The sequence below is a fragment of the Haliotis rubra genome, unplaced genomic scaffold, assembly GCF_003918875.1.
Source record: "Haliotis rubra isolate DU_JTF1 unplaced genomic scaffold, ASM391887v1 Scf808, whole genome shotgun sequence".
NCBI lineage: Eukaryota > Metazoa > Mollusca > Gastropoda > Lepetellida > Haliotidae > Haliotis > Haliotis rubra.
Genome location: NW_025767533.1, coordinates 72,922 through 194,817, shown reverse-complemented (window position 1 = coordinate 194,817; position 121,896 = coordinate 72,922). Strand labels below are relative to the sequence as shown.

At 40.2% G+C, this 121,896-nt stretch overlaps 2 protein-coding genes and 2 long non-coding RNA genes across 8 annotated transcripts; 1 reads left to right on the top strand and 3 right to left on the bottom strand.

The window, feature by feature from the left end:
• The first annotated feature begins 4,506 nt into the window (after nt 1–4,506).
• Nucleotides 4,507–37,172, top strand: LOC124261753. The gene is made up of 4 exons (XR_006894409.1): nt 4,507–4,592; nt 5,953–7,304; nt 25,413–25,416; nt 37,135–37,172. It is a non-coding gene; the product is annotated as an uncharacterized LOC124261753 (long non-coding RNA).
• On the bottom strand, nt 4,724–56,051 carry LOC124261751 (glycine receptor subunit alpha-2-like). 5 transcript variants are annotated; one of them, XR_006894408.1, is made up of 10 exons: nt 55,688–56,051; nt 25,607–25,713; nt 25,212–25,282; nt 23,780–23,847; nt 20,440–20,666; nt 16,638–16,720; nt 15,476–15,607; nt 13,130–13,515; nt 11,147–12,281; nt 4,724–4,734 (listed from the first exon to the last, which is right to left on the bottom strand). XR_006894408.1 is itself a non-coding variant. In XM_046696109.1 (9 exons), exons 2-9 carry the CDS (start codon nt 25,702–25,704, stop codon nt 12,138–12,140), a joined length of 1,209 nt encoding a protein of 402 aa, XP_046552065.1. In that variant the 5' UTR covers nt 25,705–25,713; nt 55,688–56,051; the 3' UTR covers nt 10,973–12,137. The 5 variants fall into 5 exon arrangements, 4 of the variants coding, with proteins under 4 accessions (XP_046552065.1, XP_046552068.1, XP_046552067.1 ...); XM_046696109.1 differs by lacking the exon at nt 4,724–4,734 and having other exon boundaries at nt 10,973–12,281; XM_046696112.1 differs by lacking the exons at nt 4,724–4,734; nt 55,688–56,051 and adding an exon at nt 34,422–34,443 and having other exon boundaries at nt 10,973–12,281.
• Nucleotides 56,052–61,606: 5,555 nt separating this feature from the next.
• Nucleotides 61,607–76,469, bottom strand: LOC124261758. Its single transcript, XM_046696115.1, has 15 exons — nt 76,392–76,469; nt 73,579–73,649; nt 73,114–73,284; nt 72,793–72,933; nt 71,013–71,126; nt 69,508–69,759; nt 69,040–69,175; nt 68,368–68,572; nt 68,146–68,289; nt 67,239–67,587; nt 66,692–66,998; nt 66,270–66,393; nt 65,874–66,077; nt 63,213–63,325; nt 61,607–62,685 (listed from the first exon to the last, which is right to left on the bottom strand). Coding segments are annotated over exons 3-15 (2,253 nt in total). The 5' UTR covers nt 73,115–73,284; nt 73,579–73,649; nt 76,392–76,469; the 3' UTR covers nt 61,607–62,522.
• A 15,723-nt stretch (nt 76,470–92,192) lies between these two features.
• Nucleotides 92,193–93,795, bottom strand: LOC124261763. Its single transcript, XR_006894421.1, has 2 exons — nt 93,720–93,795; nt 92,193–93,180 (listed from the first exon to the last, which is right to left on the bottom strand). It is a non-coding gene; the product is annotated as an uncharacterized LOC124261763 (long non-coding RNA).
• Nucleotides 93,796–121,896: the final 28,101 nt, after the last annotated feature.

Below are 121,896 nucleotides of genomic sequence, written 5' to 3'. Positions count from 1 at the left end.
CAACGCTGAACTTCCTAAGACAACATGGCATCCAAACCCTACAATGGCCTGCACTCAGTCCGGATTTTTAGTATGTACCCAAGTGCCTATGGCTTTCATCAGCCGGCTAATTCATTCCATGTACAGAAGGTGCAACGCCGTCATTGATGTCCATGGGGGCCACACACGATACTGACTGATATCCTAATGGTACCATTTTTGTCTGAACTCTAAATGTGATTCCCGAAAATGTGTTAATAATAATTGTTAGGTTTGAACTCAATCCGCTGTTTTGATTGTTAATTAGAGCGAATTAAAGTGTGTGGTCTAAGAAGACTCTATCGGTGTGGCGTGTCTTTTGCGGTTCAGTATATCTTTTTGCATTGATCTTGTCCAGTAAATATTACCTCAGAATGATATTGTCCTTTTTTCATATTTCATGCCAGTGGACTGCAGTGAATTTCCATATACACACACATACCTAACCAAAACAGTCAACCACATTAGATGAAACAGTCTATAACAAAAATTCATTGAACTGTATCCTCTAATTCAGGGTGGTGGCAAACCGAGACTAAACCAATATTTTTAGATGAGTCGTTTCTAGGCGCTTCTGGACAAACACAAATTCATTAAACTTTTCCCAATGACCACTATTGTGTTCTTAAACTGTTATTTTTCAAACCGTCCACTGAAGTGAATCCGTCGGTAAATCCAAAGAACGGCATATTTTAATGGTACGTCCGGAGTACTAATATGAATTTTATCATAATTTATCCTTCTGCATTAAACTTGATCTTCGACCTCGGAGTTGAAACGACTTTGACAAAAAATATAGTTGAAGCCGACGGAGACGAAGTCCTCGATAAACAGACGAAATCACTTAGATCCTCACTTAGATCCGATGGATTCTCCAGAAATATGGCATCATGTGGTAACGTAGGGTTCGGCGAAAGCAGTGAAGAACGGTGAGCTTTCGGAACAGATCGACAAACGTTTTAGATGACGACAGTCTGACTGGCTTTAGACACCCCTTTTCTCTTGGCACGTGACGTACGTTGATAGACAGCAAAGTCGCCATTGTCCAAGAGACGATGGCTACAACGACCAGACAAACTTCACAGTCCCAAGCAGTCAGTATACGCCATGTGAAGAGAAAATACGCTGAGAAAATACGTTTGTAGTTTGAGCAGACCTTCTGTTCATGTTATTCTCATCTTTCTCCATGCTTCGTCTCATTACCTGTAAGTTAGTAATAGATGTTATAACATCACCACCACAGAGGAAAATGTCTCTCTGAAAGGGCTTCCGCTGAGAGCCACGAGGTCAGCCAAGGAAAGACGCACGTTTTGCAAGGAATTCCTGTGACTGCCTACAGCAATTGCTGGGCTTTGGGTGTGCTCTTGCAAGGTGATACTGGACGCTGGAAGCTTTTGTCAGGGTCGTTTGAAGTCATCGTTCGAGGAGCAATGGAAAGTACAAACATGAGATTAGTGAGAGAATGTGAGAGAAGTATTACTAATGTACAAGTTATTGTAAAAGTTTTCAAATTACCACGTTAAGGATACAAAACTATACTTAGTGTTCACATGAGATGTATTCGTCAAACAGTCGCCTTACATGATCCAGGTATCATTCTCACTGTGTCCATTTTATTTGGGGTTTACATGATACGTAAACGAGTGTACACACACTCTTACCACACCATCATCCCGACATCTACAGATGCACCGTGGTCATTACGAAGACTTAGATTGCAGACAGGCGAACCTCACACATTTCGGCAAAGCGCCACCCAGCCACAAGCAGTATTATTCAAGCAAGAGGACGTAAGGCACCAGGTCAAGAGCTCCCTAAACATATTGTCTTAATGTCCTATACATAGAGACGTTATCTACTGGGATATCCGTCCTATAACACATCCTTTCTAAGTAAACTTCAGTTGACATTTGCTTTGAAAACAATTCCATTACATGTCATGAAAAAAATACATATCGCCAACGTATTGTTACCCGGCTCGTTATGGGATAATAAGTTTTAATCCTTAAAATAGCATGTATAATTCCTTAAAGTCAATGATCAGTCAAGGAGATGTTTCAACATTTATTGTGAGGCCAAGTGTGTTATTCATAAATACATATGCATAAAAGACATTCAAACAATAATCTAATATACAAATTTTGATGGAGAATTACGATCTCAAACGGTAGAGCTTGTATATATAACAATTTATAATATTTCTTCTTTCAACCTAACATTATATAATAATCATAATTGGGAATCATTCATACAAATCATTTTAACACAAATCACCATTATACCTCAGCTGTCGTCATATAACTCATATGTAAATGATATTTGCCACTGAACCCAATATTTACATTTGTTCACTATCAGCATATTAGTGATGTAAAGTACATCTCATGTGTCCATACATGAGTGCAATATAGGCACAACTAATCCATGACAGCACATCTAGTTCACTTACATATTCAAATAACGACTGAGATATATGCATGTCAATGTTCATGCAAATAAAAATGTACACATGATATTGCCACTAAAAACATATACATGATATTGCCACTTTCTATTCATAAATAATATATTCCAGTCATGACATTATCTGACATAATTCGTAGAGTTGTACCAAAGAACATACCTTAAAAGAGAATGTAGAATTCCTTAAAGTCAATGATCAGTCAAGGAGATGTTTCAACATTTATTGTGAGGTCAAGTGTGCCGATCGGAAATCACTGACCTCTTTTTATAGCCGAAAACATCACTGATCAATGTTGGAATTCTTTGCGATTGGCCAAAACGTATAATAGGGTAATTACGATTTGGTTGGTTGACATAGATCAGATATTTTTTACAAACAGTTATCGATTGGACAAGCCGAAACGAGTTTTGGAAGGGTAATCACGTGACCGTGACAGGATAGTTGCATCAGCTTAATTACGGTTTGTTTTACAACTCTTGTCTGGATTAGTGTTTATAGCTGACGTCACATGACCGTGTCGCAATGGTAATTGGCGTCAATTAGGTCAGATTTATTGCAGTTTGTTCCTACAGTTGTGGCCTGGTCTGCACGGTGGTCATTAAGAAATTTACTGTTGCAATAAACAATGGATTGAGTTTTAAGTTGACACTTTCAATGGTATATGCGAAGTGCGTTACATCAGCTTGAGCCATTACATGAAGTGACGTTTCAATATTACAACTCTTCAAAATGAAAGAAAAATTTGTGGCAAATATATACAAAATACATACATACAGATAAACATACACATATGAAGAATATAATGATAAATTGTGCGCTGTCACATTATTTCTGGTACTTTTATGTTCTTTCTGATCAGGCGTATATCCCGTTGTAATTTTGCTGCCCGCTCATTTCGTGAGGTTTGATCTTTCTGTTCATCATGACTTGGGTATTCTGTCTCTAGGAGATCGTTGATAAGGCATAAATAGTTGCATATAATAGTAATCAGTGAGTTGTCTGGTCCCTGCTCAATGATTTACAGGTCTCCATGATATTCCGTAACAATTCCGGATTGAACTACACCACTAAGATAGCTTACATATGTATAAGCAACAGTGCAGACATCAATGTGTACAGAAATGTTCAGCGTGTTAGATTCCACCCTGTAATATGTTCTATTGCATCATTGTTGAACAAAACCGTTACACATCATAGTGATCTGAAAGGATATGTGTGTCAAGTAAACATTTCGTTCGATTTACACAGTCACTGCGTGTCGTCAATTTTTCTAAATATCGAATGACTATAAAACGGATCCAAAGTATGTAGACCCTTTTAACTGTCGTGGTATGTCCCTTTGTCATATTGTAGCAATCAAACCGATCACAAGCGAATCTCCTGTACGTGTTGGAACCTGTGTTCATAGTTGAGACACGTTTCCAGGATTATGTGTAAGTTGCTGGTTTCCCAGCCTCTCCCGAGCTGTGGAATGTGCACCTAAATACCGCTTCTACCGGTTGGCTTCAGAAATAGCCATACCCAAATAAGTAGTATGTTAATGATTTGGTACATAGACGTCGTATCTCATCGACCATATTGACCTGACCAGCTATTTTAACCCTTGCTGTCTTTACTATTGGTCCAGTGAGAAATCAGTCAAAACACGGTTTCTCGTGGTGGTAATATTTGTATATATTTCCACTTTGATAAGATTAACCTGACTGTCAACAAATGGCTAACAGAATAATGATGATGATAATAATGATGATTATTATAATCGTTTTTGTTATTTTGATGTTCGAATACCGCACTTAAATGCAGCGTATCTGGTCCTTTACTAGTGGACCCGTCTGCTTTCAATTGAATATTTTCAATTAAATACTCTCTGAGGAGTATACCTAAGCCGGCTTTTGGGACGTTAGTTGGTTTAAACCTCCAACATGACTCTAGTTAGAATTTAGATCGCTCACCCACTACGCACCCGATCCGGGTTTTCCATTATATTTAAGTCCATACGTGGAGGTATTTTTACACGGTCTATACAGATATATGGCGTGAGTTGAAGCTGTGGACAGTATCTGAGCCTTGGTGTCAAAGGATAGGAAGCTTAATGAACAACTGGCTACATGTAGGTACACACTTGTTAATGTAATTGTGAATAAGTTTTCAGCTTAGTATACATTTTTTCATTACTTTGTGCGCATATTTGTACATAATGATGCGTACATATTTGAGTTCACCTGCGTTTTTGTCTATTGCTTGACATTAACCTAGTTTTTGATGGGCATTTAAATATTCGATTATTCGATATTATTAACATCATTACATTTGGTTCTTGGATATTTTTGGTTTTTTTAACAGGTGAACAACTGGAATGGTATGTGTGTTATATTTAGTGAATTATGTATACAAAGGGTAATATGATCAGTATAATTAACGAGGTGTGGATGAAGGCTTTGTGAAAACAGAGTGATTGCGTCAGGTGTAATGACAAAGCGTAGGCTACGATAACAACACGGTATTGGTAGGTGGATGCCTGGGTCATGTCTCTTGATTATTGGACTTTCTGTTCCTGATGTTGTGCCGTCGTGTCATGATGTTGTGGTTGGCGTTTGTGATTTTTTGCTAATTTTTTTAGGTTATGGCTCATGTAGGGGATGTCATGGTTAATGTTTGGGATGTTATGGCTCATATTAGAGAAGTTATGGCTAATGTTTGGGATGTTATGGCTCGTGTTAGAGATGGTAAGGCTAATGTTTGGGATGTTATGGCATAGGTTGGAGATGTTATGGCTAATGTTTGGGATGTTATGGCTAATGTTGGGGATGTTATGGCTAATGTTGGAGATGTTATGGCATAGGTTTGAGATGTTATGGCTAATGTTTGGAGATGTTATGGCTAATGTTTGGGATGTTATGGCTAATGTTTGGGATGTTATGGCTTATGTTGGAGATGTTATTGCTAATGTTTGGGATGTTATGGCTTATGTTTGGGATGCTATGGCTAATGTTTGGGATGTAATGGCTCATGGTGGAGATGTTATGGCTAATGTTTTGGATGTTATGGCTCATGGTGGAGATGTTATGACTAATGTTTGGGATGTTATGGCTAATGTTTGGGATGTTATGGCTAATGTTTGGGATGTTATGGCTAATGTTTGGGATGTTATGGCTCATGTCTGGGATGGTATGGCTAATGTTGGAGATGTTGTAGCTGAGTATGTAATGGTATGACTCATGATAAAGGCATCTTGCCAGAGGATACACTCTCGGTGTGCTGATTTAGGAATGGAAGACGTCATTACTGATTAATCAACATGTCTCGTGTTCCTTGATTCCAGTGGCATTCTCCTCTTAATATAGTATACACGACCTTGAACCATGCTTATTATATGTGACGTTGGACACCGTATTGATCATGATGTCCACAGTGTCAATGACCTATTTAATCGTCTGTGTACATACATAATTATATATGTTTCTTTTCAGATAACCCTTACAACTGTATTCCTAGTCGGAACAGTGTTCGAGTACACTGTCACAGGAAGGCGCACGCTCAAGAATGAATGTCTGTGTAACCCACGCACGGAAACATATTTGTACAAGAAAATTATAAACTATACGAAAACACAGCCGCCCATTCTTATATTCACAATACCGAAAGTGAAGAACCGTTTTGATCCTGTTTGGAAGGACGCCCTGAAAGATGTCCCTAAAACAGATCCCTGGATTGCTGAGCTCTCCTGGAGTAGGAAGAACAGGATCCTCAAGGACGAGAGACATCCCTGTGCAACGTCAATAATGATGAACGTTGACAATTTGAGATTTCCGGGAACTATAAACTTTGTTCAATGTCGTAAAACCAGGTCAGGAAGTGCCGGTACGTGTGTGGATGTGAGTGAACCAGTTGTTGTTCTGAGAATTAGGAACCCAAGACAGAAGGGACGTAAGTGTCGATATGTGGCTACCATTGAATCGAGGGTAGTAGGATGTTCTTGGGTACCAGATAAACACCAAAAAGGAAATGCATATAAACACACGAATGAATGAAAGCATTTGGCAGTTAATGGAGAAGGAGGATGACTGATAACATTTTCAAGAAGTGAATGGTATAACGCGTGTGCCTGAATTCGACAGGAATGTGTTTGTGGTTGTATTGCGTGTTTAGTCTGGGAAATGGCATGAATTGTTGACACTGATTATGTTTTCCATTTCATAAGACTGCTCCTGTGATAGTATGATAGCACTGAAAACATTCTGAACGACCAACATGACTAATTGGATGGAAAAGCCAGTGCATAGAATATTGTCACCGCTGGACCTTTCCACGACAAGTTTGAAAGCAAGGATGAAATATCAATACAGTGACCTCTGGATAAATTGAACAAGCTTTAGGGCTACTAGCTTCCTGGTGTTGTCTGACTAACCATTAGATTACGAAAAATCACAACATATATGACATATAAGTGAGTAATATGAGTACAATCACTGTGTCCATCCCTACAGGACTGTACCATTAGTATACATGCCTATTGACGACATCAACTCGGGGGATTCTTCATTCTTCCCAAAATGCGCTATGACGTTGTGCTATAAATAGCTGTGAAAACCCGGTTTAATATTTACAGAAACACATAAGATCATGATCACGTTTTATCATGATCGGAATGTTTATGCCTGGTTTCTGTGTTACCAAAGAACGATTTTCTAACTTTGTTTGTTGTATCTGACTTTCTGCTATTAATGTTTCCAAATCAGGTAACACTTTACAAAGGAACAAACGCAACAGTGAAGCTATGCATAGAATGATGTTATGCTTGACTGCCGTTCTGTGATACATTGTTTGCATTTTTTATCTCATAGTACAACCGTTTACTGTTGCCTTACCCAGAGGCGTGGGAGTTTGTTCATAATGTACGATCAGTTATTCTCGATTACGTGCTGTCCACTGGAGTAAGTCTATGTAAAGTGTTACATTAGAACTCACAAAGGATGTACGGGTGATGCGGTTGATGTCAGCCGAATATATACATGTAAACGCATCATTTCCTTTAACACACGAGGGGCGGAAGGTTAGCCTAGTGTGTAAAGCGTTCGCTCGTCACGTTGAAGACCCGGGTTCGATTCCCCACATGGATACAATGTGTGAAGCCCAATTTTGGTGTCCCCCGCCGTGATATAGCCGGAATATTGCTAAAAGAGGCATAAAACCATACTCACTCGCTCACTTTAACACACGAAACTTACACGTATGCAAACGGTGCGTTACTGTTTTTAAAAAAAACCCCTTTAAGATCAATGTTGTCACAGTAATTGCTTCTTCGTTTGGATTTATTCTATGTTATACTAACCTCACAGTTACGACCTGTTCATCAATGTTGTTACTTTTACTTCTCTGGCATTATATGTGAGTCACTAATCATATAAAGTGGTCATTGTTATAACATGTAAGGCTTTATTGTTATATGTTATCATTGATGTAATAAACCATTTACTGATGTTACAACACCCTTTTATCATTACATGTATTTTACTGATGTTGCTCGAGCATGTACAACATGCACTGTTGTTTTGCCCTGTTGTTACATGTGCGCCATCGTTGTTTCAGGAACGTCATTGTTGTACATAAAATGCTTTTGATTGGTACGTCACTCGGTTTATGGGTGACTCTAATAACTTGCATTTGGCTGTTGTTACTTGTGCATATGACAAATTCAGTTCGTTGCTATTACAATGGAAGATCCGTACGGTTTTGCATAGGTTTGTTTGCAGGTTTATCACATACTCGTGCTCAAGGATATACACGTATGAGATTTGAATAATTGCCAACGTTTCTCCCATATTTATTAAGCTAAACCACTATGACTGACTACATATCAAAGTGATATTAAGCACAACTCTCTCATCCAGTTTTGGGATTCATAATGAAGCCATTTTGTGTCGCTCGTAAAAATATTAATAATATCAATTTCCTTATTACCCCGTGCATTCTTCAGTTCACACTTAGTAATAGGATGTGAAATCGGTCTGCGACATCAGTATGGCTGATGATGGTTATCTGTCATTAAACTAAATTTCCCGCTCTACAAGGAGATGAAAACCGGAGGGCTTGCATGTTAAATATGTCTGTGAATTTGGAGCAGGTTTATGGAATAAATGTTCATGGTCGTCCTCACATAGGGCACAGCTCGATCAGTTAGAAGCCAGGCTTTCAGAAATTGAGCCCAAACATTCAATTCACTTGCTACAGGCCACCAGAGTTACAGACCAGAGGTTTAGACGTCGTCTGCATACAGCCCATACACGTGGTCAAGGCATACATAACATATTTTATGTAGTCCCGATGTGGTTTTGGGTGTCTCAGGACATGTGGCCTGTCAGATGGTATCACACGTTGCTATATGTCATGGCGGTTCTGAAAGATGCTACGTGTTACCTAAACGCATTCCAACGGCGTTGGATGGTGTAACTGAAATACTGTTTTTTGTGATGTCTGGTTGTATTTAGCTGGGGAAATACTTTGGTAAATGAGAAAATGTAATGGTATGAACTCTGTTGATATCACGAAATGGATACCTGAATGGTGAACTGTATTTATATTATGAAATAGATACCTGAAAGGTGCACTTGATATATATTAATTGTTTTACACAGTTGCATGTAAAACTACTTCGTGATGTAATAAAACGGACCTATAGCTCTAAACCGACTTTCGTTTTGGGGGCCAAAACCAATTCCCGTTTAGAGCATAGAATGTCTTGAAATCGCCAATGGTCTTGTAATGTGTTCAGAATCACTGTTGGCTTTCTGAATACGCATATACGCGTCTGGAGGCTTTCAAACGTCAGAGAACGTCAACGTCAGGCAACATGGTAGATGTGGTTTCGGGACTGAAATAATAATTATGGGCGGAATAACTATGTCAGGACAACTCTGCGTATTGCCTGTCAAAGTTCTGTTGACACCTGACAAATCAGTGACACAAATGATGACTGATGCAATTCTCTATTTGTACAATGCATTCCCGATTTTGCTCAGGGGATCAGTTGACAAATATTTGCATAGGTTTATGACAGCTTCCTCCGGTGGGGCAGAATACGCTCACCTTTTCGCGAACACCTGTCTGATATTGATTCATCAACACATACTTTGTCATCGTATCGCATTGTGCCAATCACAAAAACTGCTGAATGCGTAGTCAAACAGACACATGAGTTGCATAGTCAGACTTGTACAAACCACAAGGCTTTCAGCAGAGGATTCTTACAGATGTGGAATGGGTTTGTCGTGTCTGTTAATGTCAATAATGGGAGGTGTGTGTATATGGGTCATCTCCAAGGACATATGTGCTGTTTTGGGGAGCACGTGGACATACCTGTGTAGTGTTTGTACACAATAATCTCGGTAGCAGGAGTTGTCACTGTGTGCATTATGCAAAGGTACAATGGTATACTTTCCCCGTGTATCCGGTTGTGAATTGCAGTCTATGAACATGACACCTATGCTCCTGTCTCAGATGGGATTTACTATCACCTGTCACAACAGACGTACACGTTTTTCACTTAACAGAAAGTCTGTTCACAATGTATTCATAAAAGCTCCATATTTAGAAAAATATGTTCAATTACATGAATTGCTCGTGTGCTTTAATCGAATAACCATGGATCCACTGATCAGTTCAATCATAATTTTCTGGACATTCGACTCCTAACGTGGGTATGTTTGGTATAGTGTAATGCTCTCGTTATCGTGTCTTGGTACTGCTGAAACACATGTATTGTACAACCCTACCGTTAAAACATATCGTTATCTCTCAGGACAATTACAAGTTTGTATCATATCGGGAAGATTCAGTCAGCAGGTGTAGGTAATCATACCACATTTGAGAGATAACAACTTAACTCTAGCACTCCGTTTCATGTATTGCTACTGTTATACCACTTGATTGTTACATGTCAAGAACCCCGTGGATTAACGGGAGGTACGCGAATCAGTGCTTAAATAAACCAGTCAAACACCGGTGTGTCGAGCGTTGATCTGTCGAACCTTGTGTCTACGTTTTCCATATTTAGTCGTAATTTTGCGGTTGTATCGGACCTCGGATGACTCGAAGTTTTTGCGCAGGTCCGTTAATCTTCGACATAACCGTGTTTGACTGTACATGCTAGCTGACAAAGCTCGAATGTTCATGATATTGAACCAATACATACACACCATGTGTTTTTATAACCTAACACCCCGTTTCAATTCGATACAGAGGCCTTTCAGCAACACGTTTAGATATCCAAGAGTCAGCTCACAGATGCTACTTTCTCATGTTTGCGCATGGATTATTCCAGCATAATAGGTTTTGTGCGAACGTGTGTATGGCCAAATTAAAAAAGCCCTCACACAAACGTCTACAGTTCACTTTCACACGTCAAACAATAACTAGCCATTTACACTACTCCGGATACAACTCGCCTTTCATGCAACACCCCTGATATATCTGTCAAGTAACGACACATGATCGTAGTCAGAGTATTTTATTTCAGAAAGAAAGGATATTATAAAAAACGGATCGTTCTTTTATAGGTAATATGAATCGTGTTTGTACACAATTGTAATGGAATGGGTGCAATGTATATAGAAGGTGCTTCGCATGAACGTTATTCATCGGAGGACTTAACTTCACATATGATACGACTTCATATTAGAGTATATTTAACAAACACTTAAGTAAACATTATTTCAAAATCTTAAAATCACAAGTTTGAAGATACGATCACAAACAGAAAGTGGTCGTTATTGGAATGCATGAATACATATTTCAGTTAGCATGGGGTAACCACAATTACTTCCGTACATTGTTTGCATCGCAATTAATGCTTTAAAACATGTCGATATCTATCTCCAGCTCGACTAACACTGAAATTTGACATGACTTCAAGAGAAGTCAACAGCTACTGATAAACATTGATATCACCACATCATATCATCAGTGAAACATACACGACTTGTCGTCATAGATAGGCACTTGATAATGTGTACAGATGTACACGTTTGTTGGGTTAGATAGAGGAACACAATTGAAAAACGCCTTCTAACATTGGGTAAAACTTTGTGACGTACCGAAATTATATCCATCGACTTCATAACAGTCAAATTATATTCTTCCGAAATAAAAACTTGCTAATATGATAACGTATATCAAGGACTAAACATACAAAAGAAATATCTGTTCCTACCGTTATTACTTATCGAGCTGGCCGAGATTAGTACACCATGTTACAATGTGTAATGTTGCACAATAGTTTCATCTTAAAATACCGCACTAAAAATCGAAATATCAAAGAAATGAACCACGGCGATTTGTGACTTCTATAGCCTTAATTCGAAGCATAAAAAGGATTATTTTCCAACAGCAATATGTTAAAGTTGTTCCAGATATACATGCTAATGATAATCGATGTTCATATCGATATCAATTATGCGTTTGCATATATGCAACAGACACCCATAACGTTAACGTTTAATGTACAGATATGTATAAAAATAATATACTAAAAAATGTAAAGTATTTCATAAAATGTGTCATGAAATGACGTTATTCAGTCGCCAACACTGTGCATACATTGTACATCAGTCAAAAGTGAAAACAGTCCAATGTAAATTCAAGACACATATAACGTTTTTCAGTCAACGTGCAGGTATATACACCAATACAATATATTGAAAAGGATGAACATCAGGGGGAACATCCATCGTGAAAATTTGTCCAGCTGACGCGCTGCTATAAATGACTTCCGTACCGTGGTAGCTGTTTCTCTGTCACTTTCCTGAGAACAGAAGAAACGTTTAGTGTAAATAGTGCATGTTGTCAAGCTTATAGACAGAATAGACAATTTTATAACGATTATATATCTTGTTAAATGTACGCATGAATGAATGCTTGGCAACAGAACGTGTGTCCATAGATATAAAGGATCTCTTTTGTTGACCAAATGCATGCATTCTTTGGTTTCTCCACAGAACGTAAAACTCTCCTTGGTGCAGTGGTTAGAGCGTCCGCCCGGAAGCGGAAGGTCGCGGGTTCCATCCCCGGCCGCGTCATACCAATAGACTTTAGAATATGGTACTTGTTGGTCCCTGCCTGGCCCGTGGCATTAATGGGTACAAGAAGGACTGATCGGCTGGAAATCAGTATATTGTGTCTTTGTGGAGTATTCATGCTTAACTGCGGCATGGTATCTCAGTGAGCTATCTCTATAAAACCGGGTTAAGCCTGGGCTAGTACAAGCAGCCACACAAACATATGCATGCACGTCGTCATATGAGGGAATATTCTTACGACGTTAAACCCCATTTCAACTCACTCACAGAACGTATCTGTGTGTACATGTATCTCAAGAATGTTACTAAGGGAATATGATTTGGCTTTTCTACATATTGTGTGTTTGTATATAAACCTAGTAAGTGCAATTATGGCGTTAAGACAGAAATGGGAAAATATATAAACATAAAATGCACGCTCAAAATTACTACATATCCTGTACCTCTAATTCAAAGTCATCATTACAAGAGGTCGACTGGCATACTGTTTGAATGAGATCGGTTTTCGCTAGAATGGTTATAAAAGTCAGTGGTGTTTTAGTTATACCTAGACGGTTCTGTTGACAATACTCACTGATGGCTGTAATCTGCTGGTATCGGGTGACTTGGTTTTAGTTTTATATCTTTCTGGGTGGTTTTGAGCCCGTCGTGTTTGTACATTAACATATGCATACTCGAGTAGAGCTGTAAAGACGAAGAACAAGCATATCGACATCCAGACATCGATAGCCTTGACATACGAGACACGCGGAAGTGACGACTGTGCACCGGAACTCTGCGTTGTCATAGTGAGCACGGTGAGGACGCCCAATGAAATTCGAGCAGGGACAGCTCCAATGTCTATCCAGAAAGATATCCATGACAGGATTACTATTAGAACACTGGGCACGTACACTTGAAGGATGAAATAGCCCATGTCTCGTTTTAGTTTGAAGTTGGCCATTATGCAGGCGAATCTTTCTGCAAAGAAAATATGGACAACATTGTTATATATTTTCACTATAATGTTTCTGTGTAAATATTCATGGATAACTGTATATAAGTATTTCGTAAGATAAAATAGAAATGAAATACAATGTGCCTGACTAGTCGAGTCGTCTGATGTGCAGTTTTAACAGAATTGCGCCCCCTTTGCGAGGCCGAATCCTATCATCGAAGGTTTGAATTCTGTTTCGCCGTGATTATGCTTCAGGATTTCACAACACCAAAATCCTTGCTGGTGGGTTAAACCCAAATCCTAAACGTCCAAGAATTTCTCCCACTTAGAGATGCCACCCTCAGAAAACCCATGAAGATCCGGGGTTAGAAAGGGTCTTCAGCAACGCATGTTTATCGTAAGGAGCGACCAACGGGATCGGGTGGTCAGGCTCGTTGACTTGGTTAACTCATGTCATCGTATCCCAACTGCGTGGAACGATGTGCATGATGTTGATCACTGGATTGTCTGGTCAGACTCGATAATATACAGACCGCCGTCATACAGCTGGGATATTGCTGATTGCGGCGTAAAACAACAAACAAACAAAACATTAAACTGAAACACTTTCAGAGTGGTGTTAAAGCTCCACCAAAGTCACTGACGAATGTATGAAAATGTTTAGACGGAGGATTGTATTTAGGGACAATAACACTTCACTCGAATTCATCCGTTCACTTTAATCGCTCTGTACGTGTACCACGTAGAGAAATGGTCTTCAGCAACCTACATGTATGCATGACCACAGGTAGAAAATAAAGAAAACAAGGTTGGCTCGTCGGGTTCGGTGACTGGTTGATACATGTCATTGTATTACAGTTACCTTGCTCGATGCTCATGATTTCAATCACTGTCTAGGTTGGTCCAGGCAAGATTATACAAAGACGCCCGTCATATAGCCTGAATATTACTTAAATGTAGACATAATCGTCATTTCACATACATAAAGCGTGTACACAAAATAACTTGCTATTCATATTAAAGTAATAAGCCCCGATGCGGGATCATGGTTCACGAGGAAGGCAATCACAGATCTAGATATGAAGATGGGAACACTTTCTCTTCCTGGTCATCATGACCTACGTTGCTGTACGTTTTGAACAAGTCCCCCTTGAACCGTTTCAGTCTCCGGTACGACCACAGCCAGACTAAATACAAGGCGTTAAGCAAGTCGCTTTACGTACACTTTACCTGAAAACAGGACCACCCACATCACACTTTATAACAAGTGATATTACTTTCCTTAGGTAAACGTCATATGACACTTTTGTATTAAGACGAAGGTTGACACAGTAAACGGCGGAACAAGACAAAAGCAGGTACATGTTGATTGTGTTACATGCTACATCTGAACGTTCTAAGATCTTCACCATTTGTATATATTGTGTCAGTCTTCTATTGCAGGTACCATGTATATTATGAGAGTCCATTACGAAGTAACTCTATCGCCCCTTATGGGTTTATTACGAATGGGACAAGGTCACGTGGAAGCAGTCGTAAAATGCTGCGTGAAATGATGCCAACACATTTTACAAGTCAACATTTGAAATAAATAGTTTAAAATTGTTTATTGGTTGGAAAACTATTTTTCAACAAATACCTTTGCATCCCTAATTATATCAGAACTGGCATTCTAGGTGAGTAGTTGATACCAAATTCAACGGTAACAAGACCTCTGTGAAATAGTTTTTCAAAATTCATTTCTACAGACAACGCACAGAATAAACGAATAATCAACTTTAACTCCAGAACAATACAACGATTTAGTCATCAATGTTTACTAACATGATGACGAATGATGACTGTGACAAAATGACTTTGCTGTTTTATATTATCATGCCCAAATAAATAGTACAACTATACGGTTTTGGCACCTGTCAAATACAACAAAATTCGAATGAACGTTATCGAAATAGTCATTCACTATAAGAGTTGTGTACTTACTTTCATATACGTCCCGGCACTCCACTATCTCATACTTCTGGAAGTTGAACTGCGGTAGCTCCATGTTCGTGTTGGTTGTTATAGGGTTGAAGGGAGTCCAGGAGAACACCACGTTATCTGTTGTGTATGTGTCTGGAGCACAAGACGTACACTGTACGGTTCCTCTACAGGCTAGCTGTTCTCGAAACGTTCGTAGCCCTACGAACTTCTTAAGCCCATTCTTAACACATTGGCTACGATCAAATTTAAGAATTCTTAGGGCCACGAACGTTTCGAGAATAAGGGCCCAGGTGATCAATAATGGCAACCCGAACATGTTGTGAATAACTACATTGATAAGTAATGAAATAATATGTGTTCCATTATCTGTATTGTAGACCACATATCGGGTCTAAAAAATAGTATGGTGGGAAAAGTAATATATGAGTGAGACGTTCAGGATTGTAAACATTATCTTGAATATTTCGCTCATTTGAGATCTGGACAAGTGTCACTTACTCTCTGTGACATCAACATCGTTGTTGTAAACATGTCACAAAAACTTGGATTTACGACAATATTAATTTTATTTTAATATCCATTAAATGTGGAAATCACTACAGGAAAGAGGCGTGGATTGACCTTAACACAGACGCATGGCATTTGCCAGTATTGTTATGAGAGTGTTTCTTTGTAATTTGCATTATCATTGCTTAGGTGATAGTTATTATGGGTCACAATGTTTAAAGCTATCTCCCATATGTTCAATGGCAATAGTATTTTTAGCGGCACGCCTTTTAGATAGCACTTCAGAGTTGCCTTAACTACTGCCATTGTAAACAACCTTCAATCTGTATATCTGTTCTCACAGTGAATGTCAAGACTCTGATGAGTTAATATTTTATATATTGGTGACCCAATATTTTAGATTTGTGACTCAATTGCATTGTACTAGAGATCTGTATTGTCCTTCATTGTTTGTTACATATATTATTTAATATTTTAGACTTGTCTGTGTTCTATTTTGCTGGTTGAAAGGGGACTCTTAAACCTTTTTTAAACCTAAACGGCAATTTATCAACCATAGCAAAATATTAATGCTGTTTGGTTTTAACTCTGGAAATTGTTACGTCAATTTGATATAAAATAGACATGTTATCTGGGAAAGCCGATAGTCACTCACAACTTTGGATGATGATGGGACAACTCTGTGAGTCCATGGGGTAGCGGTCCAGGAACATGTGACAGCTCAGCGTCATGGACAGCCTAGAACACAGAAACATATAACATCAACAGAATATACACGAAGATATATCAGTTATCCTAATTAACTACAAACAATTCTAACTTGTTCTAAACTGAACACTAAGGCCGATGCTGCAGCAAAAGCAGCTCTCGAAAAGCCCCTATCTCCACTGCTAATCCCATACAGTAACTTCAAACCCACTATCAAAAGCTATACTCGGGACCTGATGCAAAAAAGGTGGGACACTCAAGTAGGAAGAAACAAACTCCATGAATTGAAGCCAACAATCGGTTATACCTACTTGGGTTGTCAGTCAAGACGCAATGAGGTAATTTTACGACGATGTCGTATTGGCAACAGTCGATTTACACATGACTATCTGCTGAAAACGGATGGGGATGGACCCCCCATGTGTGTCTCTTGCGATGAGGTGTTCACCGTCAAGCATATTCTGCTTGAATGCGTGGACTTATCGCCTGCAAGGGACTCACATTATGATGCAACAAACCTAAAAGATCTGTTCTCACGCGTGAGCGCCCATCTGATACTGAACTACCTGAGGGAAGTTGATCTGTATCATAAATTGTAACTGTGAAATGTAACAACCATAAATTGTAACTACGAAATGTAACAAACCGCCTGCCTTTAAATTTGATGCTATGACTTTTTCTGCTTTTGAATGACAATGTAATCAATAAACTTGTTCTAAACTGAACATATTTAATCAAATACGTGTGTGGATGATATTTTCCCTAAACATATCGTTAAAGCGAAAGGCTGCATAGACTGCACATGATCGCACGCCGATGGCCCTGTGATGGCCTCAAGGTCGACACTTGACCTATTTTTTCAGCTTTATGGCTACCTAATGACTTTTAAAAAAATATTTTGTGAGGTTTTTACTTCCCCGAATGTCGCACAGTCGAGAAATTAACTTCTATAAACCCATTATAGCGGTTCAAGTAGTACACATGTCCACGTGTTTCTTCGTAAATACGAGTAGTCTCCCTTGGATCAAGACACCTACAAATGTGCAGTGAAAATGTTTACTTTTTCTAGCAAGTCTATGCATTGTGTGATCGATGTTTCCTGTGGACAAATTTATATGTTTCCTGGTTACTTTGCTCGTGAGTTACACCAGCATCTCACAGCTGCTCGCCTTCCATCATCAAGCTTACACGTCGAGAAATATCCGGAAATAATTGTTCTAGGCTACCTAAATCACCTCTCACTCAATCAAACTGAGGCTTGTATCTGTGCATATAAAAATTCACAAGAATCTATCACGGTCGCCTCCAGGCAAACCGTGCCCCACATGTCAACTTACTGCATACAATGTAATCATCGGTTTGCAAGTGCACGTTGTTGATCTATATCAGATGTGGATAGCTGTGTATCCTGACAATGGACCATCCAACAGGGAGGTGCGTCCACCACGTTAATAGAAATTTGGTTCCATAATATTTGCTGATGCTCGCCGATACAATAGTCTAATGTTGCTTTTTCTGTCATTACCGATAATGTCTTCCCATTTTAATAAAGGATAAAGTTGACATCATTCAATGTTCTTTCTTTTATTACCCAGGAATCATATTCATTTTTGCGAGTTTGAAGTAAAATTGTTGTCGTAAGGGTCGACTAACGGGATCGGGTGGCCAGGCTCGCTGACTTTGTTGACACATGTCATCGGTTCCCAATTGCGTAGATCGATGCTCATGCTGTTGATCACTGGATTGTCTGGTCCTGACTCGATTATTTACAGACAGCTGCCATATTGCTGGAATATTGCTAAGTGATTAACCCGTAACAAAATATCGTCACAACAATCATAGGTATATTTATTGGATTCTTCATTAATAAAGGCGAGAGACGTTTTATAGATGTCGGGATGTGGTGTCAGTGTCATTAAACTTAGAATACAAGAACTAATTCATTTATCTTGATCCTGCCTGTGACGGGGGTTGTTGTACAGAGAGGTCAGCCAGTAGCGACCAGTCCAGTATGAACGTAAATTAACAAAACCATCCTACCTCTCTCTCACTTAGCCCCTCTCTCTCTCTCCTCTGAAAACCGTTCCTACGCCCCCGAGTATGGACATGGTCAAACTAGAATACCAGTTCACTAAAGGTAGAACTCAAGATACTTCAATTTACACAGCAGCATCACAAGCTATATTGATCATTGAAGCGCCCTGTCATCTCATATGAATCCTCCAGGATACACGGGGAAGACTATACACCATTCATAGGGCCAGGCTGACAGTCTATTGGAAGCGGGGCTGTTCATACTATACTAGGTCAGTGTGGCAATAACTAATTACATATTTACAGATAACATCATACACTACCAACTACTTTGTCTATATTTGCACTAACAATGTAGAACAGATTTCGGAGGCTATTTTCCAATCCATAGATTGATAAAACACTGACAGACAAAACACCTGATGTCAGCTTAGAAAAGTTCCTTTGAATTCATTACTGTCATACCCTTCATTATAGCAGGTCATGTTCAAGTTGTCAGAGATACTAGTGATTTTGGGATCTAAATTGATGCAATACGTCTCAAAGAGTTACTTCCCTTGGGCTGACACAATCACTTTGATTTTGACGCCGTCCCCGTTGTTTTAGTAATTGTGATTATCTCGTAGCCATCCATGTATAACTCGTTATGGGGAAAATGTTTCATTTTTTAAATGTACTGTCATCAATGTTTATAGAGTAGAATTGTAACTCGAAAGCAGGTTTTTGCTCAATGGTTGTGTGAGAACGAATAGTGTATAAAATGTTGTTTGTATTAAGTGATCCACTCGTGACAATTTTAGGTTGTACTGTTATTTTATTTGTCACTCCCCGTAAGCAGCTATCTCCCTTGCTCACTGCCATTCTACAGTTTCCGTGAACCGTAATTATTCACTCCAACTCCATTGTTTTGATTTGTTCAAACTTGTGAGTTTCAAAACCGCATGTTAGCGGGAGCACTTAGATTAGCCTCGAGTGTGATAATGTTTGTAGAAAAGTATGCAATTCATCATTATTATGGCCACGATGTGTTTGCATGAAATTGTCAGTTTACTCATTGTATTGTAGTCGCATCCTACTAGGCAAGGAAGCCCCGTCCGGTTGTATTCGCCCTCATTGAACCACTGCAAGGTGGCGTCATACGCCGAGGGTCTCACCAAATCATTCTCGCTGTGGATTTTACTGTAGCATTGTAGTGACATGGCTGGATGGTTTCGTTTAACGCCGCAATCAACAATATTCCAGCTATTTGGCGGCGGTCTGTAAATAATTCAGCCAGGACCAGACAATGCAGGGATCAACAGCATGAACAACAACTTACAACCAAGTCAGCGAACCTGACCACTCGATCCCGTTAATCGCCTTTTACGACAAGCATGGGTTACTTGTATTGACATGGTGTGATGCAGGTCACGGCAGATGATGTTTTGTCCATAAAAGCGCTGAACCCATCTACTGAATTCAAGGTCGTCTGTTGAGCACTTATGCACACGTCTAAATAATGCACACGTTTAATTCCATATTGTTGACAAATTAAGTTCACTAACCTTGAGCGAGTCTATTGAAGTTATATAATCTTGAATGCTATAAATCAATACATTAAAAAACGACCCTTTCATCTTTTGCTAATTGAGAAAAGAGATGTGTGCCTCGTGCAACCCTGTGTCTTGCATCTTGGTGAATCAAGGCATCAGAGCTGGCACTACTACCAAGCTTACCTTAGACTGTAATTAACTGTGCCGTTCCTGTAAAGATGTATGAGTCTGTTGGGTACAGTAATATTGTGGAAAGCAGCCTTCTTTTCATTCTGGAAATATACATCAGGGACCCACACCTGATCTAACATCCGGGTATCCAGTTCGAGCCAATCAGATTTTGTATAGTTCATGAAAGCCAGCCGACTGTCGATCCATTTCTCACGGAGGTATATGTTGATTGAATAATCCTGGACATAGAACAAACGTTGAAATAAAAGTAAACAAACAGATATAGTAACACAAATGATAACTGCGTGTTGTAAGAATCAGGTCAGCTTCAGAGTGTTGTTTGTACTACTATCCATTATTATTAACGGTCCAAAAGCAACAAATATTTGCAATTCAGATATTGAAAACGTGTATTTAGATTTAATACGACTCGTACTCAATCAGAGGCTACATCACCACTGAACATCCAACTCCATACATCACCACTCAACATCCTATCACAAACATCACCAGTCATCATCCCACCACTAATATTCCCACTCAACATCCAACTCCATAAAACGCCACTCAGCATCCAACTCCATAAAACACCACTCAACATCCCATTACAAACATTCCCACTCAACATCCCACTACATAAAACGCCACTCAACATCCCACTACATAAAACGCCACTCAACATCCCATTACAAACATTCCCACTCAACATCCAACTCCATACTACCACATTCCCACTCAGCATCCAACTCCACTCAACATCCACTCACATAAACCACCACTCAACATCTAACACTACATAAAACACCACTCAACATCCCATTACAAACATTCCCACTCAGCATCCAACTCATAAACATTCCCACTCAACATCCCACTACATAAAACACCACTCAACATCCAACTCCATAAAACACCACTCAACATCCCATTACAAACATTCCCACTCAGCATCCAACTCCATAAAACACCACTCAACATCCAACTCCATAAAACACCACTCAACATCCCACTACAAACTCAACATTCCCACTCATCCCACATCCCACTCAATCGTACATAAAACACCACTCAACATCCCATTACAAACATTCCCACTCAGCATCCAACTCCATAAAACACCATTCAACATCCCACCACAAACATTCCCACTCAGCATCCAACTCCATATGGGCGGTGGGGTAACCTACTGGTTAAAGCATTGCTCGTCATAAAAGACCACTGGTTCGATTCACCCATTACAATGTGTGAAGCCCATTCCCCTGGCCGTGATATTGCTGGAATATTTCAAAAGCGGCGTACATTATCACTCAACATCCCACCACCACTGTGCATCTAACTCCATAAACATATACAGCACTCAGCATCCCATTAGTAACATTCCCACTCAGCATCCAGCTCCATAAACATCAGCATTCAGCATCATCACAACATCAGCATTCAGCATCCAGTCAATTACATCAGCACTCAGCATCAAGTCTCACATAAAATCGCCACTCAGCATCCATCAGCACTCAGCATAACATACATCACTCAGCATCCAGTCACTTACATCAGCACTCAGCATCCAGTCACATATATCAAATCAGCACTCAACATCCTCACACATACATCAGCACTCAGCATCCAGTCACATAAATCAGCACTCAGCATCCAGTCACATACATCAACACTCAGCATCCAGTCATTACATCAACATTCAGCATCCAGTCACATACATCAGCATAAAGCATCCAGTCACTTACATCAGCATAAAGCACCACTCAACATCCCATTACAAACATTCCCACATCAGCACTCCATCCAGTCACTTACATCAGCACTCAGCATCCAGTCACTCCCACCAGCACTCAGCATCCAGTCACATAAATCACCATTCAGCATCCAGTCACTTACATCAACACTCAGCATCCAGTCACATACATCAGCACTCAGCATCCAGTCACTAAAATCAGCACTCAGCATCCAGTCACTTAATCAGCACAGCATCCAGTCACTTACATCAGCACTAGCATCCAGTCACCACTCAACATCCAGCTCACATGAAACGCCACTCAACATCCCACTACATCAACACTCAGCATCCAGTCACTTCCATCACTACTCAGCATCCAGTCACTACATAAAACGCCACTCAACATCCAACTTCATAAAACCCCACTCACTTCATCAGCAACATCCATAAAACACCACTCAACATCCAGTTACAAACATTCCCACTCAGACATCTAACATCCATAAATCCAGCACGCTCAAGCATCCAGCATCCAGTCACTTACATCAGCACTCAGCATCCAGTCACTCCATATCAGCACTGGGGCATCCAGTCACTTAATCAGCATTCGCTTCCAGTCATGCCGAAGACCCAGCATCGATTCACCACATCAGGTACAGCATGTGTCAAGCCCATCAGCACTCAGCATCCAGTCACTGGCCGTCAGCATTCAGCTGGAATCACTTGCAAAGCGGCTCAGCATCCAGTCACTTACATCAGCAACTCCAGTATACAACCACTGTGCATCCCACCACCACCACATATAACAGCATTCAGCATCCAGTCACTTACATCAACACTCAGCATCCAGTCACTTACATCAGCACTCAGCATCCAGTCACTTACATCAGCACTCAGCATCCAGTCACTTACATCAGCATTCAGCATCCAGTCACTTACATCAGCACTCAGCATCCAGTCACTTACATCAGCACTCAGCATCCAGTCACTTACATCAGCATCAGCATCCAGTCTCAGCATCCAGTCACTTACATCAGCACTCAGCATCCAGTTACTTACATCAGCACTCAGCATCCAGTCACTTACATCAGCACTCAGCATCCAGTCACTTACATCAGCTCTCAGCATCCAGACACTTACATCAGCACTCAGCATCCAACTCCGTAATCACCACTCAGCATTACACACATAGAACAGCACAACCTTCTCCAGTTCTAAGGGTGACGTGTGGTCACTAACATGAAGATTTCAACCAAAAGGGTTGATACAAACCCATTCATTCCAACTAATGAATACTCCACTTTCATTTATTCCCATAGCTCCACTTGTTACGAGTTTCGCTGCATTAAAGAGCCACTAATTAACACTTTTTAAGAATTCCCGATAGAATAATTACTTGACTGACATATGAAGTCTGACTCCGGACAATTATCTATGTCGTACTGTGCCATATTCAATAATCGGTAATTGAAAAGCATTGCCTTGTCTGCTGAAAGACTGTTCGGAGTTTACGAAACTGAACAACCCGACAATATAAAGAATACCTACAGTCAGGTTTGGCACGAAACCTGAGAAAACGAGACAGATCGATTGTATAGTTTGAATGATTTATACGCTAACCATAGACCCTTCGTTGATGGAATCGAAGCTGAGTATGTGGATCTGGAGGGTAACATTCGTCGGCTGGTCTGAAATGCAAAACATTTAGTTAGCCTCATTGAAACGTAAGGCACTCGTGAGAGATTATGGCAATTAGTCTTGGAGAGCATTCTGGCATTAAAGTTACAATCCATGGCACAAAAAGTTATGAGGCAGTGTTATTCCTTGTGTAACAATGTTTAAGCTGTTATGCATCGGACCTGTGCATTCCTTAAGGGACATCGATGTGCTATATTTAGACTGGTGCTAGATTTAGACACAGGCCTGGAATGTACCACAAGGAGCTTATTCCAGAATAATCTTTCTTATTGAATTTTGCAGCGTCGTTTTCTTTTAGCCTTTAAGGGGAGCTACCTATTGCCTCTCATCTTACATGACATCCTATGTTACAAGACGACACTGGGTGTGATGATCATTAAGCCCTGGCGCTTAGAGGTAAATATCACCATCAGTGTCAGTCTTTATTGTCATAATCACTGCTCTTGTATTGGATTGTCTGTGACTTGTGCTGCCTCTCCATTTTGTACTGAGATAGTAATACCTTTGTATTGAATTGTCAATACAATTGATAATTAGATCACATAACTTTGTTGGTTTCACACCTAGTTCTTTTACGGAATGGTTCCCGGTTCCCGGTTTAGTTACAGCTTGGGACTCAACCCGTAACAAGAGGCAGTCAACTTCAGCGCACGACAATGAAAACTACTTCACATCGAATGTAACATTAAATTTATGACATTTCCAAGATCATTTCAACCTGTTTCTGAAAGTTCAATGTATTCGTGGCTTCAAATTTAGTTTTATACTTTCCTTATGACCAATAATAACCCTCAGGCACTGAGGCTTTTATATCTATTCATGAAAATTAGAATGCTATATGATCCGATATCAGCTTTATGGGTGGAATCCTGAGATCAAATTATGAATGTTCTGGCTTGGAGTAAACCGCCCACTTCCCCGTGCAGGGATATGTGGAATATTAAACGTAAACGTTCACTTCTTTGAGTAGCATTTAGAAGCTGGCGTTTTGAACAACGAGGAATGTTCTATGGATAAACAACTTCTATATTATTAATATATGCGACTTGCTGGATAACGGTGTTAGTAGCTACACCCAGACGTTGCTCATATCAATATAAAGAAATTGTATATTCATAGAACTCTCCTCGTTGTAGTAAACGTCCAGTTTGCCTCTACAGAGTTTTCAACCAAAAGGTTACTCTGTCTACTAGTCTTTTCGGTACTTCTGTGCCTCACCTTCATGAGTGAGTTAAAATTTACGTCACATCGGCAATATTTCAGCAATGTCGTGACTGTCTCACATTAAGTGTGATGGTGTTAATGTTATGGCTAAATAATTGTTTCCCTAATTGATAGTGTTTATCATATTAACCTCTTTCGTAATCAGGAGGAATTCTGGGATCATGTGATGAATTCTTCAATATCTGGTCAAGCAGTTCACGTCTACAACGAAGAAGTACATACAAGTCAATGAAGGTCACATTTCAAAGTTTGTCGATGAAAGTAAAACTATCTGTAACGTAAAATGCAGTAGTACAATAAATCGTTGTTTACTGTTGAGGTATTCCTTAAGGTAAGTCCCATGTATGAGCTAATACATGTACATAAACTGTTGATAATGACAACCACCCTACATTGTCAGGTATTTCAAACCAAACAGTATTTCCCAATTTAAATTGTTTTATGCTAGAGCGAACTTCGCATTAAACAGAATAAGTAACGTCGAGTATTTGAGCCCGACGGTTTAACTGACGGAAGTCAACTCGCCTGCTCAGACCATTGTGGATCTGCGATGTTGCTTGAGGCAAGTGTAGAATTGTCAGAAGAGTTGGGAAGATCGCCAGCAATGCCCGATACAGCATCATCCGACCGCCCTGTAAGGAAATAGGAAATGAGATATGAGATGAGATGAGATGAGAATAGGTGAGATTACTTTGAAGTTATTTCACATATGTGTCACATATGTGGTTTTAGAGCTATAAACGTCCATCACGACAGCAAAGCCCACAAGTATGACGCTGACACATCTGCAAATACAATTCTGGAATCGATGCATAGGTTGAAATTAATGCGCACTGGAAGGTGTATATGAGATTCAAACCAACGTCATACATTTGTGCCATGCCCAAGGGACGGAACTATATACATACATGTTGGCGTCTCAGAAGCATGGGCCACCTCTTCCTATTTATTATGAGTGTGTATCTGTGAGAAATTGAATTTTACGTCTGTAGCAGTTTGTACTGTTGATGTTACTCAGGTGAGACAATAGTTGAGATAATAATTATGTAATTCTGAAAGAAATGATATCAATGTTATACGTCTATTGTTTCATCATTTCTTAGTAAGACGTTCTTCTTACATACCGACTGGGGATAGAATAATGGTTTTACATAGTGTGACATGTAATGACTCGAACCCATGTTTTTGCATGGCACGCAAACAATTTAATCCCAAGTCTACATAACAGTCCTGAAGTATTACATATCCAAAACGAAAGGTTTAAATGAATAACAACATTATCTCTTGCCATATATCCTGGAGACACACACAGAGAAGGTAAATGTAAAACATATTCTGATGGACTGAAAGTCACCAACATAAAATAACACTATAAGGACAGTTCACTCATAGACCAATGCTTGTGGAGTGTGGGCGTGGCAGTTGGGGCGTCAGCAGCCAGAGACCAGCGGCTACCCATCTATAACTGACGTAAACACACAGTGGGAAATGTCTAAATGATGGCCTGTAATCTGTCAGACACGCCACTTGTTAGACAGTTCCAGTAACGTTTGTTTGATGACTAATCCAATGAATGGTGCCCACGATTTAAATGAATATTGTTTTCACCCGTTTGTCAGGATACAGTCAGGGAAGATCACCACAAAATGCTACTCATATGTTAAATGTCAGCACCAATGATGCAATGATGATATCGGCACACACGCAGGTCATTAATACCACCTTATTGAGTGCAGCAGCGGCAATAAGGACGACGTTATCGTCTTTTCCCCTCGCTTGTAGTTCCCTCAGTCTTGCCAGTTTGGTTGTCTGACAGATGAAGTACAACTGAATAATGCTGATGGCTGAAGGGGTAATTTACAAGCAGGCGTAAAAGACCCCGACACGACATCAAGATGGACCTTCCCAATCGAGTTCATTCTTCACACGTTACATTCTATTAGGAGCCCCTTATTCATTTCTCACGTGTCTGAGGCGGCAAACGTAGACTACAGAGTGCACGTCGTCCTTAGTGATTGATCAGTTCCATCATGTGGCAGAGTGGTGTTAAGGGATCACATGGTCACTATGTACAACGTGTTCCATGTCGCACTCAACCACGCTTCACTGCTTCAGTCAAGTTAGTCACACATTCAATCATATACACGCGTAGGGGCAGAACCGTTAAGTTTGTTATTGTATTTCTTTGGCAAAACGAACGTGGCCGTAGTCCATGACCTCCTCCAGAAAGCTGGTATGCCAACTGACATTATGAGGTTTCATAGTTGAGTGCGTTGATGCATCAAGTATTCTTCATGCACTTGGAATGATCAGTTTCACTGAAGGACACTACGTATAACGTGCATGTACGTTATCATTCACCTGTAGGAAAGCAATACTTAATTTGTCTTGTTTAGTGACCAATATCCAGATGTACCCTGCATACAGTGGAAGAATATATGACATGCATATATTTCTTAAATACCACTGAAATAATTTGAAAGTTGAGTTTACGAACAGTGCATTTCCTTCCAAACTGTGTACGCTGGCAATCCGTATGGCTTGAAGCAAAGAAGCAAAGCAAACAATTTAAATGTGGTGAAGTAACTATTCATGTGAACAGATACATGAAATTTAATCATATAATAATAATTTCGTTTTCTGTAGATAATATGAGTGTGTCACTTTCAAACATGTTAGAAAATTCTACTTCATATGGAAATTCAATACTATTAATTTAAGAATCATGCAGGTGCATTGCCCATCGTTTGGAAATTGTAAATTAATCTCAATATTTGACAATCATAATCGACCTAATGATACATTACACTTTGTTATATGGTTCACAAAGTTGCAGTTATGTGAACAAATGTGTTTATGCGATATTGACCCATTGTCACAAAAAACATTGAATGACAAATTGCCGCAAGCGTGTACAGTAGTGATGGTAATTAGATCGCTAACATGTATACACGGACTGTTGGATGTTCGTCACGAATCAACAGGCGTATATGAAGCAAGACGGTTCTGCCGAGTGGAGAATAACCAAGTGAGGCATGTACGGTGTATTTCTGGCTTTTGTCATTACACGTGAAAACTGGGATCATAGATCCGACAGTTACCAACGTCTAACTACATTATTATAGCACCCAGAAGCATCCACGGTGCTATCGGTGTTAAGCTGCCGACACGACTACACTTATATTACATGCTTATGCTTATAATGTCCTCGGAACATCGTCAGGGACCACTGATTGCATTTAATGGGATTACTTTATCGGCCATTACTCCCCGAAACTATCGACAACATCGACAAGTAATACGGTTACCTGCTCATATCAAGCAATAAATATACATTTTATCCTAATGATATCAAGGAATACTGTTTTATCGAAGCTCCCCAGAAGATACAGCGATCGATCCCTTAATCTGAAACACGGTCGTTGTTATGTCCGGAAGAATGAAATTAATTTCGTTCTTGAAAGGAAACAACGGCGGATGTCCCAGATCCATCGTTTAACGGCCATTGCACTTAGCCATTGCCCTTTGTGTAAGCGGTAGCTATAGTTAGACATCTTGTAGGGATACTCTGTAGAGGGATCACATGGGCAATTACATGATGACATGATGACATGAATACAAGATGACGACGTCGTTCAGTTGACTGGCTTTCTTTACTTGTAATTATATCCATATGCAGTGTAGTGATAATTACACTGAGTGAGTATGAATTTACGCCGCTTTTAGTAATATTCCAGAAATATCAAGGCAGGGGACACCAGAAATGGGCTTCACGCATTGTACCAATGTTGGGAATCGAACCCGGGCCATCGGCTTGAAGAGCGAACGCTTTAACCACTATGCTACCCAACCGCCCTGATAATTACAGACACAACTGTATATTGACTAACCAGGGAGTCTGTAATTAGGCCATTTGTATTTGGGTTTATCTCCAAACACAACCAGCAAGAGAGCGGGGGCGGGAAAACAGTATATAGAATGTACACAGGCGTAGAAAAAATGACTAAGGGTGAGTTAATAATGTATGGCTTGGGGGGTGATGATGAATTTTATGGAGAAGCGTGTGCAATGTGAATGAACCCTTGAAGATTAATGTACAAAGTAACTAATTTTCACGTACAAAATCAATGAACCCTCCCCACACACAACACAAACACACACACTTTCCATAATTTCTAAGCATTCCTTTTAACACTTTCACACACAAAATTGCTGACGCCCCTAGTACATGTGTACAAAATGGGTGAATCCCCACCCCACCCCACCCCCATTCCCCTGAAAATCACATCACCCCACTAGCCATAAATTACGAACTGTCCCTAATTGTGAAAGTTATTTTAAAAAATTCTAAAATTCTAGATACCATGATAACTGTCTTTAAATTCACTTATGACTATGATCCGACACACTCTTAATTATATTCGGATTACGAATGATCTGACCTGATTTGAGGCATGTTCAAGGTATAAATATTTTCTATCACGGTATGATCAGGGTATTAATTCTCCAAATCTTCCGGTTGCAAAGGATGGATGAAGCAAACGGTAGTACTGCTAGCTCCAAGTGCACTCACCTTATGTGCAGGTTGTATGCGGGACCGATTGCGCAGGTAATTAATAAACGTGAGTTTAACCTTTAGAATAGGTACTCTAACACCTAAGTTTCCAAAGCGGCGGAGAAATTGAGATAAAAAAACTCGTATATTATTTCACTTCGGAAATATAATTAGGGGCGGAAGTGAGATGAACAATATACGGACAACCTCAGAACCAGCGTGGACCATGCAGCAATGCTGATCAAATAATTGGTTTCTGTAACTGGTAGAGAGTGTGAAGACGTATGCAGTAGGTGTTGTTTGTTGGTCTTGATATCAACCACTTGTTTATCTAGGTGCGTTATTACCAGTGGTTGTGCCGAGGAAATAGTTGGAAATCTTCTAGTTATTTAACTGATAATGTTTTGCTAGTATATGTCTCGTGAATGTTACGAAACTGTGTTTTTCCAAAACCATTTGATAAGTACTTTTAATTGTCTTAAAGGACGCGTGTGCACATTGGCTGTAACTCCATCACTTGTTTTATATTAGGAAAGTGTACAGTACTTCGTATTGATGTTAAATGAAGAAAGACGTTAGAATGAAATGAATTATTTCCCTGACAACAGACATGTTTAAGATATTAGGACACATCACGAAAGCAAAACAAGCAGATGTCGTCTACTACCGCCTCCCGTATTTTCAAAACAACTTTATGGGCAAGAAGATTACTGCTATTGCATGTTTACCTCTTCAGCTACATCAACGACTCAGCCAGCAAGCTGGTATCAATGATAAAATAGTAGAGTCGTTCCGAGAGGATCCATTACACAAACTCCATCCAGAATGAAAGAGATCCACATCAGTTTATTTCTGACTGTTTAACAAAAATCGCATTAACAGCAGTTTCTCTGAGCGAGCATCAATGACTAGTAATGGAATATAAAACTAATCTTTCTTGCTCAAATAGGATTCCACGTTCCACTAAGATCCCATGAATTTGTATTGTCATCCATATTATTATCCATCAAAATGAGATCGAAACAAATGTGCATTCTTAGTAAATCACACATTTTCGACAAGTCATATAGAATTCCAATTTCAAATGCTTGTGACATTGAAAATCCTTTCAAGTCCAGTCTCTGGGACTTAATACGTTGTGTCCTTCCACGGTGGGGTAGCCTAGTGGTTAAAGCGTTCGCTCGTCACGGCGAAAACCCGGGTCGATTCCCCACATGGGTATAATGTGTGAAACCCATTTCTGGTGTGCCCCGCCGTGATGTTGCTGGAATATTGCTAAAAGCCTACTCACTCACTCACTCCACTATGTGTATCAGGGTATGCACAGACACAAACAAAGGTGTGTTATTGGTGAATATATCAAGATCAGCACTGCCAATCTCAAGACAAGTAACATGTACAAAATGGATGCATATACATTTCATAAAAGAAGAATTTTTCCAATTGAGATGACAATACATATATGTAAATCAAATACAAATCAAGAAAATATCATATACCACAATATATATATATATATATATATACATAGGTACAATATGAATATCTAACATATAAATCAGTATGTAATCTATACAAAATATGTATGTATGAATCTGGCGAAACACCACATATGCCACTATCATACTCCATCATATCCCGTATGTATGTATGTATGTATGTTCATATTCTATGTATGAAAACAAAGTTCCAAGGATGTATGTATGTATGTCATGTCTTTGATGAGTTACATGTAGGTTGATCATCTTTCTTCGTTCTGCAGGGTTCAGATTCATCAGTCATGTATTGTCCACTGTCACTTCAAATTTCAACCTTTCGCATGTATGTATGTGGCCAGGGGGTACAGTTTCACGGCACACAAAACAATAGTATGTGGAGTTGTGAAAAAACAACAAGATGTATGTATGTAATAAACAGTAGTATGTATGTATGTTGTAATGTATGTATGTATGTATGATGGCGATGTATGAATGTATGTATGTATGTATGTTGAAATGTATGTATGTATGTATGTATGAATGAATGTATGTATGTATGTATGTATGTATGTATGTATGTATGTATGTATGTATGTATGTATGTATGTATGTATGTATGTATGTATGTATGTATGTATGTATGTATATATGTTGATATATATATATTGATAGTATGTATTTGAATATGAAAGCCTAACAATAGGTATCTTTGTGTTTCAAATTCCCATGCACCGATTCCATTCATTTCTTCATATATCCTGCTGCATGGGCGAAATCCAGCCTTGGTTTCTACAATGATTACAAACCGTCATTTAGTCTCGGGACCTAAATCTTTGTTTTTGACACATTCGCCTACATCAGTATGTTTACCAGTACACCCTGGATCTACAAATTGGCATATTAACGCGTATTTTCCTTTTATAAATTTAATTTAACTATTTCATGTTTCAGGTCAGTTATTTTATTAATAACTCAGACAAATGTGTCATACTTATCCTCTACTCAGCGTTTAGTAACTGAATATGTTAGCCTCTGTCAGATAGCATATCACAGTAAACACCACGACTTGTACATCTGACTGGTGTTCGGTCTAATCTGGTATCAACAAGGGGATGGAACTATGTAGGTGAACGTGGAGAAGTGACTGTAGGGGAAATGCATTAAACACGAAACTAGATCTATCCAGCAAGAACTGTCATTACTGATCGCCTTGAAACACTCAGGAAAATCTCCCAGTGTGTTTCAAGAGTGTATGTGATAACATATAGTATAAGGTGGTATTGATTCTCTGGAAGTAAGCTGAGACTCTATGATAAATGCTATCATTATCTACAGTTCAGTAAAACTACGTCTTTTTCGTTATTTGTCATATCTAGTTATGTCGTGAAATACAAAGGTTAGCAATTTGTTCTTTTTATTTGATGGACTATCAACGGGGACCGTTTCAGCATCCATGTGTGACCTTGGGAGAGCGTGTTGGTATGTCAGTCACAGATAGCCACAAGACAAATCAATATATAGATTCTTCATTTTTCAATATATGAATTTTAAAACGTGATGTTGATCAACATGATAGCAGCCAATCATACAGCTCATATCCCCTTCTGTATGATACTAGTTAGACTAATGTTTAGTCTCTGAATATATATAAGGTTGATAGTAACAAACAAGCCCATTTAAATTGACAAAGGGAGACCAGAGACTCAGAACCTGAGGAAATCTAGACTTGCTTTGTTTAGGGCTTCAGCACTGCAGAGAGGGCTAGGCAGTAGGGAAAATAATGTGGTTAAGGGATTGTGAGACAGACTACATACTTGTCTTTTTCTATGGAAATACAATAACCGTATCACCATAATAATCATTCTAATTTGAGAAACGGGATGTTGAGTATGCTGTGGTTTTAAATGTTATGGCGCCCTGTACATTGCTGCATGAGACACACTTTATCAGAGGCAGGTGCAGCCTTGCAGCAATACGATTCCCAATTCGGTTCGACTCAAATGGCAAGCATAGGTACTGGTGACCAGGGGCTCACGTTACAAAGCAAGCTTAATGCCGCAACAGTTGTAAGTCTATGTCAAGCACACGCGTTACGATCCTCTTTACACTAAGTCCGGCCCAGTTATGCCTCGGTATGTCTATAGTACCTTAACACTTCATCTTAAATGTTTATAATTGCATGTCACCATTTATTTCAGTCCGTATAATGTCTTCCGTTAATTTTGATGCAATATAATTACACATAATAAGAAATAGTCAATATGGAATATACAAATGTAATCTTCTATGAAATGTCTGACAGTAAAAAGAGATATCGATATCAGTTATAGGTACAAATGGACGGGCGAGCGGACAAGCTGAAAGGACAAGAGGGTATATATACAATGCGGAGCTTACTTAAAAGGGAACATTATGCGATTTATGAGCGACTGAGGAGGTATGTTTCAGACCGATGTCAGACATATCGCAGTGAGTCAGCTTCTCGTAAAGCATATAAAATGCAGATGGCCTATAAATATCACCTTTCCTAAATCGAGGAGCAAAAAGAACGCAAGCACCATTTTTTTCGGGCAAAACCTGGAGGCGACTTTCAGCACCATAGGTTGCGGTGACAACCTGTTGGCGGCATCTGCACGGAATTCCCCAGAGATTTCTTACGATTGTGGAGATGTTCTTTTTTGCTCATATATTCTAAAAGGTCTATCGTGTGCTTGCAAAAACAGTAGGATTTTGGCCTTGAAACTGGCAACACCTGGAACGAAAACCTACTCACATGTGTGGCGATAATAATGTGTGTTTTGTAGTTAAATCTTAGACATAAATCGTCTTGCATAGGATAGTTCTTTGTATGCTTTTTACTCACGTCTGTTCTGAAGAACTTAATTGAAACGGATGTAGAATGCCCTATACTATTGAAATATACATGTAGTTTAAATTCATAATTGTTAAATATTTATAGAATAATCATGAAAATGGTTGCTATGATTTTACAAGAACACATGGCTAAGTGTAAAACTGTTTGGATCAGTGCATTTTCCCTGTGGTCCTGCCATGACACACATTCCCTAGGGAAGTTTTTTTGGAGACAAAACATATATTTCAATCATAGCGTTTAGTACATACAACATCTTTATCTAAATATGTGAACCAAAGTCTGTTTGAAAGAGCATTCTGTGAAAATATATTTTAGATCATTGCAACCCTCACATCCACCTCAAAACATCCAGTGGCCAGTCCCAAATGAGAGACAGGTAATAGCTGTGAAACAGTTTGACGCAAGTAAATTTCATCGACAATAGTCAGTTACCTTCAGCTCCGAGGTCTTCAGTCCGACTAAGTGAGAAGTGTGAATCGTTTAGTAGACGGGAGCCATCAATGTGCATAGTGTCCGTATAGTACACAGTACTCTTCCACATTATGAAGCATGGCTGATTCAAGTGAAGTCTGCTTCCAAATGTGCGCAAATAGAATCACTAAAGGCAAATTGCCATACATGGAACTCTGAGAATCTCCTGGGACTAGTCATACACATTATTGTGAACTCTGACATACACGAGGCAAACTAGACACACAAAGGTAGCATTTTCGCTGTTGTGGCATTTAAAGGCACCATTGTATATGAAATCAATTAGTGAATGAAGAATCGATGTACAGGAATAGCCTGACATTGTCTTGTATGATACCATTGTTTAATAAATACTATATTCACAAAATCGACTGATTTGTTTCAATTTTCAACAGTGAATTAGAACTTTTCGAACTCATTTTTACGCCTATAGAACATGGGTTTGATGTCCTTTGATACAACGGGATTTGGAAAGGATGATAAGGAGATTTTGAATGCATTTCATAAAAGAGCCCCTGTTGTTCATATTCTTCTGAAGTGTACCTCAGTGAATATTTGCAAACTGACAGATATTTTCTAAACAACTGTTATACTGTATCAGTCCTCTTTATGGTCCATTGTCAACGCGCCAGTCAGTACGAAATGCACCAGGTTCTGATGGGAGCGTTCTGCACGTATGGTATTTGGCGTGACTTTATGATCAATTTGGCAGACAGGTTTTTAACTGTATTGTCTCGTTTTTGTCGTGCATAATATACTAGGCATATGCCAAACTGGTATTTCAAAACAAAACCAAAAAAGACAAAAAATCCATTGTAACATTGCAGTTCTTTTAGTGAGAATGTTTTAAGCAATGTGCATAAGTCGGATCTTAACTTAATTAGTACTCTCGCGAACTTGGTTTGCTATTTCAAATCTTTGTCTTGAAGAATTCAGTCATACCTCCCACGTTGCATAAAAGACGAAAGTAACATAGCCACTAGCAGTCGTTACGTGTTTTTACCGAAGATGGAATTACATCAACAAACTATTTGCATGTTCAGAAGTTCCCTTCAGGTATCACAATGTTTTCCCGTCAATCCTTAGCTGAGATTAATAGAACGCCATCGGGCATATAAAAGCTCGACACGCAAATAAAAGCTCGACACCTATATCATGTCAGGCATACTTCCTATTAAACAGGAGAGGTGTCGTTTGTTTGTTGTATAACCAAACAATACTCATGATGAGCAATGTTCCAGCTGTATGAAGGTGGTCTGTAAATAATCGAGTCTGTACCAGTGACTGACATCATGAACATCAATCCAGGCAACTGGGACACGATGACATACATCAACCCAGTCAGACAACCTGACCACCCCATCACTTCAGTCCCCTCGTACAAGAATGAGTCGCTGAAGACCACCGCTAAGTCAGAGATCAACACCGGTCAACAACGGACGTGAAAAGGCTGAATTTAATTAGAACGGCATTCTTCTGTTGTCTAAAGTGTTCCATTAGCGTAAATGAAACAAGAAATACACATACATACGTACAATGGTCGTGTACGTACAGCTTCTCAGCACGCCCGAATCTATCACGTATCAAATGATCCATTTAAATAAAATGAACGTACACTGAGCAGCACACAATTATTCAAAACTGCACGCATCACAGGAGCCGCAGTTTGACGGTTATTCAATAATTGGTGATATTAATCTTGCCTGACATTGACTCTGATTTATCAATTTCTGCAGAGACATAAAAGCGTCTGCATGTCCTCTTAACTTCCAGTTTCTCCACGGTTACATATTTAATGACGTATGAAGGAAATAACGACTGACCTTGCGATGTTCCGGTGGTTCTTTCACTGATCAATAAGTCCTACTATGACCAGAACCGTTGGCCTACGTCTGTGCTTTACTTTCCCCAAAATTAGATATAAATTGCTTTGATTTGTAAGATTTCTTACAAGGCGGAAAATGTAATCAATATCGAGTTGTGGAATATCCCAGATACAAATTGCAAGGACATTCATGTATTTCCAGTCAGGATGTTAAAAAATCTACATTAGCTCCTCGGAGCTAATATTCAGAAGAATATGCTTTTCACAATCAAAATGCACATTTCACTTTCTGATTCACAAATGTGTGTGCTTTAAATTATCAACGTATCCAACGTAAGAAAACCGTAGACGTTCTACCAATTAGGGCTATATGTACATGATGTTTCGTGAATAGACGAAAGACAGTACAATACCCACATCTGGTCAAGTTGAACGTGATAAATCATACCGGGAGTCAAGTTCAGTAAAGAATCAACCAACGGTGAAGCTGACATTTAATTATTTTTTGTCCTAGTCCGTTATGATTATTTTATTTCATGTATTCTGTTGAGATTGCGTGAGGCTTAACATTATGAGGAGAGATATTGCTTCATGAGTGAAACTGACTTAGATGCAAGCTTCAAATTGGATGTTATTAGGCTTCGTCATGAATAATCGTTTTTATATTCAATACTGGATGCGTAATTAATTCAGATGAGCACAGACAGAATGCAGGTATTAATAACGGTAATTTCAGCATACCAGACAGTGTTAAATGTATATAAAATGATTGAATAACGTTCCTGGACCATGGAACAGGATATTGAATATTTAAATACACAATGACATTTAGATAGTGCTCAAATACAGCATATGTTACAGTTGGGATTACATTTGCCCAGTGAGGTACATATTCTGGTACTTTTATGTGTAGAGTGCCATATGGTATTCGAACCCATACTCTCAGTGTGATGGACCTAATCCCCAGCACGCAAAGTCAGCGACGGCTGGATGGGTTAAATCGCTGTCTTTATATTTAAACGAACATGTTATCGAGTACCCAAGGACCTTGGCGACTTTGGGTTTAGGGAACATAAACAAACATCGAGGGTACATCAACCCATGCCCCCCTCGTGACCAGTGAACAACTTTAAATGAACGTCACATATACTGACCGGTGTTGAGTGACCCGTCTCAGGTTGAAACAATGAGCATCTGCCAACCAGGGACAGAAACATGTGAAACCAACAAGCCATGAACAAGAAAATATATCAAGAACGGTAATGAAAGCAAGTAAGTTTACGAGAAACTACGAAGCCATTACAATGACGGTACAAAATACAGTGGCATTACAAATCAATGGCCATATGAGATATTATTTTATCATTATACAAACAGCGACATTTGTCATGAAGACAGTGATGGTAATTGACCTCACTGACTCAGTGATTAAGCTTCCAACATAGGCGAAGATATGTATGTAGGGTGACAATTGATCTTCACACTTGGTGTAGTGCTGGTCTAATTACAACTTGCAGCAAGACAGGCGTTCCTATGTGAAGAACAAACAACACAGCTTCCAGACCTCGCTGGGTCAGACTACTCTGGGATATTCCGAAATAGCCCCGAAAAACCCCAGAGCAGTCATTCTCCCAATCTAATTATAGTAACCAGCAGACTACCGCCCTCGACTGAATCTTGGGAGACAATGTAATACAAATGCAACACTGTCTAACTGTGAATGACACTGTCACGTTACAACAGCAAAGGTAAAGGGAGTTACAAAATGATAGTTTGGATCTGGCTTATATTGTAGTGTATACAGAAAGGTCATAATGCAGCTGTCGTCTCTGTAGCAGTTCGCAACCACTCTGTAAATGTTGCCGATGAATGTGTCGGTCCTGGTAAAGGATAATAAATCATCATCTGAGCTGCCGATCACCAGGTGTGTCAGTCGTGTTGAAACTATGCAGTCTGTAGATTATGGACGACTTGGCACAGGTTGACAACGGCCGACAACGTCCGGTAAACGTCAGATGGATTCACTTTTGGGGAGTATTTGTATCTCACAGAAACAATTTGCAGTTCAACATACACATGTCAAGCAATATACACTAATACGGATGTAGGCTGAGCACAACATAAACATTATAGCGATTCCAAAAGTGGAAGTAACTGCAAATAACTGCAGTGCTAATCAAAATGACCAGCACGACATCCTGTTTGTATGAGACCACTCCTCCTCAATGTCTCTTCAGTCTGATTTGTTCTCATTTATGTTTGATGTTGCCAACGCGCAGATATAGGCATTGTCTCGGAGCAGTAAAAGTTTATGGACAACAACTTCTTATTTAAAAAAAGAAAATCACTCTACCGCTTTCATCCACTTGTGGAGAGTAACAATATTCAATATTTCAATTTTCCCCAAGAGATAGATGCTGACATCCAGCAGTCCCCACTGTGTACACCTCTGTGCAAATGCAAGTCAAAGACGTGATACGATCTCAAAGGTCTGGCCAGTAAGTGTTACAGGGACACTGTCCAACAGTCAACAAGAAAAGACAAATACCACAAAACGATCGTTTTCCTCGCCTGAAATGGTCCACAGCTGAGGCGTTCAGCTATGGTAGCGTGTGCATTACCACATTGCCATTCACCAATCTCTGGGTTCCGACGGTCTTTACACAAGGCGTTTTATCGTTTAGGACTCCTCTCATGTCATGTCTAGTTAGTATTCATTGTCGTAAACGTCAATTTAGTTTGGACCAGGGTCACTATGGAACGTGCTGTTCTGAGGAGAGAAACGTTTAAAGACACAGAGAGACCTTGAACGTCAGATGTAGAGGATGAACTCGGTTACTGGTGCCTGGCTATAAATGAAGCTAAACATAGCGTCCATAGTGGCCGTGTCTGGGGTGAAAGAGATCAGAATGTAGCAGATATATGGCATTTGTCTTTGGTTCTCCAATCTCAATCACCCACAGTACCCACATTGTACTGTCACCGGTAATTACCTTTATTGAACATGGCGAATCGTCGAAAGGCGGCTTTCGTGAAATCGGACTTCGTAACAAACTGTCACCAATGATTTCATCACTGCGGACGTTTATCTCGCCACATACATATACGCTATTGGTAGTCATAAATCGTAGGTCATTTACATTCCAACGCATTCTGTTTAATGCAAAACAGTGGAATTTGCAATATGTGTATTTCATAAATATGTACAAGAGGACATGTTGTATTTAAGACCCATGAAGATCCGGGTTAAAATTGATCTTCAGCAACCCATGCTTGTCGTAAGAGGCGACTTACGGGATCGGGTGGTCAGGCCCGCTGACTTGGTTGACACATGTCATCGCATGCCAATGCGTAGAACGATGTTCATGACGTTGATCACTGGATTGTCTGATCCAGACTCGATTATTTACAGACCGCCGTCTTATAGCTGGAATACTGCTGAGTGCGGCGTAAAACTAAACTCACTCACTGTTATTGTTAATGTCGTATGTTGTACTGTAGAGTCACGATGACACTACCAGCACTACTTCCAGGTGTCATATTGGCCGCCACTACAACACAGATTACGTACAAGACAAGGTCACAAAATCAATTACTTCCATTTATTCTTGATAGCCAAGGTGCCACATTCATCATCATACTGCGCTATAGTTCAAACACAAAGCATGAAACACCATTGTAAGGCACATCGATATTATAATATGAGTAATCGATAATATTGCTTTATTCCGCAGAAGAAACTACATGTTCAATGCCCAAGGGAAATCAGCCGTTACATTATCGTCAAGGATCATAAGGAACGGTACATCAATGCAGCTAAAGCTGGGGTATTTTTGTAGATCAGCCATTACATATTAATCTGTTATCCCTAAGGATAGACACGGAAACATAATTACATGTGAAAACCATCTCCTAAGTAGTTTCATCCCTTTCTCGTCAAGAGTAGAGCCTTGCTTAATTCAGAAGATTGTTATCCAGCACTGTGTGGAGTAATATGTGTAATTAGACCTCTAATGACAATGTAACAACGAATAGTAACTATTATTTAGTAGCATGCCATTAACGGTAAAAACATGATGCAGGGAGCATTGTTTCTCCCTGAGGTTCTGCTGTTGTTCCAAAGATGGGGTTTGGTACGTGTCGGTACATGACATCCATAAAGTAGATATAATTTATTGTAATGATGCCAGGTTATTTGTAGTTTCATCACTTACTATCAGGATCGACCCGTGAAGATCCGGGGTAGAAATACCCATCTTCAAGCAATAGCTTCCATTAAGGCTATAAATATTTCACTAGCCATAAAAGGCGACTATGCTTGTCGTAAGAGGCGACTAACGGGATCGGGTGGTCAGGCCCGCTGGCTTGGTTGACACATGTCATCGGTTCCCAATTGCGCAGGTCGATGCTCATGCTGTTGATCACTGGATTTTCTGGTCCAGACTCGATTATTTACAGACCGCCGCCATATAGCTGGGATATTGCTGAGTGCGGCGTAAAACTAAACTCACTCACTCACTCACTCACTATCAGGATCACATTGTACATATTTCTTGTAAGTTGAGTTGGCCGTGTGCATTAGTGGCGGTTGATAGCGGCATTAAAGGATGGGCATGGCACGTTTTAACTCGGAGTTGCGTGTCCAAAGTGTAAGCTACTTTTACACATTGTACTTAGCATTCTTGCATATAGCCTGTGCCGTTAGTATCGTAGACAACCTTTTATACCCATCATTTGCCGTCATCCCAGTAACTCTATATTTTTGCTTCAATTCAGTATTTGTGAATAGATTCGGAATGTGTCATCCACAACATGACGAACGTCTTGGGCGGCTAGGAGTCAACGAGAGGTAGTCCATATATCTCAGACTGTGAACAAGTTTCTGTACATGCAAAATGACAATAATCGGAACGCAAAGGATGACCTCGGTCAACAACACAAGACCAAGATTGATTAATCAGAAACCAGACTTTCGGCAATAGAACGTTAGCAGACAACCAAGGCTCTGTTCTCATGCACAACCACCTTTACGCCGCTTTTAGCAATATTCCAGCAATATCACGGCGGGGGACACCAGAAATGGACTTCACACATTGTGCCCATGTGGGGATTCGAACCCGGGTCTTCGGCGTGACGAGCGAACGCTTTAACCACTAGGCTACCCAACCGTCAAAGAAGGTTAGAACTCTGCATTAAACAGTTCTGTATGGTCAACGTCCACGCGTTGTGCTACCGTTAACAAATTGTCCAATTGTGTTTGGAGGCAAGGAACTAGGCTGAACGTTCTGGGTAGGTGTGGACGTATATGACGCGTGCTTACGAACGGCATGCACACCATATAAGGAAACATGTCAGATTTGAAGGTGGGTCTATAATGTATTGGAACAGCTGTGACAACATAATTGCATCCACAATTACGCTGTCTGCGCGGTATGATGGTCCACGTGTTGTCTGTCAAGACAATAACGAGTTGTTCCCCATGATTGTAGAATATGTGTATTTTATGGAAAATAAACTAATCCAAGCATGGTATTATTATCTAGCTTTCCCATATCAAACCATCTCCAGGAAATAATTGTTTTCTCTCCTCATTTTAGAGGACTGAGATGCATTGTGCAATATCAGATATCAAGCAAGATTGATAACGGCTTTAGTATCTGAATCGAATCGTTGCATTTATTGCAATAACAAAGTTGTCTGTCCATGAAGCCTGCTCTTCTTCTAGACACCCTGGCTCTTTGTTTGTACCATTAATATACAAGACCAACGTATTCTGTTGATTGTTGTGCTGCTTATTTGATTATCGAATACTCATTTATTGTTATTTGAGGGTATGTTGTAGATAAACACAGTCATTTCCTACCATTTCTCATTATGGCTTTGGGGCATACTCAAGAATCTGCTGCCTTTGCAGTTTGAGTTGCACATTTGTTTACCATTACGATAAAGCCGTGTAAGATTGGTTTTGAAAAGCAAGTACCTAAAGTAAATGCCGAAAGGCCAGCAGTGGAATATATGGAAACAACTGCGACAAACCTCTCTCTCACACACGCGCACACACGCACACATGCTGCAGTGCTGCAGATATTTATGTCTTTATAACAGAATCGAAACGATGCGTTTTGATATATGTCGACCACGGTAGTCAACACTGTTCCTTGTGATCAATAAGAGCGCCATGAGTTGGTACTACATGAAAGTATGGTTACAAATCCCACGTGCAGCAGTGCAACAGACATCAAAGTTTATCCTTTCAAAAGAAATACTGTTACAATTTTTGAAAAAGCTATAAATAATAGTTTATATGTTTGAGAGCTTGTACAAAAGCATTAACGTTTCCAAGGTTTTCCTATTAGAAAATACTTGATATCCCACCAACCCCGAAATTATATACATAAAACAGATTAATAGTTTCAGAATTGTTTCATGTTGAACAAATGTGTATTTTTGAAGCTTAATTGTAATGGTTATTTCTATCTACGTGTTGAGAACGGCCATGTTGTGAATTTTAGTGTTATTAAAAATGAAACATTGATGGATAATTCCTATAAACGTCATGTAAAATGGTTTGGTTTAGTTTTTTATTCTACTAATATTGGTAATTGCCGTTTTCAGATAACTCAAAGTGTATTTGAAATGTGTACCAAGGGAAGACGATTTCTGAACATACAATTCCTTAATAATCGAGGTTTACAGGCAGCTAACTGATCTGGAAACATTTGTCCAGTCAGCTGAAGGGTCTCGAATGACTTTTACACATTAGGATGTATATATGCATGTACCCTGACCTCCCCAAGTTGATGGCAATACCGCTGCTTTAGTTAAGTAGTAGATGATCATACCAATGGTCCAATTGCTCAAATTGCTTTATGTAGATAACGTTACTGACGCTTTTGTTCATGGTCTTACAATGTATGAATATGGCAGTACCGCTGTCTTATACAGATCATAATGGCGTTGTTCTGCGCAGATGGTGGCACTACTACTGTAACCCGTTTCCTTCAGACGTCAGTGATACCTATATGCTGTGTAGATGGTGTTAAAGCTGCCTTGTGCATATACTTACACCCGACTGCCTCGAGGAAACGTATAGTAAAAGGTAGTTAGGTAAATACCATCAAACATTTGTGGCCATTAACAGCATTGTTGTTGATGAAGAACACTATATCGCTGCTCAATGTCTTTATGGTAATACTGTTATTTTGGAAGAAAATATAACGTTTCCAAATAACTGTATTCCGGGTTCATATTCATTGATTGCTACCACAGAATGGCTCAGCTATTGAAAGTAAACTGTAGAAATACTCTAGTAGTAGACAGCTGTACATCCTGTAGTAAACATCCTCAGCGACCACTGATCAGCTCTATTCAATACGAGTTTGATCACTTGGCCTAAATACTTTTTGACATCACGTCTTTGGATGAGATAGCAATTGCTACTTTGTGTCGAATATCGGTGTATGAGATAATCTATAATGTTAGTATAATATTCTCATATCAGCTTTCATCACAAGAAATATAGGAATCACTCCCAGTGCAATGAATTCATTTACAATAGAAAGATTGACCCCAGAAGGATGAGAGCAGCTGTTCCTTGGCCACATCTGTGACCATCTTACTGGAAAGGAGACAGAGAAACCGTGAGCGTCACGTGATGTGATGCTGTAAGACGCCTGCATTGTATCCATCCGTCCTTGAAACCATGCACGCCCTGGCACAGTGAGCCATCATACTTCCTTTAATGGTCGTCCCAAAGGATCATAAATTTTGACGAGACGAATGAAATCAATTTTTGACATTTCTCATGATCAGAGCCTTGTGCAATAAAATGGCTCTTTGAACTAGTTCTCAAAGACTACCATTCATAATTATCTACTTTGATGATGTTTTTCTGATAAGTAGACCAAGCCGTAAACTGTGCACAGTGAGTTATGTTGCTTTTACAAAAAATATACAAATGTTAATACCATACAGTAGTTTATCCAGATGTTTATGCACTGCTTCATACAAATTTATGTACAAATATTTTAGTTTGTACAAGTAACATAATATTGTTTCAACTGTTTACTCACAAATGTATACAAATGCTTATGTAACATTTACTGTTCTTGCAACAATTTGGTCACTATTTATACATCAGTTTATGCAAGGTCTATACAATTGGTTATTCCTCATATATCAGGTCACATATCTCACTGGATAATTTCTACAACAGCTCTTACAACACGGTGCAATAGTTTCTACAACAGCTCTTACAACACGGTGCAATAGTTTCTACAACAGCTCTTACAACACGGTGCAATAGTTTCTACAACAGCTCTAACAACACGGTGCAATAGTTTCTACAACAGCTCTTACAACACGGTGCAATAGTTTCTACAACAGCTCTTACAACACGGTGCAATAGTTTCTACAACAGCTCTTACAACACGGTGCAATAGTTTCTACAACCGTTAGTTGTCAATCACATCTGAGTCCTGATAATGGCCAGTGGCATTGTTTTAAAAGAAAGAAAAACAGTAATTTCATTTTCTTAGTTAACCCATTCAACACCGCAGGCTGGAAAACAGGCCACGAGACACGGTAGACCGGTGAACCGGCCAGGCAGTAGTCACATCAAAATGACATAATTTTAGGAACCTACCTAACATATGATTCATTTATTAAATCTATCATATTTCACAATGTCTGAAACCACTTATAATGTGTGAGCTTCATTTTCATTAATTTATTTTAACTTATTTAAATTGTAGTTGTATTATTTGAATGATATGAAAAAAAATCGCAGTAAAAGTCTCTGGTTGACTGGCGTTGAAAGAGCTAACCCATGTGTTTCACTTTCATAATATATTGCAATACATATTGCAATACTCCAACACATATCACAATATATCGCAATACCCAACCCTAGAACTTTCTACAACAGTAAAACTCGAATACATTCAACGTATACGAAACCTAGAGGCTGTTTTGACATTGCATTCTATATCAGATGCTGCAGAACGAAGATACATGTACTTTTATTTGTAAAGGTTTGGTTTCTTGATATGTATCTAGGAATCCGGCATCTCGTTACAATTATGTTTGCTTCTGTGCAGCCTTTCACAGTGCATCATCCAGCTCGTATCTCGGTGTGTTGGGGAAAGGCAGATCAGTAGAAGAGAGAAGGCCTGAATACTCAACTGTGTAAATGCAGCGAGAGACCAATTTCCAGAGTAAACAAGCCATTAACACATTAGTCATATCTATTTCACGCGCCACTGATAATGCAAAACAGCTGCACTGCCAGATGCAGTCATGCATACAAATATGAGCTCATTACAATATCGTTGTTTGAGGTGCACAACTGCACATGCAAAGGTTTAAACATTCAAACGAACTGTAAGTACCATGAATATTATGTTGAAAGGTATGGTACGTAATAGGTGTATACCTGAATGTTGTCATGCATTTCTTCATGAAAGGTTGTGAGTTATATAGTGTAACCCAAACATTCCACCAACAGGAACAGCGCTACCACTACTACTACCGCCACCATCACAACTACTTCTACGTACTACTGCTACGACTACAAAAGTGGTCATTCAATGGACACTGATTCCTCCCGATCACGATCCTGCATTCGGGACGAGAACATTCCATCGATACAGTTGAAGTTGTGACTAACTGGCTATCTGCTCCCGATCCCTACATTACGTTAAGAATATACATACAGTTCCAATTCCGTACACAAAGGTGTTATGGTAGGACCTGAAGGCTAACGGTTGACGTGTAATTCAATCGAAAATAGGGTCAGATAATATCACTTTACCAAACTCGGTCTGAATAATTACAAGGTGCGCGGGTCATTCAGTAACTGAATTCCGTAGTGATATTGTGATGGCCTATATTGAAAACGATGCTGAAACCAAATCTATATAATATTATTGTCAGGATCGACATAATTGTTGTAATATGACTGCTAACTGTGAAACAGTAATTGTGGCGGAAATTGGAACAAAATTGGCAGACGAGTCAATTATCTCAAGGGGACATTGATGGAAAAATATACACGCTTTTCATCCTAGATCAAGGCAGTGCAAGCTCTGGGGCCAGTACGATAAACTCCGCGATGAGAATACATACTGCAAATGCTGTTTTCGGTTGCAACAACCATCTATTGTTCTGAGTAGGAAATAGATCCCCGTGGCATATCTAAGTCGCTTTTGTTTGAAGATGTGTAAAGTTTAATTTAATCAATAAAAATTTAAAATCTCCCTGGAAGCTCAGTTGTCCGACACGGTAAGCCATAGATGTCAACTGGTATTCTTGTGTTACATTATCAGTTATATACCTAATCAAGACCTCGTCAGTTTTGGGATAAGCGAGGAACAAACAGTGCGTTTTTTTTTTCTGGGCAATATTCGAGCTGCATGACGGTAGCCTGAATATCATAGAACCTTGACCAGACAATCCAGTGATTGGTATTGTGATCAACGGTCGAAGTCGTTGACATAAAATGAAACGCAATTAACCTTAGGTTACTTGGCCACCAAATCCATCGAGACACCATTACGAATGCGTATGTTACCGGGGCCTAGAATCCAAAGGAAATAGAGTTTAGACTAAATTAGTATTATCGAAAGCCCTGGGGGCCAACCACTAGAATATCGATTATTACTAGTATATGTAAGTAATAAGAACGATCAGTGACAAGAACACACAGACGTGTGTCTCAAATTGTAAGATAGACACTTCACCCTGTAATTAACTAGACTCTAAAAATATTCACAACCGCCGGGGATTGACCTGGTCAGAATGTAATGGTATTGGTGCTGGCAGAGTACAGCATCACCTCTCTGGTTTTGTAGTAAATGGTGAAAACAACAAAAGAGACGGTGTTAATTTTCAAGGCAATCATGGCAGCTAGGCAACCCTGGTAAAGTGGTTGGATTTACCCACTTCCAAGACCCGCCATTTGTCTGATCTGGCAACAGCAGGTCGAAGGAGCATTGCGTGAGTGGTTCTGATGAATAATTATGAATATGATGAATAATCCTTAAATACATGACCTACATTACAAGCAATATGGAATATTTCAATGTCGGATTTGCAACCACTGAATTTGTCAAAAATTATCCCATTCTGTTTATATGACAAGAATCAGACATCGCCTCTTCAAAAGATAACCTTTACAATTGAATTGATGTGATCTTGATAAGAGATATGCAAATGTACCATTGGCTGAAGCACCAACTTTAAAACATTCCGGTGATTGCCTATAGCGCTGTCTAATGTTCTGGGATAAAGATGGAGATATGTTATTTGTTGTAGCTAAACGTGAAGAACAGTTGTCACAAATGTACAGATCGTTTTAATATTTATATAGTTGTTAAAGGCTTTCCAGGTTGGAAATGTTGGGGGAATTGGTTACAGTCCACTATGTTACACTGACTTCATATGCCATGACGTCAGACTTGATGTTGTTACTTACACCAATGATGTTCCGACAATACCTCGGAGTATCTGGAAGATTGCTAAACCAATATTCATTCATTGCTCCGATAACAAAGGTTGTGTTTAAACTTGACGATTAATTGATCCTGGAGAGAATTCACACGCAAGCGCCGACCCGTAAAATTGTTTCCGGATGAGTACGGGAACATGGTGTTGATACATTCAGCTGTAAGTGGGCTGACTGGTAATGGCTTTAATGTAACAGACTTTCATGGGTGATATATAGAGCAGAGCGGTACATCAACGAAATTGGACATCAGTGTCGTCATGAAATGATGAATTCTGCTGATAGCCATTTGAGTGAGTGAGGCGGAAAGCTTGTTATACCAGGCATGGCCTCATGAATTATTCTGACTGTAGGCATTTGTTAAAACACCAGAAAAATGTTGATAATTGATGAGATGCATCGTGTGTGAAGGCTAATTTATTCCATGCCATTACAGGGATCACTGTATGGTTGCCAGTCCGTCATAATGACACACATGTGTCGTGAACCTCTGCTGTGCAGCTGTTGCTCGTGTTCCAGAAACTGGCTTGTCTGTCCACGTAAGGTGTACACAAGCTGTCAAACGAATCGTTTGCCCTGTTCTGTTTGTGATCCCATTGAGCTGCATATCAATTATTAAGAAACCCGTGTGTCGTGATGTGTCCGACACAAGAGATATGTCAGAGAGGCTTACTCTTGTTTTTATGAAAGATAGATGCACAAACATCAATAAATGGCCTTGTCTGAATGCCTGCTATTATGTCAATGATCCTCGTATGTTTATATACACTTCTTCGTGACCTCACTGAAAGGACAGAATGCATAGGCACTATCTGTGTCCCTATTTGCTTTACTTTTATGACACTGCCTTAGAGATAGTGATATTTTTACAGTGAGCCTTCCCTGAATGTTTCTGACCCTAACCCGCATCCCATCTCTTTCATACACCACTGATCCCCAAACTTTATGTAACTGACGATGTAAATTTTGAAATGAATACAACATATCATTCCTTTCCAGAATTATTGCTATATTTTAATCAGCCCATTGCAGCCAGTGAGACCAATGGATACATGTATGCTACACATCAAACATGTATGCTACGTCAATCTCAGAGGCGTGAGGACCTGAACTGTAACTGTTAAATATTTCAACATATATAAGCGTTCAGTACAGAATCAACCATAGTGAATTACACGTCATTGCTCACCGATAACAATAATTACACACACTATCGTTTTGTAATATGCGACGAACATTCGACCACTGCCCTTTGAAGCGAGATAATTCATACAAAATAGGCTAATTTCAGGATTAATGGACCTTATTAATTATAACCCATAGGCTAACGACTCCTCCCTCTTTGAAGATAAACGTCTCCCTGTAAATATCGTATCCGATACGTATTGGCATATTATATAAGGTGCAGGCACATGCAAGAACGTCACGACTTATGGAAGTGCAAACATTAAGCCAAATGTTTTGAAGAAGCCATGGGCGTTATTGAGACTGGCGGCCCTTGTGTTTGGAACATCTCGTAGAAACTGATAATTACGTTTCGGGCAATTTCCTGTATATTTATGATGCTCTACTCGACGGTATTCTGTCTGCAGGATGTGTTACTCTTAAGAAGCGTGAAGTGCAGGTATTTCGATAAAAACTAGATAGCAGGGAACAGCTTGATCTCTGGGCTGATTTGCGCATGCCGTGGTTATAAGCTGGGTTCTTCTGCGGCGATGCTCTTAGCTAAACGATACAGACTGTGCTATAGATAGTCCGTGTATATTGGATTCAGGAGCTATACAAATTTTAACATTATTATTATTATTATTATTATATAGATGTAGTGTCTTTCATCTTGTAGTTGAATTGTGGCTTCGGTTTAAAGCAGTATTTCGGTTGCGTAGCGTCAGTGAGTGAGTTTAGTTTTATGCCACACTCAGCAATAATCCAGCTATATGGCGGCGGTCTTTACATAATCGAGTCTGGACCAGACATCATCCAGTGATCATCACAATGGACATCGGTCTACGCAATAGGGATACGATGACATATGTCAACCAAGTCACCAACACAAACCCAGCAATCAAATGAGATTCGAACCAATGATAAGGGGCACAGCGTTCAACAACGAATAACGACGCCAGAGACGGGAGAAAACTTGATCAGAACTTAGGTTTTGTTGGGTTTACCTCGATTTACTAATAAAGAATTTATAACAATGAAAGGATTATAGACTGCACACACATACACACCAAACTTTGCCTGTTATATTTATTTCCCCAAATCGTCCCGTTATGTTAACCTGTTTCTTTAAAATGCACCTGTTGCAAACGTCAACAGTGGAGTGAACATCGTGTCTGGAAGTAACATCTACACACTCTGTAGGCAATATGAACTGAACCACTGTAGCTTAACCCGTTGTCTCGTTAGTGGAACAGCTGGGCGCTGACTGAAAGTGGTTCCTTCATAACGAGAAAACATGCCAGGCTCCCGCTCTTGCGATTGTAACATTATGTAAAACCATTCCCGATTCCTGGTTTGTCTGTGTTGTGTTGAACACATCCATACAGATGACAGTCCGTTGGTAACCTCTAATGTCAGTCGTTGTACAGTGAAATACGTAAAGAAGTGAAATGTTATAGTTGTGAATCCATCGACACTTCTAATGTAGATTCCGTCTGTGTCGCTTTTTGTGGGTTCAAAAGTAAGTTAACGCTCTTTCTCATGTAGGGGGATTACTTTAAAATACATCGTATGACCTTAACCACATCACGGTGTGTCAGCTTAATGATGGAGATGATGACATAACACCACGACGCCCAAATCTCCATCACTGGTGGCAGTATGTGACTAACATTGGTAACATCTGAATATAGAATATATAATTAGGATATATAATTATCTATATTCAAGTGTGAAAAATTATTAGATAAACGGAGGGATAAACTGTATGTTGGTATATCAGATAGTAATGATATTGTGCTATTGGCGGTAAGGGATTACAACACCTGGAACTCTAGTGACCTGTGTTCCGAGAGACAGTGCTACAAATGAAAGTCATTATATATTATCGTTATTTTATAAGATACATACAGGCCTTGCTCCAAGTTTTCTTTATGATTTACTCCCTCCTGTATTAGGTAGTCGAACGAATTATGAATTAAGAAACTCCAGTAATTACACTCAACCCTGTACAAGACTACGATATTCGACTCTATCCTTTTTTCCATCAACAATTAAACTGTGTAATAACATCCCCTTAGCTATCAGAAACTGTAACTCTGTCGTGTCTTTTATAACTGCAGTTCATGTAAAACAAAAATGTGCACCCGTATATTTCTCATATGGGAAAAGGAAGCTAAATGTTTTGCATACAAGATTAAGATATATGACAAGTACACTTAATTATGATTTATTCAGAATTAATGTTAGAAATGATGCACTTTGTCAGTGTGGCCACAATTGTGAAAATGCTGTTCATTATTTTCTTGAATGTCCATTATATATAATTCAAAGAGAACAAATGTTAACCTCTTTAGAAAATGTAGTGAATTATAGAGCATGTATTGATATTAATCTCATCTTAAATGGCAATGCAGGTCTCTCGTTTAGTGAAAATCAGAATGTTTTTAAATCTGTACATATCTACATCCATAACACTAAACTATTTAAATAACTCTCTCTGTACATATCTATACCCTTTGTCTGCCTGTTGTTGAACGTTTTTGTAATATACATTTGTAACTATGTGGAGAGGGCTTATTTAAGTTGGATAACTTGTGCCCAATCCGTTTCTTAACTGAATAAAATATGTTTCAATCAATGAACGTACGCATGAATAACATGATTTACAACACTGTTGTTGCGAACAACATGATTCTTGTGTATTGTATGTATCACTGTATTCAGTGCCATCAACAACAACATCATCAACATAAACATCATTACAAACAGTATGCTTCTAACAGTAGCCATTTCACGTCGAACGACTCTGTTCCGTGGATGCAAGTTGTTAGCCTGATGGCATATGGTTTGGGTTTCTCATAATGTCTTATCTAAGTGGTTCATTACCGTTTATATATGATAGAAGTTGTAGTGGACAGGCATCTGACATGTAGAAGTATATCTGGCACGATGTAATCTTCGTTATACATTAGTGAGTGAGTGAGTGAGTTTAGTTTTACGCCGCACTCAGCAATATTCCAGCAATATGGCTGCGGTCTGTAAATAATCGAGTCTGGACCAGAAAATCCAGTGATCAACAGCATGATCATCGTTCTACGCAAATGATATACGATGATATGTGTCAGCCAAGTCAGCGAGCATGACCACCCGATCCCGGTAGTCGCCTCGTATGACAGCATGGGTTACTGCATGAAGAGGAATTCTAGACTAACCCGTGATCTTCACGGGCTGAACCCGGCATGGAGGTGCAGAAGATGTATGTATTGAAACACAGTAACAACGCACTTAACGGTGAATACAAGCTGTATGCACCTTCATGGAGAACAACGTTATACAAGAGAACAAGTGCAGCCGAGTACACAACCGAGGGCATGTTCATGATACATACGTCAAGCATGAACATCTGTCGCGTCACCAGTTGTTTAATGAAAGTGATAGCTGTGCCTTCTGCTGTGATGTCTGTTGCGGACAATAAAATGTATGTATGTTGGATGTTGCAACAACATGATGAAATATGCAATAATCATGTTTATCAGACCTCTATTCACGACGTTTCAAAGCACAATGAAATGATAGAATTTATTAGAAATTTGACACCAAAATACTGGCGGCCTGAACATATTTTTCATGAATGGAATGACAATGTGTACCTAGTACAATTGAAATGGTATCTTATATTGACTGAAGAGGTACATGTGTCCTCCAGACTGTGGAACATTGTCATCAGATACTATAAGACTGATGTCCCCTAATATACCTCTTGCAAATAGCAAGGAACTAATGTGTAACGAACCCTGGTCTGTCATACAGACCCTGAAACAAACATATCTTAGAAAGCCCATGCAAATCTAGATTATGTGGCAAGTCTAGATTTCCACAGTTTCTGAAAATGGAGAAACTCTAAGGGCTCCTTTTCCTCTATTTTATTTTTATTTTTTTGTTTATTATGAACTGGGTTTTTTCCTGTACAATGTGTTCATTTCAGAGACTAGTTGTTAGTCTAGACGAACCCGTGAAGATCCGGATTAGAATTGATCTTCAGTAACCCATGCTAGTCGTAAACGCTAGATCGGATGACCCATGTCATCATATCCCAATCGCGTAGATCGATGCTCATAATGTTGATTCCTCCTCGATTATTTACACACCGCCGCCATGTAGCTGGAATACTGCTGAGTGCGGCGTGAAACTAAACTCACTCACTCACCATACCGGGTTCAAACGTAATTTCCGTCAATATGCACTTGGGTCTGGTCAGGTGATTCCCATTGGAAACAATTCCATATTATGTTTTAGATATATAAAAAGATCCTGGAAATGCACAGTTAACCGTATTACTAAATTACGCCACATACACGTACAAATGTACATGTTTGTCGACAATAATAATTTAATCTTAGTTTAGTATGAGTATACTTGTACATGCAATTACCCAGATAGCATTCAGACGTTGGCCCAACGTTGACAATGGTTTTGCCAACATTGCCAACGTTGGACCAACGTCCGAATGCTATCTGGGTAGTGAGTTGACATGTGTCACTCATGAGGAATGTTATATGATAAAACTTGGAAAGCGTCGCCGAGGAAATAGCTCTTGAATCATCAATTGAGAAGAAACAAACCAAAATGTCTGATTTTATCAAAAGTGTTGATTTATCATGTTTATGTTATTAAGTGAATAAAAGTGAATATGAGCTCAGTTCTAGTGTCAAGTCTACAATCCGGCACGGTGTCTAAACCGGAATATTTCTTCAGTCCCGACGAGTGCCGGTTTAGACAGCTTCTACTGAATACCAAAACTTGACGTTAAGCCATTTAAGTTGTGGAAAAATAAAATTTTCGCTAATTTCAACTGTCTCTCATTTCACACCTCTTACTTACCAATATCAAAAACTCCCAATAAGGTATTAACGGCGTCAGACCCTCGGCTGAATTCTCCATACAGACAAGGAAAAGCTAGGGGAAGTGTATTAGACAAACGAAAACGCCAACGCGCCTACATTAAAGCTGGCCAAAGTATGTGCAGACTGTTTTTGCAAAGTTCCAAAAAACAATTTGATATCCTTAGAGTATTACCTATGTCACTGATACTAGAAACTAGAAATCTCACCAATGTCAGTGGATTTACCTGGGTACTTCCGATACGACCACACTTCTCCCAACATTGACGTAGCACCGGTGTCCACTCCCCAAACTTACTGCGTTAAGAAGAAGCGTGTGAGTTTGTGAAGGTTCTATCAAACTATATGTCTGCTTCTGTGAAAAACCAACCAGGTGTTGAGAGCATGAACAATGATCTATACAAATGCAAGGTGACACTCATTCAGTCAGAAAGTAGTAACAATATTAGCCATCCTATTACAGTTATAGCGAAGGGTCAGATTCGGGCTTGGAACAACTTAGGAAAAAGAAACGTCATGAAGAAACTAGGGGTCCCAATACAAGACAAATCTTATGAATAACACTTTCTTCATATAATAAATCAAGACGTTGTTACCCATAGGATTTGTCTTGTATTACTACACCAACTTCTAAATGCCTTTGAAGAATTTCATAGGGGTCCCAATCTTTGTTCAGTTAATAACCTTTAAACACAGGCATAACAGAATCACCATTTCAAACCAGTTGTTCCTCTGTTCAGCTAAACAAAGAAATCTCGCCTTGAAGTTTTTTCCTTTTAATAATATAGTTACATGTGTACATCAAGGCATGTAAAGCAAGCCAAAGCCTAAATTGATCCAGCTGGGGCGATGACAGACGGATAACAGTTATCGCTATCCTGGGAATAGACTATCGACAAGAGGACCCTTGGACTGATGATGGAGGCATGTTGCCTGTACAGAATATTGATGTCCCAAGGTCCCTTGGATCACCGTTTCCTTAAGACAAGGAGACGGGGGAAGTTAGGGCGAGCGCGATGATCCTATAGCAGCGGTAGCACCCTGCAGCTGAATGTTGTGTATATGTCGCACAGCATGTCTTCTTGTAAAACAATGTTGATTTGGACTTGAATCATGCATTTCTGCACAGTAGGATACACATATAGAAAAGGTCATTCAGCTTAGCCGACAGTTATTGGCTCCGTACGTGGTATGTCGCCATAACATCAAGTAATGAAACGTGCTCAATACATTTACCATAGCTGTGTTATTAGACGATAGAGTAGAACTTACATGCACAATTGAAAACATCTGGCACGGGAACAGAATACTCAGTCTATATAGTCTGATGTTGTGGTTAAAATGTTAATAATAGCTTGAATATTTTACAAGTTATTAGACTTACAGATGGAGAAAATTCGCTTAATGACATTAGTGTGAGGTCAAATGATTTAAAAACATGTCCCGTGGGGGTCTTGTGTTACGCAGTCATTTGTGTTTCATGATCAATATAGAAGCATGCGGAGTTGACTACAAGGTGTTCCATGCGCACAGGAAGAAGTAATCTATCAATGGCAATATTTTACACTCAAGTCATCATTAACCTAGTTAAACATAATGATCTGTTGAATATCTGTGAACATTATGCATATTTCTCTTTCACACGCGTGACTCAAACTCGATAATGCTACCGTCCTTGAAACGTTATGAGGAGACCGATACAACAACGATGCTATGAACAAAACAGTTTCACAGCATAGCCAGCGTGTGGAACATGTAAACACAGTCTCTCTCAAGGAGACGGAAGACGCTGTACACGTGGAGAAGGAGGATGTGACAGATCTCTACTTACCGATGTTTAGTGGAAGTCCTCACTTAGAATCTCCGAACACAGTGATCTCCACTCAAGGTTGTGTGTCTAGTAGACGTTGAAACACACACGAAACCTTCTTGAATGTGGTGCTAGGATCGGACTAGTGTAGCATCTGCTATAATTGGCTCGCGGTATCTCTAGCACACCGACTTTCGTTCGCCGCCGCATTGATCGACGGAGCACTACGGCCGTAACGTCATCGGTCCCTGAGTCAGTTTCACGCTCTTCACACCACCGACATGAACTCAGTCCCGATGCATGCTCTTACTTTCTCCTTAACAGAGAGGTTAGCAACCGCGTAGTGCAACAGAGGTTCTATTAAACACCAAATTGTTTAATTAACATCAACCGTGAACAATATACACTTCAATGTACAAATACCGACGATCGATGTGGAATGTCAAATGAGTTTCCGAAAATCAATAAAAATATTACTTATGGACCCATCTGAAAGTATACGAGGTATTGTATAATCGATTATGTGTTTGTGTGAATATGTCACATATGTGGTACCTGTTGGTTGGATGCTGTGGTCAGATGTATAATATGTCACCTGGATGACAATCATACTGATATGTGTCAGACGTTTGAGTCGTAACTCAAATTTATGTCCTAATGATGGATTGCACGCATAGGTAATATCAGTTCGTATGCTGTGAATTTCAGTGTTTGGTTCAAAATCAGCAGTTCATGAAATTGAACTTTTCAACTCATCTTGCAGTGTTTCATGGATGTGATTAAATATTGTACGTGTTAAAGATACATGATGTCCACACAAATCGTAGTATACAGCCGGATCGTAGCAAACTATATACGATAGTATCATCCATTGTACTCAAGTATTCGTTCCCATTATGACGCTGACAGGATTGATCTGAAAGCGTTTTAGAGTTGTGTTATTTAGGACAGTGGAACCAAAGGGCTTCCGCAAGAAAGGCCAAGGTCACTTATCATTAGGATCAATTAAGATTCACTTGTACATCAATCATTCAGCAATGAATTATATATTTGTATACTGATGTGGTATGAATTTATATAACTTGTAAAATGTTATAACCTATATCCTTGCTGATTGTTATTAATGGAGAAGGACATTTATCGTGGTTAATGATGCAAGGCCAATGAACGCTGAAAACTGGGTCGATTCGCTCATGTCCCAGATCGTGGACATGTACTACATTGAGTGGAGTGAGTGAGTTAAGATTTTAAGTCACATCGGCAATATTTCAGCCATATCGTGACTGTAAAAAAGTTGTGAATTCACCATAAATACATATAAATATTGAAAACCTGCCGACGAAGGACAGTAACATCAACTAGAATATCACAGTATCAAGGAATAAAAGTAGCAATTCTCTCTAAAATTGGATTTCAAATTAGGACAACACAGTATAAAAATGGGCTATAGATCGCCAACAACTGAAGGTAGATCACCATACTAGGGACCATTCGGGACTTACATTACTTTTGCTACCTGCATGGACCCTAATCGGATTTACATCATCCCTTCAGCTTTCAGCAATTTTTGACAATCTAGCCGTAAATTAAAAGAACATATATGCTACGATTAAAAGTAACAGTAGGTTTAAATCTACCTAGAATGCTTTGGGACTTACGTACACATTGAGTGGATGTGTATATTTACATGTGTATACTTACATGTGTATACTCACATGTAAGCCACAACACACGATCATGATTACAGTAATTTAGTTTAGGAACATTTTATTTAGGGACCGTTCATAATTTATGGCTAGTGGGGTGATGATGATTTTTATGGAGAAGCATGTACAATGTGAATGACCCCCCTAAAGAATTCATGTACAAAGTAAGTGTCCCCATGCGCTGTGCACAATCAATGCCCCCCCTAATTTCAAGCATATTTTTATGTACAAAATTAAATTGATGACCCCTACCTTCCCATAACATAATGGGTGACACCCCTTCCCCCTTAAAATCATCATCAACACCCCCAACCACCACCATCCCGGCCTTAAATTATGAATGGTCCCTAGGGCATGTTTTGGATGACAGTAATACTTGGTATGCAGCTGTTTTGTCGCTGGATCATTGAAATAAGCCCCAATTGTTGATGAAATGCAACAAGAATATAACATGCACCAGACACCCAACTATTCCTTCACTCTCGGAGTACCCATGAGACGTAATACATAACAGCGCTGCACTACAAGTATGCACACTTAATCTTCCCACCTCATTCAAAGCGTGTGTTTGGCTTCAGGTTACAGCTCTCTCGATACAGTTACGTGGGTGTTTTAGGCGAATAATGTCATATAAGACCGCGCGGACTTGTCCTGGGCTTAGAAAATACATAAATGGACATGTTTAATGTTGGTTAGTTGACTTGTGGTCCAACTGTATCTACGGAACTCGCCGGCTCACATTGATGCCGTCGTAGGCTGGTGCAGCTGTACATGATAAGTAGATGTCGTTGATAAGCCATCTCGTGGTGGTATCTAGAGTGGTTTCAAACAGATTTTCTCATGAGATATCAGAACTGTCATTTTTCATTTCGTTGTTGATAATTATAGCAATTAATTCTTGACGGGCAGGTTCTCTAATCATGCATTATTATCTTGATGATTTAATATTATTATATATGTCTAAGTGTCGTCAGATGCATAGTTATTTCTTATTCTTTCTTGTGAATATTCACTGTTTGTACGTTGTAACATTTCCCATTCAGTATTGGCTGTCAGTCTGTAATCAGGACATTTGAAAACACACACACACACGCACGCACACACACACACGCACGCACGCACACACACGCACGCACGCACGCACGCACGCACGCACACACACACACACACACACACACACACGCTGTCAATACCGTTTTACAACGATTAGCCGTTGTGCGATCATGTATATACATAACACACATACAACATACATCTTGTTTCACCAGTACAGTCGAACGCTGTTCTTTCAAACTTCGATATGTCCAACATATGGTTCCTCGCAGCTTGTACAGCACTTCTTATTCACTCTTTTTGTTCGGTTGTGATAACTTAATTTATCTACATACGTGCCGTCAATGTCGATACAACAAACATTAAAATATATAATAGCTACGTGTGATATTTAACATGCATACATGGTCACACACTTACTTGAATGTGGTAAATTTAGGTTTGTTTTTGTTTTTAACACTCCTCTACTCCCGAGAAGGCCTTATTATCTGGATAGAAACATAATCCCAGTGTTCTTTACCTGTAGCCCGCCATGTGCATGTTTATATCATTGTATTATATATTTCACATGTTAGCAATATCAAGTGTATCTGTTGAACAGATTGAAACTTTTAGGTGAAGTGTGACCGTGCCATCAGTTAACGCCAGACACTTATAGATGAATCTTAGACTGAATCTTACGTAGTGTCTGTTTGAACAAAGGGGCACAAATGATATGCAATCATGGTGGTACTAAATCTAAGCACACATATATTTGAAAGTACATAGACATCTATGTACATAATAAATATTCATATGTACACATGGCTTATCCAGCCTCGGAGACAGGTGACAAGCATACCTGATTTCGGTAATAATTTCAATTATGATTACGTTCAGACAGGTGACAAGCATTTCTGATGTTCAGGTTTCGTACGTACAGACATATGTCCAGCAGTAAATCATAAATGATATCAATATACTATTTAAATTCAAATGTTATGTACGTACATTAAACCCGTCTGTGCCAGTAGCGTTATGATGATAACAAGTCAGCTGTTGAGGTAACAGATATAATGATAACAAGTCAGCTGTTTGAGGCAAAAGAAATTCTTTGTCTTCTACAGCAACGACATGTATCAGAACCCACCCACAACCATGAAATATGAAAGTGTATGTTTACATCAGATTCAAGTTAATGATGTATGGTATTTCCATGTGGAGGTTCACAATACAATGCGTCCGCTAAGGTGAACTCTGCCCAATAGTTCCAGGGGTATCAAACATGGTACTGGAACCCAATACCCCAGCTCTTGTGATTATAAATTCATATGGTAAACGTTTATGACCGGCTCGCCTCCCACCAGTCAGCCACCGTGATGTATGCCAGAAAACCTGGCTGAAAGCATCGTCCAATTCCGGCCTATACCTTGTCATAGTGTTTTACACCAACATGCAGTGTGTTTGTTATAATAGTGTTTTACACCAACATGTAGTGTGCTTGTTATAATAGTGTTTTACACCAACATGTAGTGTGCTTGTTATAATAGTGTTTTACACCAACATGTAGTGTGCTTGTTATAATAGTGTTTTACACCAACATGTAGCGTGCTTGTTATAATAGTGTTTTACACCAACATGTAGTGTGCTTGTTATAATAGTGTTTTACACCAACATGTAGTGTGCTTGTTATAATAGTGTTTTACACCAACATGTAGTGTGCTTGTTATAATAGTGTTTTACACCAACATGTAGCGTGCTTGTTATAATAGTGTTTTACACCAACATGTAGTGTGCTTGTTATAATAGTGTTTTACACCAACATGTAGTGTGCTTGTTATAATAGTGTTTTGTTATAATAGTGTTTTACACCAACATGTAGTGTGCTTGTTATAATAGTGTTTTACACCAACATGTAGTGTGCTTGTTATAATAGTGTTTTACACCAACATGTAGTGTGCTTGTTATAATAGTGTTTTACACCAACATGTAGTGTGCTTGTTATAATAGTGTTTTACACCAACATGTAGTGTGCTTGTTATAATAGTGTTTTGCTTGTTATAATGAGTGTTTTACACCAACATGTAGTGTGCTTGTTATAATAGTGTTTTACCAACATGTAGTGTGCATGTTTTGCTTGTTATTTTACACCAACATGTAGTGTGCTTGTTATAATAATGTTTTTTTACACCAACATGTAGTGTGCTTGTTATAATAGTGTTTTACACCAACATGTAGTGTGCTTGTTATAATAGTGTTTTACACCAACATGTAGTGTGCTTGTTATAATAGTGTTTTTTGTACACCAAACATGTAGTGTGCTTGTTATAATAGTGTTTTACACCAACATGTAGTGTGCTTGTTATAATAGTGTTTTACACCAACATGTAGTGTGCTTGTTATAATAGTGTTTTACACCAACATGTAGTGTGCTTGTTATAATAGTGTTTTACACCAACATGTAGTGTGCTTGTTATAATAGTGTTTTACACCAACATGTAGTGTGCTTGTTATAATAGTGTTTTTAACTTATTACTGAAACTGTTGACTCTTCTACAGGAACTAATCTCAGAGCACAAAGGATTATTAACTGTCTAAAAAATACACTATTGTTGCCTGGAAAAACGTGAAGATTCTCCAAGCATGAGACGAGTGTTATCAGCCACGGGCTTGTAGTGGTGCGACTCGGACCGCCTTATATCGCTAAAATCCTTCAGTTCAAGGATACTTACGGAATGTACATCTCATTCAGTGAACGCATTTATGAGTTAAACACTTAAAGCCTATTCAGATGTGTTTATCTATAAATATTGTTCTGTATTGGAGTTTTCATAAGAATTAAGTCAATAACATGTCGGGAGACGCCTGACGTGAACATTACCGAAGATCCTGGAGGCCATGGAGATGCTTAGCTATGACTACTAGAGTTACGTCCCTTATGGAGAGTCAAACCAAGCCAAAGCGTCTGTATTGATGAGCGTTACGCACACTGACGTTCCTTTGCACGAATGCAAAATACCTGTTGGAAAATGTAACAAAATATGTCATGTTTAGGATCAGAGTTCTTAGTAAGGTACAGTGAAGTAAAAATCGTAAAACGTGTTTTTTCCTCATCCCGGACTAGAATCGCTCGTTTCTCAACCGATGCTTAGACATCAAACTTCAGGACAATCTATCAAGTCGTGAATATACAGAATGTAAGTAAAGCACAGAACAGTTTATTGTCTACAAAAGAACACCATATATTACAACAAAACAGTTGTACAAGCGTATAGTGTATGTATGATAAATTTATAGAATGTGCATTCAATAGAGATCAAGATGTCTACATTGTTAAGTAATTTAGCTACATTAACATAATATGTTAAACTGTTTAGTGAATCTGGACAGACTTCACTGATATATGCAAAATATAACAATTCGACGGGGTTAAAGGAATGGTGAAAACCGTCTACAACACAGGTGACTCGTGTACAGACATATTCTAAGCCAGTTTCATTTGGCAAAATATTATTTGACGCGTGAAATTTCATATTCCTAATATATGACTCTGGACAAAACTATTTGCATCAGTTAATCCAGTGATTGACCAAATGATAAGAGCTCCACACCGTCGGGTTTCGATGACACGAACGGAACACCTCTGGCAACCCAAACCACCAAGTCGTGTCCCGTACATGTCCAGCCATGTGTTTGGAAGAGTATGCCTGTATCTCGATAGTTTTGTTTGTTGTTTAACACGTGATTGGTGTTTAACGCTTGAGTAGTCCAACTTTGTGACGACAGTGACAACTGGGATACAATGACACCCATCAACAAGGTCTGTAGCCTGACCACCCGAACCTGCCTTACAAGTATGGACTGCTGAAGATCAATTCTAACGCACATGTCACAGGTATTTTTTAAACAGACATTTGAATATTCCTTTAAGAAGTACATACACGTGAGTGATTTGTGATTGACCATATTGTGGTATTCAGGTTTGTTCGTATGTCTCATCTGCTGTGCTGTTGAAGGTAACACGCGGTCGTACGCCAATGTTTTCGTAAATCTGACATTCAATAGGTTCGTATATATTTGTTTCGTCCGACCCAAGAGTCTGTATAGAACAGTATGGTTCACCCCCCAGGGTCTCTGTCGCGTAAGTTGAGATCAAGCTTGTCATACGTCGTATCTTCAGGCTGCTGTCCGTTGTCTTCAGTTTTAGTTGTCTTAGATTTATTATTTTTAAATGGTCCGGTGTTGTAGTAAACAACTTGGTCAGAGATCTCCGGTTGACCTCTGAAATAAACATCAACGTATAAACATCAAATAACTCTCTCAAACAATACTAACAGTTGATAAATGAGTACACCAGGTCAATTCATTCTTAATAAAAAAATCCGAGATATCTTGCTTTCTTTGTCACTGTTGTCTCAGGATCCCTCAACATGAGTTAGCTTGTTGGAAACAATATCAAATCAATGTCCATTCTTGAATGGGCACAGGCTAGTTTAGTGTTAACAGCAAAATACCCGTATAATTAAAATCTGATTTACTTATATTAAAGTATAATGCTGGTACATGTTTTAAATGGTTGTCAAGTAAATGCCCGAGTTGTAATACAAATGCCGATATTTCAAGTCGGTCAGTAATTAACTGAGCAGGCAGACATGCACAGCGAAGATGTATGGAACATGAAAGTAGACTCTACGATGTGACATCATCATTAGCAAAGTTATCCGGTCGTGATACCAAGTTCATCAAATTGGGTTTTCATATCGATAATGCTACGTGGACAGGACAAGGACTGCATGAAAATATTGTACCTTCGTTTCCTCTGCCAAACAACTACTCCAACGATGATGCCAGCAACTACAACCACAGCGGACGCAGTAACCGACAACACCAGTACAAGGTTTAGTTCCGAGAAATAGATTATCTGAAGCAAAATGCACTGATAATAACACCCTTATAAGGGAATATTTCATGAGCATATGACATTCATGCTGGCTTTTGCCAACTGTTCAAATGCAAATTATAATAATAGTAATAACAAAACAATTTGGACTAAATGACAAAGAAGTTTAAGTAGTCTGTCTGAGGAGACATTCGGATTTATCATGACGAGCAGAAAGTAGATCGGTTGCACCAGGCTGTTACTTGCACTGATGCTTATTCACAAACTTACAAGGCCAATTTTACACAGTCAGTGATTCAGACAGGAGTTCATACTTCTACTCTAGATGGTCAGAACCTACTTGTAGATATTTCCGTAAGACGGGGCATATAATGTCTTTTCAATGCTTTTGTGTGTGTCAAGTCACTGCTTGCAGACCGTCGTCTGTTGAAGGAAGGGTGTGTGTGTGTGTGTGTGTGTGTGTGTGTGTGTGTGTGTGTGTGTGTGTGTGTGTGTGTGTGTGTGTGTGTGTGTGTGTGTGTGTGTGTGTGTGTGTGTGTGTGTGTGTGTGTGTGTGAGTTAAAGGTGACAGTCCCACTATTATTTTGAGGGATACTTGCTCTCTTCAAATCTAGATTTTGGCTATTATTTTGACACCCTGTGAGGAGTCACCGGTCCATCTGAAGATTTGTTAATGGGTTTTTGTCTTTGCACCCGCACACCTCTTGCAGACTTTGCCGACTAACATAGTGGCTGTGTCCGCTTAGGTGGGATTTTGTAAAAGCGCTCCCAGTGAAAGGTGAGAAAGTGCTTATTTGGAGTGATTTAGCAGGGGCAAACCTTTTGTTTGCCACAGCCTAGCACTTCGAAAAGTACCGCTCGCACGTTCATGGATCATTCTCTGGAGCTGTCGGAAATTTCGAGGGAGAAACATTGACAATTTGGGGGTTGAGGATACACTCCTGAGCAGAGAGCAGTTGGTTAAGTTACAGGGAGAAGATCCAGAATTCAAAATTCTTTCTAATATGCCCCTCTCTTTAGAAGAAGCTATCATTTTAGGAATAACGTTTAGATGAGGTAATAGACGGCACCAGATGTACCTGCTGAAAATGAATGGTTGTTTTTTTGGGTGTGAACAAACCCTGTGACATAAATTTATCCCATTTATTTTGTACTACTTTGCGGCATGATGTGGCTGAATTGTGCAAAATATTCCATGTATGTGAAATGGTTGGCAAACCAAATCATAAAATGTCAGCCACACCATTGAAACCTATTCCAAATTTTGAAGAAAATTCAAGATTGTCGGTACTTTATGAACAATGATTGATTGTGAAAGATTCCCAGGACAAGAATACGGACAATGGCTGATTGTGCTGGCCCTTTGTCTAATCCTTTGTCAGGCAATCAGTACATGCTTAGTATTACTTAGTTTCCCTAAAACTATTCATACAGGTCATGACTCCAATTCAGGAATTCAGGTGCACTTAAGCACACTCCATCTACATTTTGTGCATATCATCCTGAGTCTGGACTTTGTTTGACAATGATTCATCATTTCAGACAAAGCTTTCGAAAACTTGTGAAGCTTGTGGGATATTTTGAAAGAATCCTAGGACATTATGACAAGTTATGTCAAGAGACAAATATCAGTTCTGGCGATAACATACTAGTGTAATTTTCCAATCCCCGATCAACCATGATAAACTAGCTGTGGACCATGGGCCATATGTTATTGGTAAAAAAGTTAGTGATACTGACCAGGTCATGGTAAAAACTGTGTCATGCCAATATGAATAGAAAGGATCATGAAAGAAATAACAGCGTGTAGCCACTGGTGATATATCAGATGATGAATGATATTGTGATACTGATGAAAGACTTTGTATTATTGACTACGCTAGCCACAAGCTATGCAACTCTGAAATTTTAGCTTTGATGGTCAACCTAGTTGTTAAGCCAGGTTATTTGCCAGGTTTAATTCAAGATTACAGGTTTACATGAATGGACAGATTAAGTCTGCATGATATAGATGTAGGTGACACTGTGCTATGAAACAACATCCCTTCCTGATGGTTCAATACATGCTGGACTTTTGCATTACTGAAGCAAGCCAAAGTGACCGGTGCTCATCTTGTATTCTTGTGTCAAAGCCGGAGGGAAGGTACATATTACCAACTGATATGAAATGTGTGAACACTGTTTCTCTTACCAAATACAAAGAATTTATGATTGCGGCATCAAAATTGGCTAAGCCAACTACATTAGCAAGTTTGACTTAATGAAAGGGTATTGGCAGATGCCACTGACAGAGTGTGCCAAGCGTGTTACAACTTTTGTGACTCCAGATGGACGTCATCAATACCATGTAATGCCATGTCCACTCCAGCTACCTTCCAACGTCTCATAATTGACATTACCGTCAATCTCGTGAGAGTTGGCCCCTACTCCTTTAACACAATCACTCATTCCATGGTTTCTCTGTGGGTTAAGTGGTACTGTAGGCTTCATATTCGGTAGTTCAGCTCTGTGACATGAGTGTTGCTATATACAAACAAATCAATTCGTAAAGGAATTTAGCCATGTATACCTTTACTTCCTGTTTAGTTTTGAGTTTAGCATGATTTGTAGCTGAGACTTCAAACCAGTAATCCTTTCCTTCAGTCAACTTGACGTCCCTTACGTCTGCCAGGGCTGGTTTCACTTGGTAGTTGGAATGATAACATGTGCCAGCTGGAGTACAATAACAGTTATCATCCCTTGCATCGTGCATGGTGTAGCATTCTTCCAGAGTCTGAAATCATCATTCATTAATATACACATGTAATATCAGTACAGCAAATACTTCGCATTGAAACTGATTTGTTCAAAATCAGAAAGCCGAAAATTCCAATGGGTGAGATGCATGGTTAGTTCTGTTAGTTTCTGACGACATTGTACCATTGGCAGCCTAAACCTTGGACACCACCAGACAACAATGACATACTACATATCCTTGAACCGAGATGTCATGGACAGCTAGAGCAATGTCTTCATCTTGCCGTTTTTCCAGGATTCTCCATTCCAACGTTCCCACTCCACTGTGCTCATCGTGCACATCAAGCTCCATTCTAGAGACAGATAAACATATGCTTAATTTTTCAAATTTATTTTCGGATTTATGTTTGGGAAAAAAAACATTCCATAATTTTATATTATGACATATTTCACTTCACACAATTTTCAAGCATTCAGCATAAAATCGGGTGTAACTGTTTTGGAAGAATAAGATGAAAAACTGGATTACGTAATGGCACATCGGCAAAACTACTTTTAACATTCTCACATTACGTCATGTGACGTTTGAAAGATGAAGATAAAAAAACCCACTGAATTGCCAAATGGCAAAACCACAATAAACGTTCTTACATTACATCCTGAAGTTCCTCCACCCGATGTATACTGATATTGAGACTGCCGCTTCTGTTTAGCCAAAGGTTCTCTATGACTGGAGGTGATGTGTCGATGTGGACTGTCACATGTTCTTCAAGGAATTCGCGTCTGATGTCATAGGCTCGCACCCAGAAGCGTACAGTGTCCCCGTCCACTAGTGAGGGTGTTATGGTCTGTGACTGATTCAGACCTTGACTGGTGAAAAGGTTATCAGGTGGTGGACTGGTGATGGACGACCCTCCTTGGTGGTCAACTTTGTATGACGTCAAGAATCGTGTTATACCTGTTGAATATTAAGGACATCCTCTTTTATCAGAGAAGAAGAAACAGCTGTGATCTCAGTGTTAAACGTTGACAAAGTAAAAGAATATTCTTCCCTCCACTTACCATTATTAGAGTCTTCGTTGAATTAGGGTGTATGCACAAATGAATGGTTAAAATATGGTATGGTTGATGAGTGACGTGTCGTTAGATGAAAGAATGTATTTCTGTTGTTAAGAAAAACCTTTTGAAGTGTGCCTACCCTGAACATTACTGATGGCAGCCACACTTCTGTCACCCTCGTTATCGTCATAGTCCGAGCTGATGTCACCAACAGAAGCCACGCCGTGGAGCCACTTGTTGTTGTAGTGGACTGTGTTGATGTATCTGTTGGTCCAGTCTACTGTCACTGATGATGACGTAGTTTGCCAATCTGATGTTGCTGATGATGCTGTTGTCACACTGAGGGATGTATTTGCTTGTGTTGTTACAGTCGAAGTACCATCATATATCAATATTCTTCTAGTACTTTTGTGATTACCTCCCTTGTCATAGGCAGATAGGACAACCGAGTACACGCCCGCCGTAGTCAGTGTGTAGCTGTTGGACGTCTGAAACATGTACATATGTCAACAATACATAGATCTGTTGAACAGGTGCCCACCGGTCCAAATGTCAGGTGAATTAATGTCGGTTGAACTAAGCTCGTTGCACGTAATGCATTTTTCACTTGAATCAGCTAGATGATGATTTATACAACCTACTATCACACAAACATTTTGCTGCTACTATAAAACTGCAATAAATCATCAACGTAACATATCATATATTTCTGTTTATACTTTCTGGGCGAAGTACAGATGCTGGTATTTTCTGTACACACATTCAGTGATCTCCCTCAAAAATGGAAATCTGAAAAGAGGTATTCCACATACGAACTTTTTGTACCCCACTGACAAGTGTAAAGTAGAGATTAGGTGCATGACTTGGAGAGTGTGAGGTTCGAAACCCGGATGGGACTCAAACCTCCCAAGTAGTAGAATCTGAGAAATCCCACAAATAATACATGTGTTACATATCGCCGCTTTCTAAATGACATTTTGTTGATTCATAATTACATATGATGAGAGTTGTTTTAAATATTGGATCTACAATAATGGCTCCCTCACCGTTGAGCTAGTCAACGTTGTACTGTCAATATGTTTATCTCTGAGTACATCCCCAACAGCGTGGAGTTCATACACGTCCCTCACAAAGTGGTCGACTCCTGCATCAGCATCTGACCAGCCACTCCAGCGGAGATTCACTGTGGACTGAAACAATTCATGGAATCATTCTTCCTGTCTACCATCAACATCGGGTGTAAAACATAACTGTGGTCATATACTTACAGTCTTGATAACATCGGGAACAGTCAGCATGCTGCCAACACAGGCAGTAGTACCAGTACAGTGATAGGGATCCACCAGGTCTATGGACACAGTATAGACGTGGGTCTGTGTGGCACCGTTATAGTAGTAGGTCGCTAGTGTGTTACTCTCCTTGTTCCGGACCTTAACATACCCTCCATTACTTGTTGAATAAGTGAATTCGATACTGAAAAAATGTTCAAATTTGGCAATCATAATGATGATGAAAGTTATATTAAGTTCCATAACTTATATTGAAAGCTCTGTAGGTTACTAATCTTCAACGGTTAAAGAACATAAATAGTTTTAAAGGTGGCCACTTCAATATTTCGTCATCAACTATGTATTAATTATGCATGGAATTGATCAACGTAACCCAGTATAATTCTCATTTAATTACTCTTTAATTTTACTCTTAGAAGTTTGTATGACATCCAGATTCTAAATTTGATGATGAAAGGTGAAATTTAAAATAACACCTTGTGTCTGTAGCAAACCTGAGAGGATCCTGGGGTAAAAATTCAGGCTCATAATAGCATTAGCAACAAAACCCCACAACAACATCGTGGTAGAAAAGGTGTATTTAAATTCACTGAAACAAAAAAAGCTATAGAATCAAATCGTGTCAAACAGATTCATCTCCCCAGAACTTACACATCTCTGTGATGGAAGGGTAGAGGTAGTACAGACGTCCCTGATGGGTTTCCTTCACATGTGTACAGGTCTGTGTCCGGGCTGCTTCGACTGACTCCTCCACAGTTATAGACCTTAGTGGAGACAACACCTGCACCTTGGTACAGCAACACAGTCAGGTGAGTGAGCATGGTTTTTAGAGGGATTATGAAACAAGAAGCACTAGTGCATCAGTTGGATGATTCATGATATGCTGTCCTTTTACAGTGATTCAAACACATGTGATAGTCGGTGCTTTCTAATGGATGTGGAAGGGTGTTGTCGCTTGTATTTACATACAGTATTGAGAAATCAAGCACCGGATAGTTTATGTCTTTGTACAGTCAGATGAACGATATTATACCAAACTCGTTAGAAAATCTGTTCCAACTTTGAATGCATACAGAATATGTTATATATGCATATTGTGACCTCTTGTATCCCACACACCTCTCTTTAGTTTGAATGTAGCAGCACCACTGACAATTCCCACACGGAAACCTTCAATGAAGGCATGTCTGGGTGGAGGTACCATTCTGTATTCTGCCGTAAACCTGTAGTACATTCTGGATGGAGAGTTGATGTTTGACCAACAGGTGGACTGAGATGGACCACTGTTGATGTTGGGAGGTGCCTCTGCCGTGTCGCCGTTGCTGGCGGTCAGTCTTAGGATGTTGAAGTTTATTGCGGGCTTCGCAGTTACTGTAACATTCATCTACAAATATACGAACATCTTTCCTCGTCTATGACTGAAATACTAAGCGTTAATTAAAAAGATTTATATTTTCGTTGATACTTCTAGGTAACACTCAAAGTACATATTCATCTCGTAGACATTTGACAAAGGTAGAGATACAATGCGACTACCTGAATATGAAATGTGAACGCTAGTGAAACAGATTCAAAGAATCCAGAATCAAAATTGGGTGAATAAATCTTTGAAAACCAATTATGTCACCAGGTGTGAAATTCATACCTAAACTAAGTTTTTTCATCTACTTTTTGAAACTCTAATACAGCTAAGTCTGAGAAAAGAGTTGATACTTATAAAACTGCTAATTATCTTTGCTTGGGTTGGCAAAACCAAAACAAGGTAATTTGCCCAAGAAGTTTAATTTAAAAGCTTCCGGTACATCGATGATTCAATAACCATTAAATCGCCAATTGCCTTCCACTGATTTACCCACCTGAACTTGAAATTAAGGACACGAGTGAGACCGCCTCAATTGTTATTTAGATCTATTCATAAAGAATCAGAATGCAAAAAAAACAAAACAACTCTCCACAAGACTGTATGACAAAAGGGATGATTTCAACTGCCAATAGTCAACTTCCCTTTTATGTCGAGCACTAACCCAACAGTTCCAGCGCGTGTGCCCTCCCTAGCATGTATAATGAGTAAGATCGGTAAATCATTTAGGTAATTACAAGGGACACCTCTCTAAGCTGCTGATCACAATTAGCAACTTCCCACGAAAGTACACGTACCTGTTGTAGATTGTGGTCTCAGGAAATAGGTTAGTAGCTACGAACCTAATAGAATTTCAATGTCGACGGTATCGCCGAAATAATTCCTTCGTTGTATCCATATAATTTTCAGCGGTTTGACAGCCATTTTGTTCAATGACTTTAGACAAACACTTTGTATTTGAGTTTACTACAACCAAAACTTAAGATGTGTTGACAGAAATTGAAAAAACATGCATGTTGCTTAACGAGTATATATAAGAGGAATCTAACAAGTTTAGTCAGAAAAGGTAAAGAAATTGTTTTCTCAAGACTTCAGTATTATTTTCAAACCTCATTTCTTTTGTAAATATCGACGTTTCTTCACGAAAATTTTAAGCATGCCCTTCGGCCTCGGGCAGCACCCACCATTAACTCACTTTGCTCACAAAAGAAAGTATTTGTTTATAGTTTGTTGTTGCTTGTAATGCAATAATGCGTCAACTCACTTGTCTGACAATGTTTCCCTGTGAAGCCGCTAGAGCAGGCACAGTTACTGGCGTACTCGTTCCTGCAGGTCCCGGGATAACACCGGGTGCTGTCACTCCGCCACGAACACGCCTCTGTAGAAGAAAATGTACGATCTAGGATTGATTACAGTTACACATCCAGTCACATAAACTGACATGAATAAAGATTTTGATGTCTTCTGGAAACTAATTACACAATGCTATGATGCTTTTCACTAGGTGCATTGTCCATACTTAGTCTGTTTTCTGATTATATGTTTGTGGATCGGAGGCCTTGAGAACAAACAATAAACCATCTTAATCTTGAATGTGTTTTCTTTTGTGAAATGTCGACAAGGCATGTTTTCCTTCCTCTACTTGATCTGTTGTCAGAAGAAACTACATAAACATTGACTGTGTACAGCTGTTAGTTCCATATTCCTCACTTGACTGGAAATGATTTTCTTAATGAACAGAATATTTGGTTAGGTTTAGTTGTTTAACGCCGCAATATTCCAGCTAAATAATCGAGTCTGGACAAGACAATCCAGTGATCAACAGCATGAACATCGCTCCACGCAGCTTGGATACGTTGACATGTGTCAACCAAGTCAGCCAGCCTGACCACCCGATCCTTCTAGTTGCCTTTTACGACAAGCATGGGTTACTGAAGACCAGTTCTAACCCAGATCTTCGCGGGTGAAGACTAGAAGAACGTCTCCATGATTTGTGACATAGACATTGAATCAATGACAGATTTATGGATAACAACTCTAAAATAGTCCACAGAGGCACTGTAGCAACTCTTCCACCTTCCTCCAAACGACCTAAACCAGATCTGGCCCCCCCTCAAAAAGTCCCTACATTAGTAAAAAATCACATCAACTCAGCAGACTCCTGAGACAGCAAGCAGACATATATACTACCTTCTCACCATTATTCAATCTCTGCAACCATGCTGATGGAAGAAAATCACTAACTGCCACAAACCGAAATGTGCTTTTATACACTTACTGCAATTGTGGAAAGAGCTACATAGGCGAAACATCCCGAACCATCAACACCCGAGAACATCCTACTTCCGTTGCCAATTTCGGCAGCAAATTTGAAATCTCTGATTACATCAAAACAAACCGAAATCACTAAATATACAGGACTGACGTCCCCATTCTTGCAGACGATCAAACTGATTTCAGTAAACGCAAACTCATCTAAGCCATTCACATGAACTGCCAAAAGCCCGCCATCAACAGAGATCAAAGATGTTTCATTCCTCCGGCCTGTGATGGACTCCCCAGACAAGCCCTTTCAACTGTGTGACCTCTTTTCCTTTCTAAAGTATCATTTTATTCCATCTCTATAGTCCATTTGGTCATTCGTTGGCTTTATCAACAAACAGTATTTTAAATTATGTTGTTTTATTTGTTACACCCAGGATATATATCCCCTGCTGCATGCCTGCTCGACGACGTTAGAAGAATCTGTACCGTTGCAATTACAGAATATACGTGTTATCCATATACTGGTCATTAATCATTAGTGTACTTCCAAACTTCGAAAATACCACTCAAACAAGTCATTGACATATGAATCAACATCCCAGAGTAATATGTTAAAATTCAAGGCTGTTTGTACGAGTTCCATAGCTTGATATATTGGAAATGAGCAGCACTCACAATGTATCAACAGAAGGACCCTATTTGCAATTGGCTCTCTAATAATGGTTTCCAAATGCTATTGTGTTATACTGAACATATTATTGACTCGATATTCAACTCACGTATGCATGATCTGTTACCAAAAGACGCCACATATGCCCTGTGTCCTGCCTGGTCCAGCACGACCCCCTCACAGCGACTACACAACTGGTTGCTGCTGCTGGTGCATGTTTCGAGAGGACAGTTACTGATGGCACCGCACACTGGAGACAAAACAGCTAACAGTTGTTGTATGCTGAGTAGACAAGTGAAAAGATGATGTGACATTTCTTCGTTTTTGTAAAACGGTACACAAGAACATATCTACTCACACACATATACGAAAGTGACCGAAAGGTCCTGAATGAAATAAAATAAATGAAAGTAAACCTATGTACACGTACTTCTGCATCGTTCTCTGCTGGGGTAAAAGCCTTCATTACATTCGGCACAGATCCCAGGGGAAGTACACTTGCCCCCACTCTTGTACTGTGTCGTGCCGTTACTGTAGACGATGTGAGATGACCTGTAGTCGATGTTGCAAGCAGCGGACAGGATCTGATTGTCACATTTAGCTGCAAGGTGTAAATGGTGTTTCATCATTACATCATTATGATTGAAGATGTTCATGTAAAATCAAAAGAAATAGCAGTATTATGTGCGTACGGTAATAAGTGGGACTAGAAGAATCAATGCCAAAGCATGTTTTTTCATGATATTGCATTAGTGAGCCTAAGCTGAATCGTTTGTACATGAAAATCAACAGATGACCAGTCTAACTTGTTGCTATTAAGTTATATAGATGGTCAGATCATAATGACAACCATTGTAGTGAGGTTTACTCAACCCAAGTAGCACAATTCACGTACGATGTGGGCAGCCTTTGTTATCTGTTGTTCTGTACCCTGGTTTGCATCTGAGACTCTTCTTTGACAGCTGCCTGTTCGAAAAAGTCAGAAATCATGTTAATACTTCTTATTATCGTCAGTATGGAAAGTTGTATAAAAAATGTCCAAACAAGCATATTAAATGGTACAAAGATGAAACTAGCAAATATGTTAAGAAACTAATATAAATATTCTCCCAAGCAATTCTGGAAATCCCATAACACACAAAAAAGGTCAAAACAAGTTTCATACTCCTAGTTTGAATGAATTTCATGACTTCTTCCAAAAAACAAAATTAACGAGAAGTGTCACCACGATGTAAATGACATTAATGACTTTACATTACCTTGTGATAATTCTCTGTTGAATAACGATATCACTGCGGAAGACATAGCCTCAAAGATAAATAGACTAAATCGTAAGAAATCAGCAGGTATAGACCAGATTAATTGACACTTTTGACATTCTATGTGACTTTTATGTTTCGTATTTTAATTTGATCTTTTCATCTGGCATTATGCCCGAAGCCTGGTCAAATGGGGTCATTCGGCCTATATATAAGAGAATGGGTAACCCTTCTGATCCGAACTCATACCGGCCATTTACCATTGTTAGCTGTTTCGCGAAACTGTTTACCAGTATTTTGAATGTTCGACAATAGGTATCTGGAAATGAATAAGATTTTAAGCGCTGCTCAAGCAGGTTTCAGAAAGAAAATGTCAACTCTAGATAACTTTCTCACATATGTTAACTCAAATTTTCAAGACATCGAGAAGAAATTACACTGTGCAATTATTGATTTTTCTAAAGCTTTTGATAACGTTTGGAAAACGGTATTTTGAAAAAAATGTGAACAAATAATATAGCTGGAATTTTTTTGAAGTTAGTTAAAAATATGTACAGTAACATCAAATCATGTCTAATGGTTAATAACCAAAATTCTATTTTTTTAGTCACTCTAGGGTTCGGCAAGGGGAAAGCTTATCACCATTACTCTTTTCATTATTTCTCAATGATCTAGACTTATACCTAGGAACCCGTGAAGATTCGGGTTAGAATTGATCTTCAGTAACCCATGCTTGTAGTAAGAGACGGGATCAGGTGGTCAGGCTCGTTGACTTGGTTGACACATGTAATCGTGTCCCAATTGCGTAGATCGATGTTCTTGCTGTTGATCTCTGGATTGTCTGGTCCAGACTTTATTATTTACAGACCGCCGCCATATAGCTGGAATATTGCTGAGTGCGGCGTAAACTAAACTCACTCACTCATGTATACCTAGGAGATACCTAGGGGTTGCAAAGGGATACATTTTAATTGTGCAGATGATGATTATGTATTGATGTGTATCAAAATGTTTGGTTTATTGTATGCCGATGATGCTATCCTCCTAGGAGACAGTGCGAAATATTTGCAACTCCCGTTGGATGTATTTAAAGATTATTGTGATTGCTGGAAACTTACGGTAAGCACAATAAACTAAAATAATTTCTGGCGGAGGTTCTTGAACACAATGTTCAAAACTATATTTTCGATTTGGTTCGCAACCTATTGAAACTGTTGATATGTATACCTAGGCATTAATTTTCATAAAAAAACAGTAGACCTAATTGTGCAATTAATGATCTATTATCAAATTCTAAAATAGCAATGTTTGCGCTCTTAAAGAAATCTCGTAATTTAAACCTAGCTCTAGATCCTCTTTTAGACTCTTCGATGTTTTGGTTTTACCAATTGTTTTATACGGGTCCGAAATTTGGGGACACGAAAATATTAATAATTTTGAAAAGATCCACTTAAAATTGTTAAAACTGGCAGCTGGGCTCAGTCAATGTACCACTAATTTCATGGTCTACGGGGAGTTAGGAAGAGTTCCAGTTAATATCACTATTGCTAAGAAAATGATTGCTTTCTGGTATGGCCTAGAAGCTGTTTCTTATCCAGTTAAGTAATCCTCAGGGTTGCATCAACTTACAACGTTTGATAACACCCCCAAACAAATATGTGTGGTTAAGTCACATTGAGAGTATTTAAAATAACTCTAATTTAACCTATATTTTCAAAAACCCTAGTTCCGTGTCAAGACATTGGCTGGTCTCTGTAGTAGAATTTCCACTGAAAGATCAATTCATACAAAAGTAGAATGTACAGTGTACAGTAGCTCTAAAGGCACTTATTATAAACTATTAAAGGATAACTTTCGAACCATATATGCTTTTCCCAAAACATATCTCAAACCTAATAAAGTGGTTTACAACCTCTAATCATTATTTACCAGTAGAGACCGGTCGCTACCAAAGACAGTTAAGAAAATGCCATCTATGTAACTCCCCAAAGATAGCGACGAGTTTCATGATCTGTTTAAATGTTCGTATTTCGATAAGTGGTCACATGTTAGCTATTGAATATTCATACTGTAAAATCTTCCTGTACCACCGATGTGAAATGTTGGAATAAAGACATTGAAATTGAAATTATAGATGAATGCGCTGACTACTGTCACCATATGTAGGTGCAACTTGTTTTTTATGCAGTGGGTTTTCAGCCTTAAAGAACAGTGTCTATAGCATATGCTTTGATATTTCTGATGAGTAACTGCTTCAACTATATTTTGGTTACTTCAGTTCTGTCAAATGATTTGCCTTTGTACAAAGCGGTGCCGTGACCGTTCGATTGATGTTTGCTCTGAAATCATATAACAGGACTAACTAGTACCATCTGGATGATGTGGTAAGTAGTATACTTATGAAAATATATTGCAGATAAGAACAACAACAATAACTGAAGGTGTTTACCGGTATCTTGAGCATTGACTCCAAAACAAAAAACCGCACTTCGTTGTGTACTTTGATGCCCTGTAGGTTGTTATCGACTCTACATTGAGTGTGTGTGTGTGTGAGAGAGAGAGAGAGAGAGAGAGAGAGAGAGAGAGAGAGAGAGAGAGAGAGAGAGAGAGAGAGAGAGAGAGAGAGAGAGAGAGAGAGAGAGAGAGAGAGAGAGAGAGAGAGAGAGAGAGAGAGAGAGAGAGAGTAAAGAGTGAAGGAGACCGAGAGCGATAGAGATTTACTTTTCATATATTTTACCATTCCTGATTGAATATATTCAGACCTGGTTTTCTACGAGCACAGCCACAGCTTCTTGCCAGCGGAGTACAGACATGTAGGACTCATTGGTAAACAGGAATGAAAATCTGCTCGTTTTATGTTCCAATATGATAAACTGGTTTGTAAAAATGCATAACAAATACTGTTTTCACAGTACCGAATTGTCATTTGCCATACTAATGAGTTTCTCTGCGATATAAGGTATAGTTATGATGTGCTGTTTTTGAGGCAATATCAGTCGGAACAGCGACTGTTACTTTCATGACATGTTATGTGAACAAGGGTCGTTCAAAAAGTAGTCAGCCTAACTATATTCTCGATGTCCGATGTTTGAAGGAATGATTATCAAAGCCACATCCAAAAATTCACATATGTGGGTAATGTGGTTAACGATATATTAGTCATCACAATACATTGATGTGTAAATAATTGCAGAAAATGAAAAACGATCTGTCAGTTGGTACCCCTTGGATAATGATATGCCCAAAGTTTTGCGTCACATTGGCAATATTTCAGCCTTATCGTGATTAAAAACAAGTTATAATTTCATAAGAAATCATGGTAAATTATAGAAATTATAGAAAGGAAGGAAGCTGGCGGAAAGGAGATACATTTTCAAGGTCGATATGAGCAGCAGAAATAAAAAGGTTTAATTCTTATTCCTAACGGCAGAATCAAAGAAGACTTCTTACTGAACAGATCCTCATCAATGGGATCAAAAACGCAGCTGAAGGCAGGGTTGGACACATTTGAATGAGACCTTAATGGTGGACAGAATCTAAAAGTGTAAGGTTGCTTTTGCAGGCTCCACTATAAACGACCGAACCATAATCGAGTTTAGAAAGGATTAGTGCTCTATGCAAGTGAAGGAGGGTCGACTGATCACCTCCCCACTTAGCATTGGAGACGACTTTTAAGAGATCTAATCCCTCCAGGCATTTTGCCCTAAGGTATTTGACATGAGGTAGAAATGTAAGATGATGGTCAAATTTGATACCCAAAATTTAGCTTCCTTAACTACTTTAGTGGGAGTACCCGATAGATGTAAGTCTGGGTCCTTATGTGGTTTATATTTACGACAGAAAAGGATGCAGTTAGTTTTAGATCAAGAAAACTTAAAGCCATTTCGTTCGGACCAATCATTTATTTTGTTGAGACAGAGCTGCAACTGGCTCTTAATCGTGTGCATAGTTTTACCTCGACATGATATGTTAAAATCATCGGCAAATAATGACCCATCAACAGAGTCATTTAACACTTTTGATAAACTATATATTTTGATACTGAACAACGTTACAGATAATATGCTACCTTGTGGGACACCTTGATTTTGTTTGTAAAATTCAGACAATGTGGAACCCACACGCACCTGGAAATGTCTATCTGTTAAAAACTGTCATATGAAATTAGGCAAACGGCCTCTCAGTCCCATTTCATGAAGATTTTTCAAAATTCCATGTTTCCAGATTGTATCATATGCTTTTTCGAGATAAAAATATAGATACAGCGTGTTGTATATTGACGATAGCATTCTTAACAAACGTTTCTAATCTAACTAAATGGTTAAAGGTACTTCTGTTTTTCCTGAACCTACACTGGATATTCGTAATAAGATTATATGTTTCTAAGTACCATATTAGTCTGTTATTGACCATTCCTTCCATGGTCTTACTAACACAACTAGTAAGTTGATCAAAAATATTTAACAGGGTCTCAAAAGAGGAATCAGGTAAATGTTTAAGTAACTGATAATAAATACTATAAGCGCCTGTACCAGTGAAATGAGCTTGCCCTAAGGCAGAATGTAGTTTATGAATGGAGAAAACCTCATTGTAGTCCTCACCATTATCATAAGTAAACTTGATTTAAATATTTTCAGCTTGTTGTTTAAATTTTTGAAATTTTGGTGTATAATTTGATGAGGAGAAATGCTGACCTAAAGATTCTCCTAATTTATTGGCTATGTCAGATTCATCAGTTAGCAACGTGTTCCCATTCTTAAGATGATAAACACCAGATGTTGGTCGTTTACCCTCTATCCTTTGCCCCATATTCCAGATTTTGGACATAGGTGAATTAACGAAAATATGATAGCTCTATTTTTTTATTTTTAAACCTCACGCTACGCGTTCGTGTTTAAATCAAAATTAGAGCTATTTATAATTTGGTTTAAACATATTCAAAAGAGGAACCGGATTGGTAAACAAGCAGTATGCTGCATATCTGAATACCGCTCCGGTAATTTCGATTTTCCAACACAGTATGCTTATCTCCTAATTAATCCACCAGATTGGTCCATGAGCCACCGCCTTCTGGGCATAAAACTCTAGGCAATTTACAAAATGACAGTTCTAATTTGAATTTCTAAGGAAACATCATTAAGCCAAGACATTGACAGTAACATTTAAGAATATAATATATTTGCGCAGCACAATATACATGCACAGGGCGTGGCATGACCAGCCGATTGATGTAATCGGACCCATTCTACCACCAATCTAGGTGAAGTAAGGGGCGAAGTGGTGTGTTGAGCAAAGGAACGCTGTTCCTGGAACCAGTGCCCTCAACCTCCAGACCCCCGTCCTTCACCGACACAGGCGCCCAGCCCACGGCAAACAGGTTGCCCAATTCGGTCTTACGACCAGCAATGGGGTGCTGTGGACCTATATGCCCCCGGGTCCACAGAGGGGTGAAGAGCTATTAGCGTTACCCAGCACCGACCACGAGGAGGTTGCTCTTTAAGGGTGCCGGTGTATGCCCTCATAATATCATATAAAACAAGTTCAGTACAGTATTGTATGACATCCCGTCATAATCAACATTCAAAGATTTGGATTGCTTGATTTATGTTTAGACGGGGGCTGTTTTTAAGGACACCCCCATTTTCATCTTTCCAAAACATTGTGTCTAGAAACATTGTATTCAAACTGGCACTGTCCCAACACTCGAGAATACAGAAATTAAACTGTCTATCTGGCGATGATGGGATAAGTGAGTGAGTTAAGATTTACAGCCACATCGGCAATATTTCAGCTAAAACACGTTTAGCATTCACCATATAAACATGTAAATTATAAAAACTGTCATCGAAGGACAGTAAAACCAACTAGAATATCACAGTATCAAGAAATACAACTAGCATCTCTCTCTAAAATTGGATTTCAAACAAGTGTAGAAGTAAGCACAGCTCACATATCCCCGCTTCCCACTTTGGGACATGGAAATGACTGATATTGATATATATATATAATGTGACAAGGATCATCAGCTCACAAGACTTTCTCTTGACTCTACTAAACTTTATATACATGTTAGATAATAGTTTTGCCATGTACTGATTACAGTAACAATTTATAGAAACATTATTTTTTGTGTTTTCCGTGGAAACCTGACATACAACTGAACTTTACCGTCTCATGTTGCACACAATGAAGTGGACATAGATGAAGAATGTCACTGACTCATGTTGCACACAATAAAGTGGACGTTGGTGAAGAATGTTACTGATTCTCATGTTGCACACATTTAAAATTTAAAATAGCAAAAGGCACATCAATGGGTAATGATTAACATGTGTGTGAAGTTTGGTGAACCTAGCATGTAAACTTTAAGAGATATGCTCCGGACAAAACCATCAAACACATTTGGCACTAAGTCGTGATTCCATGGAAACAGCAAAAAAACTTAACTCTAAAAAAAATTCGAAATAGCAAAAGGCACATCAATGGGTAATGATTAATATGTGTGTGAAGTTTGGTGAACCTAGCATGTAAACTTTAAGAGATATGCTCCGGACAAAGTTTCGGGACGGACGGACGGACGGACGGACAGAATGAACGCTATATACACCCGTTACTTCTTAGCGGGGGTATAATTAGGACAACACAGGATAAAAATGGGCTATAGATCGCCAACAACTGAAGGTAGATCACCATGATGATGGGATAAGACTTATGAAGGTGTGACAGATATATAACATTCCTTACATTGACCACCTTCTCTGAAGTCAGTATGTATTCACAAAATGTTCACGTCTTGTTATGTCATGTTGTTTCTTTGGAAACTGATCATGAATACTACTACTACCACTTGAACAGAAACAGCAGGGTCTGGGTTTTTTTGGACTTTATGCTGATTTGAAACTGGTACAACAAACAATGAAACAATGCGTTACACTAAAGATTTGTTTAGGATTACAGATCCAGATCACCTGAACTCTAGATAGGTTGCAAGCGTTGATAACTATCAGAAATGAATACAATGCGCAATACATGAGATACACAGCAACCATTTGTGTCCGTATCAAGCGTGAAAACAATATCCAGATAAATTCGCATGACTGTGGAGGAAATGCCTCTGTTCACCCAGCAGAAAATGGGTACCCGGTGAGATAAAATCATAGGATAATAACCTTCTAGCGCCCAACAGGCAGCTTTGGTTATCCGGGTAATAATGTTGTGCTGTCTGTGCGCGCAACGAGCCATGCCATCATGTCGTTTAAGATATGATGTTTGTGCCAAGGAAGGGCATCCACTGACAAGGTGTTGGACAGTCTCCGTGAATTCTTTGCAAAGTCGACATTTCATATTGATATTTTCTTTAAGAATCATATTTAGGCGATTGCGAGTGGGAAGTGACTGGTCCTGAGCAGCAAAAAGGAAGCCCTCAGTTTCACATTTAAGACCAGGCGAAGGAGTCGGTGGAATTGCTATTCTGTTCAACACACTGCATGTACACACGATGCAATGGCTTCTCAGAAAGCTTCTCCACTCTGGGCAGACTTGGTGAAGAACTTCACCTGGTTTACTCCCATCGCTGTACCGTCCAGCAGTACATCACCATCAACAAAATCTGCCTCAAATTTCAGATTCTGTACAACAACCTTGGCACGCTTAAAATAGCTGTGGAATTCCTTGCTTTCATCATGAGTCTTCACATGCATCACCAGAGGATCATCTGATAAATAAATATGTGCAAAAGTACACAATGAAATTCGATCATGAAGAGCCTCCACATTAATCAAACCCCGACCTCCAGAATTATTATTATTATGTTTTACAGATTAAAGATAGTATGCAGCAGAGAGGGTTCGGGTGATCCTGGCACAGTCAGGCTGGTAAGGCTCATCATCAGCTCAGGGCCCTTGCCCCCTCTACACGCAGCCCAGACAGCGAATGGGACTCTTCTCCCAGGAAAGGCTGCCTAGTCGAACCCACCAAGAACTTTCCGGAGAATATGAAGGCTCCCCAACACTGCAGCCTTCTGCATTACCCAGAGTGTCAGAAGGGCTGTACTCCCGGTGGAGAACCCGGGCACTCTCCTGATCTGCGCCAAGAGATCAGGAGGTACCAAACCAAGGGCACCAAGAACAATGGGGAGCCTGGCGACAGTGTACTTGGGATGCAAGCGAGACATTTCAAAGGCGAGGTCCGCATATTTATCATGCTTTTCCTGAATCTTGCCAATCACATTGGTGTCAAAAGGGACAGCAAATTCAATGACATAAATAAATTCATTTGCTTTATCAAAAAGGACAAGATCAGGTTTGTTGGTTGGAATTCTTCTGAGGCTGTATATGGGCCTATTCCAGAGAAGTTTGAAAGCATCATTTTCCATGACGCCCTGGACATGTTCAGGGTCGTACCATGGATGGACCTCGGAGTCAAAGCCACAGGCATGTCGGAGACGGTAGTAAAAGCAACGAGCCATGCCATCATGTCGTTTAAGATATGATGTTTGCGCCAAGGAAGGGCATCTACTGACAAGGTGTTGGACAGTCTCCGTGAATTCATTGCAAAATCGTCATTTCATATTGATATTTTCTTTAAGAATCACATTTAGGCGATTGCAAGTGGGAAGTGACTGGTCCTGAGCAGCAAAAAGGAAGCCCTCAGTTTCACATTTAAGACCAGCCGACTTCATCCAGGCGAAGGAGTCGGTGGGATTGCTATTCTGTTCAACACACTGCATGTACACACGATGCAATGGCTTCTCAGAAAGCTTCTCCACAAAAGACCGACTCTGGGCAGACTTGGTGAAGGACTTCACCTGGTTTAGTCCTATCACTGTATCGCCCAGCAGTACATCGCCATCAACAAAATCAACCTCAAATCTCAGATTATTTCACGCTTAAAATAGCTGTGGAATTCCTTGCTTTCATCATGAGTCTTCACATGCATCACTAGAGGATCACCCGATAAATAGATATGTGCAAAAGTACACAATAAAATTCTATCATGAAGAGCCTCCACATTTATCAAACCCCGACCTCCAGAACTGATTGGCATGTATAAACGGTTAAGAGAGGAACGAGGGTAGTGGGCCCTGTTATCAGACATGATCCTTCTGGTCAGACGGTCAAGACTCTGGATGTCTTGTTTTGTCCAATCAACTACTCCAAAGGAATAGGAAAGGACTGGCACAGCAAAAGTATTGGTGGCTTTGACCTTGTTTCGAGCATTTAGCTCTGAGCTCCAGATTTTCTTTAAACGAGATTTGTACTCGGCCCGAAGTTTGTCTTGAATCTGGGCATTCTGGAGCTTGTCTCGAACTTGCATTCCAAGATAGGTGTAGGCCTGATCTTCCACAAGATGCTCAATAACTCCTCCCCCTTGTAACTTGACCAATCTATTAGTTACCTTGCCTCGTTTCAAATGAAGAGTATTACATTTGTCGAGTCCAAATGTCATGCCAATACCATTAGAAAAGGACTCGACAAGGAGAACCTGCTCTTTCAAATTGGAATCTCCTTTGACAAGGAGCTCGATGTCATCCATGTAAAGGAGATGAGTAAGAGGTGTTGGGGATCTGTGCTGGGGAGATCCGGGATGGTAACCCTCCTCTTTATTAAGCAGAAAGCTCAAAGGATTTAAAGACAGACAAAAAAGCAAAGGACTAAAGGAATCCCCCTGAAATATTCCCCTTCTGATTGGAATAGATTCCGAAATCTGCACCTGCCCTTGCGAGTACATCTCAAGTTGAGTCGACCAGCAACTCATTAAAGACTTGAGTAAATCAAGTAGTCGCTCAGGGAGACTTCAGAATCCATTCGTGAGGGACAGAGTTGTATGCTTTTTTGTAGTCAATCCAGCACATGGAGAGGTTGCCGTGATATGTTTTAGCCTCTTCCAAAATCATTTTCTGTACAAGAAGTTGATCCTTTCACCCCCAACATCCCTTTCTTGCCCCCTTCTGCTCTCTGTAAATTATATCATTGGAAGAGCAGTAAGATGACACGAGGTTTGTCAAACACCCTGTGAATATTTTGTATTGTGTATTCAAACATGTGATAGGGCGGAAGTTTTGGGGATCAGTCAAGTCTCCTTTCTTGGGGAGAAGTATTGTGCGACCTTTGCAGAACCATGGAGGAACATCACCTGTGTCCACGAGAGTATTGAAACAGTGTAGTAATGGTGTTTGGACACAGGGGAACAGTTTCCAATACCGGTTTCGAATGCCATCTAGCCCTGGAGCTGTATTAGATTTGGACTTTTTTATAACACTTTTCAGGCAATCTGGTGAGATGTAACAGACAAACGACCTAGTTACCTTCTCATGCATTGCATGGTCATAATCACGGACCCATGGCGCCTCAAGGTTACAGTTGCCGGGTACAGACCACAACTGTTTCCAGAACCTTTCATTGGCATCCATGGGAGGCCGTTTGTCATGTTCACCATCACCCTTTGTTTTCAGTTGCCTGTAGAAGTGCTTTTCATTGTTTCTAAAAAGTTTATTTTGTTTGATGAACTTATTTTGCTTTTCCCATTTTTTCTTTCTTTTAGTCCAATCCTTTATTTTGGCCTTAAGGGAATCGACAATTTGGAGAAGTACCTTTTCTTTTGTTGTCTTGTATTGTAATTTTAATTTTCTCCAAATTGCCTTTTGCCGTTTTGACATTTGACTCCCTGATGATCTTAACTTCAGGCACAGCTCTATCGAGGAAATGTATTTTCCGTTAGTTTTACTTGAAACCGTTTTTTCTTTGGTGTATTGTTCTTAGTATTAGATGTTTTTTCTTTGGAAACTGTGTGAAGTTCCTCCAAGGTTCGAGCGGCAGGATAGACACAACAATTAACTTCATGTAATGAACAGTCCGTAGAAAGTTTCATAGAAATAATATCATTTAATAAATTGATTTCATTTTGGGGAAAAGAATCATTTGTTTGTTTAAATGACCTCCGATTTTCTAAAGGTATTCCAGATATTTCATCATAAATAGAATGAAACAAAATATACACAGGATTTTCGGAAAGATCTGCAACTGAGGAAGAGGAAGAGTGAGGGTCTGAAATTTCGGGGCCAATTGGCTCTAGGCCGGAAGAGTTTCCATCAGCAAGAGGAAAAAGGTTGACACGGACGTCCATTAGAAGTTTTGGGTCTGTTGCCACTTGAGCATTCTGCTCATGCAAAGGTTCCTGACGGGCACCAGTTGTGGGTTGAACTGGCTCACGGCGTATGATATTTCTAAGACGCCGGAATTGGTCGCGGAGATTTTGCTCTGTCAGGTAAGCATACATGGGCATGGCATTGTCCCAATGCAGCTTAAGCGACTTGCCATTGATGCTTGGATTATCAAGCCACCCTGTCAAGTAGTGTGGATTTGAGATGGTTTGACCAAGACATTCTTGGCCGGGTTCTTTGCCTTCCCCTGGGGCAAGTCCCATCTCCAGTATGGTTTGTTTCTTTACCGGAGGAAGGCTGACTGGGCTGCGGAAGTGAATTCAAACTTACCTTTTGGCTGCCTGTAACCCAGTGAAAAACCAGCTTCGGGGGGTCAGCCGTAACTGGGTGATGCACGTTTGGTTCAGGGAATATAATTCCCCTATCTAGGCCCACAACGGAGAGGCGTACATCATCAGGTCCCTTATTATTATTATTATGTTTTACAGATTAAAGATAATATGCAGCAGAGAGGGTTCGGGTGATCCTGGCACAGTCAGGCTGGTAAGGCTCACCATCAGCTCAGGGCCCTTGCCCCCTCTACACGCAGCCCAGACAGCGAATGGGACTTCTCCCAGGAAACGCTGCCTAGACAAACCCACCAAGAACTTTCCGGAGAATATGAAGGCTCCCCAACACTGCAGCCTTCTGCATTACCCAGAGTGTCAGAAGGGCTGTACTCCCGGTGGAGAACCCGGGCACTCTCCTGATCTGCGTCAAGAGATCAGGAGGTACCAAACCAAGGGCACCGAGAACAATGGGGAGTCTGGGATGCAAGCGAGACATTTCAAGGTGAGGTCCGCATATTTATCATGCTTTTCCTGAATCTTGCCAATCACATTGGTGTCAAAAGGGACAGAAAATTCAATGACATAAATACATTCATTGGCTTTATTATTATTATTATTATTATTATTATTATTATTATTATTATTATTATATAGGAATGACAGACTTATTACAACATTCCATTTTTAAGCTAAAGAAACATCAGTACATCTTTCAATTAGCTTCCCTGTGCACATAATTTAAACAACAATCCAGCAAAGTCAATCGGCTTTCAAATCTGAACTGGTCCTTACATTTGAAATGCTTCAGATGCGTTTCATGCCCGAGAAATGTGTATATTGACAAAGTGAGTGAGAGAGTTAATATCTAAAGTCACATCAGCAGTTGTTCAGCCATATCATAATTAGACAGGTTTTACATCCATATTAATATTTTGAAATAGCTTTAATGAGAAGACAGAAATGTTTTCTTACCCATTTTCTTTCAAGCCTGTGCTGATATTCCACACAACAAGTGTACAGACCCAAAATGTTACATAGTATTGAACAGATATAGTACCTCTTCTCCGTCGACGTTTACTGAAGGATAACAAGAACGTATTACTGCAGTCTATTATAGGGCTGTTTTATACATTGTGTAGCAATATCCCCTAATGTTACACATTGTACACGTAGATTCAGTCAGGGTCAGTGATCTGCTATATTTAGACTTGTACTGGATTCAGACAGAAAGATCTCGAAAGTACTGTAGGGTGCTGGTTCCGGTGTCTATTGCCTCATTATACCTGGATACTGTGCTCAGTTGCAAGCTGATTATAGTTGCTGAGAGGTGAATATCGCAGATCTTGGATTAAATTGCCTTTGGATTTGTATTGCTATTATTTTGTACTGCCATTATAGCGATACGTTTGTATTGATTTGTACTAATTTGTGAACTTTAAAGCAATTGTCTCCAAATTACTTTGCTCGGATGTTTTCTGGTTTCACACCAAGTTCTGTTACTGACTGATTCTCGGTTTAGTTCAAGTTGGGAATCAACAATTCATACATGACAGAAACACAACAATGCATACTGATTCCGCACTACAGATGAAAACTGTTTATTCAACCCTAGAAATCTGATGGGGAGCCAAAGAACTTTGTGAAAGCTTGACTGCCGGTGCGTGATGCTTTTGGACAGTAGTACTTAAAATAGTGGTAGAACATTGTTCTTTGTTATAAAAATTACAGCGCTCTTTGTTTAGCGAGTGAGTGAATGAGTTTACCTCTACGCCGCACTCAACAATTTTCCAGCTATATGGCGGCGGTCTGTGAATAACAGAGTCTGGACCAGACAATCCAGTGATCAACAGCATGGGCATCGATCCTCGCAATTGGGAACTGGTGATATGTGTCAACCAAGTCAGCGAGCCTGACCACCCGATCCCGTTAATCGCCTTTTGCGACAAGCATGGGTTAGTGAAGATCAATATTCTAACCCGGATCTTCACGGGTACTTTGTTAAGTGAATATACAGAACGGGTATGAATGTTTAGCTGTATCATGGCATCTCAGTTACCTGGCTAAGTAACCTCTGCACAAAATTTGAATAATTATTTAATCTATCATACTGGGCACAGTGTAATGGTGTTCAGAGCTATCAGTAGAATAGAGAATGCCATGAAACAAAAAGGTTTAATATTTTATACACGAACCATATATAGATAAATAAAGATAAATGCATCTTAAATGTACTTACGTTTTCAACCGTAATCTTATCGTTCTTGGTTTTTAAAAGTATACATTAATGACTTTTTGTCGTCACAATATGGCTGACATATTGGCCATGTGATGTAAAGTTTTAGCTCACTGACTCACTCTTTTAAAAAGTATACCTCCCAATTATGTCTGTCTGTGACGAGACGAACAATCACAACAGTCATCTGGCCCGCTGGTATGGCATCCGTGTAATCAGCGCAGCTATATCCTTGGTATAAACAGGTCCAACTGTCGATGAGGCCAGTAGTTGAAGTGAGCCATACCAGGAAGTTTGACAGTGCATGGCATTGTTGACAAATGCAATGCGAGCAGGCAAATAAGAGTAATCGTTTTCAACGCACACACTCTGGAAAAGCAAACAAAAGTGATTTACAGCTAGGTAACTGTCTTCGATCTAAATTTTCCTGCATGAGCAACAACGAATACTTTGAATGTCAAGGAAGACAAATTTGACACTCCATGTCAGTCATTGTATGCCTAGCGTCCAAGATACCTATGCTGGTCAGACATATCTGTAATGCATATAAAAGAAACGCAAGTGCTATTGAAATTCAAAAAGATAAATTGCCAACCCTTTGTAAACGTCAATATAAAACCAACAAACCATTGCATACTAGCCACGTACACATGGTTCGACTGACTATATTCCAGAGAAGCGTTGACATTCGAATATGGCAGGCCGGATCAACGTCAACTGTAGCGGGGAGGACTCTGATTCTAGTTATGTACAAGCGTCGCTGATTATATTATATACTCACGGGAAAATGTAACTGTGTATAGCATAAAATTGCATAAAATAAAGTTATTTGAAAAGTTACAAATATTACCCTAAATAAACATTTAGCAAAGCACTTTGCATGATATTATAAATTGACGAACGGATGATTATTCTCTAGGCTCTCTAACACTATGGAAAACACGTTAACTTCAACCTAAACTGCGTGCACGTCATGCCACAGAAAGCGCCGTGGTTTTGCTTGAGACGGGAATGCCCCAAATTGAATTGGCCAGCCATTTTGGTGTCCATCGAAACACGATCCCATCTCTGTGGAGACGTTTTCAACATAACGGGAATAAGAAAGAGTTGTTTCGGACCGTTGTGTCAGCAAGACAACTTCATTCGGCTGACCCATCTAAGGAATCGATTCCAAACTGCAAGTTTGACAGCTTAGACCATTCCTGGGTTATGTCCAATCAGATCCAGGACTGTACGGAACCGACTGAAGGAGCACAGCCTCCGGTACCGACGGCCTGTAATAAGTCCAATTTTACTCGTCTTGCCTGGGGAAAAACTTCTACGGTACAGGAGACAAGTTTGGGATGTTGTTTCTTTCACTGACGAGTCGAGATTTCATAGGGACAGTTTAGGTATCAGGGCAAGGGTGCTCAGAGGTCAATGGTATGCTGACGCATGCGTTGTTCAACATCAACAGTTGCAGCCGTTCATTCAAGGACAGTGACATAACTTCACGCTTCAGCAAGATAATGCCCGTTCACATGTCGCTCGTGTTGTAACAGATTTCCTGAGACAGCAGAACATTACAGAACTCCTCTAGCCTGCTTTTTTTTTCCCCGGACCTGTCTCTTATGGAGAACGCTTGGGATGGAACTGAATGATGTTTACGACAATCCCAGAAGCAGCCATTGATGTAGCTGAATTGGGACAAGCGTTGGTTCAGTCATGGAACCACATTCCCCAAGTTTTCTTCAATCGCTCAGTGTCATCTAAACGTCGTCGTTGTCAAGCCTGCGTCAACGCCAATGGTGGACACACGTGATACTGGATTTGACACTTTTGACACCACATCTCTTTAAGGGCGTGTCACAATGCCTACTGTCAAATCACAGGGATTTCGATATTATCCTGTCAACAGTTAAATAGTGATTAAAGAAAACACTACATGCCCTGTTGTTATCTTTTTTGCATTACAAAATGGCATAATGCACAGTTACTTTATTGCATTAGTATACATAGTGTTATGTGAAGGTGTAATAAGTGTACAGCCCCACAATCACTTTTCAGGAGAAGTGGTGACACACGGTGACTCTGCAGGTTATCTTATGACATGTGTATGTCTTCTTCCTTAGTAAAAGCATGACATGTTCTGGCGTTTATTCATCCAATCATACGTACGTACTGGCATAGATGTAATAGGAAATGATAATTTAAATGAATACTAATTTGGTTGAAATGCAATTGCTGCGAACTGACACCAGCCGTCTGACACCCAAGACGCGTCCAGTGTTTGATTCGGCTGTGTCAACACAGTGCGTGTGAATTTAAATCACTGTGGTAGACATCTTAGCCTGTATCGCACTGGTTTTCCTTCCTTAACACTGCTATTGCCAAGGAAAATGTGCATGTATTTCATGCCGTGAAAATACATGCACATGTTCCCGTTGACTTGCGGTGCAACACACAACTCAAAGACTGTGACCGTTGTTCATCGATTAAATCATGATCTTCTCGGATATTGTGCGGAATGTATATCTCATTCAGTGAATGTATTTTTGGATGAAAAAACATGAATAGCCTTTTCAAATGTGCATGTCTGGAAATGCCGTTAAGCAAGTTTTCTTAAGGCTTGATTAATAAGGCGGAGACGCCTGGCGTGAATCCTACCACAGATCCTGAAGGATAGATAAACGTTGAGTTATGACTAGTAGAGTTACGTCCCTTATGGAGAGTCACAAAATGCCAAAGCGTCTGTACGTTAGTCTACTCACATTCCTAATGGTGAATATACAATGGCTGGTAGTAAGTGGTCAAAAGTAAGTAAAAGCGACAAAACCCTTTCCACATCCACAAATAGTAGAGTCAACTGTTCAATTCTGACCATATAATGAACACGTTTGTTTGTTTAACTCTGCACCCATTAATATTGCAGCTCTATGACGGCAGTCTGTAAGTATTAGCTTCTGGACCAGACAATCCAGTAACTTACTTGAGATACAACGATGATGTTATGTTTGGGATCACATTCAGTAAGGCGAAGCAAAAACATTCCAGTACTTTGTGGGGTTTCATTCTCATCCAGGACTCGAGCACACGAAAATAAAGCACCTCAAAGGCATTGTGTATTATATGAGCATAGCATTGGCCATCGGAGCCATGACATTTACTTCAGAAGTTCGTGTTCTGGAATACCTGGTCCAATTTGGCGGCAGTGTGATCTGGATGTCTGACCTTCTTGGTAGGGAAAGGTGAGACTAAATTGATATACATATTTACAAAAAGTACATATGTGCCATATGAACACATAGCAATAGTGGTGCCCCTAAGCACCGGCCTTAACCCAAGGTAGACAAAAGATAAGACCCTCTGTCCCCATGCCTCTCTATCGATGCTCATACACCAAACATCATGACAAGAAACAAGTCTTGAATACTCAGACAGTACAAAACACTTTAATATCTCCAAACGAACGAAACAAAACCAACAGTTGTGCAAGAATATTTATATTTTGTATCATAATTTGGCATACAATATGTAACTATTTAATGACGATCAAGATGTCTACATTTTTGTGTGATTTAGTTGCACTAACGTACTGTAAATTAAATTATCAATGAATCTGCACTCACATTATTATCTTTTTGATTTGCACATATGAGGCAACATGTGACAATTGTATGGGATGTAATGGTAGTTGAAGCACAATGGCACTCCGAAAAACACATCTCCAATTGCAGATAAATTACATAGTGTACAATGACGCTCTCATCTCATCAATCATCGGAGTCGGACGGTTTCAATAACTGAATTATTATTTGATGTGAGAAATTATAAAATCCTGAAATATATATTTGTCAAGTATGTTGAACATGCTCCATATTTTGGTCAATAGATAGTAGTGAAATGAAGCACAACCATAACTTGATAAATACGAAAATATAAATTAACAACGCATACATTTGTTTAACATGATGCATGTTTCAATCTAAATGTCAGTATTCCCATTTTTATTTATGTAATTCAACGTAAAACAATGTTATATGATAGCTGAGCATCACGACCACGTGTATGTTAATCACCCTACATTCAGTGGGAAGTTCCAACAATAACCAGAAAGATGTGACAATGGCTGTGATTAATTATTTTTATTTTCGAGGCATATTTATAGAGGGGTTGGGTATGTTTCGAAAAAAATAACAAAACATTTGTTGCTGACAATTCGAGCTCTGTAAGGTCAAATTATATTCAGGAATGTTTGACAATTTGAATTTGGCCCCAGGAGTTAAAAGGTTCGAATACTTACAATACCCAGGACCACTTTTCTGCAAAATGATTTTTCCAATCTTGTCAAAGGCGTGATAATTCTATTAAATCAAACAGGAGAAAGGTTATATGTAAATGCTTGTCACATTCCCTTTTGCGAATTTTGGACTTGCGGAACTTGAGTCGTGCCCCTCAAATGTACAGTCATGTGTTTGCTGGAGGATGCTAGGTCTATATCCTCGCAGTGACAATGTTCCTTTAACATTTGTATTGTTTGCTGTTTCATGCATCTTTGTTATCTAACGCAGCACCCAGCAAGATTCCAGCTATATGACGGTAATCCAGTGACTGGCACCATGGGCATCGATGAACCAGGTAAATAAGTTTGACTACCGGAACTGTCAGTCCTCTTTTACGACATGCATGGACTGCTGAAGATGATCAACCAGGTAAATAAGTTTGACTACCCGAACTGTCAGTCCTCTTTTACGACATGCATGGACTGCTAAAGATGATCAACCAGGTAAATAAGCTTGACTACCCGAACTGTCCAACTGTACGACATGCATGGACTGCTAAAGATGATCAACCAGGTAAATAAGTTTGACAACCCGAACTGTCAGTCCTCTTTTACGACATGCATGGACTGCTGAAGATGATCGACCGGGTAAATAAGTTTGACTACCCGAACTGTCAGTCCTCTTTTACGACATGCATGGACTGCTGAAGATGATCAACCAGGTAAATAAGTTTGACTACCCGAACTGTCAGTCCTCTTTTACGACATGCATGGACTGCTGAAGATGATCAACCAGGTAAATAAGTTTGACTACCCGAACTGTCAGTCCTCTTTTACGACATGCATGGACTGCTGAAGATGATTTCCAACCCGGGTCTTCGCAGGTATTTGTTGAAACTATAGATTTGTATAATTTTTAAAAAAGTATATGCATGTGAGTGATGTTTGTGGCCGTAATCCGGTATTCAATGTTCTTCACGTATGCCACTCGATGTCATGCTGGACATAACTTGTGGAGTTTCGCAAATGCTATCAATACATTCATATATGTCTGTTTCGTCCGATCGACGAGTCTGTATGGAACAGTATGGTTCTTCATCAGGTCCTCTATCGCGTAAGTTGACATCAAGCTTGTCATACGTCATGTCATCGAACTGACGATTGTTGTCTTCAGGTTTTGTCTTTGCAGGTTTAACGTTTTCATATGAACCTATGTTGTAGCGTACAACTTGATCTGAGATCTTCGGTTGATCTCTGTAATAAATAAACATCAATGTATGAAAATCAAACGACTCGCTCAAACAAATTCTACAGGTCATTAATGAATGATCGGGTTAATTCATTTGGTACAAAATACATTTAAGAAATAACCTGAAAGACACCCGAGATATCTTGTTTTCCTCATCAATGATGCATTGAGATCCTGAACATGTTTTACCGTGTTAGAGTGAGTGAGTATGGTTTTACACCGTTTGTGACAATATTCCAGCAATATCACGGGGGTACACCAGAAATAGGCTTTATACATTGGAATCGAACCTAGGTCTTCGGCGTGACGATCGAACGCTTAGCTTGTTAGAAACAATGTCAAATCATTGGCCATGTTTAAATGTTCACAGGCTAAAAGTGTGTCTCACTTATGAAGCTAAGTTCTCAAAATACAAATACTGTTTAAACTGGTTTTCTTTGATTCAAGTAAAATGATGTTTAACCAGTGGTGACATCATGTTCACTGAATTGGGTGTTAATATCGATAATGCATAGTAGACGGGGTATTTCATGAAATATAGTACCTTTGTTTCCTCTTCCAGACAACTATTCCAATGACAATGCCAGCAACTACAACCACAGCAGACGCAGCAACCGATACAATCAGTACAAGGCTTCCTGTACGAAGATGTGGAGATATCAGGACTTGGTATTTCATTTTTCAATTTGACATGATATTCCTATTACCAGGCCTAATGACCAGTCAATTACTGTCTGATAAAAGAATGGATCATATGTGTGACGTGGGGTGATGTTATTACTGGTGAGATTAATACTGATGACAAAAGACATATTATACCTGTATATATTATATCATCGAGTTTTAAATATAAATCACTTGTGCTAAGGAAGGTGCATGATTCAAAGTTTTATTCATGTAATAAAAGACTAATAATAAATAAATGTAATAACATGTATGGAATAAAAACTACACTATTCTTATCGGAAAGTAGTCAAGAAACACATCAACGGTTTATATGAACAATGGCACATTAGCATCCCGTTTAAAATATAGTTTCAAGCTAAAGCCTACCTTTTTAATTAAAACTCAATCAGTACAAATGAATATTATTGTTAATGTTCGTATCTGGTTTTAACTAGTTCACGATTGACGTTACGATCAAATTGTAGACGGACAGACAGGCAGATTGTTTGTTACATTCTCACCTCAATATCATGTAGATACAGTACAAAAAAACAATAGAAGATTGAGACACTCTTATAAGGAGTTATAAGAGATATATAATATACACAAAGATAAATTCTAGTACGACATTGTATGATACTCGATTCTGATTGGCTGAGAGCACATCAAAACCGTACTTAAATGTCAGTTTAAGACCGCTAATAAAAGTGACCGATTCACCACGTATGAATACAATGAAATCATTGACCCTTTTGTTTGTAAACAAACATGTCGGACATCGGCAATTTCTAACTCGGCAGCATTTTCGATGTTTTTGAAGTAAAAAGCGAACAGTTTGAAGAAGAATTTCTTCACCCTAATCCCAGTGAAGAAACTACGAAGCAGAAAATTCGCCAGCAGCGCAAAAGCAGCAGTATTCAAACCGGGTCTAGATCTGGTGGGTATGACGTCGACAACACACGTCGGCCCATACGTCCTAACCTGACCGCTTACAATCAACTGACAACCATGAGACTATTAAAAAAGGTATGAAACGTTGTTTGTTACCGGAAGTATTAAGGTCTCGCGTAGTGACGCGCCCTACTTACAGACCCTATTTGTAAACTGTAGCTAGTTAAAGTTTCTTTTGTAACACCAAATATCTGCAGATCGTAGCATGCCAGTATTCCAGTGAACGTGGCTCTTCATCTGTTGTTGACATGAAAGCATTTGAATTTTTCAACTCTAAAAATGCTCTTTCTTGAGAACAAAATGTTTTAGCAGTTTAACAGGGTTTTTTTCATCATTGACACCCATTCATCTTTATATACCCCTTATGGATTCTGACTTTTATGTTGTGTTAACCTGTACATCAAATTTTCTGAAAACAGAAAATCATATTATCTATGCATTGTCTATTTCGATTATGATGTCTTGAAGAATTGAAATGTACAGTAACGGTTAGCCATTCTCAGTTTAACGAAAATTCAGGCAAAAAGATACCGGTAAAGGGAGAGGGTTTGCACGTCGTCACTCCATCTGAACAAACGACGCTTCTCTGCTGAGCTCCATTATAGGCGACCACAGTTATGTAAAACGTTCCACAAGACGGGGCTGTCCATGCTGCTGCAGTAGTGCGTGTTGATTCCATCTGCCATCAGAAGAGTAACTCCATAGTAAATACACCTCCAATGTACCCTCATAGTGGATATGTAAAAGCAAACTTGTGTTTAAGCATTACACTTGATACCAAAGGAAATGTATTCTGAAGAACGAAATCTTCTTAGCGACTCATGCTTGTCGTAAGAAGCGATTAAGGGGATCGGATGGTCAGTCTAATTGACTTGGTTTATGCATGTATCCCAGTTGCGTTGATCGATTGTCATGATGGCAATCACTGTATTGTCTGGTCAAAGTTCGATTATTAGCAGACTGCCTTCATAGAACTTGGATATTGCTGAGTGTGGCGTTAAACAATAAACAGACAAACCACCAAAAACAACAATAAAACACTAACGTTTTTGGTGCTATTAAGGTCAAACTCGTGTCCCTGTAAACATCTTGGTCCGAAAGTGTACTGGTAAAAGGCAATTGCACTCTCTCTGTCAAAGAATCCTTCCCAGTGGGCGTGGAGCTGTAGACTGTCCTGGTAGTCGACTTCCAGTTGTCCAGACTGACCATCGTAGACAAAGCCAGATTGAAGAGGACTTGCATTCACCTGGATCTGATGTAGGTATTAGTACTATTGTTAGTTTAAATTCTAATGCGTAACATTGAATTGAGTAACCAAATTGGATTGTACGAACACACTTGACATACTTGCTCGAACCTCTGAGTGAAAGCTTTTTCCGACCAAAGGTTAATTAATGCTCACCTTGGTTTATTGTTCTGTGTTAAAATATCATGTAATTTCATTTCTTAACTTTGTCAATGTGCTACAAGGCAATGGGTCTGTCTATTGATGTTTCTTTTTCAAAACCACGCAAACGTCCTTTTTGACAATTAGGAGTTGATTCCTTTATGGTTTAGACGGTAACTCAGTTCTTCGACATAGGTGATGTCACATACACAAACCAATGTAGCCATTTACCTTTACTTTCTGTTCAGTTTGGAGTTTAGCAAGATTTGTAGCTGTGACTTGAAACCAGTAAGCCTTTCCTTCAGCCAACTGGACGTCCCTCATGTCTGCCAGGGCTGGTTTCACTTGGTAGTTGGAATGATAACATGTGCCAGCTGGAGTACAATAACAGTTACCATCCCTTGCATCATTCATGGTGTTGCAGTCGTCCAGAGTCTGGAATCATTCGTTCATTGAAACATCACATTTGATATATAAAGTTAATTTCATCATAGTCATAACTTTGTTTTGAGATTCAGTAGCTTAAAACAAGAAGATTATAGGTAAGGGTCCTGTTGGTTTCTGATGTCACTGTACCATTCACAACCTAACTTATTGATACTAAGAGCAAACAATGACATACACGATAACTTTGAACTGAGATGCCATGGACAGCTAGAGCGATATCTTCATCTTGCCGTTTTTCTGTGATTCTCCATTCCACCGTTTCCACTCCACTGTGTTCATCGTGCACATGAAACTCCATTCTATTCAATCAGATATAGATATGCCTGATAAAGTGTGTCACATGTTTTCAGATTTATATTCGTGAATACATTATATTCCCGGAATTTCATTTCACACAATGTTCAAACTTTAATATATAATCGTGTGGCAGTCGAGCTGTGACGTTTGAAAGATGAAGATAAAACCCCCACTGAATTGCCAAATGGTAAAACCCCAATAAACGTTCTTACATTACATCCTGAAGCTCCTCCACTCGATGTATACTGATGATGAGGCTGCCGCTTCTGTTGTTCTCTATGACGGGAGATGATGTGTCGATGTGGACTGTCACATGTTCTTCAAGGTATTCGGATCTGATGTCATAGACACGGATCCAGAAGCGTACAGTGTCCCCGTCCGCTAGTGAGGGTGTTATGGTCTGTGACTGATTCAGACCTTGACTGGTGAACAGGTTATCAGGTGGTGGACTGTGATGGACGACCCTCCTTGGTGGTCGACTTTGTATGACGTCAAGAATCGTGTTACACCTGTTAATATTAAGAACATCCTCATTTACCAGATTTACCTCTGGTCTGACAAGAAATTCTAGGTTATGTCCATTTTGTGTTATACCTGTAATTGAGACAGAATATCAGATGTGTTTGGAATGTCCTTTTTACTATAATCTCAGACATACAATTTTGCCTGAGTTCTATTGTACTCATCCTTCTTATGATAAACTGGTATTACTTTGCACATCACACGATTCAGGCATTTGAAATCGTTTAGCGAAGTTTTTGTTCCTTGCATTCAAACAACGTAACAATTACCTTAACAAAACTTGTACAACCCATTAAGTGTATGTTTATTGATGTATATTGTACAGTGCTATGGCGCTCCAGATTTTCCACTTTCATGATATGACTCATGTAACTGTATAATGGGCCTGTGGCCCCTTTATTGAATAAACCAATAGTGGAAGAGGGGAAACAGATTAGGTTTCAGCGTAAAAAGTGGCAAACAAAGCGATTATGTATTCTTCTATATGACAATCATAAGTGACATGCGTACATGCATCATGAATATTGTATGCGAGACAAATGTTTGACACATTGTGTGATGGATGAACTAAGTGTCGTTTGATTGTCGTTTATTTCCATTCTGTATAAACAAGCTTGTATATTGTGCCAACCCTGAACATTGTTGATGGCAGCCACACTTCTGTCACCCTCCTTATCGTCATAGTCCGAGCTGATGTCACCAACAGAAGCCACGCCCAGCAGCCACTTGTTGTTGTGATGGACTGTGTTGATGTATCTGTTGGTCCAGTCTACTGTCACTGATAATGACGTAGTTTGCCACTCTGGTGTTGCTGATGCTGCTGTTGTCACACGGAGAGATGTATTTGCTTGTGTTGTTACAGTTGAAGTACCATCATATATCAGGATTCTTCTTGTACTTCTGAGATTACCTCCCTTGTCATAGACAGTTAGGACAACAGAGTACACGCCCGTCGTAGTCAGTGAGTAGCTGTTGGACGTCTGAAACAGGTACATATGTCAACAATACATACATATGCTAACAAGTGAACAAGTCCACCTTTTCAATGTATTGATGTACTTTGAACGATATTCCTGTTATTTGTAGCCGATTCAAGTAGTCGCACTTATCATTTCTACTATTATCACCAGAATGTATGGAGGTAACACCCGCACACGCAAGCACACACACACACACACATACGCACACACACACACATGCACTACCACGCTGCCACATGCATGCATCCACATGACACTACTATTTGTATGCGACTAATCACCCTTGTTTAAAACTGATTTAAATATTGCAACTACAGCAATGAATATCTCACCGTGGAGCTTCTTAACTTTGTTGTGGTAACACGACGTTTATCTCTGAGTACATCCCCAACAGCGTGGAGTTCATACACGTCCCTCACAAAGTGGTCGACTCCTGCATCAACATCTGACCAGCCACTCCAGCGGAGGTTCACTGTGGACTGAAACAATTCATGGAATCATTCACTCTGTCTACCATCAACAACATCGGGTTTGAAATAGGGTAAATTTATGGAATCACTCTCCCTGTAAACATCGGTAGTATAATGTGATCAGTTCATTTGAGCATTCTCCCCTGTCGACCATCAACATAAGGTGTAAAATATATATGTGGTCATATACTTACAGTCTTGATAACATCGGGAACAGCCAGCATGCTGCCAACACAGGCAGTAGTACCAGTACAGTGATAGGGATCCACCAGGTCTACGGACACAGTATAGATGTGGGTCTGTGTGACACCATTGTAGTAGTAGGTCGCTAGTGTGTTACTCTCCTTGTTCCGAACCTTCACATACCCTCCATTACTTGTTGAATAAGTGAATTCAATTCTGTAAATAATAATGTCAAAATATTTACAGAAACCTAGGACATTCAGATTGCAAGCTTAAGATGAAAGCCAACATTTGAAATAAACAACAGTGTCTGTATCGTGTACCAGACTATGTGTACCAGATTGTAGCCAGTAGCAATATGTACTCATACAAAATAAATTATGATTGTTATGGAAACGACAAAAAATAATGTGATGAAATAGGTGTACTCAAATGTCAGGGTGAAAAGCAACACTACCCAAACGTCCATTCTGCTAGACACAGTCTAAACTGTATAACGTCATTTACGAAATCGTTGTTACACTCAAAGTCACCCATCCCCTCCCCTCCCCATACTCACACATCTCTGTGTTGGAAGGGTAGAGGGAGTACAGATGTCCCTGATGAGTTTCCTTCACTGGTGTACAGGTCTGTGTCCGGGCTGCTTCGGCTGACTCCTCCACAGTTATAGACCTTAGTGGAGACAACACCTGCACCTTACATTTAGAAATCAACCACCGGATAGAATATTTCTTTGTACAGTCAGATGAACGAATTCTTCTATATGACAATCATAAGTGACATGTTTGAACTAGTGTACATGCATCATGAATATTGTATGCGAGACAAATGTTTGACACATTGTGTGATTGATGATCTATGTGTCGTTTGATTCCGCAACGTATTTCCATTCTGTATAAACAAGCTTGTATATTGTGCCTACCTTGAACATTGTTGATGGCGGCCACACTTCTGTCACCCTCCTTATCGTCATAGTCCGAGCTGACGTCACCAACAGAAGCCACGCCAAGGAGCCACTTGTTGTGGTGGTGGACTGTGTTGATGTATCTGTTGGTCCAGCCTACTGTCACTGCTGATGACGTAGTTTGTCACTCTGATGTTGCTGATGATGCTGTTGTCACACTGAGGGATGTATTTGCTTGTGTTGTTACAGTTGAAGTACCATCATATATCACTATTCTTCTTGTACTTCTATGATTACCTCCCTTGTCATAGGCAGATAGAACAACAGAGTACACGCCCGCCGTAGTCAGTGAGTAGCTGTTGGACGTCTGGAACGTGAACATGTTTAAACAATGCATACATATGCTAACAAGTGAACAAGTCCACCTTTTCAAATGTATTGATGTACTTTGAACGATGTTCCTGTTATTTGTAGCCGATTCAAGTAGTCGCACTTACCATTTCTACTTATTATCACCAGAATGTATGGAGGTAACACCCGCACACGCACGCACGCACACATACGCACGCACACATACGCACACACACACATGCACTACCGCGCTGCCTCATGCATGCATCCACATGACACTACTATTTGTATGCGACTAATCACCCTTGTTTTAAATTGATTTAAATATTGCAACTACAGCAATGAATATCTCAACGTGGAGCTTGTTAACTTTGTTGTGGTAACACGACGTTTATCCCTGAGTACATCGCCAACAGCGTGGAGTTCATACACGTCCCTCACAAAGTGGTCGACTCCTGCATCAGTATCTGAGCTGCCACTCCAGCGGAGGTTCACTGTGGGCTGAAACAAGTCATGGAATCATTCTTCCTGTCTACCATCAACATCCGGTGTGAAATATAACTGTGGTCATATACTTACAGTCTTGATAACATCGGGAACGGTCAGCATGCTGCCAACACAGGCAGTAGTACCAGTACAGTGATAGGGATCCACCAGGTCTATGGACACAGTAAAGGTGTGGGTCTGTGTGGCACCGTTGTAGTAGAAGGTCGCTAGTGTGTTACTCTCCTTGTTCCGAACCTTCACATACCCTCCATTACTTGTTGAATACGTGAATTCAATTCTGAAAATAATAATGTCAAAATATTTATAGAAACCTAGGACATTCAGATTCCAAGCTTAAGATGAAAGCCAACATTTGAAATAAACAGCAGTGTATGTATCGTGTACCAGACTATGTGTATCAGACTGTAGGTCAGTAGCAATATGTACTCATACAAAATACGTTAAGATTGTTATGGAAACGACAAAAAATAATGTGATGAAATAGGTGTACTCAAAGGTTGAAAAGCAACACTACCAAAACGTCCATTCTGCTAGACATAGTATAAACTGTATAACGTCATTTACGAAATCGTTGTTACATCCAAAGTCACCCATCCCCTCCCCTCCCCATACTCACACATCTCTGTGTTGGAAGGGTAGAGGGAGTACAGACGACCCTGGTGGGTTTCCTTCACAGGTGTACAGGTCTGTGTCCGGGCTGGTTGGGCTGGCCTCTCCACAGTTATAGACCTTAGTGGAGACAACACCTGCACCTTGGAACAACAACACAGTCAGATGAGTGAATAATGATGTACGGATGATGATGAGACAAGAAGCCCAAGATCATCAGTTGGATGATTCATGATATGCTGACCTTTTACAGTGATTCAAACACATGTTCATGTCATAGTCCGCTTTTAGCGGTTGTTTTCCAATGAGTGTGGAAGGGTGTTGTCGCTTACCTTTAGAAAGCAACCAGCGGATGGAATATGTCTTTGTACAGTCAGATGAACGATGCCATACCAAACTCGTTAGAAAATCCGTTCCAACTTTGAATGCATACAGAATATGTTATATTATGCTTAGAGTGACCTCTTTTATCCAACACACCTCTCTTTAGTTTGAGTGTAGCAGAACCACTGACAATTCCAACACGGAAGTCTTCAATGAAGGCATGTCTGGATGGAGGTACCATTTTGTATTCAGCTGTAAACTTATAGTACATTCTGGATGGAGAGTTGATGTTTGACCAGCTAGTGGACTGAAATGGACCACTGTTGATGTCGGGAGGTGCCTCTGTCGTGTCGCCGTTGCGGGCGGACAGTCTTAGGAGGTTGGAGTTTATTGTGGGCTTCGTTGTTACTGTGACAAACGTGTACAAATATACGAACAGTGTACGTGTACAAACAATACACCAAGCAATAATGCAATATAATTCCGTTGATCAGACGGAAAATATGGGCATCATTTTATTTCGTCAAAGTCTAATCAGAAAGATGTATAGCTTGGTGTATTAGCTAATAATCATGTTTCTCAGTAAGACAGCTTTGCTCATTACAACGGTATTATGCATAACTGTCAATAATGCGAAGCCGCCTCATCGTCAGCAACTTTGGATAACAATAGGCAAGTCATCACTTTGGTTTTTCAAACCTATGTTTAAAATGCTTCAGATGAATCCTTAAAGGCCAATGGGTCTATTTTAACGAGGTTAGTGATAAGGTTACACTTCTTACCCATTTACTTGCAATCCTGTACAATCAGAAATACTCCAGAAGCAAAGTATCACTCAATTATATGAATGTATCACTGAAAATCAGAAGTGACAGGACGTCTTCACTAAGAGGTATATGATGACGTTGTCCCGCCGACTCTAAGCCTCAAGTTTGTCAAGTTCAACGTCAATGCTTGATAAATGATCAAAAATTGTATCTACCTTTTCAGAAACCGCGTCAATATCGCTGTACGTGATGTCCTGCTGATGGGTAAGGGTGGTCATGTCCGCGCGCATGTCACTAATTGATCTCTCAAGTTGACTGTATTTGGTGTTCAAACTCGCTATTTCAGTTTTCACAGCACTAATTTGAGAAGTCAGATCAGATTTGACGTCACAATTGCGTCTTTAACTTGATCAAGAGTAGAGGGCCCGGGTTTACCGAATGTCATTAGAACGCATAATTATCTGTGACATAACACCCACGGGTAGAGCATGGCCCCCTGTCAAACACCTTTCACGTGCGCGTGGTGCACAGTCTGAAGTCAAAACCAGGTCACACTCCAGTGCACTGACGTCACAAGAAATACATAAAAAAGTTTCTTCTTTTGGTAGATATTGATCAAAACGCACATTTTCCAGTTGTGAGTTAATAAACAGCGAGCCAGCGATCACAGTTCCAAAGACAATCATACATAGAAATAGTCTATAGTGCAAATCTGTACCCGACACATATGGCGAGTACTTACCGTGCCGTGGTAGTGATACCTGGCGGGTGCCCCTGGGTGGGGTCAATGAGCCGATCCGTGCTCTATACACTCCAATGGACACCATTTTCCGAACGACCGTGGTAGCTTATGCACTCGCAGCACTCTTTAGTTGTCTTCTGACTGTTGGGACCTCTCAGAATTCAAACTTTTTAGAAAAGATCTCTCTGCTCGTTACAAGCGCGTCATGTCACCAAGGGCGCGTAACTCTGCAGTTTTCATACATCTACTACTTTGGTAAAACCACGAGTATGGTGCTGAACACGCAACAAAATCGAGGCGATAAGTTAACAGTGTGCCCAACGGATGGCGGTGTATGAATAGATCTGGCCATACGCGCCTCCGATATGAATGAATGCGCTGAACCTATATACACTTACTTCTGCAGCGTTCTCTGCTGGGGTAAAAGCCTTCATTACAGTTGGAACAGATCCCAGGGGAAGTACAGCTGCCCCCACTCTTGAACTGTGTGTTGCCGTTACTGTAGACGATGTGAGATGTCCTGTAGTTGATGTTGCAGGTAGCGGACAGGATCTGATTGTCACATACAGCTGCAATGTGTAATTAGATTTTCACTGTTACATAATGTGGGATTGAACAATGCCATATAAATGTTAAATCATAACAATTCTGAGATATTTTGCGAGGTAATATGTGCCTAGCTGGGATTAGAAGAAAGAAAGCATGTTACTTGTCCATACGCATCAGGGAGCCTCAGCACAAATTTATGTGCATGACAATAAACAGTCTGTGTATTTATTCAAAATACATTACACGACCCGTCCAACTTTATGTAACCAAGGTATACAGATCATTATGATAACAATTGTAGTTAGGGCAGACGTTTCTCAATCCATGTAGCATCATTCACTTACCATGTGGGCAGCCTATGTTATCTGTTGATCTGTACCCTGATTTGCATCTGTAATGTGTGGCTGACCTCTGTCTGGTAGAAGAAAACGTGTTCTCTTACGATGCGTTTGACATTGTCAATATTTGAATGTGCAGCTTCATAACAGTGTTAATATCATATGATTTAATATTCTGACGCAGAACCTGCCTCAACTATGATTTCGTCGCCTGAAAACCAGAGTGTTCTATGTCCACTTTTGGTGAAAATCGAGTTAGGAAGCTCATGGTAGGTTTTAACTGCATATTCTTTGTCCATGCAAAAATTCACCTGAAATTGGTGTTTTATCTCCATAAAATAACACAAATTGTTAATTCCAGAGTATTTTAAGAGGTTTTTGGACCAATCAGCAAATCCAGTTTGATCACGTGACATGAAGATGGAACAATCTGGAAGTTATTATCATCATTATGGACATACAAATGGAACTTAGGAACATTGCCCTTATTTATGATTTAATTAAATGAGCTATGAAACTGAAACAAGTTAAAACAACAAAATACAGCCTGGTACGGGAGAAGTAACCATACAAAAATCGTACAGTTCTGATACATAGAACACTTTCAGTGGTCCTGAACAAAATTACAAATCTATTTGGCCGAGTGTTCTATCTCCAAGCGTTTTTCGTTAATTTCTTATTTATTTCAAGAGCTGTAACACACTTTTGGTTAGTTTCCAAGCCTCTTTGGAATAGTTTTGCAAATATTGTTGTTCTAAACTTTAAGATCGATTTTTTCGAAAATAGGTTTTTAGGGCCGAGAACACACTGCTTTCAGGCGACCATTTGGTCAAAAACTTGCCGTGTTTCACAGTGGTCAACTGTGATGCACTTACCACCAGAAAATGTGGTCAGAATATAACTAAATATTCGATCAAAAGTCATTAACATGGAGAACTAGTCAGACCAGGGAGACAGTGCCATTTATGTTTTCAGAAGAAAATATGAATATCATGAATATTATGAATATGAATAACAACCATTCATTTAAAGAAACGGTTTTATTACCTGTATCTTCCGCATCTGTCCAAATCAAGCCAACCACACTTCGTTGTGTAACGATGTGACCAGTAAGTTGTATATGCCTCTACATTTACACTGAAAGGAAAGTAAGACACGGAGGTATCATTATTTCTTCGTCTCACGCACGCGTGAGCAATCAGGTAACGACACATTAATGTCAACAACATCCGATGAATGGAGATGTTATTTATGAACAAGTATCCTGATAAGTGCACATCCCTCTTGGCATGGGCAATATATCAACGTTAGTACTGTTTTGTGTCTTTAATTCTATTTATAGCCCAACTCACTCTGAAATGTTAATATTTACTTGTGTCCTAATGTATCAAAATCACCACGCTCAGGCGAATTTGCACCATTTTAACAATAAATGGGAAGTAGGAAGACCCAAAGAGAACACCAAATCACCAAATGGTTGAGCAGCCCTGTAATTTGGAATGAGACAGAATAGGCTCTGGAATTGCAAAACTGAGAAGCCATTTTAATCCTTGCAAGGGAAATTTCGAATTTTTCTCGTTTGGGGATTCGATATCGCCTTCCGCTTTTTAATTTATCAAATTGGGACTGAGTTTGATAAATGTGTGCAGCTGCGGGCATGTGCAGCCGAGGTGAGCCGATCTTTTCCACCTTTTGGTCTGACACCTGTGATCTTAGGTGTTTATCGCAGACCTCCGACCGCAGACCTGCCTTAGAGTAAAGAGCAACTATTTTCAATGATACAATACAGGAAAAGAGATGTTGAAAATATGACCTTAGAGGAAAGGGCAGCGTGTTTAGGACAACTCTTTACGAAATCTCTGAAAATGTCTTTTGAATGAGAACATGTATTTTGGAACTTGGCAACGTTGTCAAACAATAGATTTTCCTTGATTTCAAACCAGATCATACAGACCACGTCCATGTATAACTGGGTATATTAGCATGTAGTTCAATAATTCTTTTTAGCATTATTTGGCTAAATGTCGTTATTGTACGCTCCATGCATTTTGTAACCTCTAACCATTATTTTCATTCTGTTCACATTAACATATCATTTCTTTACAGCAAACACAATAAATTCCTCTAAAAAAAACCACGTGTTCATGTTTACAAACACCCAAAGGTGTGAATTTCACTAGATCCGCTTACATTACGTCATCACAGTTGGGCACGTCATCATAATATTCATTACGGCACTTTCTTGCATTCCTCAGCCGGGGCTATGGGGTAGCCTAGTGATTAGATCGTTGGCTCGTCACGCCGAAGACCGGGGTTCAAATCCCCACATGCGTACTATGAGTGAAGCCCATTTCTGGTGTCCCCCGCCGTGATGTTGCTGGAATATTGCTTACAGCGGCGTGAAACCAAACTCAGTCAGTCAGTCAGTCAGTCATTCCTCCGCCATTTTAGATAATCGTCATTTCATCAACCACTTGTTAGCAATGTCACCCTCCCCATGTTTGCCAAACGGTTTTATTCTATCACTTCTATTTCCTGTAAATTAAATCACGCTTCTCATCGCAAACGTCCAAATACTATATCTGTTATCAACCCTATCTCTCTATTTTACACAACATTAATCTCTTTACCCACGCATTTCATTCTAAATGGTTTAAATGTGTTGTACAATTAGATTCAAATAAAATGACGTCAGGTGGCGAGGTTCGGGGCGGACGCAGGACCGATCGCTCGCTCAATTCACACCTCGCTGCTGCTGCTTGACTGTCTATTTTCTAACAGAGGCTACTTCCAAACTGAAGGTGATCAAAATAGCATTTACAACATCGCCGCTACCTGTCTCGTCTATTCAGGGTCCAACGGAGAGCAGGTCATTAAATCGCTTTCGCTTGGCCCTGCGTCCGCCTTCGCCTTCGACACCTGGACTTTGTTAATCCAATCCTCTACTTTGTTATCATTTTGTTGTCACATAGTTTCTATAAGAGTCGGACAATAAGTCATTTTGCTCATTACAATTGCATAATGCATAACTGTCAATAATGCGGAGCCATTTTTCGAAGCCATTGTCATCAACTCAGGATAGCAATAGTCAAGACTACACTCTGGTTTCCAAACCTATATTAGAAATGCTCATGTGACGTATGCCCAGAGGTCAGTGAATATATTTCAACGATGTTACTGATAAGAAAGAAATGTTTTTTTTACCCATTTGCTTGTAATCCCGTGCTGAGATTCCACGTAGCAAGTGTACAGACCCAGAACACTATACAGCATTGTACAGACACCATACTTCCTTGTTGACGATGTTCACTGAAGGATAACAAGATCGTATTACTGCAATCCTACACCCACACGCAAGAAACACTAATACACATACTGCCCAACACAACATAGAAGGTGCTTATTGAACCGTAGTGATCCCATTGGGAGCCTTAGAATTGTGCTGAAATTTGAGAGACGCCGCGTTTGTTTTGGACAGTTACACGTATTAGCACATCCCTGGGTTATCATGACTCTTTCGGACGCTATCATCAGGGTATCCCTGGTGCTGCAAGTCGGAGATCCACTTGTTACTAGCACTGTCTTAATGATATTCCATGGTGGGTGGGGAGCAGGGATGATGAAACAATAAACATTCAATATGGCTTACGAAACTCCCTAAAAAACAACTAAACATCCTCTTGACAACAATGATGAACAGCAACCTTCCCAATCTATCGATTACTGGCCACGGTTTATATTGATTGAGACTATTGATAAAATACCTCTGAAACTAAATCCTTTTGTCGTTTCTAAGGGCACTCAAGGCATTGCAGGAGACGTGAAACAAATTAAACGCTTGCGTTCAGGTGCTTTGTTAATCTTTGCTTTAATGTAGCAAACGACATCAAGCATCCAGCCTCCTCTCAATTGAATCATTTGTTGGTATACCCGTTTCAGTTTCTGCACACCGAACTCTTAACACCAGCAAAGGTATTGTAAGAGATCGGGGTCGATTGTTCGCTGACATGACAGAACTGGATATAATCATAGAAATGAAAGACAAATGTGTCACCTTTGTACCACGATTTACCGTCCGTAAAAACTCAGAAATCCATCAAACAAACACCCACCTCTTTTGGTTTTCGTTTCCAAATGAATGCTCCACAATAAATAAAGGCAGGTTACTGCAATATCAGAGTTGATACAGACATTCTAAACCCTCTCTAAAATGTAGTAGAAACATCAATTTTGCAGAAGCAGAAAACACCACAAACTATCAAAAGTCATAACGTCATCAATAACGTGCCAGAAAGACTTGACATGGGTGAAAACTGATACTCCTGAGCGGTTTTCACACAAACAGCTGAAATAATTCCAAGCACATCTCAAATCCAGTCTGAATCAATGGGTAATCATGACTCACCAGTAGCATGGGAGAAATCTTCATCTCAACCATCAGCAAATATGACACAAGTTAGTAAAAGCAAAACTAAACCAAGACCAGAGTCTTCTAAGAAACATCAAAGTGGCAGAGTATCAAAGGGATTAAGAAATCAAGTTAAACTCTGTAATAAATATGGTTCACTTGAGGACATGTAAGTGTTCGAAAACGCCAATCCAAGGGCACAAAGTTTGTCGCCCACAAAAAAGTGCGAGGTACATCCCCAATCATTCGCCCCAAAAGATAGGTTATTCCAATAAAATTTTACAGTGGACTTGTAGAGGACTCAAGACAAATTTCAATATGAAATTCATTTATTAGCATTGGACTTTAAACCATCAGTATTCTCTCTGCAGGAAACTTATCTCAAACAGACAGACAAATGTGAATTACGTCAGTCCAATCGATATCACTGGAGGATCGTCAATCCTTGTTCGGCAGAATATGATCCATAGCCCTGTCATACTTGCAACAAATCTCCAAGCCGCTGCAGTGCAACTTACTTTACATGTTATTTTTACGTTGTGCTATCTATATATTAGGCTGTCTTCAACACTTGAACAGACCGATCTCCAAAATCGCTACGACCAACTCCCCAAACCCTGTATTATTGTGGGTGATTTGAATGGCAACAAATCACTCTGGGCTGGTACACACACTAACACTAAATCGAGAATACTTGAAGATTGTATCTCTACTAACGACCTATGTTTATTTAAGGACGACTCAAGCACTTATCTGCATCTGGCAACCGGCACCTACTCTAACCTCCTCAATGAATTTGCTTGGTCAGTCCACAATGACCTCTGTGTAAGTGATCACTTTCCAACGATGCTATCAGAAATTTATCCTTTTGACTCTCCATCTTACACAAGATGGAATTTTTCCAAGGCTCCTTATTTCAAAATTTATGCACATCTAAACTATGACCCAAATGTTTCAGTGATATAACTGATCCTATTCAAGTTTTTTTTTTCTGACGATATAAATGAAATAGCTGATGACTGTATACCAAAGTCCTCTACAACTCCACATGTACGGAAACCATGGTTTAATACAGATTGTAGGCAAGCCAGAAAAGCGAGGAGAAAGGCAAGAGAAGTATTTCCGCCATCACCCAACTGTCCACAACTTATACTCAATGCGAAGGCACGTCGTACCTTCAAACAAAACAAACGGCAATCATGGAGGAACTATGTCTCCAAAATTAATTTACGTACGCCAATGTCCAAGGTATGGAACCTGGTTCAAAGAATTAAAGGCAAAAGTTCAAAATTTAATTTAATTTCTGACAAATCTAAAATTGCACATAAGATTGGCGAAACTCTTGCCAAAAATTCTTCATCGGCAAATTATGTCCCTGAGTTTCAGAGATGTCAGAAACATCAGGAAAAGACAAACGATAATTTCGAATCAAATAGTGGTGAAGACTAATGAATTGTTTTCATTACATGAGCTACATACAGCTCTTGAGCAAGCTCATGACATTGCAGCGGGTGATGACAATATCCATTATCAGCAACTGAAACACCTGAATCATGTCTTTTCTTTTCTTTTTTTTAGAAATATTTTATTCCTGTAGACATGTTACATGTTCTTCTTGTTAATATTTATATATGTACTACAGGACATGAAAACTTAAAACAAATCAAATTTAAATAAAAAAAAAGGATAATGAAAATAAAAATAAGTACATAAGTAAATACAAAATTAAACAAGTAATGAAATAAATAAATAAATAAACATCATTCTTTCACACTTTCATTCCCATGCATACATACCTACAAGTAAATAAGTCATGAATTTTCATTAATTAGATTTTTATACATTGCCCATTTCCTTTCACAGTCATTAATCAGTGCTTTATTCCAATATATTTCTTTATCTATCAAATAATAGTATTTCAATTCTGTATTTCAGCAGACATCTCAATGTTAAAAACTAAAGATTGTTGATCTCTGTTAACTACCTTACAGCCAAAAAGGAACATATCACAAATTGTAACCTGTAAGATAATGCACAGAAATACCTGTAAATTGTAGCATTATTTTCCTCATTTTCATTTTCCTATTTCCGAAATAGATACATCCACACTGTTAACATCTGTACAGTACTTTGTACTTGGATATGCATTCATTTAGTGAAATAAAATGGGCAGCTACACTTGTGGTGTTGGAATCCATTTACTGGAACGGAAAAAAGTATAGACAGTCACTCATTGCGTCAGGCAACAATACTTTATAACATACTTCACTACAAAGCCAGTGTTACTTCGTACATATACCAATGGAGTACAGCTTTCTTCAAATCGGATATACCTATCTGTATGCATTTTACTTATACGGCAAACTATGTCTTTATAATATACTCCTAAGGAAGCATTATTTAAAACCAAATATCTGACTTAGAATTTGTCGTTACTGTACTGATGTTGCTAAGAATGATTGTTGATTATTCGGCAGCTTGAATTGTATACAGAACACTGTATATTTCAACATATATCATATTTTCAAACAAACTGTAACACTTTAATTATCTGACCTTAAGAACTGAGGTGTCTGTAACCAAACACAACCACCATTGAAAACATCTTCACAAACGCTGTCAATGCTATTTTAGAACAAACCGCCATTGTGCGATGTCATACGAGATTCAGTTTCGTGGTTAGTGGTGTGTGCCCGTGAATATTTGAATGAGTTTAACAGCGCTAATCTTGTGAAGATCAGGGTTAGAATAGATCTTGAGTAACCCATGCTTGTCGTAAGAGGCGACTAACAGGATCGGGTGGTCATGCTCGCTGACTTGGTTGGCACATGTCAACGTATCCCAATTACGTAGAATGATGTTGATCACTGGATTATCTGGTCCCAAATCAATTATTTACAGACCGCCGCCATATAGCTGGAATATTGCTGAATGCGGCGTAAAATTAAACTCACCCTAACGTCGCTAACAAGGAAGTTTACAGTAATCTCTAAACGGTTGGATTCCTTGCGTTCTTACTTTTTTAACATGGCTGTGTCAGTGTTTATCAATAGCGTCCACCAACTAGGAAGTTCAAAGAATGTGACTCCAGTTGTCGTTGAGTGCATTGTCCCAGTGCATTGCATAATATGTTCCACAACGAGACTTGAATCTTAACATGTACATGCTTCACTGACTATGTAATGACGGTATAGTGTCTGAAGACCCAGTAAGTGTATTGAAGCGGCGTTTCGTCTATTTTCAAGGAGATGGAAGTTCGATCCATGTGCATGTTTTAATGACACTGAACCATTTATATAATGTCGTAGTTTCAATCTTGTCAACAATTTTGTGAGACAATGTGAATGGCCCCTTGAGCAATACACTAGCATGGGAACAACACGCTGAAATTTAAGGTTATCTTTTGCCATGTGTAGGGCATTGTAGTCAAAATGTGTTCTTCCTTACTTTGTTGGTAATAATATTTCGCGCGCACTGGCTTAGATCTGGTAGTAAATCTTGCATAACAATGTTATATTGAAATGCAAAAAAAAATAATAATACGAATTTAAACAAACCCACTGCATGTGTATTAATCCCTTATCATAACTTTAGGGTGGTGGGTAAGTGAGAATGACCCACTGAACCTAACACTATCTTGACGATAACAAGTTTATTGTCGACTCGAGGTAAACAATAGACAATGACAGACATAACACGGACTCTGGTGTTTACTTGAGTGATGGGTTGGGTGTGACAGTGATGAAGACAGAGCTGCCAAGCACACTATCATAACGTTATTCGTCCACAGCAACAAGATACAGCAGTGAAAATGCACAAATATAGCTGCATCAGGTCCGGATGAATGAATTCAAAAAATGATAATATCTGCATGTTCACAACAGAATGCGTCCGCTAATTGACAGGATTCAGTTGTATTTGATTTGTCATCAGTTGAACCAACCTTCTTGCAAACCAAGTTTTGTCCTGCCGTCTTCTAGTATCCAGCGATCCTGGCGTCTCATTGCAGGCATGCCATACATAATCCTGGGTGTGAACCCAATACGCGCCCTGTGTTTGATTCAGACTTGTGAGCACCATGTCAAGGCACAAACGTATAAGACCCGTATCGCTTTGACTTTCCTCCCACCGATACCCACAGTGATGCAAGCGATCGAAACTTGCTCAAAGCACCGTTAATATATTCGTGTCTCAGGGGTAATTTTTGTTGTGTGTATTATCATACTTAATATTATTTGTACTTCTTGAAGGACTGGTGCGCAACCCTATGACATTTACAAGTGTTATTTGTGACGTATCCAAAGTACTATTCACATAGCAACACTACACAATGCACAGCAGTGACCAAATATAACATGAATTAAGAAACATGGCTGTTTATTAATGCAATAAAATGCAATATATATGCACCACCGACGTGGATAGGCTTCAAGTTGTCAGAAACATGAAACGAGTCGCACAAGAGCATCACCATACCCGTAGACTTGTGCAATACAGAGCCCAACGAGTCATATGCTTCCCCATACATAGCTAAAATCATGCAGTTCTCTAAAGTTGCATCTCATGTTGTGATTATCTAGAGATACTGTGTAGTACTGCAGCATTCACGAGACGTCTGGCGTGAACACTACCGTAGATCCTGGAGGACAGGGAGATGCTGAGCTAAGACTAGTAGAGTTACGTCCCTTACATTTGGGGGGTGATTCCCATTTCTCAGTCTCTGAGTGAGGCAAACTAAATATCAGCACCAAAGGCTCTGAGTATTCTTAGCTTTGATCATGGGAGCCGTTCACCTGTCAGTGGGGTAGACAAACCACGTGACCCAGACTCCCAGTTGTCAGACTTGCAGATTGTGAAAGCCTCAGTAGTTGAGTGGGTTAGATCGATAACATTCTCGGTCGTGGCAGATACGACTAAACCGACTGCGTAACATTGTACCGTACGGTATGATCAATAATTCCTCTCTAACGAACCCTCTACCTGGCCTATCCCTCAAGTAGTACAAGTTCGGCTCGTCGGCTTTGATGTCCACTTTATCTATGTTGTAAGTTTTGACTGACCATATAGGATCGGTGGCTCGCTTATGGCTATCACCCTCGTGTTCCCCCGGCTGGTAGAGGTACCTCACTAGGGCCCTATCGGGTATCTGTTTCTCCTTCCCACGCAATGGCGCAGCCGACTCTGCCACTATTGATTTTAGTTTGATAGCGTCGGCTGGTTTCTTGCCAGTGTGCCGTGTGGCTTCATGGTTGATGGCCGACACCACCTGAGGTAATCGGGCTACCCATTCAGTCGACCGTTTCCCCGGGTTGGTCATCTCTCTAGCATACTGATGTCCGAATAAGCGATCAGCCAAAGTCCTATTGAATCTCTCAACTATGGCTTGGCTGCGATGGGCTCCGGCCGTGCCACGCCTAACCTTTGTATCGTGTTTGGCTAGCAGTTGTGACACAACACCCATGAACTCCCGCCCGGGGTCAACTTGCAGCTCTGTTGGCCATGTCAGCGGACTGCGCTTGTATATGCGATCGAATCCGCCGGCTACCCGGGCCGAATCTTTCGTGGTTAAGGGTTCGGCTTCCTTGTAGCGACTGGCAACGTCCACTACGGTAAGGGCATACTTGCACCTCTTGTCATGGGGTAGGAACAGGAGGTCGGCCTGGTGAACGCTATTGGGCATGTTAATACCGAACTTCCTTCTAGGCACGTAGCGTGGTGCCGGTAAATAGATCTGCCACAGGGCTTGTTTTTCAAGCCACGCTTTGGCCTCCTCCGGGGGTACTCGCGCCATTTTAGCCAGCTTATGTACGGCGCTAACTCCTTTCCAGTACCCACGCGGGCTGTAGCAAACAGCCTCAAACTTTCTCTGGTTCCGTGACATGTCGTCCCGACAGGGTATTTATATATATACCTATGTTCTTGGTTCAATTTTCTCATGCCCGTACGCGTACGTGTTTATCCCATCAATAGCTATCCAACGTTTAGTGTCCATAGGCGACAGGGACGTCTTGTTTATAGTCAGTCTGTATATCCTATGCCCATCACTTCTAAGTGTGTTCATTTTATGCCTAAAGGTACGGGTCTTGAACAGGGCTTCCTTGAATCTGGCGTGTTTGATGTGTTGTTTAACCACGTACTTCTTAACACCCTTCGCCTTCCGGATCTCACCATTGTCGGCCTTCAGGATAGAGTACATCTTAGGTCTCAAACCTATGTACTCAGCTATGGGCGTGCCAGCACACTCGTCCTTCATCTTACCTAGGAACTTTTTATTTACCGTGCTGTGTATGGCATGGTCCTTGGGTTAGTCACTGGTGTCATACAAATCGAGGCGATTTTTCATGTCCTCGTACACGTCCTTGGTTCGAATCTCCATCAGCAGGGAATCCGTGTCAGTGTACAGCACTTCACACCTGTCGCCGTACTGTTTCTTGAGCTCGTTGTAGTAAAAGTCGTACATCAGGTGTTTGGATAAATCGAGGATGCTCATCCCCACATAAACAGGCCGGTTTAATTTGATATGGCTTTTCTTCATGTGTAGGGCAACCAGGTCGTTGGTAAATATCTTGCTCCAGTTGAATGCCGGACTGGCTATCAGTCTCCTGAGCTTGTCTTCCTCATTCGACCGAACCAGCTTCACGGTCACGCGTTTCCTCAGGTTCTCCATAGTCTTACCGAACACCGAGTTGTTCATGAGCTTGTAGAGGTTTTTCTCAAAGTCACTGGTGGCCAGCTTTCGCAGGTCCGTGTTCATTCTGATGTAAGGCTCCATCCAGGGGCTCTGGTTGAACACGAGTACCCTATGTATTTTGGTCAGCCTCATACCCAACGACAGGTACAGCTGTAGGTTGCGATAGTGAACGATGTACTTGGTCTTATTTATTAAGTTGGGCACGAGTTTTTCAACGTCTGTCGACCGCCCACCTAACAAGTTATGTTGGTACTCAGACATCCAGTCTGGGTTAACCCTCATACGTTCGGGGGCCACGGGGTAGCTGTTGTGCGATGTGTGCAATGCCTTGGGGTATTCTAAGTCCACCTCGAGGATATAACCTTTGTTCGAATCTGGCGTGATGCTCATAACATCGACCTCGTGCGATGCCCATTCGAATCCCCCCTGTGGGTAGATACTGGCTCATGGCCCAGCCGTACAGGTTGTTAGCATCGAGGTAGAGAATATGATTGGTTGGCTTGCTCAGGTCGTAGCCCTTCACGTATTGATTATTTGCTTTCGCGTATCGTTTGGTAGCCATGGAAATCCTGCCTCGCAAGCCTTTCTCAATGAATAGGTGCATGTCGTAATCGGTGAGCAATTCCAACTTAACTCCGGTCTTTTTCAACAATGCATCCCACGACAGACCTGGGCTGGTGTAATACCATGCGGGGGTCAAGTTTATACTGCTTGAAACACGTCCGCCTAAACGTCTCAAACACGTCGGCTAACAGCAGTACATCTGTCCTCAAGTACAGGTCGTGATAGTCACCCAGATTCTTACAGCCCAGTTTATTCCATACGTTAACAGCGTGCGAGTAATCATCTTGGGTGATTGCTGAGTCGGTCAGATTGCTGTAAAATTCTCTGATAGGGGGTAGTCGCGTCTCGGCGAACTTGGCCCAACCATCGATGTACTCGTAGGGGTACACGCCCTTCTTCATCAGCAGGGGTCTAGTCTCGGGCGTCGGTATATCGATCAGTGATTGGGAAGGTATCGTTGGCCTTGACCAGACTGTCTAGTGATGACAGGAGGAACTGAACCGAGTTGATGAACCTCAGACCATTCAAGCTGAAGGAGATGTATCTCTCCATGTTGTTGGGGATGCACGTCAGGTTGCCGTCGATTTTCGCGATGGCCTGCATGATTAAATGAGAGTCGTACCCTCTCAAGTTGTGAAAGACCATGGGGATGTTTATTGTCTTGGGGGTGATTCTAAGCTTGAGGTTGCACGCATTGTGAGCGGCGCCTCTATACTTACCGGTGACGTGGCAATGATCTCTCACCGAATCACCGTTCAGTGGTGAGTCACACACGTGGCAGTTAGTGCTACAGGCGTGAGCTAGCCTGTCGGCTTGGGTCATACGCATGGGAGCGACTGTATACAGTGCATTCCTAATAATTTTCTCTTCCTCCTGCAAACACTTTAGAAACTTTTCAGCCGCGTCCGGACCCCTATACACTACCGGAGCTTTCGTTTCCCAGTCACAACGGACGACCACGTATCCAAACCCACAGGCCTCATGCTCCTGTGTTTTCTGTGTGGTTAGGGTACCGGCGGCAGCCTCAACAGGTTTGACCAAAGCTTCAAAGTCGGCGTAGATGACATTAGGCACAATTGTTTTGCAACAAACGCAGTCGCTGCTAGACCCAGAGCGATAAAGATCAATTCCCGGTCCTTTTGCCTCGGGGATGGTGTGTAGTACTGAGCGAGTGTTGGCTTAGGAGGTAGTGGTTCAAGCTGTTTACCTTTTAGTAGGTAGTATTCTCTCACTGCGTCGTCGACATCGTGGAATGTTTTAGCGGCATGGTTTTCACGCCTGAGTTGTTCGTTAATGTAATCGATCCTCTGGATACGTTGTTTCGCATACTCGGATTGTGCAGCTTGTAATTGCTCAACCGCGGAGTCGTGCCGCTTTCTCTCTGCCTGACTCTCAGACGCGTGTGACTCCCGTAGTTTCGAGAAGAGGAAATTACTCCCGAAAATGCCAAGGCGCTAATACTAACGCCCCTCACGACCATCATGGCGCATCGTAGCCATCCTATATATAGTTACATTTACTTCAAAATATTTTCAGGTAGGATCCCTTGTTTTACTAGGATGTCCTTGGTGGCCATCGCCATACCCAGGTTCATTATGAGCATACCCATATCTTGCAGGTTGAAATCCAGCTTGATAGTCGGTTGTTTAAGCACCATTTTAGTCAACCTAGTGTACCCTACGGCTAGACTGGCGACCACGCAGGCGTGGTATGCGTCGTTGACAAACGTTTTCCCCTCAGACATTATGTATATTATATAAAAATATATATTTATAACATGATATGTGGGTTGACCTCTAATTGCGGGGGTTCCTCCCTGTGGGGTTGTTTATTATATAACCATGAGATAGCCACGACAGCAGTTGCGCCTGCAATCAACAAGAGTGGAGCTGGGTTCCTCCACGTGATACTTTTATGTTGGTTACACCACCTTTTTTTACCGGCAGCTACTCTCTTAGGGTTCTTCTGCCTGGTGACTGTATGGGGGGTCTCCTCTGAAGGGGTCACCTCCATTTGGGGTCCCTTATTGGGGTGGGTGTCCCCAACCGGAGGTGTCATTTTTTGGGCAGCATCCATCTTGTATACTATTATTATTATTTTTTCCCTCCTTAAATTGGCAATGCTTTGCCGTGATAATCGCCGCCGTCACCGAGGCTAAAAACATACTGTATTTGTGGTACAGCACGCAGCTGATAGAGCTCAAGGCGTGTTCAATAAAAGGGTCTTTATCGAGGTCTTCCCACAGGTAAAGTCGGCGTTCTTGGAAGGAATGGGAAGGAAGTACGATGCTATACCAGTGTATATCTGGGTCATAGCCGATCCTATAGTTTTCGTCATCTCGGCCCCGAGTCTAGCCTCGTATCTAGCGTACAGCTTATCGATTTCTTCGGCTGACCTTTTGTGAATTTTATCGGGAGTGTAGTCCCCAAAGTAATGTTTGGCCTTGCCACCGACTGCCAACGCCACCAGTCTCTCTTGCTTATCATCATCCCCTCGCTTATCATCGTCCCCTCGCTTATCATCATCCCCTCGCTCCAACAGTTGTTCTAGCAATTCATCACACTCCATCTTATAATGAAAGTAAGTTTTAGTTTTAATAATATAATACCCGATGCAGGCGAAACACAGCGAGATAAAGGTTAAGTTGCACACGACGAGAACTTCAAAAACAACCATAACTATAACTGATAAGTGCTAAACGCTAAGCATTTGCTAAGCATTGCTAAGCATTGCTAAGCTTTGCTAAGCATTTGCTAAGCATTGCTAAGCTAAAACACCCTATAAGCCACGGGTTGGTCGGTCTTGAGCATGAGCTTAGCATGTTTAGTTTCAGCGAGCTGTTTCTTCACACGTTCCCTATCGTGTTTGCTCATCACATAGTTCTCTCTCAAACACTCCTCGAACGAATCTCTGTCCTTGCAGTGAAATAATGCCACCCATCGCGTCTGCTCCCTGAGGTCTTTCAACACCGAGTTGAACTTCTGCGTTAGTACCCAGACGCTGTGCTTTGCGTGCCGGCCGGAGAAGGCCAGGTACGATAGCATGTCTCTCTTTTTTGTTATCTCACGATTAGCGCTGCAGTCGTCCAGTATGAACAGCGTCGACTCCCCTTTAAATTTGTTGTGATAAGCTTTCAACCAGTCCTGCAGACGTGTTCCCGGGTCGACTCTGTGTACGTCCGGGTCCGTCATCACCCAAGGTCTTTCCGTGTACGTTCTATTCATGTGCAGAGTAGGGCACATGATAACGATGTTGTCGAACACATCCCTGTAGTACCCCTCCAACATATCCAGCACGAAAACGGTCTTCCCACAGCCCGTCTGCCCGCACACTATGGCGCAGTGTGGGTCGCGGGGCAAATCAATAAATGGCTTGCCGCCGGCAGGCAAATCAGTAGATGGCTTGCACGAATCTCCCATTGTCTATATTAAGTTGCGCGTCCATAATAACGTACAGATATAATTTCAACTTGCCCGCGGGTTGAGCCTTCTTGGTAATCTGGATTGTTATCCCCTCGCTGCCGTTGTCGATGCGGCGACCGCTACCGTGCAGTTTATCGTCATCCGTGGATCGCATGTCCAACCATAGCGCGTACTTGGTGGTCAGGTATTCACCGATCTGCACGGAGGATAGGTCCAGGTCTTTGGTTATGTATGGGTGTTGTTTGATGGCCGGTAGCTTTTTTATCTCATCCCACTGCTGGTATGCCCTCATACCATGACTGAACAGCTGGTTGGGCACGCCCTCGATGGTCACTTCCACCTTTTCAATCTCGGGGTTGAAAAACTTCTCGCTGTCCCTCGGAACGGCTCGTAATCCTCCACGGGGACGACCAGGATGCCTTTCATCGATCGCGCCGGCACGTTCAGGTTGATATTCCACACAGTGTCGCTCTTATCCCGCACGACTGATCTATGCCTCAGTATGCGATCGTACAGGATGGCCACCTTCCCCGAGTACTGGCTTCGAACCTGCCTGGCCAGCTCCGGGCTAGTGACCATGTCGAACTCCAGAGAGATGTTGTCTATGGTGTAACTGGCCTCATCACCGTTCGGCGTACGCACTACTTTGCTGTAGTCGTTAAACGTGAGCTCGTATTCAAGCCTATCACCCAGCGCGGCCTGGTAAAACGGCGCGTGTCCCGTGAGCAACTCGAAGTCGAGCGGCACGCAGAACCTGTTCCCGTACGCTTGGGCGATGGCCTTTTCACCGTCCGTGATCTTGTCTAGCTGGTCTTGCGTGAAGCCATATCCCATGCGCAACCGGGTCGATTTGCTGATGCCCTGGTACACGTCATTGACGCGTTCTCCCTCGCTTTTCCAGAGGTCCCCGTAGCAGTGAAACACGTCGCTGTCGTCGATGCTCAGCACCTCGTTACCGCTGATCTTGATGGTGGTTTTCTTGATGATGGCTCGACCTACGTTCCGCACTAGCTCGCGTTTGTCGTTGTCGGAGGTCAGCGTGAGGTTGAACGCCAGTCGAACCGTGCCTGGTACAATGAGGTCATTCTCACCCAGGTTTGGGAATCTAACCAGCAGCGTTTGGTTCTGGTCTATCTTGCTGGGATTGTTGGTGATGGTCACCGACTGGCGCACGGCTCTGACGCCTAGAGGCTCTCTTGATCTTCGGAAAGGATCTAGTTTCCTACCATACATTGTTATATAAATGAAATATATAAGTTTTAATATTAAATAATGGCTGAAGGCGGTCATGAGTACATCCCTATGGATGATATGTGGGATGATAGTGCCCAGGCGTTCGGGGAGGATGACACCACATTCACGAACAACCCCTTAAGTGCTGAACTTGTACAGCCGGCCGTCGACGATTATTACGACGCAGTTGAAAATAGAGACAACATCAAGCCGTTGGTACGAGACTATGCCAAGTTTACCGTCGATAAGAAGGGCACGCTGCGATTGAAGGCTCACCCGGGGGTCGATATCATGAAAAAAGACGGGAAAGGGCCATATGCTTTGTCAACACTCACCAGTCGCCCTGGTGGGAGTCAACTGATCCGTGATGAACTAGGCTTCATAGATTACGGTGGCGCACGGCCTAAGCTTCCCCCGAAGGTCGTCCAAGATCTGCAAGCAGCCAGGACCGAACTCAGCAATACTGGGGATGCTAAAGAAACATCAGACAGTATCGAAAAAATATTGGCCACGTACCATGACAAACCCTTGCCGGGGCTCGAATTTCCCCTGAGGGAACTGCGAGGCCTAGACGAAGCCTTGAAACATGTACGCGGAGAACTCGTTAACAACATGGGGAAACTGAACGAAGTCGACGAGCACATCGCTCGCGAGAAAATAAAACTCACCGAAACTGAGGACGATGATATGAAACGTCGTATCGAGGAGAGAATAAAAAACTTGGAAGACGAGAGACGGACTCGGTTGGAATCCGCTTCCTCGAACCGGGAAGCCCTCCGATCCCAGATCAGTCGTGTACGGGAAACCATCGATCGAGTCCTAAATGAGGACACCACGCTAGCTGACAGGATCCGAATCCTCTTCCGAGAGCAAGGGATCACCATCGCCAGCATTCTGACTGCATTGGGCTTCATCATATCAACCCTGGTGGTGTCATTGACAGGGGGCGGCACCCCACACCAACACCAACACACCACCAAGTGGTGGGGGCGTCAAAGACTGGATAAAAAAACACCTGAAATCCCTCGGGGAGGCCCTGGCTAAACTGGCTGGTAAGGCCGCCGAAGCCCTGCCCGGCATCCTGGGTAGCATCGTCTCGTGGCTGCTGAGCGCTCTGGCTAAAACTGCCACGTGGCTCAGTCAAAACCTGTGGGCAGCCATCGTCGCCGTGGCGGGTTTGGTGTACGTAGCGGCTAAGGAATTTTTAACCAAATGAGCCCCAACCCGACCGCTACCCCGCCAACCACCAGGGCTGTTTTACGATCGATGTGCTGCTGATTGGACGCCTGCTGTGGGGGTGTGTGTGACCCCACAGGGGGTGTTGGTTGAACCCTAGGCTCCGGGGGTGGCGCCACTATACCCGTTTCACCGGTCGTGGGTGGTGGGACGTGGGGGACGTTGACATCGGG

Coding starts and splice junctions, on each gene's coding strand:
- LOC124261758 (XM_046696115.1), bottom strand. Junction 71,127..72,792: donor TGGTAACAGATCATGCATAC/GTGAGTTGAATA, acceptor TTTCTTCTACAG/AGGCGTGTTCGTGGCGGAGT. Junction 66,394..66,691: donor GAGGAACTTCAGGATGTAAT/GTAAGAACGTTT, acceptor ATCTGTCTCTAG/AATGGAGCTTGATGTGCACG.
- LOC124261751 (XM_046696109.1), bottom strand. CDS start 25,704: ATGATGCTGTATCGGGCATTGCTGGCGATCTTCCCAACTCTTCTGACA. Junction 23,848..25,211: donor TCCTCCTGATTACGAAAGAG/GTTAATATGATA, acceptor TTTGCATTTCAG/ACCAGCCGACGAATGTTACC. Junction 12,282..13,129: donor CCAGCAGATTACAGCCATCA/GTGAGTATTGTC, acceptor TTCTGTTCTCAG/GAAAGTGACAGAGAAACAGC.